The sequence below is a fragment of the Malaya genurostris genome, chromosome 2 (genome assembly GCF_030247185.1).
Source record: "Malaya genurostris strain Urasoe2022 chromosome 2, Malgen_1.1, whole genome shotgun sequence".
Taxonomy (NCBI): Eukaryota; Metazoa; Arthropoda; class Insecta; order Diptera; family Culicidae; genus Malaya; species Malaya genurostris.
This window is the reverse complement of record NC_080571.1, coordinates 125,617,270-125,761,448: the sequence shown is the minus strand read 5'-3', so window position 1 is coordinate 125,761,448 and position 144,179 is coordinate 125,617,270. Positions and strand designations below refer to the sequence as shown.

Genomic DNA, 144,179 nt, shown 5'->3' with positions numbered 1-144,179 from the left:
AGTAGATAAATGAGTAAGTTTCACAATAAGGATAGAGTTTGGAACACAGTCGCTGAATGAAGAAACATTTCTTATCCGTTATTTTCTTTGTGAGAAAGCGATTTCGACTTGCTGGAAACTCATACAATCAGCAGACGAAAATTACCACCCACAGTTTGCCAAGTGAGATATGCTCTAGAGTACGGTACACAACGAACCAGTTGCACAACTCAATTAGCGTTAATCAAAAATGTGGAAACAATTAATTGATGAACCTCACTTGAACAGAGCTCCATTTTTCGCTGATGTGAATATCACAACATGCTAGGCTAAAGTGAGAAATATTGTTCTTAGAAAATTCAACTTACAGTATAACCCATTTTCACACAACATTTCCACCCGAGATTAAGTTTGGGTGACGAATGCTGATGCCGTTTTGTCTATCGTCTACCTTTGGCACGCGATCTCAACATCTAGTGAAAACATACCAAAACAAGGAACTTGGTTGGAACTGTATTTGTATGCAGTGTCATTTGTAGCGTTAGCCTATTTTTAGGATTCAAATTCGGAGGGAGCTACGAGAGAATGACGGCGATATGACACACAGCATCCGGGTGTCCATTGAGAACATTTGTTCAAGTAATGATTAGTTGCCTTCTTAATAACGCCCCTTACACGAGTCATTAAAAATGTCATTACTAAAAAATAATATCATTTTAATGAACGTGTAATGGTGCAGTAATGACGAGATTTCTATCAAATTTGAAATACATCATTACTTAGTCATCATTAAAAATGACAAAAATAATGCTCGTGTAAGGGCCGTTAATGAATAGTAGCATCCGTTTGTTCGGTTGGTCGAAATGTCCCACATTATCAGATCCGAATGGATTCCGAATCGGCGAGAAATTTTCATTCGGAATTCCATGTGGAATTCCGAATCAATTCCAACTCCAGTGCAACAACCGATTCGCCTACAACCGGTTGATTCGGAAATCTGTCGGAATTGAGTGAGAAGATGCGGACTGAATTGTCAATTCGTCTTCTTCTTTTTCTTCTTTTCCGATATTGAACGTTTTCGTGCTGATTTTCAGTTTATTTTTAAATGAAAACATTTAAATGAAAACAAAACAAATGAAAACATGAATTGTTGAAATTCGCTGGAAATTAACAAAACGGCCTGCCTTAGTCAGCATTATCCATTCCTCTAGCTGAAGTGTAGTGAAATGGCTTAGGGCGCCTAAATTTTACAATAACACATTCATAAAATGAGCGAATATTCCATGACATTTATAATGTCACTGTCAATCGGGTTGATCGAGCAGCATACTCAGGCGAAAATTCTAGCATAGAACCGATCGAGCACTGAAAAATCATACAGTCGAGTAAGAATTCATTACGCATTCCGTCATTTCGATAATGTGGGGGTTTTCAATCGGAAGGAAATGTTTTGATACAAAACTGAATCAATATTTTTGTCAATGTTGTTAATCGTTGCCCAGTCTAGAATTCGGTTGTAATCATGTTAGAAAAGTTTACCAAAATAGAAATGGGAACTAAGGAACCATAATGAATTTTATTGTTGTCGCTAAAATAACTACTTCATAATGAGTTTTGCAGTTTGTTGGTGCTTGTCTAAAATGTCATTTTACATTTCGATTAAAATGATTTTTGAGTAACTTCACTGCCAACAAAAGAAATTTCTATTGCCATTCTCCGTAAGCAGTTCATAACTTATCAACCAGGACCTCAATACAAATAACACTAGCCTACGAATATGTGAGCGATTCTACAATTCAACAAAGTTTAATTTGCATAGAGTAAGGACTAAGAGGCAATTGTTTTGCAGTTCCACTTTAGCCATTACTTCTTTGCCAGTGTAGTAGTTGATATCATTCGTCTTTATTGTTATTTCGCCTTTTATACACGGTGTTCAAGTTTAAGGTGTTACAATTGTTTTATTGTTAAAAGTCGCATTATTCGTACCGGTTGTTTCAGAAGTACTAGGATTGCTTTGGATCAGTGCAGAAAAAGTTCTATTATCTGTAGGTCTAGTTGTCCATTTGTTTTTTTTTCTCATCAGTATTACCTAGTGAACGGGCTACTGATAGTATTGAAATGTGACTCACTGATGTTCGTTGACTACCAGTGATTTACATGGACACTTTCTGTTCTATATACTGGCCATAGGATGAAATTAGTTTCCAATGTAACAGTTTGTAAAACGAGTTTCGGTTCCGGAAATACGGGTTGTTGAGTGTGATAGGTTGAAAAATACCTATTTGAATCACTACACAAAAAAGTTTAATATCTAACAAGTCTGCAATTAAATCATGTGTCCGAGTCCTAACGTCACATGACCAAACAATGTTCTTGATCACTTTGGTGTTCAATATCCGGTTATGAATGGACCGGTAGCAGTGATCAAAAACTCATAAAACGGAACTTTGACTCAAGCGATAACGTAATGGAGGAAGGTTTTTAATGTATAACAGAAAAAAACATCCTAAATTTATATGAACTCATTCTATTTTAACACTCAAATTCATTATTATAAGGTACTACGGCACTTAAATTTTCTCGTGGTATCTAATGTGTTTTTCTATGGACTCAAACCGGCTACAATGGCCTGTATTTGATGAAGTTGCAACTGATTGGTACATATTTAATGTATGTTCTCAAAACTTTCCTATATACCAGGCGTTAAATGTAATAAATGTCGATTTCTATGCTCAAAGATATTTTGAGTGAATTTCCTTAATCAATTTCCATATTCATTCTATCTTGTCCAATATTACGCTTAGCTTTGACATACTCTATCAGATCATGAACGCTTCTGCATAATACTACTGGACGTATCGTCGAAGAACACGATTTTCTTTTTCGATTTTTTTCTGCAAAATAATGTTACTTCAAAGAAATCGTCAAGTTCGTGTGATTGGCTTCGAAGCGCTTGTTGAATGGCTTTACGACAACCTCGTCGAACGTTCTTAGCTAACCTGATGGTTTGGAAATAATATATGTTAAAACATTGCTTCCTAAGAAACAGACTTACGACAAAATAGTTTTTCACGAAAAAGCAGATCTAGTGTGATATTATGAAAGTGAGACTTGCTGTAGAGTTGGAGATATTTAATGGGATCGAGTTGCTATTAAGTTTTTTTGAAAAATACGCTGATTAATCTTGGAAGGAACTGATTTGTTCCCAATCGTAGAAACCGTTATGAATTCTTCGTCAAACAAAAGCGAAAATTATCATAACACACTAAAAACGAGTCGACTGTCATTTTTTTCCACTTGACATGCAAAACTAGCTCTTACTAATGTTTTCGAGCAAAACTGGCTTTCACACACTGTGACTTTCGCAAAACGACGTAACTAACAGAAGCAAAACGACTTATGTGTCAAGTCAACCAGGAAAAAACGACCTATCATACTGTCCAATGTACATGATCAAATTACAAAACGACGTAAGTGTCGTTTTTGCCTAAAAGTTATCTTTGTAGTTGAAAATTGTGAATTAGTCATTATGATACGTTGCACTTATACAAATTGGACGATTTAGTGAAGAGATAAAGTTGTTTTAATTACTTATTTTAAATAGGATTTAAAATTGTGCGATTGATGTTGAATATCGCTTTTCTCGGTTCAGCTGAAATGTTACATTCGTCGTTTTGAACATTTTATGCAGATTTCTTCAATTTTCCACCGATAGAATATTTTGAGGTTATGTAAAAGCCTAGATCATAAACTAAAACTTGGAAAAAAGCTCTTTAAGGATCACCTGGGTTTCATATACATTATAAGGAAACCCTGTTGATTCCTGGTATGAGTGATTAAATAATGCTCTTCCTGAGTGCAATTTTGTAAGTGGAGTAAAAGCTCTGTAAACATTTTGCTGATAAATTACACCCAGGAATTACTATATAGCGTTGCATTCCTAATTTCCTATATCATCAATAAATTTAGAGTCAAGATTGACAGAAGCTGCTTAGACAACATTACGTTGTTTAGACTGTGAATTATACTGCCTGTGAAGTTAAGATGGTCTTTTGATTCAATGAAACCTTGAGAAAATCTACTATTGACAGTTTCCGAATAAAAATTACATTCAATTATATTCATTCGAGATATATTTCGAAGAGACTAAAAAAAACTCAGAGACCGCTTATCCAATTTTCACTAACGTAACTTCAAAGGAGAGGTCCTACAACCCCATATAATTCTACCAAATTTTATCTGGGTTCGACTTCCGGCTCCGGAATCACAGACTGACAGATATAAAAATCTAATTTTCAAGCACGTGTTTTTATACATGACAAAGTCTCTTGGTCCCTAGCAGGGTATGTATGCTTTTTTTTCTAAAAAATCGCGCAAACGATATTAACAAATTTAGATTGAAATTAAAGGTCTTAAGATTATATACAAAAGTTCTGAATTTCATCTGAATCCGACTTCCGGTTTCGGAACTATAAGGTAAAATGTGTTAAAATTTTTATATCATCACTTAAAAGGACGAAACAAAAAACGTAAAAAAATTTCTAAACTGTCCTCAAAACTATTGCATTCGATAGCCATTACCAGTAGACGGCCAAAAAAACTGATTCCGGCTATCATAGTTCCCGGTTTCCGATTCCGGAGGCACCGTAAATAGTTGTCATATTTTCCCAAATGGAACTTACTCACTTTACTCAGCGATGGTTTGACCGATTTTAATAAACTTAAATTCAAATGAAAGGTCCAATGGTCCCACCACGGAATTCCTGAATTTTATCCGGATCCAACTTCAGGTTCCAGAATTATAGGGTAAAGTGTGTTTAAAACATTAAACAATCACTTAAAAGGGTGAAACAAAAAACGTTAAACAAAATCTAAATCAACACTAAAACTGCTCCAATCGGTAGCCATTATCAGGAGACGGCCAAACAAAGCGATTCCGGTTATTCCGGTAACATTTTCGCGATTTTCATTACATAGTTGCACTCGCATGTCATTTTTCCAATCTGTTTTTCTCGTTAGATACTGATCAAATTTAAAACTAGCTCAAGACGGCTCCGTGAAATATACTAAACTATAAAATATATCAACCAGCAAATACAGTTCCGCTGAACCTATTTACAGTGGTTTTTTATTGCTGAAAACTACAAACATTTTTCAACAATGGAACTCTCGTTTTATACTCGTATTATTGCCATCAAGCACTGATTCAAGAGGTACGGACGATAGTCTCCTTATCGTTCATACTATGTCTAAGCAATGCAATCGTGAATACTATTCTGTACTCATAAAAACCACCTGACGTTGAATCGACGAAATACATTGTACTTTCACATTTATCAATCAAGCTTAGGGGATGAATGTCGGGTTACGAGTACTTCAAGATGTCATTGAATGATAATTCAATAGGGAGCTTGTGTGGCTGTTTGCGCAGTCCTCGATACAACTCGGTTTTTGCTGCCATTGTTGCTTAGTCTGGATGTGATCAATAATACTGTTATCTTGTTACCTGTTGGTTATTCAAGTTCATCTTATCATTGCAACGAGTTTTTGTATTTACCTGGTAAGCAACGGTGCTCAATTAGGCAATCCAGTGACTGTAAGCTATACTGATTTAGTTCGCAGGTATAATGTAAATTTTATTACCAAAATGTATTTTAAAGTTGTCAAACTTCATAATACAGAAAGCAGGTGGTAATGTTCAAATTGAAGGTTTACAGTCATTAATATAATAGAACACTAATCTTTTACATTCTAGTGTTCTGGAAAAGCACTGGAGAACGAAATTTCAAACATTAGTGATTTCAGAACGTAAATTCTTTAACCTAGTCTGAAATATATAAATTGATTTTTATTTCGAGTTATATGTAGTTTGGAATGGAACACTTTCAACTATGCTGTTTTGGCTTATACCCATATGTCTCCAATACCGTTTAAACCCATTGTATTTAACCTAAATACACAAAACTTTTCAGAAATAATTAATCATGAAATGCGCCACATTACATGAACTTGTAAATTCAAGGTTATCAAAAATTTATATATCTGAATTTTCGTTTACAATTATTCAAATTTATTTAACAAATCTTTAAACTTCGAAGTAAGACTTGGTATTGCTTAAAAATTTGTTCAAGTATATTACATTTATGGTAGTTATTTATTGCCGAAATCTCTATCATTTATCAGCAAAATAGAGAACGTCGTAGCTAAGTTTTCTGGCCACCCTTACCGTTTTGTTCGTATCGGCCATTTTCTACCACCTGTTGCTATTAAAATTGATGTATAGATTCACAACTGCAAAACACTAAACATCACACATAATGTATCTCGACAGTTTTGTATGAATTAGCGGGATGTAACAGAGACCGATCTAACGACAATCACGCGCTGGAGCCACCAATCGACTGACGGGGTTCCCGAGTGGGGATATGAGAAGTTTCATTCAACTACCAATTAAAATGCTCTCACTCTAATATCAGTCATCAACCGACTCGAAGAGTATCACATGCATGCCTAAACACGAATGGGATGGTGTGGGTATCCATGCAGGATCCCCAAGAACACACCCTATCAGAGCCAAAGCACTACTGGTATTTGCAATAAAACGTGATGAAATCGTTAAACGGGTCAATACAATTCAACGCAACACATTCTGCTTTGTGTTATCTGTTGCTTACATTGCTTACGACTAATTAGAGGGTTGCATCGATGGATTTATACACAAATCACACGGTTAATTGATAAAAAAATGAGTTTAATAATTAGATATGCATGAACATTAAGCCTTCGACCGCAGATTGCACAGAATATTTATCTTGCATATCCTCCATTTATCTTATTCATTTGAAGCAGTTGATTAAGATTAGGCGGTTTGCGAAAGAGTTCTCTGACCTCTCTTGTTTAATAAAAAAGAGTTGTTAAAATTGTTCACCCAGTCGGACATGATTTAATTCAATAATTGGTGAAATGATACCTTTCTCGTTTATGTGTCCAGGGGAACGTGCTACTTGAGCTAATTTGATCTGATTCTTAGTTACTATATTACAGATCGAGATCTTGGAACCGGGCCTGGTCTTACCTTATTACTGGTACCTGTATCTGGATCCGCAATTTGATAGTTCAGGTTTATGCCTTGTTCCCGTTCTAGGATCAGGATTTGGATCCGAACAGATAATACAGTAGGTCCTGATCCTGACCCAAGATCTGAGTTTGGATCCAAACCTGGAGCTGGATTAATAATATGGTAAATCCAGGTCCTAAACTATGGATACATGGATAGGAATCTGGGCCAGAACCTAAATTATGGACTTATACCTATGGATACTTATACTTATGGATTGCGAACTCGAGTTCTAGACCTAAATTCTGGAACTGGACGATGCTGGACCTGGACCTGGATTCTGGAACTGGAACGACCTTGAAGACGTTCTAATGATGCACTGACTAAAAGGTCTTGCTCAAACTGCGCATCGATTCAATAGTAGCAAGGGAATGATATGTCGCTCACTACATTATAACCGTCGTTCGAGCATGTAAAATGCAAGATCATTTTACTCTTCGTAGCTCATTTATTCCAACATTCTTAGAGAACATTGATTTCGAGTTATTTATGGTTATCGCATACTACTGTCCCGGGTTGGCGGTTCAATGCATAGGACGCTGGTCTTACAAGCCAGTTGTCGTATGTTCGAGCCCCGACCTGGACGGATTCTTAGCGTCAGTAGGATCCATAGTACTAGCCATGCAATGATTCTGTACGCTATATGAATCGGCTGCGAAGTCTGTTGAAACAGAAAGGCCAAATTCCACAAAAGGAATGTAATGCCAAGACTTTGCTACATACTAGAGATGGTCGGGTATCGGGTATTTTACCCGAAACCCGACCCGTACCCGTACCCGACGGGTTTTTGGTCGGGTACGGGTAAAAAATTTTATTTTCGATCGGGTACGGGTCGGGTACGGGTGAAAAATTTTACTGCTCACTCGGGTACGGGTCGGGTACGGGTAAAAAAATTTTTCGCTCACTCGGGTACGGGTCGGGTACGGGTAAATTTTTTTTTCGGATCGATTACCCGACCATTTGTACTTCACATAAATATGTTTATACGTTGACGAGATTTTTTCATTGCAAAACAGTTCTTCCGAAAAATAATCAATTTGATTCAAGGGGTTTTGACATTCCCGCCTAGGACCAGACCTGTCAAACGGCATCTTTTTCCAGAAAAAAACATTTTTTTCTTCATGAAAAGTTATGTGAATATTTCCCGCCCTACTTTGTTTATAACATATTTAATAAGACACACTGCCTTAGCTCTATGATGTTGCGGTCGGAATCTACTTTTCACGTAGGATTTAATGGACTGCCATTTTAAAGCTGTTTAATGCACAATCCAGTAAAAATTATTTGATTCATATACTGCCCATACTCGCATATCAGTCTCATATCGATTTTCGCCAATTTTGAGTTAGCTTGAGGAATGGAGCCTTTCCTCAATAAACTCTCAGAAATTGCAATGAAAGTTGAGGGTTTGTTCAGTAAAATATCAACTCATTTCTGTGTCCCATATGCTAAAGTACCCGCATATCAGTCCCATTCAGTGCAAAATTTCAATAATTTCATTTGTTGCAATATTGGAACAGCAAAGGTGTATTACCGATATTTCATGTAATAACACCAAGATTTAGCATTAGGGAGCAAAGCAAAGTCTTGGCATTACATTCCTTTCGTGGAATTTGGCCTTTCTGTTTCAACAGACTTCGCAGCCGATTCTTAGTGTACAGAATCATTGCATGGCTAGTAATATGAATCCTACTGACACTAAGAATCCTTCCAGGTCGGGGTTCGAACATACGACAGCTGGCTTGTAAGACCAGCGTCCTATGCATTGAACCGCCAACCCGGGACCAGCATTAGGGAGCACAATAAATAAAAAAAATCGGAAATAAACTTTTGATCGTCTTTTTCTCAACATGCCGATTTCCCATATGGGACTGATATGCAAGTATGGGCAGTATATAAAATGTAGTGTAGTACTCATATCACATTCAGATACCAGAAAACTGTTATTTTAAATATTGGTTAGAGACTTTCAAAATTTTCATAAAAATCATTGGGATTCTTACCATAAAAACATGGACATTTATTTCAGAAAATCTGCATAGAAGTTCTTATTATTCTGCACTTCTGGGTGGTGTCACCTCACTTTAAATGACACCGATTGATGGCACAGCAAGTTGGGCTATATTGCTAGTTAATTTTCGTTACTTTTCACTGGACTACAAGTGAAAATCTCGATGCGTGACAACGTGGAGTCGCAAAAGTAAGGGTGAAAATCTTTTCTCGTGAAATACTCAAATTTTCACCGTGTTCACTCGTTGAGGGTTCCACCGGTTCAATGGCTGTAAAAACCACCAGCTACCGATAACATCGTGGGTGTGGGTTTGTGAGGTTTACAAAACGGGCATAGTTGACAGATTAATTTAAATCAAAATCATAATTATTTTGCTTTATAGTAAAAAATTGTAACCAAAAAAATTTCCTACGAATGTTCAAACTACTTACACTTGAAGGACTCGCTGTTCACCATGTTCAAAATTGAATTTTTCACACCGGGAATACACGTACATTGTTTGATTCTTTGGTCGAACTGATAACACACTATTCATTTTAGGGGATGTTCGCATAACATTCATTTTCGTCACGTATAATATTCAATTTGACATTTGGAACTATTTTACGTGATTTTTCAAGTGATTCGAATGTGAATTTTTATTTGTGTGTCAAGATAATGAGCACGCTTACTTATAGTTCTAAAGAATTGGATCAAAAGTCGCACTGTTTCGTAAAAACCATACCTACCCAAAATTGAGTACAACGAGTATTACGACATATTGGGTAAATATGCTTTTTGAAAAATTTGAGTAGATATTACTCGCTTTTGTTGACATTTGTAAATGAGTATAAAGTACCAAAGACATTGGAAATCTACAGGGTCCGCCATCTAACATTTATTTTTGAACTAGCGGTTATTTCGACATTGGTAACCTAAATGTCACTTCTGATTTGACAGAAACTTAGTTGTATCCTTCCGCTGAACGAAAATGGTTGTGTATACGCTTGAGGACCGCGTGAAAATAGTGCAGTTTTACTTTCAAAATCATGGTAATGTTGCGGAATGTGTGCAAAAAAATCATCTTCTCGGATGAGGCACTCTTTCATCTCGGCGGGTATGTTAATAAGCAAAATTGTCGCATCTGGGGACGGAAAACCCGCACGTCATCATGGAGAAGCCGATCTCAGAGAGTGACGGTTTGGTGCGGATTTTTGTCTGGCGGCATCATTGGGCCTTTTTTCTTAGAAAATGAGGCAAGAGCCGCCGCCACGGTCAATGGCGAGCGGTACCGCGTCATCATTAGCGATTGGTTCTTCCCGTTACTTGAAGAGGTAGACTTGGACACCTTTTAATTCCAACAAGACGGCGCTCCGTGCCACACAGCCAACGCTACGATCGATCATCTGTGCACAGTCTTCGGAGATCGAATTATCAGTCGAAATTCGGATGTCGTTTGGCCGCTTCGGAGCTGTGATTTGACACCGTTAGACTATTATCTTTGAGCGGCTGTCAAAGATAAGTGTTATGTGGACAAGCCAGAGACAATTCAAGCCTTGAAGGATAACATTCGTGCATCCATAGCTGAAATAAAGCTGCATACAATCGAAAATGTATTAAAAAGCTGGACCGACCGTATGGCGTACTGCAAGGCCAGCCGAGGCAGCCATTTGAATGAAATTATATTCCACAATTACCCGGAAGGATTGTACTTTAATATGAAAAAAAAAATTTTGAATTCGGATGAACCGTTTGTTTTTTTATGCATGTTTAAAACAAAGTTACATTACATTATTCATGCTTCACAGTGTATTTATATGTTTAAAAGTAAACAAGCATTTTAATGTATTTTTCTTACCAACTAGAGCCTGATACGGCTCGATATCTAAAACACATTTTTTTCCATACTGAATTTTGGTAAAATTTTTACTACTCATTCGGGTCGGGTACGGGTACAGGTAATTTTTAATCGGGTACGGGTCGGGTACGGGTAAAATTTTTTATTTTTTTTCGGGTACGGGTCGGGTACGGGTAATTTTTATTTATTATTGATCGGGTACGGGTCGGGTACGGGTAATTTTTTAAATTTTCAATCGGGTACGGGTCGGGTACGGGTAAATTTTTTTGCTGATCACTCGGGTACGGGTCGGGTTCGGGTATAAGAATTTCTATACCCGACCATCTCTACTACATACTACTGAAAGTTCTAAGATAACTTACTGAACACACTTTCGATAGAATAAAGTAAAAATGATGGTGTTACGTTGAGCACAACAACTGACACTCATAATCCAAAGCCTTATTTTAATCCACATGGTTGTCTCACTACAAACATTTTCTTTTCATTAGGATAATTTCGGACACGAATGGGGGCTGATTTTCAACACAAATTTATTCATATTGTTTCGGTCAGTACGGAAAAGCGTGACTCAACGCTTACGTCGCATATTCGACAACATTCTCGAAACCAAAAGTGTCAGCAATAATATAGTTGAACTTGATCATTGATTATTTTCTGAAACAATGTGCGGATAAAAATAGCGTTTTTTGTCGTTTATGTCACTTATCATTATATCTCTAGAACCGGAAGCGACAGAAACTTGATCTTTAAACTTGATTCACAATCCAAAAGTAGCTTTCAAACGAGCATAAGTTTGCTTAAGTTGGTTCAGCCATCTCGGAGAAAATTGAGTGGAGTGGAAATAAATGCGTTTGGTAGGTCACGTCACTTATGCTTTCATGTCCCCGGAACCGGAAATGACAGCCAATTGATCTTCAAAAGAGATTCCCAACCCAATAATTGTTTTCAAACGAGCCTTAGTTTGTTATAACCGGTTCAGCCATCTCCGAAAAAATTGAGCGGAGAGAAAATAAATGCGTTTCGTCGGTTACGTCACTTACACAATTATATCTCCTGAACCGGAAGTAACAGTTCAGAATCTTGAGTAACAGTTCAGAATTCAGTTTTCCGGTACTTAAAAAAAACGAGAACTTTACAGTGATTACACCAACATTGGAGCGAGTATAGTTGGTGCTACACTGTACCAGTGTAGTGCTTAAAACAAAAAGTTAGTGAATATCAGTCTAGCCTTCTGCATATTTTTATTACATACACACATACACAAACAAACATTTTCTGATCTCGACGAATTGAGTCGAGGGGATGATGACAAGTCAGACTGCACAGCCTTTCTGTAATAGGCAAAAGTTTTCTCGGTTTTTAACGATATCAAACTAACTAGAGATTATAAGAAGAGAAAGAATATGAAATTATAGAGCCATACATAGATAAAAATATTTTGTAAATTTACATTTATTTTCATGCACATATTCGGAATAGGCAATTGAATGGAAAATTACATTACAAAACTAAGCGGTTTGTAAATATACAGTCTTGTTCAATGAAAAACTAAATGAATATTAATGTAATTTTACATCAATCATGGTTTTAAATCAGATTTTTGTTTCAACTGACGTCTATTTCATAGTACTATCGGTTTACATGCAGTGTAAGTTTCATCATTTCTTCCTGTGTAGTAGAGATGGTCGGGTATAGAAATTCTTATACCCGAACCCGACCCGTACCCGAGTGATCAGCAAAAAAAATTACCCGTACCCGACCCGTACCCGATTAAAAATTTAAAACATTACCCGTACCCGACCCGTACCCGATCAATAATAAAAAAAAATTACCCGTACCCGACCCGTACCCGATAAAAAATAAAAAATTTTACCCGTACCCGACCCGTACCCGATTAAAAATTACCTGTACCCGTACCCGACCCGAATGAGTAGTAAAAAGTTTACCAAAATTCAGGATGGAAAAAATAAAGTGTTTTAGATAGCGAGCTAGATAGAGCGTATCAGGCTCTAGTTTGTAAGTAAAATACATTAAAATGCTTGTTTACATTTGTACATATAAATACACTGTGAAGCATGAATAGATTTCCAATGTCTTTGGTACTTTATACTCATTTACAAATGTCAACAAAAGGGAGTAATATCTACTCAAATTTTTCGAGAAGCTTATTGATCCAAAATGTCGTAATACCCGTTATCGCCCACCGGTTGGGCGATCTTACGACGTTCGACCAAGGTTCTAGTTAGAGATGTCCTGCAGTACAAGCCACCTCTAAGTCTAGATTGAATTCTATAGTTTGTAGCACCTGCGTAACAAATACTACACGCTATAGACTTTGGAATGGGGCCCTTCGTCCAAGGGATGCAAGGTGGAAACCAACGAAGAGCTCCGGTGTTTCGGAAACGAATGTTTGCTGAATGAGGTTTGGATTTTGACTGTGTCTTTATTGATAATTTTTGGGTTTTTATATCTAAATTTCTTAAAGCCAATTATTTACAAATATATATAAGTACATTGAATATTTGAATGATTCCTTATGTTCTTACATTGCGCCGATTATGTTATTGAATATATATCAATATATCGCGGTGCGACAATGGCATCGGCATCGAGAATGTTGACTTAGCATAATTTGTCTGTTTTACGATGTGACCGACCGGACTCAACGCCGAGTGCAGTTGATGTAATTTGATTCTTCCTCGCGGTGTGCAGTAAGTACTAGTTGTATGAATTATTGCGGTCAAAGTTTCTTTAATCATGAATGAACGAGTGTTACGGCAATAACAGCTGATTTTTGTTTTGGATTTAAGGTTTGCGTCGGCGACACCCGTTGTATTCAATTTTGGGTAAGTTTTTACGAAACAGTGCGACTTTTGATCTAATTCTTTAGAACCACAAGTAAGCGTGCTCATTATCTTGACACACAAATAAAAATTCACATTAAAATCACTTGAAAAATCACGAACATCCCCTAAAATTAATAGAGTATCATCGGTTCGTTTACGTGAATTGACCAAACATCAAATAATTCACGTGTATTCCCGGTGTGAAAAATTCAATTTTGAAAATGGTGAACTGTGAGTCCTTCAAGTGTAAGTAGTTTGAACATTTGTGAGACATTTTTTTTGGTTACATTTTTTTTACTACAAAGCAAAATGAATTATGATATTGATTTAAATTAATCTGTCAAATATGCCCGTTTAGTAAGCCTCACAAACCCACACCAACGATGTTAACGGGAGCTGGTGGTTTTTACAGCCATTGAACTTCTGTTCCACCTCTCTTGGAACTCTCAACGAGCGAACACGGTGAAAATTTTAGCATATCGCGTGAAAAGATTTTCACCCGTACTTTTGCGACTGTCACGCATCGAGATTTTCAGTGAAAAGAAACGTAAACTAACTCGACGTCAACATTTCAAAAGGGCCTAAAAACAATTGACAGATTTTCTTTGTTTACTTTCTCTTTCGACTATATCTGCGTTATTATACAAACGTTCGTTACATATTTGGTAATGTTTGAAACATGGAGATATTATCTTTCATCCTACACGAATACTTTGTAGGTACACGTGAAAATTAAGGAGATATTCACAAAAGAGAAAGTAAACAAAGAGAAACTCTCATTGGTTTATATGTCCTTATGAAATGTTGACATCGAACTGGCAATATAGCTCAACTTGCTGTGCCATCAATCGGTGTCATTTCAAGTGAGGTGACACCACCCAAAAGTGAAGAATAAGAAGAACTTCTATGCAGATTTTCTGAAATAAATGTTCTTGTTTTTATGGGTAGAATCCTAATGATTTATATGTAAATTTTGAAAATCTCCAACCATCTGGTATCTGAATGTGATATGAGTACTACACTACATTTTATATTTTAATCAAATAATTTTTACTGGATTGTGCATTAAACAGCTTTAAAATGGCAGTCCAATAAAACCTACGTAAAAAGTAGGGTCTGACCGCAACATCTTAGAGCTAAGGCAGTGTGTCTTATTAAATATGTTATAAAAAGTAGGGTGGAAAATATTCACATAACTTTTCACGTAACTATGATTGATCGTTTTTTTTTTAAATGAAAAAAAAAATGTTTTTTTCTGGAAAAAGATGCCAGTTTTCAGGTCTGGTTCTAGGCGCGAATGTCAAAACCCCTTGAATCAAATTGTTTATTTTTCGGAACAACTGTTTTGCAATAAAAAATTCTCGTCAACGTGTAAACATATTTATGTGAAGTACAAATGGTCGGGTAATCGATCAGAAAAAAAAATTTACCCGTACCCGAGTGAGTAGTAAATTTTTTTACCCGACCCGACCCGTACCCGAGTAAGCAGTAAATTTTTTTTACCCGTACCCGACCCGTACCCGATTGAAAATAAAATTTTTTACCCGTACCCGACCAAAAACCCGTCGGGTACGGGTACGGGTCGGGTTTCGGGTAAAATACCCGATACCCGACCATCTCTACTGTGTAGTACTCAAGGAAGAGCAAGGATGTGAAGAATAAAGTGTGGAAAAGTGAGACGTGACAAGGGTCATTTTAGTGAACAGAAGGCTTCTCGTATCTAAACTTTTACCTTCTACCAGAGGAATCGAACTTAGGCATCTTAGCGATACGAGTCATCCGAGTCTCTGATATGTCAGAAAGTAAAGGCAAAGGTCGTTTGCCATTTACTATCCGAACCGGTAAAAGTAAAGTTACGAGAAGTTGTCACATTCTGCCCACGACGGCTTCTCACACAATGTGTTTCATTGTGTTGATATTTTCTCATCTCTATATAGTTATTTATAACACCGGAATGGAAGATTTGTCCGAAACTATTGCTTGAGTGCCTGGGACGCATAGCCATACGCTACAACTCCAGGCACCTTCTGCTTACTAAAATGACCCTTGTCACGTCTCACTTTTCCGCACTTTATTCTTCACATCCTTGCTCTTCCTTGAATACTATGGCTCTATAATTTCATATTCTTTCTCTTCTTATAATCTCTAGTTAGTTTGATATCGTTAAAAACCGAAAAAAGTAAAAATTACCGACTGATCAGAAGTCATAAATAAAAAAGTAAAAAAAAAATAGGCAAAAAGGTTTAAACTTGCATCAAAAGACTTCATTTGGCAGGTTAACTGCACATGTGGAAAGCGAAGTACAACAGGCAGCATCAAGGAAATTTAAAATACTGAGTGCTACTAAATAGAAAGCTTATCATTTTTAGTGAGGCGCAATTAAAAACACTATTTTGGCTGAATTTGATTTCATGCGTGCTGGATTAGTATGAGACAAATTCGAAGCATTTGTCCCCAAGGACTCAAATCCACCGAATTGCCCAGTACTACGCTACTGACATATTGGGAGCCATGATGAATAGGAAATTCAGAATGACTTAGAATGACTCAAGTGAAAATAAATGATGCAAAAGAAATGCTCGGTAGATCAGAAATGTTTCGTCCGAAATATCAAAAAAAGACACTGCACTTCGGTTCAACAGTTGAAAGTACACTGTTATATTCGCGAATTGAGAAAATTGTTTTAATGATTATTTTTTTAAATTATAGTTAGAATTTTTTCATCGGTTTACTCTTCTTTTATTTGAACACTGTATCTATGGACGTCTCTCTATACCCAAACTCACCCTGCTACTGCGACAACGAAGCAAGACATCTTAAACTTTACTTCGTGCTGTCACGTATTAGAGGTCGATATCGATCCCCTTGGGAATCACTTCAATAAACGATGTTCACAAAAACTGATATGAATTTCGATCAATATACCTAAAAAAAAGCACTCAAGAGTTTCATAATCTTAGGAATTATGAACGAACTAAATATCAATCAATATGTTAGAAATTACCATTAACAGACTTATGATATTTTCAATTGTTCTCTATGAACTGTATAATTTCTTTTTTATACTTCTTCAAAAGTCAGTGATGTGGAAATTTCATAATTTTGTCTTATGCATTAATTTCTGACGAATATTCGAACAGGGAAGGAATCATTTTTCGATGAGAACTTTTCGGTTATGGCTATTTCGGTTAATTTTAGGATTCCAGCCATAAAACAAACTATTAAAATTTACTTTCGCTGTGATTTTTCGAAGAACCATAACCATTGCGCATAAAAATCACAACGAAAAGGATTTCTTTTACCTTTCGATTAAAGCTAAGATTGAACTTTTATGCCTTAGTCATAAGCAGAGATGTCTATCTCCTCTGTGTGATGAAGAGCAAGCAAAATTTCTCCCCTCGCACTGACAACTTCAACGAGAGCTCTTCTCTTTCACATTTATACACCACTATTATATAAAGTGTGCACGCATCATGAGTGCGTTTGTTTATTTCCTTTTACCTCTTCCACTGAATCGCACCAAAGTGCTAGAGCATTAGCTAATAAATTCTATGAGGTGGATGCAGATACTTTCACAGAGGTGTACACGCCGGTGAGCACTCTGCTGTATGGTTTTCGTAGATGAAGCGTGGATACGCAAAATCAGCAAAATAAAACAATTTATCGTAAAATTTTCGGTTTTCCTTGCAAATTTTTCATAGCAAGGCCAGATCTACTCTCTATTAATTGAAGTTCACAGAAGTGTTCGCTCACCATCACGCGCCAGTGGTCACTTGGGTGTATTTAGACGAGAGCGCGTGTGAGCGATTCATGCGAAGAGAATGTGTTTCACTCGCGCCAGCTGCTTTAACCACAAGCACACACTCAAATGCTGTCTATTCGACACTGAGAAGAAGTGCGCTTTCCTCTTTGTGCGGTGATTCGTTTTTTGCATCCTCGGTGTGGCAAAAATCTGACTCTAGCGTGTGAAATGCCATCTCTGGTCATAAGCATCACGAGTCGTGAAAAGTGAAAACATTTGCGATGCTTATTCTAGATATAGCTGAAAAAAGTCAACTTTTGAATCATGAAATGTTCACAAAAAACAAATTCTGAAATGAATTACACAACAGAAATGTACAGTTTTACTTAATGATTATCTTAAAACAAAATCTATGAAATCTATTCAAATGTATCCATGTGAAGTTCATAAGACTCTGATAAATATCTTAAGCGATAGATTTGTGAATTTCATAATGCATGTGTCGCATTTTTCTATAACAGCCATTAAGCCACCTGTTAACATACACTTTGATAAGGAACTGCAAACGAATCATTGCAAAACGAACAATAATTTTAGCACCAGAAAAGTTTACGTTCTCATACTATTTAGAAAGGCTATACAATTACTGTGAAACCCGACATTTGAACCGTGAACCGGAGGGCCGAATGTCAAATACCATTCGGCTCACCTCGACGAACTGAGCCATTGGCTGTATGTTTGTGTGTGTGTGTGTGTGTGTGTGTGTGTGTGTGTGTGTGTGTGTGTGTGTGTGTGTGTGTGTGTGTGTGTGTGTGTGTGTGTGTGTGTGTGTGTGTGTGTGTGTGTGTGTGTGTGTGTGTGTGTGTGTGTGTGTGTGTGTGTGTGTGTGTGTGTGTGTGTGTGTATGTGTGTATGACAAATATTGTCACTCATTTTTCTCGAATATGACTTCCGGTTCCGGAATTAGAGGGTGACATACATAAAAAAGTGAAAATAATGTCACTCACTTTTCTCGGAGATAGCTGAACAGATTTTCACTATCTTAGATTCAACGGAGTTCCGGAGATAGGCTGCTTAGTGCAAAAATGTCATTTGCAAGAATATTTTTTCATAAGCTACCTTGTTATATTGGCTAGTAAATTTCTCTAGTTTGCAGACCATGGGTGTCTGTAACCAAATAAACCATTGATAGTGAATTTGAGAAAGGCATCATTACACCACTAGGTGGATTAAAACAGATTTTTGTTTACAATCATGACTAACTCTCAGTGAGCACCAAATTTCTCAGAATATCTCTTCAAAGCGAATGTTGAAAAGTGCTTATCGGTCGTTAAAAATGCGCATTTTATTTTATTTTATTATCCTCGTGTGATAATTACATAGTACGAATGAAACTTGTAAACTTCCATTGAAACAGAAATGCTGTAACAGAAGGCATCATTGATCACAGAATTGGCATGAAATTCAATAAAATAAAGCGAAAAGCGACTGGTACATGTACCAAGAAACATTTGATCACAGTAGCACAAATCTGCTTGAATGGTAAATGGAACATATTAGCTTGTAGAAGAAATTGTATTTAATACAAATTCCATTCCTTACTAATTAAGACATTGTTGAAATTCCGTTAATATGATTTTCTAATATTTTAACTGTGTAGTTATGATACGTTCTTATGACTTCAATGCATACTTAACATTTCCTTGTTAAAAACATTCTCCCAAACTTTCGTTTTAAAACGGGTTGTGACGATCTTTCGAGCTGAACAGGCAATCTATAAACTGACTTCTTGATTTTTTTCTAAATGAGAAACACGGGCTATCAGCTATTAGACAATTAAGGCATAAGGTTCCCATCAAATTTTGAACTAATTGGAAAAAAGTTGGTACTGATATTTAGAAATTTTTCAATCAATATTCGATAGAAATGCGTGCTAACTTTCCGATTCAGATTGAATTTTTTAAGTTGTCATTAATAGATATAATTTAAGTAGAATGATTGAACAACCAATCACGTTCATATTCCGGGGTATTACCTTGTATAAAGTAGTAAGCAAATAACTTCTTCCATAATATATGACACTTTTTCACTCTGTTGAGTTTAAACGCTATAAAAATTTAACTGGAATCATGGAATCATCTAATACTAAGAAATCACACGCACTTACTTAGCTAAACAATATTGCTTACCGTTGCAACTTTCAGCACCTTTTTGTTCGACATCCTTCCTTTATGCAATAACTTGCTGCTTAAGTGCTAGATTGTTACAACAGCACTTGTAACAATTGAACTACTATCTCGTTGATCTCAGAATATCACATAAGACGAAACACTCCCTTTAATGTTTCATTGGAAGACTCATTGTTTTCAATGTAACAAGTATTTTTTTTATTTTCACTGTTTTGTCTGCTGTCTGGTATTAACCTCAGAATCGCAGCCTGGTTGATGCTAGAATGAGCTGTTTGACACAATGTTGAATGGCATTCGTTACTTGGTTTGATCTCGCTGTCTATCGGTTGTTCCTACCGCTTAGTATATAGAGTCAATGCAATTTATGCATGCGATTCTTCTACATAGTTCGTGCACCAAGTAAACAAACTAAAGAGAGCATATCTATTACATTCTGTTTAATCATCCCCGGCCGTTTTGATGATTAGTCCTATCGGCATCGAAGTGAACTATCAGCGTATCAGAATGTATGTAGAGCATCATATGACTGTTCATAGTTATTCGCCTCAACCATGTGTCTAGTCCAACTGACGACACACAGTACTTTATTGATAATAAATACAATCAATACGCCATATTTACGATGGCAGAAACTGTGCTAATACGATTCGATAGGAATACCCAACCGTTTTATAATCACTGTCAATGGTTAAACACGGGACGTAAATCGAAGGTCGTAAAGATACATGTAAAAATGTAAATACTACTAACTTGAGACAACAAATTCAAACATAGTGAGGGTTATCAGAAAATAAGTTACTGAAAAGAAACTAAGATTCTCTGTGTATTTGATTCATAGATTTTTTCTTAATACTGTTGACGATATTGATACCAAACTTTGCTAGTGTTCCGATTTGCACGTAAATACGTGATGACAAATAAAACAGAGCCAGTTTTCTTATCATTAAGTTGAACTCAACTAGAAGCTGCTTAGATTGGGATGATATTTTTTAGACGACGATGACGAATGAACACAAACCCGCATTCACAACAGTATTTTCCGCTCTCGACATAAATGGGGTATGTGACAACAGGGTTTGGAAATATTCCCTCAATGGCGCGTCGAATGGAATAGAAAAACAATGTCACGTGGCAGTTATAAAAGTAACTGGTTTGACTACAAACCCATACATACGCAGCAAACATTGAACGATAAATGCATCTCGAAATGTTTGACATGAAGAAATTTAATGTGATCATATTCTATATATCATGTTAGATTTCTTGCTTAGTTCTAATTTATAACTAAGGAAACATCACACCCTGACCTTTTAACGGAGGCCTTTGTTAGCCCGATATTTGGTATTTTATCGACAATGTGACCATAGGAGCTTTGATGTATATGAAATATCGAATTGAACGATATTTATATATGTATTCTCTTCAACTTATATTCTCTTCACATTTTTTATTTTCTCCTCAGTTCTCCCTAATTAATACCAAGAAAAAATAAACAAACGGGATACGTGGTGCGACCCGAGAAAATTTTCAGAGCGAAACTACGCGATTGGAGTCCGATCTAGAGCGACCTCAGGTTGATAAAACAAACATATCAAACGTTGTTTGGGCGACTCTGGGTCAGCTTTCGGGTTGCTCTGATCAATAAACGAAAATGGTATAACATTGAAATATCACAGATTCATTAATGAGCGAATCGAAGTAAACCGAAATTATCATTTTTTATATACACAAATTTTCTAGTTGCGAAGTGAAAGAAAAGTTTTCCTTATTGTAAATTTACCTTTATCAACACGATATTGTGAAAAAAGTTGAGGCCGATCATTTACACTTAGTACGACCTCCATACGCAAAGACAAAATAGCGATTGAAAATATTTACGGTTACGGGCGAACCACAGGAAACATATATACAGGCCCTTATTATCGGTATCACTACACGGTGAAAACCAAATGAAGTGATTGTGACCCTTATTATCGGTATCACTTCACGGTGAAATTCGAGTGAAGTGAGTTTAGGCCCTCAGTACGGAAGTCGCTTAAAAGGCAACAGTAATTATTTGGATGAACTTGATGTCATTATGAACATCACGCCACCAACATTTCGTTGAAAAAATGAGTTTTTCCACTACAGTGATCACTTCACTATGCGTGATACTGGTAATAGGGAAAATCAAGTGAAGTGACCTGCAAGTGAAGTGAATGTGAAAGTGGAAGTGAGAACGGTAGTAAAGGCCACAGGCTAGCAACTGAACTGCGTGTAAAGATGCCACAGCCCAATCACGCCAAAGTTTCAAATTGCTTTAGGATAATACCGCAAACAATCATTTCGATTTCAGTTTAGTTCAAATATAGGGGAAGAAAATAGCAGTTGTACGTGTGAAAATCGTGAGAGTAGATTTCCAATCATTTTTATTGGAAAATTTCTGTAATCGACCAGATAACTTTTTTACCTCTACAAAACGAAGTGGAACATTTTGTGATACAGTTGGATGGTTGGCTGTAGTAAGCTCCATATTTCCAAAGTATAGTAAATTTGAAGTATGCACTTGTTTTTATCAGTTTGTTTTTTCTGCCTTATTTTCTGTATTCTATGAAGGTACTATGGCTACTGGTACTATTGTCCACTGGTACTATTGTAATTGTTGAAACAATAAACAACACACTTCCTTGTGACTACTCAGTCCATGCCATTCTACATTCTGAAACATAAATTGAAGTCAAATTTGCACTGTTGCTACATGAAATCATACTAACAGATCAGCTGAAAAGTTCGTATCGTTTCTATGAGAGAGCGCCACTAGAATTAAATCCATACCATTTTCAGTTAGTACCAACCTTCAAAAGATACGTGTATAAATTTGACAGCTGTCTGATTATTAGTTTGTGAGATATTGCATTTTGAGTGAAGCTACTTTTGTTATTGTGAAAAAATTGAAAAAAAGGAATTTCGTGTGTAGATGAAACACTACTATTTGATGAAAAAAAGTGCCGCCGATACAAAAAAAATGGCTTGATGAGTATTATCCAGACTCTGCACCGAGCGAAGCAACAATTCGTAAGTGGTTTGCAAAATTTCGTACTGGTCATATGAGCACCGAAGACGATGAACGCAGTGGACGTCCAAAAGAGGCTGTTACCGATGAAAACGTGAAAAAAATCCACAAAATGATTTTCAATGACCGTAAAGTGAAGTTGATCGAGATAGCTGACACCCTAAAGATATCAAAGGAACGTGTTGGACAAATTATTCACGAATATTTGGATATGAGAAAGATTTGTGCAAAATGGGTGCCGCGTGAGCTCACAATCGATCAAAAACAACAACGAATTGATGATTCTGAGCAGTGTTTGGAGCTGTTATATCGAAATAAAACCGATTTTTTCGTCGATATATAACAATGGACGAAACATGGCTCCATCACTTCACTCCGGAGTCCAATCGACAGTCAGCTGAGTGGACTGCACGCGATGAACCGAACCCAAAGCGTGGAAAGACTCAACAATCGGCCGGTTAGGTTATGGCGTCTGTATTTTGGGATTCGCATGGTATAATTTTCATCGACTACCTTGAAAAGGGAAAAACCATCAACAGTGACTATTATATAGCGTTATTAGAGTGTTTGAAGGACGAAATTTAAAAAAAAACGGCCTCATTTGAAGAAGAAAAAAGTTTTGTTTCATCAAGACAATGCACCGTGTCACAAGTCGATGAAAACCATGCTGAAATTGAACGAATTGGGCTTCGAATTGCTCCCTCATCCACCGTATTCTCCAGATTTGGCCCCCAGTGACTTTTTCCTGTTCTCAGACCTCAAGAGAATGCTCGCTGGTAAAAAATTTAGAAGCAATGAAGAGGTAATCGCTGAAACTGAGGCCTATTTTGAGGCAAAGGACAAATCGTACTACAAAAATGGTATAGAAAAGTTGGAAGATCGCTATAATCGCTGTATCGCCTCTGATGGCAATTATGTTGAATAATAAAAACGAATTTTGGCAAAAAAATGTGTGTTTCTATTAAACGATACGAACTTTTCAGCCGAACTGTTAAATCTATTCAAACTTTAAGAATTTTGAATAACAAAAACTACAAAATGATTACCATTGAATTGCCAAAACTCCCAAATGACATTTTTAATAAGATAATCGGTAAATTTTTCTCACTTTGGAATGCTTAAAAAGTAATTAGTTCCAAACCAAATGTTGCAGAAAACAGATTTGCCCAAAATTGAGAGACACTCATTCTGCTCACTTTATAGGTACACAAAAGAAAATAATTAAATTTTAACGACATGCAAATCAATAGTACTATGAAATAGAGATCAATTAAATTAAAAAATTTGATTTAAACCCATCATTGAAGTAAAACTAGATTGAAATGCATTGAGTTTTTATTGAATAAAACTGTCACCCTTATTTTGAATAACGACGTATTGATTTTTCGATCGTATTTCATTTGTATTCGTAATAACGCTAGCAAAATTAAAGGTAGCTAGAATTCGATCGAACCACAACATCTAAAATACCGCTTAATTTTACTTCTAACATAAAGTATAATGAAAAATAAAGAGCTGTAAAGTAACTTCATATTCGAAGCATGTGCATCAAAAAAAATTTAACTATCATTTACAATGATGATACAAAGTACGTAGAAACTCTTCGAAATTGTACCAAGCACTGTTTCAATTTGCAGGCCTGTTGACTGTCTTTGGAAAAACGGTTTCCAGGTTTCGTTTCTGAAGTATCTGAATTTGTGGTCAAAACTCAAAAACGAAACTCATTTTGATTTTGCAGAGTAAAAATCTGAATCGATTATCAAAAACTTTGACTCAAATAAACGGCATCATAATCCTACCAATGACTGTTGAATTTTACCAGTACTTTCGGCTATGAGGTAGAAACATAATTCGACTGTATCCGTTCCGGGATTCAATTCCAGAATTATTAGAAATAATGGTAAAACTAATTCCAAAATAGAACGGGGGGCGAAGGAAACCAATCATTGGACCTTGTTTTTTTTTTGCTCGTCCAAGTCATCATTTTTTGCTCAGTAAACCAACGAGGAGGGCGGCAAATCTTATTTTGCCCCGGGCGTAAAATTTTATCGGCACGCCACTGCCCAGACTTACATCTATTTCTCATTATAAAGATGATTCGAAAAGAATTATTACTCCGTCAGGTGGATTAAAACAGTTTTTTGCATCGTCACTTTGAATGATACTTTTAACACTTCTAAGTTTGTGAAGATTGGCCAAGCCAATTTCCATATATTGAAAAATTGAGTCGACATTGATTACATATAATCACATATCACCCGTTCAATTCCAGAATTGAAAGTGGAGTCCGAATGAGTATTAGAAATAAGCTATAACGCATTCTAGCCGTCTATTAGCATCTACGTTTAAGAAAGCACATGTTTTGTTCCTGAACCGGAAGATGGATTAGGATGAAAATAAAATTTATGGCACTATAAGAATTTTCATTTGAAACCAAATTTGTAAAAATCGGTCCAGTTATCAATAGAATGCACACAAACATTTTGCGATCTCGACGAACTGAGTCGAATGATAAATGAAACTTGGCTCTCCGAACCTCGATTCATAAACGATTATTTCAGTGAGTACATAACCTTTCTATGTAAGGAAGGCAATAGTTATGTTTTCATCACAAGCATTCAGAAAGCATGAAATATTTGAAACATATACCAACTTATAGAAGTGTTTAGAATCTTATCAATGTACACTGAAAGTTTTTTGTGTGTGATTTTAGCTTTAGCTTGTTAAAAATTTTTGTTGAAAGCGTTTACAAAAATATAAAAAAGGCAAAAACATAGAAACAGTGGATGACATTAATTAAATTGTATTAAATATTCAATGGACTGATCTATGAATTTTATTGTTTTGGTTTTTGCCAAATATTCGTAGACACAGTATCCTCAGACGCACTCCTCATCAACGAGGCTATTGTGACTCAGTGTTATCTATTAATATTGCAGATTCTCAAATAAAGAAATTGACGTAGCCATCGATAAACTGATATTATCAACACTCAGTGTATTGTTAACCATGAACTTTTATTTGTCTGTGGATTTATTTATTTGATCTGCAAATGAAAGTGTGTCAGTGACTTGATTTACTCTGCACAAAGAAAACCATAAAACGTAAGTCCGGTCGACCTGATATGGTCAGCTGAAATAAACTCGAATGTAATACATGTAATATCCGAAATTGGAGTGCATTCCGAATAATAATATGCTGTAGAAAACCAACAAGATTTATTTATACAAGCAAAGCCTTGGTAATACATTCCTTTTGTAAAATTTGACCTCTTGTTTCAACAGACTTCACAGCCGATTCATAGCGTACAGAACCATTGCAAGGCTGGTGCTACAATCCTACTAATACTAGGAATCTTTCCAGATCGGGGCCTAAACATACGTGCCATATGCATTAAACCGCCAACCTGGAATATTTGTACAGAAACATTCAAAACTTCATAGTGACGAACATATTTCTATATTTTGATATACACTATGATTATTATCTTTGGGGGGCTGTCAAAGATAAGTGTTATGTGGACAAGCCAGAGACAATTCAAGCCTTGAAGGACAACATTCGTGCAGCCATAGCTAACATAAAAATGCATACAATCGAAAATGTACTAAAAAACTGGACCGACCGTATGGCGTACTGCAATGCCAGCCGAGGCAGCCATTTGAATGAAATTATATTCCACAATTAACCGGAAGGATTGCACTTTAATATGAAAAAATAAATTTTGAAATCGGATGAACCGTTTATGTTTTATTGCATGTTTAAAAAAAAGTTACATGGTGGATCCTGTACAGGGTGATGAGTTTTTAACATTCAAACTGTCATAGAAGATGACGATACCAAAAAATCTTCAGAGTTGGACTGAAAACTATTCCAATTTATTCGTCATGTTAATTCATGGCCGTACGAGCCATTTTGGGTTATGCTGATCCTTGAATACCGGTTTTGGAAGTACCGTAAATAATGACCAAAAAATTTGAAGTGAAACTCATTTCGACATATCATGGAATGCTCAATCGATTGTCACACGTTCAAATTCATAGGAATAATTTTATGGTTTCATAAAATTTTCTTTTCGATCCGACCTGAAATTACATGGTAATGAGTGATAGAAATTTCGAACTGTCGCTTCAAACGACGGTCATTAAAACAATTTCATGAAAAATTGTAGGCCGGAACCAGAACTGACAGCCATTTGATTTTCGAACTTGATCAATGACCCAATAGTATAGCTTTAATATCTTTTTACTGTAAATCAATGGTGATTAAAATATTATTCTTGTTAAGTTATTCTACTAAAGTCTCAAGTGATAAATTAGTGAGGGATATCGTTTCTTGCATCGTGCTTTCTGTTGAATCTTATTGTTTTTGCCTAAGGAAAAATCCAGATTTCCTTCCTTCGCTACTAATATTACTCTATAACACTCGTAGAGATGCACTGGTCTCTTGAAACAACATATATCGGACTAACAATCGTTCCCTACCTCCGACAAAGTTATTGATACGTTTATAAAAGTTTTCAATCAGTAAAATAGGCACAATGAAAATGATTCGTTTATGCTAAACATTATTTTGCTAGTTCATTATAAATGTTTACTCTTTCGGCCAAACATAAGGTGCAACTTGTTATCTTTGATATATTAATACGCACTCCATCACATGCTAATAATCTTTATATTGATTCATAATCTTGCCAGGCAAAACAAAATCGCGAATGCTTCTCGTCGTACGAAATTGTTGCCAATTAATTATGACGACTTTTGTTGTTACTAGCGGCTTTTTATCAGTACATTTCTTATCTACAGAAGATGACTATGGTACATTTTGATCTATTGGACTCGTTTGGTATGCAAAACAAGCAGAGATTTTGCCTGGCTGATAACTGCATAGGTCGACACATTTTTATACCTTTTTTACTATTTAAGAAAATAACCAATTGAAACAATACTACTATATTATTTCCTATTGAATTATTCGTGGGAGCAGTTCGTGCTTCTGAAATTATTTATTATCAGCAAGTGCAAACTAGAACTGCTACTCCAAAAGATTATCGATTAGTACTCTGAATATACGATATCAACAGTAGTTATTTTAATCACCAAAAACGAATGAAGCAATTTTGACAGATTTTTAATATTAAGTTATCATAGTGACTTAATTTAGAGCGTCCGTCTAGGATTTAGTTAAAATCATTCTAGCCCTATATTTTTTGACGAAAAACAGTACATTTTGTGTAAAAATTAAAAAATTCAGTACATCGACTATGAAAAACAGTTCATTTGTCAGTACGCATTTTATATAACAATTGTGAATCAAAAACAAAAGCAATTATTTACCAGATGATTTATTTTCATAATCTCAACATTCCTTCTTCCATTTGCCTTCTTTAATGAATTTTTAGTGCAGTAAAAACTAATCAAACATTTATTGCACAAAATGTTTTGTTTTAGAAAAGGGTATTTTTGATGATGATTTTGATTTAGCGTATTCTTTGTTTTTTTGTGGAGACAATTCGATAGTCCCACGACAAAAGGGCCTAACTGCAAATGAGAGTCTCTCTTTGTTTACTTTCTCTTTTGATTATTACGAAGCCATTATTGCAAATTCTCTAAAGTTTCCAATATTAATCGAAAGCTTGTAGTTTTACCTTGACAGTTTTGCGAAGAGTAAAGCGTCAAATATAAAATCTGTTTGTTAAATCGTGAAAGAAAAAGTAAACAAAGAGAAACTGTCATTTGCAGTTAGGCCCTTTTGTCGTGGGACGGTCGAATTTAGCAAAATTATCGTGACGCGCTCTGAATAAGAATGAATAATGAAAAAAAACTATGACGAAAAGGAGAGAAAGGGACCAATCTATTTATTGTTCGCATGAATTTATATTCGCTACGTTTTGTCACTGTTCCTTTTGACATTTTGTAATGCGGTAAATCGAAATTCGATGAGTTAAAACTCTGCATTTATTTTTTGATGTAAAAACTACAGTATATTTCAAAGGGAAAATACAGCACACATTGAAATATGGTAAACCTGAGGATAAAAAACAGTACGCAGCATTTGGGTCGAAATTACAGTACAATACTGTAAAATACAGTACGGATACAAACGTTATACATAATACTAGCCGAGTTATCGTATGTTCGAACCTCAACCTAGAATTTATATTTTTCCAGTAAAATGATTTGCGGTGACGAGGTTTATCTATTCTAATCTCACCTTTAGGATCAATGGATTGAACAGAGACAGCAAATCTCATTCTAACTTATGGTTTTAGTATATGAGATGAATAACAGAGCTGAGAAGAATACCGTAACCCTAGATCTGTAAAATATTATTTTCTGTAAATTCAGTAGTCAGCAATGAATGCCAAAACGTTCCTTAACCACATAAAAATTATTTAAATTTCAGTAAAATAGTTAATTAACTTCGTTATTGGCTAACCAAAACAGGTCCGCTGAAAAAATTATACGACTTGAGAAGGGCAAGTGTTCAACCAGTCTGCGATACCGATTCAAGCAAAGACTTTCGGCCAATTGATCAACATATCTTAGGACATTACAACTTCTTAGGAAACAACTTGGCAGCCGAAACCATTAAACGGTTTGAAACATCGCGTTGAAACTTGTCGCCGAAAAGTCTGTGCTGAATCTTACTAAGGACGTTCGCAAGAAGGTGCGCCAGTTAGTCTACAATCTATAGATAGCAAATGTTAAGAATACTAATCTGTTGTGTTAGTCTAATATTAAAAGTATATCCAATAAAAATTAAACATCTAATATTTCTGTAATACTTCTACTGAAAACAAGGTGTCCTTTGTCTTTAAACTTATACTTCCTCCGGCACTTTTGGAGCCAGCCATGATGAGCGAATGAATATAAAAAAAAACTTCAATACTCCATTCCCTAAACCACCTACTTCTTCATTTAACAACTGTAATTAATAACAACGTTTTTAGGTTGATTTAAAAGAAAGCCAACAGCTGGTTATGCATTAAGAACCATGGATTTGAATTGAATAACGCAAACGTGCACACTTAAAACCGATTCTCGAGCTCAGTATAGTAAAATGTCGAGACAGACCAGCAACGTACAATTTTGCTGATTGCTTAGTAATAAATATCATGTATTCCGACATTTGTTTGGTAGATTTACTGATTTTTCGCCAACATGCATCTTTTTACCGAGTGATTGACAATTATCCCGAAATACCGAATGTGGCTAGACAACTGTTATTTACGTTTTACATTTTCGCTAGGCACTACGCAGTTATTTTCTAACGAAAAATTTCGGATAACTTTTCCGGTAATCATTAGAGAAAAAAAAACAGAATTAGTCCAAATAGAAGACGTGAGAATCAACGATTTATCCAGTAAGTGTAATAACTACAAATTATTGTTGATTATTTTTAGAGAGCTTCTTCCTCATCCTGTCTAAATGAATGTTTACAAATAAAAAAAAACGAATTATTTATTCACTTTCAATTGCTGAAGACTCAGTAATTTATAAAGTTCGCTTTGTTGCTTTTGACGAACATTCAGTAAAGATTATTCCGAACAGACAGTAAAATTTTTGCTGGCGATTTCGGTAATAACTGACGTTTGTCAAATTTGAGATACCCGAGACTAAGTTATTTTATCTTTGATCGATATGATCACTAAGTACTCGGTAGTGCCATTCTCGGCATTTATTTTGCTGAGATTCAGCGAAAAAAGTGTGTACGCGCACGCATTTTGCAATTTTGACGAACTAAGTCTAATAGGAACCTTCTTAGAAAAAAAGTTCAACGTTGGTCTTTCGTTGATCCAATACGTTGTATCGTTGGTCCAATCATACGTTTAACGGGAGGGTAACACGGGACCTTCGTTTGCCGACCATTGAGCCGAGCGCCATTTCTTTCGTTCAACAAATCAGACAGACTGAGATCCATTGTTGAGGCATTCTTTCTATCAGAAGATAACACCCAATTTCCACACTATTTTTGAAAGAGTAAAAACAACAACAAACCGCTCCTGAAAACTTAACGATTAAACGCTATTCGCACTATTCCGGGACCATCCGGGACGGTTTTTTTCCCTCATCCGCGATGACTGAGCTGCAGGCGTGTGCATGTATTGGAATCCTGGATCCGGGATAAGATCCATTTGGCTGCCGCCGATATTCCTCGCCGAGTTTTTTGCACCGTCGGCGCCGGAAAAAACTCGGCGAGGAATATCGGTTGCAACCAAATGGATTCCAATACATGCACACGCCGGCAGCTCAGTCATCGCCGATGAGGAAAAAAACGTCCCAGATAGTCCCGGATGGTCCCGTCCCGGTTGTCCCGGAATAGTGCGAATAGGCTTATATTTCGTGCAGTATGCCGTTCAGCAGACGTTCAACGACCAACAAATATAATCGCTTGCTGAGTGGGAATTTATTGCGATTATATTCTCATGTTCTTTTATGAGAGAAGCAAAAGTATTGTTGGATTTTCAATATGAACATTGTGCAAAAGTGTATTATTACTGTTGCTGCCAAATTCAATCGTTACTGGTGCGAACAAGAAACTCGATTCGTCCGAAAACTTGGTAGAATGTTTCAATAATCGCTACCTTTATTTCAATGTCATCGGTCATCGAGACGCTTAACAGTAAAGTATAAAAGTTATTTCAATACAAATGTAATAGGATCTACGAAGAGTTGCGGTATGCATTTGCATTTTTACCTTGTCAGCGAATAACTTCAGATTAATTGTATGCGTACTGAATTGCACCGACTGCAGGTACTACTACCATCCTATAGGACGACCTTATAATACTTTACATCGTGATTTAGTACACTCCCTACTCGTGTGATAAGATAGGTAAGTACATGTGTATCGTTAGTGAATAATGAAATAACAATGCACATCACAAAATATAGGATCGAAAACTGTGCCGCTACATATTTCAATCCTCGTCATGGAATACGATTTTGTCTCATTCTCATTCGAAATTTGCTATTATTCTTATTCGGATGCTCTGACAAAGACCTTGCTGAGATTGGTCTACGAAATAAAACAGCTGTTTCAAGTTGCGGTATGTGTTCGTTACTGTGATATGACGACAGCGAGGAAACACATTTAACATGAAGCAGTGTCTAAGTATAGCTAGGCGTTCCTGAGCCCGCGCTCCGTAATGCGTATGTATATGGCTTCTGTTTCGTATTTCAATTTGTTTGTTGGATGGCTTGGGTACACTACATGCAAAACGATTGACTTGGTGTAGATGGATAGTAGTACAAGTTTTTTCGCATTTTATCGACAACCGAGACAATTAGAAAAATACTAAAACTAATATGTTTGTGTTGCTTCTTCATTTGAGCCTGATGGAGACGCCACAAAGATGCGTTTTTTGCAAAATATTTTCATTAGGAAATAAATGCACACATAACTGACTCTTTCATATTATTTTTATTATTTTTTCTGCACACTGAGTCACTCGTACTTGAATCGGTTTTACTCCCCCACGCATTTAATCACTTTCCACTGCACAAAGAATTTCACTTTTGTTCTTCTCTCCCGATTGAATATTTTTTCCTGTGCACTAAACAATTTGATTATCGCGAATTTTCACAACCAAAGAAAATCCAACATTCGTTAATCGAGGTGCTGTTCGTAATTTGATACAACGATCGTGATTAACCGACAATCGACAGTCGCTCACTGGCAGCAAACGATAATTGCATGCTTAAACGTACCTCATTCACCGATGAAACCTTGATAAATATTCAGTTCTGTTCTAACTGCATGATCGGAAAACCTGCGATAACACTTTTGACTTAGCTACTAGTAGAATATACATATATCTCACAGCCTTCACTTTTTGTGCTGATCACGTTGGACCTGCTTGAAAGAACTGCTCGAATGAAACTGAAGCTTCCCGCGAGTCGAGGATAGAAACCATGCACCCACACCGGAACGATTGTATGATCGAAGACTGGGGACTGTTGGTGGTGAGCGAGAGCTCTCAGGAGAATGCCTATGAGTTTATGATCATCGGCAGCGCATACTCGGCACAGGAAAATTTATTTTTCGCGGAAAATTCTACTCATGTGTTCGATTCTTTTTTATCTGTTGTTTGTGTTGCCGTGTACTTTTCTTTAGTATAAGTAGTCGCGCTGTGTTTACCGTTTACCGTGGGCCGATTCTTTCAATCAAGAGAAAAGAAGACTACTCTATTCAATACTTCTTACAATCTCCAGTACTGTGTTGTAGTAATTTTATTTATTTACGTTTTTCTTTTAAAAAATCGAACTGCTCGGTAAATACTTAATATAATATTTTTATTATTTTAAACTTCATTAGTGATTATTACGGTAATAAATAACCATCGAAAACAACAGATGGAATCTAGATCATCGAATCATCGAAAATAATACTTCGCCATAAAGCTTTACGTTCATCGAAATTGAGAATGATAAAGATATATTTTTTCAGCATCCGCTAATTGAATGCACGATTATCGATTTTTTACATTTGTAGCATATCATAATTTTTCGAAAAATATAGAATCGTCCTTTCTACAAAACTTTAGTTAGTAGCATAATTGATGTACATTGCATTTCATACCAACATTCACCACTAAATTTATAGTCTAGCCCACGGTGCGAGACAACTAAGAACACCAGGTGTCATATTTTGTTCACTATTGCAAATCGGATTTTCCGACTATCGCCACTCGAGAAAATTATATCAACTGTGTATGTACGACGGATAAAAATAAAAAGATGAAATGAATATGAATATTTAGCTGTAGTACCAACGGGTGACTTGATAAATAGTAAGAAACGGCTAAGTTCTAGTGATAGCCGTTCGTGCTTTTGCGATTGCTTTTTATCAGCAAACCAAAACTAAAACTGCCACTTCGAAGTATTATCAATTAGTACTCTGAATACACGACGCCCATTTTTATTACAATGCATGGCTACGACTAATTTAGATGCAGATGAATGCAACACAAGTGATTCATTTTATCCAACTTCATAACAATGAAATGATTAAGAACATATCGTCCTAGAGCGACAGCTCATTGAACTTATGCCACAGATAACAAACGTTGAACTTAAGGGGTACACTATAGTAACAGAAGGAAACTGAGGCTCGACCTGTAATGTTAACTAAGAACACTACATCAGATACAATCTTTTTTTCGTTTATTTAATAATAACAAATAGAAGAATGATTTTTAGTAATTTTTTTTCAAAAATTGTGATATGGTTGAAATTTTTCATTTCATGTTTTTGTCGAGGGATCCAACTACTGAAACCTTCCAAGCTCGAAAAATCTGTTACCTAAAGTTCACTTTTTACGTTTCGCCTTCGGCTCATCAGTGCGTCAGCAGTTTATGTTGAACTGCTAACGCCACCTAACGGTTTACCATAAACCGCTGAGCAGACGTAAAGTTAATGCAAAACACTTATTGCACCGAAGTGCATGTCTTTGCATCGCATTTTTTGGACACTTGAGCCCAAATTTTTTTGAACTCCTGCATGTTCCCAGCGGCCTTACCAGTCTTCTTGAAGACCCTCTTTACGATTGCCCAGTAACGTTCGATGGGTCGAAGCTGAGGGCAATTTGGTGGATTGATATGTTGCCCAACGAAATTTATACCCTTTTCCGCAAGCCAATTGAGAGTGACTCTATGTTTTTAACACGTGTATGTGATAGAGAGAAACGCATGTAAAGTTTTCAACGATATTTTACTGGTAATTTGAAGGGGAAAAAGCTTACTTTTACCCCCAAGTTTATGCTAGGTGCACATAACCATTTTCTTAAGTTTACGTTTCGTCTTCGACTCATCAGTGCGTCAGCAGATTATGCTGACGCAAACCCCCGGATCAACATAATCCGCTGAGCAGACGTAAAGTTAATGCTATTTGCAAGACACTTTTTTTGTACACATGAAGTGTAACGTCTAACCTGACGTCTCGAACGAAACAAGTTTCGGCTTACTGGCCGTACAGATTGTGGTAATTTGAAGGGGAAAAAGCTTACTTTTACCCCCAAGTTTATGCTAGGTGCACATAACCATTTTCTTAAGTTTACGTTTCGTCTTCGACTCATCAGTGCGTCAGCAGATTATGCTGACGCAAACCCCCGGATCAACATAATCCGCTGAGCAGACGTAAAGTTAATGCTATTTGCAAGACACTTTTTTTGTACACATGAAGTGTAACGTCTAACCTGACGTCTCGAACGAAACAAGTTTCGGCTTACTGGCCGTACAGATTGTGGTAATTTGAAGGGGAAAAAGCTTACTTTTACCCCCAAGTTTATGCTAGGTGCACATAACCATTTTCTTAAGTTTACGTTTCGTCTTCGACTCATCAGTGCGTCAGCAGATTATGCTGACGCAAACCCCCGGATCAACATAATCCGCTGAGCAGACGTAAAGTTAATGCTATTTGCAAGACACTTTTTTTGTACACATGAAGTGTAACGTCTAACCTGACGTCTCGAACGAAACAAGTTTCGGCTTACTGGCCGTACAGATTGTGGTAATTTGAAGGGGAAAAAGCTTACTTTTACCCCCAAGTTTATGCTAGGTGCACATAACCATTTTCTTAAGTTTACGTTTCGTCTTCGACTCATCAGTGCGTCAGCAGATTATGCTGACGCAAACCCCCGGATCAACATAATCCGCTGAGCAGACGTAAAGTTAATGCTATTTGCAAGACACTTTTTTTGTACACATGAAGTGTAACGTCTAACCTGACGTCTCGAACGAAACAAGTTTCGGCTTACTGGCCGTACAGATTGTGGTAATTTGAAGGGGAAAAAGCTTACTTTTACCCCCAAGTTTATGCTAGGTGCACATAACCATTTTCTTAAGTTTACGTTTCGTCTTCGACTCATCAGTGCGTCAGCAGATTATGCTGACGCAAACCCCCGGATCAACATAATCCGCTGAGCAGACGTAAAGTTAATGCTATTTGCAAGACACTTTTTTTGTACACATGAAGTGTAACGTCTAACCTGACGTCTCGAACGAAACAAGTTTCGGCTTACTGGCCGTACAGATTGTGGTAATTTGAAGGGGAAAAAGCTTACTTTTACCCCCAAGTTTATGCTAGGTGCACATAACCATTTTCTTAAGTTTACGTTTCGTCTTCGACTCATCAGTGCGTCAGCAGATTATGCTGACGCAAACCCCCGGATCAACATAATCCGCTGAGCAGACGTAAAGTTAATGCTATTTGCAAGACACTTTTTTTGTACACATGAAGTGTAACGTCTAACCTGACGTCTCGAACGAAACAAGTTTCGGCTTACTGGCCGTACAGATTGTGGTAATTTGAAGGGGAAAAAGCTTACTTTTACCCCCAAGTTTATGCTAGGTGCACATAACCATTTTCTTAAGTTTACGTTTCGTCTTCGACTCATCAGTGCGTCAGCAGATTATGCTGACGCAAACCCCCGGATCAACATAATCCGCTGAGCAGACGTAAAGTTAATGCTATTTGCAAGACACTTTTTTTGTACACATGAAGTGTAACGTCTAACCTGACGTCTCGAACGAAACAAGTTTCGGCTTACTGGCCGTACAGATTGTGGTAATTTGAAGGGGAAAAAGCTTACTTTTACCCCCAAGTTTATGCTAGGTGCACATAACCATTTTCTTAAGAAAATGGTTATGTGCACCTAGCATAAACTTGGGGGTAAAAGTAAGCTTTTTCCCCTTCAAATTACCACAATCTGTACGGCCAGTAAGCCGAAACTTGTTTCGTTCGAGACGTCAGGTTAGACGTTACACTTCATGTGTACAAAAAAAGTGTCTTGCAAATAGCATTAACTTTACGTCTGCTCAGCGGATTATGTTGATCCGGGGGTTTGCGTCAGCATAATCTGCTGACGCACTGATGAGTCGAAGACGAAACGTAAACTTAAGAAAATGGTTATGTGCACCTAGCATAAACTTGGGGGTAAAAGTAAGCTTTTTCCCCTTCAAATTACCACAATCTGTACGGCCAGTAAGCCGAAACTTGTTTCGTTCGAGACGTCAGGTTAGACGTTACACTTCATGTGTACAAAAAAAGTGTCTTGCAAATAGCATTAACTTTACGTCTGCTCAGCGGATTATGTTGATCCGGGGGTTTGCGTCAGCATAATCTGCTGACGCACTGATGAGTCGAAGACGAAACGTAAACTTAAGAAAATGGTTATGTGCACCTAGCATAAACTTGGGGGTAAAAGTAAGCTTTTTCCCCTTCAAATTACCACAATCTGTACGGCCAGTAAGCCGAAACTTGTTTCGTTCGAGACGTCAGGTTAGACGTTACACTTCATGTGTACAAAAAAAGTGTCTTGCAAATAGCATTAACTTTACGTCTGCTCAGCGGATTATGTTGATCCGGGGGTTTGCGTCAGCATAATCTGCTGACGCACTGATGAGTCGAAGACGAAACGTAAACTTAAGAAAATGGTTATGTGCACCTAGCATAAACTTGGGGGTAAAAGTAAGCTTTTTCCCCTTCAAATTACCACAATCTGTACGGCCAGTAAGCCGAAACTTGTTTCGTTCGAGACGTCAGGTTAGACGTTACACTTCATGTGTACAAAAAAAGTGTCTTGCAAATAGCATTAACTTTACGTCTGCTCAGCGGATTATGTTGATCCGGGGGTTTGCGTCAGCATAATCTGCTGACGCACTGATGAGTCGAAGACGAAACGTAAACTTAAGATATTTTACTGACAACGTTAACATGTTATGAATAAATGCAACCAATAAAAGCATTCTAGTGTTGCAATTTTTATATAGAATGTCAAAACTATTGTTCAAGTAAAAGGAATAATTAAAAAAAAGCTTTAATCCACCTAGTGATGTAATGTAAGTGATTTCATAAATATTACTAAAGGGTTCTTCAGAAAACTTTTCTTTGAATCTTGAATAAGAACATGCATAGCTGCTTTCTCATAAAGAAAAACTAGACAGACACTCTGAAACTCGATTTTTGAACCGAGACTCGGAGTGTCCATTGTCATATACCAGATCAGCACATGTCTGTGTGTGAATGTATGTGTGCATGTAACAAACGTATGCACTCGATTTTCTCGGAGATACCTGGACCGATTTTCATCAACTTAAATTCAAATAATAGGTCCATTGATCCTATAGCCTGCAATTGATGCTGTATATTGAATTTAATCTAGATCCGAATTCTAGCCCGGAGTAACAGATTGATCGACACACTTTCACAAAATTTGGTTTAAATGAAAGCTCTTACAATTCCACAGAACCCTATTTAATTTTATCCGGTTGCGACTTACAATTCCGGAATTACGGACTCATAACTACGAAAATTTCATTTTTTTAACGACACCAATAAATTGAGTAAAATACTTTCAACTACCCGTATAATTCTTCAGTTGTACAGGTATGATTAGTTGATGATCATATACATTGATTTCGGGTACTTTTTTAAATTTTGGTTGTACAGGTGAAGTTACTCCAGAACTACAAGTATGACCCAAATATAATTCAATAGAAGGCAATGGGAACAAAAGACATTTCCTTTGAATCTTGGTAGATCATGCACGAATAAAGTTTTCCGGATAAACTGACGAGATTTGTCAAAGTAACGATGGATAGAGTAATGGGCTTCTTCTGAGTATCTGGGACGCTTTTGAGTCACTTTGAATCTCTAAGAGGGCTACTACAAGGTGATGTTCAATATTGCTCTGGAAGGTGTGATTCGAGGAGCGAGGATCAACCCGAGTGGTACGATCTTCCGAGGGGTCGTATAGCTATTTGGTTTCGCTAATGACGTTAAGATTGTGGCACATATTTTGGAGGATATGATGGAAACATACATCAGACTGAAAGCCGAAGCTAGACGTATCCGATTGCTAAATATGCGTCGAAATCGAAATACATGAGTGGAAGAGAAGATATCGAGGTGGTTAGCGAATTCGTGTATTTGAGCTCACTGGTAACCGCCGATAATGATACCAGCAGAGAAATTCAGAGGCGTATTTTAGGAAGAAATCGTGCGTACTTTTCACTAAGAAAAACCCTTCGATTGAGCTAAACACGTCACCGCGCGAAACCGACCATCTACAAAACGCTCATTAGACCGGTTTTTGTATATGGCCTGGACCAATTTGACAGGGGATCAACGCACTTTAGTGTTTTTCGATAGATAGGTGCTGTGCAGCTTCTATGGCGGAATATGGATGGAAAACGGAACGTGGATACGGTGTATGAACCAAAAATTGCAACAGTTGCTTTGAGAAACACCCATCGTACGTACAACAAAAGTTGGACGATTGCGATGGGCTAGGCATGTCATTAGGGTGCCGGATAGCAACCCAATGATTGTTAGATCTGATCCGGTAGGTACAAGGAAATCGATCAAGCGGTGGGTGATTTACGAAGTATCCGCGCATTGAGTGTCTGGTAAAGCGGCCATGGATCAAGCCACATGGAGACGTTTGCTAGACACAGCAAAATATAACGTCTTAGTACACATATTTTATATGTCAAATATTTGATATTTGTTATCTAATGCTAGGAGAAGTAATGTGGGGAACGAGAGTTGGCATCACTGAGAGTGCGATGCGGTGTCCTGTTGCTGCTCTCAAAACAGTATAATTTTAATGTGTTGTTTGATCCATATAGTTAGGAATTTGGTTGAAATAGTTATTTTGAGTGATAGTGCAGGTGTGACAAGTGTGTGTTTAGTGGTGAGAGTGCTATTTATTGAAAAGTGTTGATTCGCAAAAACTTAAAATGCTCAAGCGGCGGATACTGTGAGTTTGCCGCCCCAAAATTCAACGATGTTAACCTATTAACCGATCGAAGCGCCGTCTGCATGTCATTGTCGGTGTTGTCGGATTTTTGTGAAATGTGTGAAAGTTTACAAGTCGATCGTGTCATTTGGACTGAGGATCTAGGGTTTGTTCTGCAGCGGACCCATTCGCGAGTGTTTTTATTTTATTCATGTTTCATCTCACGTTGCTGACAGCGGAGCGAGCAGTAGAAAAGGGATACTGGTGAGATCGTTCCTTGGATATATTTTGTATTTTGCTTACTTATTATATTGCTCCTGAGTATCGAAAATCAGGTTTTGTCGAGATCATATTGTTTACCAAAACATATCCGGATCTTTTTCCCTCCCTACTAACAAATCTCCTATCCCGTGATACTCGTGGAGATACAGTGGTACCCGCGGTCTCTAAAAACTACGAGTATCGGATCAACATTCCTTCCTTTCCCTCAGTAACACAGCCTTTGGTCGTAGCCAGTGTCGTTATTGATCATTTAATAAAAAGTTACGAGTGAGTGGGTATGTACAGTGAAAATGATTTGCTTCTCCCAAGCTTCATTTCCTTGGTTGATTGTACATTTCCACTCATTCGGTCAATCACGAAGTGCAACTACGTGCGATCTACTTCAGCTCAGCTCTAATGCTAGGAGAAGTAATGTGGAGTTGAGAAAATGAAAAAGATGGTTCATTGATATCAAGTTCTTCTTTACTATACTTTCAACGTAGCAAATAATATAAGAAGTTCACCAAATTTTATTTCTGTCGATTATTTATCAATTAGATGCAATATTTATCAGATCCTAACAAATAATATGAAAAGTTGTATCGATAACTTTAGCATTTTCAATTGACAATTACAATCCAAATAGCAAATCTTTTACACCCTTCGCGTCACTCTACTCTAATTAGGCGTGAAAATATACCGGATATCGTGTTTACTGTGGCTATCAACCTCGATAGCACCGGCCCTTCGCAATAACTCGAAAACATGTCACAATCGCAATGTTGTTCTGTGTCGTGAACTGTTTATGATAACAATGGCACTGTAGTTGGGTAACGGACTGGATGGAACAGAAATGCCAATTGATATGGACAACATATATCGAAGACACGCAAATTCACAGTATCCTTTTTCAGTCTACAGTACACCGCGTTTTGCCAACAGCAGCTCCACAACTGGTTTGACAAACAATATTCACAACACATTGGTAAATTGATGTGTACGTCATCTTTTGCACTCGATAATATTTAATGTTCTTATTGGCAGTAACTGCTGAAATTAGCTCAACCAACATTGGAAAAGTTCCTATCACAAAAAATAACACCAATGTCTGGAATAAGTTGCTATGCTAGGTAAGTTGAGAAGGAATCATCACTGAAATAATAAGGTATATAAAGGTATCAATAATTTTCACAGCGTTATATTTTTGTGGATGCAATATATTCTATTTGTAATACATCGTTCTACACTTCATACACGAACATGCAAGATATTTTTTATAAGTATATGAAAATACGAGGCACAGCTCGGTGAACTTGTGACAGTGAACAAATGCAGTAAAGCGAAAGTTATCCAAGCAGCTAGAGACCGCTTTTACAAACCTAGTAAGAAGGCCCAGCCAGTAAATAATTAACTATCGTTCAAGTCTTGTTTATGATACCAGTTTCATTATAGCAAAGTTACGATCACTGTATCTGCATAAGTAATTTTGCTTTGTTTTACCAGCTGGATGACGACGATTCCGCCTCAAGCCACTCTTAAGAATGTGTGAACTGATCGAGTTATCTAGATACTGATTAAAATTTTATAAATTATCTCAAACAAATTAAAAAAAGGAGTAGGTATATATTATGCTTGACAAAAAAAGATCTAAAAATTTTTATATTTTGCGGTAATAGAGTTTCAGTTTTCAGTTCGAGAGGATCGTTAATCTAATCAGCAATCGACACCAATATATTCATTTGTATTAAACAGTAATTCATCAGTAGCTTCCGCAAATAAAACACTGTTACTGTTCAACTAGTTAATCAGGTAGTCTTTTACAACTAGTTGCCACATTTTTCTGTTAGTGGAATAACTATTGGTATAATAGGTGTGCATTGACTGCTTTTCTATATAATTAAATGTTGTATGTGTTGATAAATTTTATCAATCAATAGTGTTATCAATTTTTAGAAAAAAAATCAATAACTCCCCATTGTTTTTCTAGTTTTGATATATTCACACCTAGTTTTATTTTAACATGTTTTTACCCGTACTTTAACCTTGCGCAAACTCTTCTAAATTGAAGCACAGTTTTCTTGGAATAGAAAGAGTTATGTGTACTACTACTACAATTGAATCAAATTTTTATCACTAGACCAATCAATGTTAAACAATTAATATTTTTCTACCGAATTTCTCAATTTTCCAGAAACTAGCTGTATTTTTGCAACTAAAAAGGCCGTAGGCCGAGCGACATACGTGAAAAAACGCGAGAAATAGAGAATCTCCTCTGGCCTCCGGCTGAAATTCTCTCCAATAAAGAAAACAAACAAACAATCCAGCCTTTGTTTTAACTATTTTGGAGTTGTTTGAAAAGCTTTGGGACTCGTGCCGTCTTTTTATTTTGTCCATGCTGCTTTATTCCATTGAATTGTGCACCTTCTTAGATTGCATCAATATTTCAATTTCACTCCCCCAATCGGTATCGTGAAAGTCAAATCCGCCCTCCGACCTCTCCAAGTGTCAAGCAATGAGCTTCGCAGTTATCATCGATGTTGAGTCATCACCACCATTCAGTTGCTGTCCTACCTGGAATGCACCTTGAACCAGCAGTTCTACATTAAAATCCTTTTCCGCAAGGCTTTCCAAGCAAAATTCACAAACAAAATTCTTGTCCTCAACAGCCCGTGAACACTTCGGTTGTTCATTCAGCCTTGTCTGGACTCTGCTAACACTGAGGCACAAACCCACAATTCCAAACGCAAAATTTCACATCAAACTTTAATTATTTTGAACAAACTGGACGGAAACTCTGCAACTTTGGTTTAATTTGATTTTTTCAATTCGTGAAGCAACAAAAAATTTTAGGTCTTATAATTTCATAAGCTGCTAGGAAATTCCGGAAGAAAAGTGTTAAAATGACAAACCGTTATTTGAAATAACACTGCAGAGCACGTTGCTTCTTGCTTAAAGAAAGATTCTACAATCGCTGTGAAACCCGATTTTTGAACCGAGGTCAGGAAGAATCGACCGTCATATATAATTCGAATCAGTTCATCGAGACTGCTAAATATCTGTGTGTGTATGACCAAAAAGTGCACTGAATTTTCATAAAAATGGCTAGAGTTAGTATTACTAACATAGATTCAAATTTAAAAAAAGGTTTCTATAGACTGCTATTTAATGTTATTCGGATTACACTATCGGTTCCGGAGTTACAAGGTGATTATGGCAAAAAATGGTTGTGACAAAAAAAAAGATGACTGAACCAATTTTTCCAAACTTAGATTCAAATAATAGGCTTTATAACTTCATAAATTATTTATTATTACCGGAAGGTTCCGGAGTTACAGGGTGATATGAGCCAAAAATGACAAAAAATGTGCGCTTGATTTTATCATAGATGGCTGAATCGATTTCCACAAACTCAAATGAAAATGATCTTATAGATTGCTATTAAATTTATTCCGGATCGAACATCCTGTTTCGGAATTACAAGGCTTTACCGATACCCGGTTTCCGGAAGTATCAGAGATAATGGTTAAAACACCAAATTGGAACTAATTTCGATTTCTCAGATCAAAGGATTTTTACATACTTAGATTCAAATGAAAAGCCTTATGATTCCATAGAATGCTTTTGAATCTTATTTGTATCCGACTTCTGGTTCCGGAATTACAGGGAGATGAGTGTTCACAATTTCAAACCGTCATTTTAATCGACTTTATAAAACACGTTCAAAGTCTTCAAAACAGGACTCAAAACTATTACTATTTGAAGATTTTGTTAGTTTAGTAGAGTTGTTAGTTGGTCTATATTAATTCTCATGCAAACATCATTACACCACTAGGTGGGTTACAACAGTTCTATTTTCTTTATTTTTAATCGAGCACTTTAATCATAACGAACATAAAACCATTAAAGAAGTATGAGAAAATTATATTCAATTCTAAATGGAGGCTTTTTCCCTAGATTTCATTTAGGAAATCTGTGCACAAGGTGATACTAGACCAACAATAGTTTGTATTCGTGTAATAGTAGCTACCACTTTTTACTAGGTTTGCATACCATTTATGAAGACAAATCCATACAAAAAAATCCAATGTCATCTGAATGATTCCTTCACCGCAAGCACGATTGAGGATATATTGATTCTTCTTATGGAGTACGTTTGACCTGACATAAAAGTACACAATCTGTATCATCAAATGAATGATTCGACAATGTGGTATTATGGTATTATGGTATTATTCGAAAGACTACTCAGAGAATTGGAACTGATTAGCGTAACGAGAATATGAAATAATAATTACATAACATGCATTAAATATCGAAAAGCAAATACCGATCAGTTTTGTACAACACTACGAAATAACTATAAATAGAAGACGGCCTTAATGGAACAATACGACCTAAGTCTAAACATTCGGCACTTTTTCCCCGGGAAAAATTCTTATGTATATAATAATCCTTTGCATCAGGAACACGAAAAGCTCATTTGCCGCTATAGCATGTGAGCAGAAAATATGAATGAAAGCTCACCAGAAAGCGATCTGCTCGCATCGGGATGATGTCGTCGTCTTCTTGGTCGGGATCGGCTTCATCGTTTTGGCTCGTCGCCTGCCCCATATTATTTCTATATTTTCAACTCACCACACGTTTGCTTCACAAAACTTCATGAACAAAGCTTTTCTAGTATTTTAATTTATGTTGCTTTGCGATATGCACCAGCATTTACCATTTACTATTAGCGACCATCCATGCTGGCGGCATAAAAGCGATCCATCTTGAGCAAAACGATATCCTCTTTTGAATAATATAAGCTGGAACGTCCTACCGTATACTTGGCAGCGTTTATAAGAAAACGCTTGAAAAACTAATGCAAGGATATTCCGACACTAATACATTCACACACACCACCCATTTTTTTGTTTTGCATCACGCAGTAAAATCGATAGGAGCTCGAATGATTGAAAGCTTTTCCTGGTGATATTGAAGGTGTCATCCATGTAGCCTACATTCTGGATATTATTTTTGCACACTGCATCACTTTGACACTACAGAATGTAAATTATTTGCATTTGTTGATGGCACGAAAAACATTCTCAGGCATTGAGCAAACCATTGAACCAATCAATTATTTAACCGATGTGTTAATCAAACTTTTTACGTAACACTGTGATTGCGGATAGACTTTCATTAATTTTGAGTTTTTTAATTGAACTAATCATTTGCAAAATACTCAAAACACTACCATCACTTATCACAACTCCTTGAAGAAGTATATTCACAATACATGCTGACGAAATTCACTTTCTCTACTATGCGTCTCTTCTCTAATAAGCTTTACGATTAAAACAGTATAGTAAGTGACTATGCTTCGTACACCAATGTAAGAAAAACATACGTTTGTTTCGTCAGGTTTTGTCTTTACTTAGTGTTTTGCCACTGCACTGCACCTGGTTTTGACGTTTCTGCCTTTGCAATGGCTCGATCTGCACGCGTATGTTGCTAGCATATACAGAAGAAGGCAACAGCATGCGAAACGCGAAAGCTCTTCGTTTGATTGGATGTGTGAGTTTAGCTAGAATCGGTAACATATGTTAGAGTAGACTTCGAAACTTTTCTATGAACTTCATTTACTGCTTACCTAGCGGTTTTCAAGAATTGTGTAAAATTAGAAAAAAATGTTTGGCAATTAGTTGAAACTATAAAACTAATAAGCAAAAATCCAAAAAATCTCTGCATTAATTTTTACTAGTATGATGAATTATAGAGTTTTTCGGATTTATGCTTACTGAAACATCTACCAAGACAACAAAATTATTTTTAAATAAAAAATAACTTACTCTTTTTAAGTTGTTTCCAAGTTTAGTATTAGGACTTATGAATCAATTTCGTGGTGGATATTTTCTTAAACAGTCGTATGATTTTCCTACGCGTAGTAAAATCATCCCTTTTTATGTTCCATTATTGGTCCGTGATGTGTAAATGTCGTAATTGTATCCTATGATATACCTAATCATTGACAAAAATGTAATGGAGAAAAAAACAATGTTGGGTCCGAAGAGAACTATCCGGTAAACCGTTATGCATCTAGAATGTTTCATAACAAAACTGGAACCATTTTTATTTCATATCGAAGCGAAAATTTAATTTTTATACTCTAGTTATACGAATCACGAGTTTTCATAATCGAAAATATAGATGGTTTGATTCGTTTTCAATATGGATTGAAATGAAGTGAGAATAGCTTCAAAATGTTTAACAGTTGGTGCGAAATTTTCATAAAACGTGACCTATGAAATTCATTTAAACATTTATGAGAATTTCATATGACTATCTCAAGAAAACGTCTTGAAGAATTTTTCCTCTAATCATAAGGCAAACTCATGGAACGCAATGATTCTTATTTCTGAATGTCACAGTTCATTCTTATGACTTTTAGAGATCATTTTGTTTGAGTGTACATTAGTAATACTATTATTCTTTCATCTTTCAATATACACTAAGCTTTTAGCCTTCCTCTTTAAAATGGTAATAAAATTTGCTGAAGATACCGACTTTTATCGAAGCTCCGGAGACCCCTATATGTATAAATATATATACACATTAATGCACATATACCTGCCTATATGAGTACATATATATCTATGAAAGGCGCGTAAATAAGGTTTTGGTGTATTAAAAACTAATAAATTACATAGACTTTATTGGACGTATTATTGCGATAAAATTTCGTTCGCACGCAGATATTCTCAGACTTTTATTTTGAAATGACATAAAATTTCATTTCTATTGAATCTCTGATGAAAAATATCAGAAATTCAGAACGCATTGTTCTCAATGAATCTGATCTTTTCTAAAGAGCAACTAAACTGAAGCAAACATTGTTCCATTTAAGGAATGCACTCAGCTGGAACTAGTATGTGTTTTCGTGAATCCACTGTTAGAATTATTTCAGATTAGTTTCATTCTACGGGTTGAGATGCATGTATTGCGATTGACGACAATTTACGATGTACAGTTTCCTTAGAAGATTGATGTGCTGGAACACAATCTAAGGGATTTGCCTTTTGAACTGAATAAAAGAAAAAATGAATTGTGTTTCAGTTTCGTATTTTTGGTACACAGAACTCGCATAATACCGATTGGTCAAACAAATAAGTTGTTGAGGATTGGTTTCGTAGATCTATTTAGCAAACTTAATAAAATTTGCTACATTTGCTTACAATCTATACTTCTGCTAGATTCCGATATTAGATCTGAAAGTATAATAGAAATTAGTAAGACGCTATACTGAGATTGCATTCGAGCACAAAATGAACATATGGTTTGCATAATTAATTCAAGTAAGTACGTGACAAATAAAAATATATGTGACAACAGCAATAATTCTGACATACGGTCCATTTCATATTCATTCATGATCCGATGGTTGTTGAGAACATCACGTAAATTCCGATGAAAAAGTCATTTTTGGAATCTAACGGGTGGTAACTAAAATATTGGAATTTTTTTCGAGGTCTGTATGCTCAACAACAAACGAGCTCAGAAAGAACTAAGAGTATGTATGTGTTAGCTCTCTTTCTTCTCTTTCTGCTAGTATTTTCTGTTTTGTTCATGCTTGCTCAGTTTTGCTAAAAATGCCGTCGAAACAAGAAGAATTGAAATTTAATGGCGAACACGAACTGCACAGAAATCTCGGCAAATAGTATACGGTACAATATTTTAAAAGCAAAAATGTTGCGGCTTCGACAGTTTACAATATCCTAAGATGCCCAACAACTACTCGTAAGTGGTAGACCAGCCAAAATTATGGACGCAAAGGGACTTCGTTCTCTTTCTCGTGCCTTCAACAACAAGGATTCACTGAGTCAAAGGGATGCCGCAAAAAAGTTCAACTGTTCTCACCAGTACATCTGCAAAACAATGAAAAGACTCGGAATAAAGAACCGAACGAATAATATAATATAATTTAATAATAAGAATAATATTTGTAGAAAGTTTTGATCCCGTGTTTTCAAAAACATCATGCTGATGGACAATGCGTGTTTTGGCCGGATAAAGCGTCATCGCATTGCGCCAAAAAACACAATCGTTTCTGAATACCCATTCGATCCCATTTGTACCCAAAAACCACAACCCGATAAATCTACCTCAGTGTCGCCTAATCGAAGATTTCTTCGAGGTTTTGATCTCCTTGGTGTACAAAAATAACTGGAGCCACGGATTGCTAACAGTTGATTGGTAGAATCAAGAGATGCATTCGCAAAGTTGACATGAAGGCCGTACAACGCTCCTGTTCCGACATCAAACGGAAGCTTCGCCGGACATCCGATTACGGACCGTTTTCAAATGTTCACTAATTTTTTTTCAACAATGAACAATGTATCTTTATTTTAAAAAAACATCTTCTCCAATTTTTTTTCTTTTTTTGACAGCTTGGGAAAGAAATTCCAAAATTTTAGTTGCCACCCGTTACGTGATTTTTTACATAAGATTAACATGTGGATTTTTTTAGTGTATGACTTCTGGTTCCGGAGATATAATGGAATAAGAGACGCAACCGACAAAATACCCGTTTTGACTACTCAATTTTCTTGGAAATGACTAAACCAATATGAACAAGCTTAGGCTGGTTTAGAAGCTACTATTGGGTCATTGATGAAGTTCGACGAAAATCAAATGGCTGCAACTCCCGACAAAACTCATTATCGCTCAAATTTCTAATTGCTGAAACATTTGGTTTGAGGAATGTTTTCGAATATCTGACGTAAGCGCTGAAGCATCAATCTTATTGAAGTTTTATAAAAAGAAATACCCCATTTTGGTGTCAAAAATTATGCTACTAAAACAAGGTAAAAATGTTTCAGTGAAACAACGAAACAACAACGAAAGCGGTGACGAATCATTAGAAAAAGGCGCGATTAGTAAATCAATAGCCCGCAAAGTCTCGCTGGATTGATCGAAATTCAACACCTCTTGAGTTAGATGAAAGGCTAAGGCTGTTCGCAACGCTGTTATGGATATCTGTTCTAAAATGACAAGTTGTCGTATAATATAAAACTGTCAAAAATAAAACTCGAATTTGATGATCTCAACGCGAAGATTTAAAATCTGTTCTACATTTGTCTGTTAATGTATTTATGTTATGTCAACTCACTGTGATGTTTTAAATCAGAAACAAACAAACAAAATTAATGATTTCGAAAACGATATAAAGTTTTGTCACGAACTTCTAGAGAACATTTATCGATAATAGTGAACTACAGTGCTTTTAAATGATACTGTATTATTCAGTGCACAACTTTTACTGCTTATATTAACAATTGCTGATATGTCATTCGACGCTTTGACATTTTGACTGTCAGATCTCGCTCCCCACACTCACGTAAGAAATTTTAAACAGTGTTATATTCGTTCCGCATATGCATGGCTGCCAGATGGCTGACTAAACGCTGCCAGCGAAATCTTTGACATTTTCAGCGAAGGTGATTAGATGCCGTTCTAAAGGTTTTAATATTACACGAAAAGATGCATAAATTCCTATCAGAATCGTCTAAGGATTCAGTTAAGCTGATGTAATATACTCAATACGTTGGCCCTTATTCTGCGAGTCGAGTGAGGTGAGATAAGTCGAGTCGCCTGAGTCACACGATTCTGACAGTCAAACGAAGTGACAAAAGTCACCAGGGTGAACTCTCACCGTATTCTTGCAGTCGAATCACAGTGACAAAAGTCACAGTGGGGTGAGTTTCAGAGTCGATACGTATGAGACAAGTGATAGTAGAAATATGAAACGAAAAATCTTAAGAGATCTCTAAACTTTCTGCTTTAGAAAATGTAAATGATGAATGGAAGTGGATTTTATTAATTTCTTTGAGCAGAACAGCCGAAATTACATTTTTTTTAATTTTGTTTTTTGTTGCTAACTAAATCGAACATTTCCGTTGTATCTGTATTTGTTAGTAGTCAAATTTGATTTATTTGTGCCTTTCTCATACTGAGAGGCTAACTTCTAAGTCTTGAAATTGACATTGGTGGGGCTAGTAACAAGGAAAAAATTGAAAGAAAGCGCAAAAATTTCAGGATTATGTAAATTTCATTGGGTTTGCATTAATAATGGATTATTACTGCATCGGAGTCCTGTACCCTTCCCACTGTTTCGCGCTCTAATCTACCGGTCACAACAGTTACCCCTCTCTGGATTCTAGTAGGAATGGCTTGCCCAAGTCTAGTATTGCTGCAACATATTTATTAACCCCATCATTCCATGTCACTGATCAGCTCGAGCATTTTCCATTATTTCAACCATTTCCTGATCGTCAGCATCAACTTTGTCGATAAACACCACGACTGATTCCTGATTGACTCCGATTTGTTTGGCAAGTAGCAGATGTTCTCTCGTTTGCAGCTTAACACCATCGGTGGCAGCTACTACCAAAATAGCTCCAAAATAGTTTATCAATTCTCACATCGAATTCCTAAAAATCATGCAAAAAGGATTAAAATCAATACGTTCTTGTAAATCCAAACTACTTACAGCTTGAATTCGAAACAGTTTTCTTCAAAATTGGTGTTCTTGAAGATTTGTCCCAAGTAAATATTACTGTTCCATTTTTTTTCCTTTGACGTTTGGGAAAATGAATCGTTTGTCACTTTAGGTTCATCATCTCACTGACCATGGAATGAACCTGTCACGTCACACGAGTCAACTCGTAGAATTGGGTGACTACAGTCATGTGACAGCGAGGTGAGATTTGTCGAGTCACTCCACCCGACGAGCAGAATAAGGGCCGTTGTTTCGATATAATAACGTGTGATTTATTTGCAATATTTCTCGAAAACAGAAAATTATTGAATTTGATGTTTAGTACGTCTAAATTTATTTCACATCGATTGATAATCACATCGAGATTGATACAATTCTGTTTTTGCACTGTGTTTGTCTTTTCTTCACTGTTCGTGAGCAGTGGCCCAAGGCTGTCTACACTGAGCTAAATTTTCATTTTCACATTATATCATATTCTAATGATTTTTCACTATTAGTATTTCCAATGATAGTTACAAAGTGTATTGAACATCATGTCAAAAATATGAGATAATCTTTTGAAACATAAGACTCTTCGTAACGTAATTTTTACAAGATTTTCATATAACGAATGAAATTTTCAGTCTGAGTCAAATTTATTGGAGCACCCTATAACCATTACTAGATATCCATACAACATACATTGAAACAATTTATGAAGCACATATTACATTCATTTCGAATTAATATAGATAGGTTTATCTATACTAGAGTGACTATAATCAGAGGGTCGTCAAATGGTGAGATAACTAAGCCCTCACAAGTTCCTATCTCATGCCTCCCCGAGCGTCTATGATGACATTTGGTCAATAGAACGGCGTCGACTGGGTGCTATCGCCTTCTGCGTTAGTAGCAGAATGAGAGGGTGCGAAATGGCTTGTAGGTTGAAGCCCATCCTAAAGTGCAATGTTTATCATAGTATATTACAACATATAATTCTGTTGTTTATTACATAATTTATTATTATTATTATTATTGTTATTATTATTGTTATTATTATTATTATTATTATTATTATTATTATTATTATTATTATTATTAGAGCGTAACTTACACTGCGACATTAACTGTTATATTGTATCATAGCATATTATTTCATATATTCTTACATTATTTTATGTTATTATATAATATGTTGTATGGTATTATACTGCATTGCATTATATCATATTATATTGTATTATATTATATTATATTATATTATATTATAGGGTTTGAGTAGTACTACGTACCTCTGGGCAAAATATAAATTTGTTTTCCTTATAAGTTATCATTTTTAAAGTAATCTTTTGACTAAATATCAAGGTCGTCACAAGGTGAGCTTGGTCCTCATTGGTTCCTGTTTCATGCTTACACGTGTGTCTGTGATGAAAATTGGTCGATGGAATGCGTTGATGGCAGAATGAGAGGATGAGAAATGACATATAAATTCAAGTAATATAATATCATAGCATATCACAACATACCATATTTTTTCATTCTATTATTTATTATATATTTCATTGTTCTATATAAGATTTGTTCCTTTATTATTATTTTCATTATTATTTTTATTGTTACTATTATTAATTTGTCATCAATAATAATAACATTTATTATTTTTATAGATGTGTATATTATTATTCTTATTAGCAGAGAAATATTCTACTTCCTGCAGTATTGAGAAGACAGAAGAGCATAACTGACACCATACATTAACTGTTGTTTTATATATTGTTTTATAATATATTATATTATATTGTATGACATTGTATTATTAAAATATTATTAATAAAATATATTATATTATATTATGTTATATTATATTATTTTGTAATCTATTGTATCATTTTATATTATATTAATTTCATTACACTGTTTCATTGTATTTATCAATATAAAACATTTTGCACGGGGGCGTAAAGGGTAGGGAGCATCAGGGCATCGGACGAATCGATGACTGGACGAGGGATTGTGGATAGCCAGCCCAAGTCATTTGAAGGAAACTTGTTTCCTTCTGAAGGTTTGAAATGAGTTTGACGCGCCCTTCTCAAACAAACCATCAGGCGGGTTCAAGCATGTATAGCGATATGCTTCATCCATGCACTGGATATTATGGTTGGAAGAGCATCTTTTATTCCCGCGGAATACGAGTAAGTAACTCTACTTACATATCCGCCCAACCCTTTTTGTTCGCTTTTCGGTAACAGCTATAGTAAGAAGGTGAATGGATGAGTCATATCGGAGCTACTGTAAGTCTACCCGCATCCACTGGCAAGTCCTTGAACTGATGGTGGCTTCACTTCACATCACATCACATCACTAGAGTGACTATAATCAGAGTGGCGACAGCTGTTCGTTTGGAATGACAGTTCCCAGTTCCAAACGAGCAAACGACCTGTCAATTCAATGTGAAGCTAATGGAATGTTTTGAATTGTTGCCAAAATTACGGATGAGATGTCGTCACTCTGGTTATAGGCACTCTAATCTATACCATATGACTAATTTTTTAAATTTATATATAACTTTTAATGGAGGTCATCCCAGTTCTATATAGCAGTTATATATAGATCAAATGATTGCTATTTGATTGAATACGTGATACATGTAAGATTCAAATAAAAAAAATACTGGGATTATGGTACTTAAGGGAATCAAAAACAACAATAAAAATAATTATCTTATCAACAACTTATTGTTATATTTTTCGTATATAAAAAGTTTCATAATGAAATATTATTTTAATATTTCAACTACACTTACTTCTTTGGGACGGGCTGATTTCATCGAATATTTACTGTCACCAGACGAATCAGATGCACTTCGAAAAGCTGATAATCGGAAATTACTCCTTTTTTCGAGGATTCAAGCTATACTAGTCATCAGTTCCGTAATGAAACACCTCCTGATATTTGCGGAGGAGACGTGGGATCTAGAAACTATAAATGAAAAATTTAAATCCTCATACTAGACAGACAGAGTAATGAAACGTACCGGATATTTATTTCAAGGGCATATCCTTGAACGAAGTTGAATGAGCTGTCTTGTCAGCTATTTTAAATAACAGAACTTCCTAAAATCTGTCTGGAGCAGTCGATGAATATCGAGGACACAACTCTTTCTTCAGCTTCAAGTAGTACGATTCACAACTATTCTTTTGTAAAAACAAACTCCATTATATGTCTAAGTTAAAATATTATTTCTTGTTATTTTCTTCAGCTGTCTAGTTTTCTTCCTTATGGCAGATTTGATGTACGCATCCAATAAAAATTATAAGTTTTCAAATGACAACTGTCTTTTGTGAAATACCATCTGCGTACGATTCATAAGACATATTCAATGAATATAAATTATGTAACGAGTTAGGTTTCATCGGATTTCAATATACATTATATGGAATATTCTTATAACTTTCATTATGGTAACGTCCATTTAGATATAACGTACACTTTAAATAAAGATTATAAAATATATTCTGCCTACGATTCATATGACAAATCTGATTAATACAAGTAAGTTTTTCATTTCAGTGTACTGCTTTGTGACCCAAGGAACCCGATTGTGCATTCTAAGATCTTTATGTATCAAACATTTTTTGCAACTCTCGAATTGTAGTGAAATCTATAAAATCATAATCCTGATTCTCTTTATTTCATTCGAAGTCAGCTGGAGGTCACTGACATTACTTACTTTACAAACAAAACAAATTTAAATAAATTCTTTCCATCTTTTCATCACACTAGTGACCCAAAGAATACGCTGACCCAAGGTTACTGACTCTGCCCAAACTAATATTGTAGAATTTCCTTCCAGATGGCTTATGTTTCTGTCGAATTCTTGCCATACAAGATCGTTTCGAATCGGTTCTATATTTTTAGCACCATGGTTTACTTTTTTAAATAAAAAGTACATATGAAAGGCCATAAGTTATTGCCCTTTATATATACTAATTATGGAAAATGTTATTTCCAATAATGTAACAACTTTTAATAACGTGTGATTTCAATTTCGAAATATGTGTGTCTAAATTTCGAAATATGTGTTAGCTTTTGTGTGCCTAAATTTCGAAATATGTGTTAGCTTTTGCCGAAATTCGGCTAGATAACTGTCATTTACGTTTAACATTTTCGCTTGGCACTACGCACATTTTTATGTGGGATTGACGAATATCGAATAAAAAAAGAATGAAAAGCCAAATAAACAAGACATATGGCGAGAGAATGACGTCTGGGCAATTTGGACAGCAGCCGGAATGCAGCCAGGCTTCTGCCGGTTACCAGAATTCCTCACAAGCGGGCAGCATCACAACGAAATCTGTCAAAAGCTGGTGCTGACCAACAATTTATTTATTCGACCAAAATAGATGAACCCATTTGTAGTCAGTCGCAGAGTTACCATATTCACAGATTTTTCTGTACTAACCACAGAAATTTTTGATTATTTTGCCACACAGATTCTGTGTCACAGAACACAGATTTTTTCAAAAATCACAGATTTCTACAGATTTTTATGAATATTTCATAAAAATGACAGATTTTCAAAATGTTTTCCACAGATTTTCACAGCTTATGATCGAAAATATACAACACAGATGGTACACAAATTTTTCAATTTGAAACGCAGATTTTAAAATGGCAACTCTGGTCAGTAGTATTTTTCAAAACACGATATTTTGCTTGTGGGAGTGATTACGTGATGTACTGATTCAAAGGAACTTTTTAAATTCTTACTGATTTCTTAATTTATTTTAGCACTAACTTGCTGCACAATGGCTGGAAGTGCCCAAGCTAGTCGCGGATTAACAGCTCTTTTTAAACGAGGTTGGAATGAAATTCCCGAGGTAATCGGCTCTTCAGTGATGGCTGTTATTGGCATAGGTTTAACTATCATTGGAGCGGTTGGATACTATAGTAAGGACGGTGATAACAGACGTTACAAACTTGATTATGTCGTGATGCGTCCTGATGATCCTCGTGCAGCAAAGATCCGCAAGGATTAACGAAAGAATATGAAGTGTTACCAGTAAATACAAAACGAGAACATAAAAAGTATTTTATTTGTCTATTCATGATGAGTTTTAGCTGCTCGGATTTTTTTAGCTGATTCAATTGCATCTAACAACATTTGTCTCGAGCCTTCTTCCTCGCGATTCAGTTCCTGTCGCTTTTCTTCCAGATCAGTCATGAATTTATCCCTAGAATGTAAAATTGTAATTAATTACCGTTGACTACTATGATAGCAAATTCATAAACCTATTAACGAAAGCTATAGAGAATGCCACTAATATTCCACCAAACACTAATGGAAAGCGTAGTTTAGCCATTGTTGTATATGTCATTATTCACATGTGAAAACTTTTTATCCGAACAAGAAACGTTTCTCAAGTTGATCCTTCAATTTATACACGAAAAAACTCATTCAAAAAACAAAACACATCCCGCACGCTAAACACCATTTGGGATATTTCAACTACATCGATTGGTGCTATTGGTTGTTCCTCGATTGAAAATATTTTCGAACTTAGACACATTACCCTTTTCCGATCATTTATCTCATGACACACTTTAGAAATGGTGACCACATTCATTTAATCGTCCAATAAAAAAATATTAATAAAATGATACGATACAAAAAAAAAGATATTTAAGCTTTTGTTAAATTTCTTACTCGAAAAGAAAATCTTTCAATAAAGCATTGTTTAAAAAGAGCATTTAACTAGCTAATGTAAACGAAAGGCTTTGATTCAAGATCTTCTAGCAGAGACACTTGACTTTACTGACTTCGGTATTGTTTTCATCAGTCATAAAATGTGTAAACAACCACAGTACATGTAAGAAAAATGTGACCACCTGAATTCTTATTCACGACTTCTGTGAAGTTACCGACTAAAAAGCTCACCGACCAAAAAGCTCACCGACCAAAATTCTCATCTTTGAAAAACTCTCTTTCAGAGAAATGCTCAGTGGGAAAAAGCTCATCTCAAATAAATCCCTATAAGAAATATACCCAATGCAGTGCCTCGCACCCTAGTGGTGGGAATCGTAAAAACTGGAAATTAACGACCAAAACGGAAATTCTATTAAAACCATTATTTCTGAAAATAAAGTAATCTATAGCATGATACCAAGTATTTTCATTTAAACTAGATAGAAACTTAGTTATGTTAATATGTCTGAATTATATGTATTATTTCAAATAAATTAATTATATTTTTTATTTCTAATCAATTAATCAAATAAAATGCCCAAGCTGGCATACTGCTGAAAAGGTTACTGATATATTCAGCTATCTTCAGGTACTGTGTTTTCTCTGGGAAAAGGGTCAGAGTCGAGTAATATGCTGAAGAGTATGAGTAACTATGGATTCACTAAATTATTTCGAATTCATGATATATGGGAACACAAAAATAGCCAAGCTGGCATACTGCTGAAAAGGTTACTGATGTATTCAGCTATCTTCAGGTATAGTGGTTCCTCTGGGAAAAGGGTCAGAGTCGAATAATATGCTGAAGAGTATGAGTAACTTTGGATTCACTACATTATTTCGAATAGATGATATATGGGAACACAAAAATAGCCAAGCTGGCATACTGCTGAAAAGGTTACTGATGTATTCAGCTATCTTCAGGTATAGTGGTTCCTCTGGGAAAAGGGTCAGAGTCGAGTAATATGCTGAAGAGTATGAGTAACTATGGATTCACTAAATTATTTCGAATTCATGATATATGGGAACACAAAAATAGCCAAGCTGGCGTACTGCTGAAAAGGTTACTGATGTATTCAGCTATCTTCAGGTATAGTGGTTCCTCTGGGAAAAGGGTCAGAGTCGAATAATATGCTGAAGAGTATGAGTAACTTTGGATTCACTAAATTATTTCGAATAGATGATATATGGGAACACAAAAATAGCCAAGCTGGCATACTGCTGAAAAGGTTACTGATGTATTCAGCTATCTTCAGGTATAGTGGTTCCTCTGGGAAAAGGGTCAGAGTCGAGTAATATGCTGAAGAGTATGAGTAACTTTGGATTCACTACATTATTTCGAATAGATGATATATGGGAACACAAAAATAGCCAAGCTGGCATACTGATGAGCAGGTTGCTGATATATTCAGCTATCTTCAGGCATAATGGTTGCTCTGGGAAAAGGGTCAGAGTCGAGTAATATGCTGAAGAGTATGAGTAACTATGGATTCACACAATTATTTCGTCTAGATGATATATAGGAACACAAAAATAGCCAAGCTGGCATACTGCTCAGCAGGTTGCTGATATATTCAGCTATCTTCAGGTATAGTGGTTCCTCTGGGAAAAGGGTCAGAGTCGAGTAATATGCTGAAGAGTATGAGTAACTTTGGATTCACTAAATTATTTCGAATAGATGATATATGGGAACACAAAAATAGCCAAGCTGGCATACTGATGAGCAGGTTGCTGATATATTCAGCTATCTTCAGGCATAATGGTTGCTCTGGGAAAAGGGTCAGAGTCGAGTAATATGCTGAAGAGTATGGGTAAGTATATTCTTACGATTTAGATGAAACGAACCTACGAAATCTATAGTAGCCAAAATTTGTCCACGTTAAAATCAACAACACTGATTCATTACGATAGTCCTATAAGTGTTCTACGAAACCTATCATAGTCCAAGTTGCCTAAATTGCATTTACTATATTTTTCAAAATATTGAGTTCTGGGTATTATGGAAGGTGAGTCGAGAGAAAAAATTATTTGGACAAGGATATTTGAAAAGAACATATCTCGCCTGCAGACGGTCGCAGACGAGTAATTCAACCACGGTATGAAAGCTCTTGTCAAGTAGTTTAATATGTAAGTAGTCTCATCTGCACCTTTCTGCGCCTTTTGATGATAGACAAGTTGAAATTTTGTAATAAAAACCATGAAAAATGGCTCTATTTCATTAAACTGAAATGATAGCAGCATATTCTGTTTGAGAAAGTTGTGTGGTTTTTAATGATGAAAAACTTTGTAGAACATGTAAAACTCATATAAATTGATAATATATGTGTTTTCATACAAAAACTGGTTTTAGGGCACCCTTTTCAGAAAATACATTATATCATGAATTACACTCAAGTTACGGGAATAGTACCTTCAGCAAATTTGTTTAAAATAACCTTCTGAACAACTTTGTCGAAGTAACTTAGCCCCTATGTTTTCTCTGAACTAAAATAATATTTTTATCTCACTTTTAGGGGGATTAATCACATAAATAAAACTTACCAAAAGATGGCGTCTATAATTCTGAACAACTTTGCTGAAGATACTGTACCTAAAAAACCACGTTCCTATAAGTTATTAATTAAGAGCGTGAAATTGCGCTTTTGAACCACTGTGCAGTGTCAAAAATATTATCGAGAAGTTCGGTAAGACCTTTTCCATGAAGGATTTGCCCCGATCCGGTAGGAAAACGGGTCCCAGCCAGCCCGGCCGGGACTTAAAAGTGGTTGAGTACATCAGGAAAAACCCATCGGCGTCGACGCGGGATTTGGCCAAGCAGTTCAACACCAGCATCGGGATGATTCAACGGATCAAAGTTCGGAACTGCCTGAAAACGTATAAGAAACAAAAGGTGCCGAAAAAGTCCATGGTACAGCAAGTTCAGACCAAAACAAGAGCGCGAAAACTGTATAACCGGATTCTACAGAATAAAGACGGATGCATCCTGATCGAAGACGAAACCTACGCCAAGGGAAGACTCTCGAGCGCTGCCCGGACCGCAATATTATACGAAATCGGTGTACCAGGACCTGGAAGACGCTGACACCACGGTGGCGATGGAAAAGTTGGGGCAGAAGGTGTTGGTCTGGCAAGCAATTTGTACCTGTGGTTTGCGGTCGTCGATTTTTTCACGAAGGGCACAATTAACGCCAAGGTGTACGAGGAAGAATGTTTGAAGAAGAGAATGCTGCCACTGTACAGAAAGCATAAGGCTCCTCCTCTCTTCTGGGCAGATTTGGCTTCAGCCCACTACGCCAACTCCGTTCTACAGTGGTTGTCAAAAACTAATGTACAATTCGTGGAAAAGGACATCAACCCACCGAACTGCCCGGATCTTCGGCCAACTAAAAGGTATTGGGCAATTGTCAAGCGGCACTTTCGGAAGGAAGGTACAGTGTCCCAAAACATGCAGGAGTTAAACAAACTGGACAGCTGCCACCAGGAAAGTCACAAAAGTAGCTGTGCAGAATTTAATGAAGAATATCAAGTCCAAAGGGCGAGTGTTTCACAGAAACTAGGATTTTCGTCAATATAATCAGTGAAATGCATAAAAATATTACATTTTTACAATATATCGAAAACTGATGTCAAAATATGTTTTTTTCGTTTTTTTATTCAAAAATCAATGTTGCTAACTACTTTTCGATACACTCCTTAGAGTAGTTCACAAAAGCATTCTTCAGTGTTTATGTCACACAGTCAGCTTCATTTTTCCAAACTAGTGCTTGACATTTGCGTTGCCTATTTGTAATCAGTGATGCTAATCTAAAAAAAAACTTCTTAGTCCACTTAGTGGAATTTTCATATATCTTGAAAAATCACCATAGGGGGGAGTACATGAAATTTTCGAAATCGAAAAAAAATTTTGATGCCAAAAGGCTTAGAATTGCATGAAACGTCGAGATTTAGTGTCATCTCGAAAAAAAATTTTTTTTGAAAAAGTCGACTTTTTGGGACTTAGAAAAAATATGAAAATATGAAAAAGTCCCAGAAAGTTGATTTTTTCAAAAAAAAATTTTTGTCGAACTGAGTTGAATGGTATATAACACTATGGGTCTCCAAGGCTCCATTCAAAAGTCAGTTTTTCCAGCAATTCTAATACCTTTCTATAGAGAAAGGCAAAACAAAAGCAAAGTCTTGGCATTACATTCCTTTTGTGGAATTTGACCTTTCTGTTTCAACTACTATGGATCCTACTGACACTAAGAATCCTTCCGAGAAAGGCAAAACACAGTACCTGAAATCGAACAATCTTCTAACACAATATACTCTCAAAGTCCTCTCTACCAAAGAGCCTACAAAGAGTTTCTAACAATTATCGAAGAAAAATTTGTGAAGTACCGATACGTATTGATGATTATATAGAATTTATTTTTTAAAATGAAATTGAACCAAAGATCATATCGATGAAACTTTTTATTTTTTTTTAAATAACTATTTATTGGAATATGAGTTAAAATTAAATTATTAAGATTTAAATTGTGTGTTCAGCCACAAGTGGTGACTTTTCAGCCCTATTATATATATATATATATATATATATATATATATATATATATATATATATATATATATATATATATATATATATATATATATATATATATATATATATATATATATATATATATATATATATATATATATATATGATTTGGTTATTACCATGAGGACATTATTTGTTTCCGCAATTCTGAGATTTTTGTGTAGGGAAAGTTCTAAACCTACTTGTATTGTGTAATGGGGAAAAGGAACTTATATACTAACTTACTAACTAATACAGAGAGCGAATCGATTCAATTGAAGATTGCATCGATTTTCGTCGGAATTTGCTTATAATATTATGTGACATTACATCTAATGGTTCTATATTTGTGAGTCTGTGTAACTCATTTGTACTAAACCAGGGAGGACGCTTCAAAATCATTTTCAGAATTTTATTCTGAATCCTTTGAAGCGTTTTCTTCCTGGTGGAACAACAGCTTGACCAAATTGGTACCGCATAAAGCATGGCTGGTCTGAAAATTTGTTTATAAATTAACAATTTGTTTTTTAGACAGAGCTTAGAATTTCTGTTTATAAGAGGATATAAACATTTAATATATTTATTACAATTTGTCTGGATTCCTTCAATGTGATCCTTGAAATTGAGTTTTTTGTCATACGTTAAACCTAAGTATTTCGCTTGATCAGACCATGTCAATTCCAAGCCATTCAATTTGAGAATGTGATTATTGTTTGGTTTAAGAAAAGAAGCTCTTGGCTTATGAGGAAAGATAATTAATTGCGTTTTTGCTGCAGTTGGTTTAATTTTCCATTTTGACAGATAATCACTGAAAATATTTAAACTTCTTTGTAGGCGACTGCAGATCACTCTTAGATTTCTACCTGTGGCTAACAGACTTGTGTCGTCACAGAATAGCGATTTCTGACAACGGGTAGATTTGGAAGATAAGAAGTGAAAATATTATACAAGATTGGAGCTACACTCGAACTCTGCGGAACACCGGCTCGTACGGGTAGCAATTCAGATTTATAATTCTGATAGCTAACCGATCAGTTAAATAATTTTGAATCATTTTGATCAAATAAATAGGAAACTGGAAATCAGACATTTTTGCTATTAAACCTTTGTGCCAAACACTGTCGAATGCTTTTTCTATGTCTAGAAGAGCAACTCCAGTGGATAACCCAGAAGATTCATTTGATTTAATCATGTTCGTTACTCTGACAAGTTGATGAGTAGTTGAATGTTCATGACGAAATCCAAACTGCTCTGGTAAAAAAATTGAATTCTCATTTATATGAGTCATCATTCTCAACAAGATAATTTTTTCAAAAAGTTTACTGATAGAAGAAAGTAAGCTAATTGGTCGATAACTTGATGTTTCTGCTGGGTTTTTATCAGGTTTGAGGATAGGAATTACTTTAGCGTTTTTCCATCTTTTTGGGAAGTAAGCTAATGAAAAACACTTGTTGAAAATTTTAACCAGGAGTCTCAAGGCAACATCGGGAAGATTTTTAATAAGAATATTAAAAATTCCATCATTACCAGGAGCCTTCATATTTCTGAGTTTCCTAATAATTGATTTAATTTCATCAAAATTCGTCTCAATAATGTCGATGAAACTTAAAATTTCTAAGAATAGATCATCACGTAACGTTCGGCAGTCGAAATATAAATGTATTAGACACAATAACAAAAAAGGCGAGTCCCAAAACAGTGCCACCGAATCGATGCCGAAAATTGAAATTCCGAACTCCCAACGGAGTAATATCTAAGAAAATTGTTCTACCCGATCGTCTTCTTCCGCTTGTTCCTTCACTGAAAAGTGAATTAGATGGTCCAAAAATCAAAATAACTAAATATAGGTGTGATCTGTTGCAGCGAAAGATATGAAAAAATATCTGGAAGCAAAAGTAACACCAGAAAAATGTACAAATAAATATGACTATGGCATAGCAGGAATAAGTCCGATTGCCTTGTCAACGCCAATCACTCTTATTCGCAAACGAAACGAGCTATCTCTTGTCAATTGAAGAAGTTGTTCGACGAAACGACAAAATCTAGACTGTCTACAATAATTGAGGAAAGCAGTCAACAAATCTCAATGAATGAATCTATCAAATCAATAGAAAAATGTGAACAAAACAATGTCAATACAAAAATTACTCATACAGAATCCATTTACGACAAAAGCACAATTTCTTTCGATAAACAATTGAAAGGTTTCCATTCCACTGGATTCAAAGGATTTGAGAGCATTTTAGAAAATAATCTTATTTCTGATCCATTATATTATATTAGAGAGCGATCTAGTAATTGTGATGATCTGTGGATCTTACTTAAAGGAAAATACAAACTCCAGCACGGAGATTTCAAAACAATTTGGGAATCCAACTGGACCAGTTGGGTTTCAAATTATCGAATTGAGTTTGTTCTCAAGTTTTTAAGCAGCCACCATCAGGGCCGGTGAAACATGTTAAACCCAGGTGGGTAATTTTTCGTACTGCGGAGAACGACCCACTATTTCGAAGTATTTCTCTATTCCAATGGAAATGATATTTATCCCTGAAAAGTGCAGTCGTTTTTTTTAATAGAATATTGATTCTATAATACTTTTCATGAAACGCGTAAATTAGAAGTTTGAAGAGTTTTCGGTACTAATTTTTAAAACAAAATTTCGCATCTAAGGTTTAACCTGGTTTCAAAATCTCTGCCAATATTTGTTTTCAATTCAAAGTACATTTAACATTTAACGTCAATAGCACTACGAACACTGAATCTAATTAATTTATAAAAAATAGAAATAACGAATTCCGTGTGCCGTGTGTTGCTAAAACATTGCTTTTTAAAGGGAAAAAACGCGCAAGCCCAGCTATAGCTTGAGAAGTGCTTTCCCCACTAGGATCCATAAAAAATGAAGGTTTGTGGTATTCTGATTTTTAACGTGACTAAATAAGGCAGTCAACCGGAAAAAATAATCAAGTTTTGATAATCGTGATGTATGAACGCAGCATCAAAGTTCGTGAGGTTATATATGCTGAGATCGTTAGCACATGAACTGGAAGTTCTTTTATGATCTTGTACGAAAATCTGAGCATAAAAAAATCGTTACTAAACGGATCTCGAACACGGCCGCTCATAATCAACAAAAGTCTGCCGCAATAAAATATAATGCGTTGATTTGGAACAGTGGACGAAACATGGATCCACTATTTTTATCCGGAGTCATACCAGCATTCAGACTGGGAAAGCCATCTGAAAATGAAACAGGTAGCTGAAACAATCATGGCATAAGTTTTTTAGATGTTCGAGGTATAATTAACATCGACTATCTTGAACAGAAAAATACCATCAAAAGTGATTCACCGTTAACCAAGACAATGCACCGTGCCATAAGTCAATGAAAACAATGACAAAATTAAACGAATTGGGCTGCGAGCTGTTTCCTCAATGTTGATGAATAAAAAATATGCCTGCACACGAAATTATGTTTTTCTGATTAGCTCCTGGACTGTTTGAACGATGTGTTAGCAACTTTTACTTCTTTTCTGAACCACACAGAGTTCAAGTTTATTCGATTCTCCAGCATATTACTCGACTTTGACCCTTTTCCCAGAGGAACCACTGTACCTGAAGATAGCTGAATATATCAGCAACCTGCTCAGCAGTATGCCAGCTTGGCTATTTTTGTGTTCCCATATATCATCTATTCGAAATAATTTAGTGAATCCAAAGTTACTCATACTCTTCAGCATATTACTCGACTCTGACCCTTTTCCCAGAGGAACCACTGTACCTTAAGATAGCTGAATATATCAGCAACCTTTCCAGCAGTATGCCAGCTTGGCTATTTTTGTGTTCCCATATATCATCTATTCGAAATAATTTAGTGAATCCAAAGTTACTCATACTCTTCAGCATATTACTCGACTCTGACCCTTTTCCCAAAGGAACCACTATACCTGAAGATAGCTGAATATATCAGCAACCTGCTCAGCAATATGCCAGCTTGGCTATTTTTGTGTTCCCATATATCATCTAGACGAAATAATTGAGTGAATCTATAGTTACTCATACTCTTCAGCATATTACTCGACTCTGACCCTTTTCCCAGAGGAACCACTATACCTGAAGATAGCTGAATATATCAGCAACCTGCTCAGCAGTATGCCAGCTTGGCTATTTTTGTGTTCCCATATATCATCTAGACGAAATAATTGAGTGAATCTATAGTTACTCATACTCTTCAGCATATTACTCGACTCTGACCCTTTTCCCAGAGGAACCACTGTACCTGAAGATAGCTGAATATATCAGCAACCTGCTCAGCAGTATGCCAGCTTGGCTATTTTTGTGTTCCCATATATCATCTAGACGAAATAATTGTGTGAATTCATAGTTACTCATACTCTTCAGCATATTACTCGACTCTGACCCTTTTCCCAGAGGAACCACTGTACCTGAAGATAGCTGAATATATCAGCAAGCTGCTCAGCAGTATGCCAGCTTGGCTATTTTTGTGTTCCCATATATCATGTATTCGAAATAATTTAGTGAATCCATAGTTACTCATACTCTTCAGCATATTACTCGACTCTGACCCTTTTCCCAGAGGAACCATTATGCCTGAAGATAGCTGAATATATCAGCAACCTGCTCAGCAGTATGCCAGCTTGGCTATTTTTGTGTTCCCATATATCATCTAGACGAAATAATTGAGTGAATCTATAGTTACTCATACTCTTCAGCATATTACTCGACTCTGACCCTTTTCCCAGAGGAACCACTGTACCTGAAGATAGCTGAATATATCAGCAAGCTGCTCAGCAGTATGCCATATTGGCTATTTTTGTGTTCCCATATATCATGTATTCGAAATAATTTAGTGAATCCATAGTTACTCATACTCTTCAGCATATTACTCGACTCTGACCCTTTTCTCAGAGGAACCACTGTACCTGAAGATAGCTGAATATATCAGCAACCTGCTCAGCAGTATGCCAGCTTGGCTATTTTTGTGTTCCCATATATCATCTAGACGAAATAATTGTGTGAATTCATAGTTACTCATACTCTTCAGCATATTACTCGACTCTGACCCTTTTCCCAGAGGAACCACTGTACCTGATGATAGCTGAATATATCAGTAACCTTTTCAGCAGTATGCCAGCTTGGGCATTTTATTTGATTAATTGATTTGAAATAAAAAATATAATTAATTTATTTGAAATAATAAATATAATTCAGACATATTAACATAACTAAATTTCTTTCTAGTTTAAATGAAAATACTTGGTATCATGCTATAGATTACTTTATTTTCAGAAATAATGGTTTTAATATAATTTCCGTTTTGGTCGTTAATTTCCAGTTTTTACGATTCTCACCACTAGGGTGCGAGGCACTGCATTGGGTATATTTTTTATAGGGATTTATTTGAGATGAGCTTTTTCCCACTGAGCATTTTTCTGAGAGAGAGTTTTTCAAAGATGAGAATTTTGGTCGGTGAGCTTTTTGGTCGGTGAGCTTTTTAGTCGGTAACTTCACAGAAGTTTATTCACGTACCTATTTGACGTTTTCAGTTTATAGTGAAAAAACAATGATGGAGTAGCTCTCGACAGTTTGATGTAGTTAAGAGTACCTAGTTCGGTTGATTTTTCTATAAATTAGAAAAAAATACACAATGGCTTCCTCTTCAAACGTTAATGGAAACCTGGTTGATGAATTGGAAGAAGCGTTTCAGGTATTTTTAATTGATTACTATAATTTTTTTATGTTGATTCAATCTGGTTTTTAGTCTTGTATTCACGCACTGACAAAGGAAGAATCTGCTACCGGCGTTGATAAAGATGAAATCAAACTGGAGGTGGATCAAACAACATTGAAATTCATCGATTTAGCTCGTCAGATGGAAGCATTCTTTTTGCAGAAACGTTTTCTTTTGTCTGCATTGAAACCAGATCTGCTTTTGAAAGAAGAAAATTTTGATCTTAAACAGGAAATTGCTCGAAAGGATGAGTTGATTCGTAAGCACTATGAAAAAATTGAATCGTGGAAAAATTTGCTCTCAGATCAGCAAAATTACAATAAACCGATTCAGGCGCTTCCGCCAGAGATGCGTGGTAATTTAGCGGGTGGTGCTCCAGGAGGCCCAGGTCTGATACCAGGCGGGATGGGTATGCCGATGCAGGTATCCAATCGACATCTGAAGAAAATGGTTGATGTTTCAAAGCTTACGTTTTTTAGAATTCGATGCAAGTTCAACAAATGCAAGCCCAGCAGCAGCAGATGCAAATGTTGCAGGCTCAGCAAATGCAGCAGATGCAATCAATGCCAATAGGGGCTAATCCTCAGCTATTTCCTCAACCCGGCGGAGGTCGTGGTGTTGGAGCTGGTGGTCCTGGTTTTCAACAAAGTCAAAATCTCCAAGGACCATTAGCTTATCTGGAAAAAACTGCTAGCAATATAGGTGAGCCAACCGTCTGTGATTCGATCCAGAGATTTGAGTATGGTACACGAATATGTAGAATGATTAATGTATTATGGTTTTCTCTTGGTATGGACATAATTTATTTCAGATCTAGTTGGAATGGGGGACGGTCGAAGGTGACGCGGGCGGGGCAGGGGGCGCGGAAGAGGTCGTGGTCGTGGCAGAGGCCGCGGACGTGGAAATGCTCCCGAGTTTCATAGTGGAACGTTATCTTGAGAAAGGATCATCATTTTGTTACGGTAGACGTCGTAATTAGTTTATATTACAATATACAAACAGAATTGTCCACTCTAAAAGCAGTAAAAAATTAACCTTAACAAACCAATGCTCCTTCAACCTGCTACAGATACAAAAACCTATCGTTTTGGCTTTTCTATTCCTCAAAAAATTAAACGAAGAATACAGTCAATCCAAAGACAAACAGCAAGAACATCATGGAAGATATAGAATAACTTTCAAAATTGCGCCTAATTAAATTGTGAATCGGTTGTGTGTTGTAGTGTAAGCCTAATACCTTGTCCTGATCATTTTCAAAAAGATAAACGTTACGCTGTGGGGCGCTTTGAACCCGACTAAAAATATGAAGGAATAGATAAAACTTCACCGGATTGATTAAAATAGAAAAATCTATCAGCTAAGTAGCGTCAGAAACAAGGATTTGTCGCAGTCGAATTAAACAAATATCATTTTGTACAGATCAAGGATAGTTTTCTTCGTTTTATTTCGATTGTCATTCGTTAGCTTTATATCAAGTTTTCCCTGCTGTTTCTGGGTCGATAATTTTTTCCTGCTTTTAAATCCTTGGACAGGTTGCAGCTCTGCTATTGTAAGAGTATTAGTTTGTCCTGAAAATCTAAATTTAATAAATAAAAGTGTCATTAAAAAATAAAAATAAGATTTCATTACTTCTGCAAGTATGGGAAAATGAACGACTGAACGCAAAAAATCGGATTAGCTTTAGTTTTAAGGACCCGTTTAAATACTGTTAAATTCAAAAACCAGATACAAACATTGAATGCAAATACTGAACGATGCAAAAATTGTTTAAAACATCTTGTAAGCAAATATTTAGTTTGTTCAATTTTTTTAATTTTTTTAAACGTATTTCGAAGATTGTATTTTTTTTTTGTTTATATATATTATTGTGAGATGTATTAAGTTACTGTATTCGGTATGATGATGATGGATTTTTAGTTTGTTTGAGAGTTAAAAATAATGAGCAGTCTACAAACGTTTGAGCCTCGCGCGCGAAGCAGATAATGACTATTTGGAAAGCGAACAGGACTGGCCGAAGAGCTTTAGCATTCAGTGTGTTAAGTTTGACTCTTGACCTTGATCGCAAGGTTTTATTAGTTAATTTAAGGAATAGATTCGGAAAACTGATTGGGATCGACAGATGTTGATGGAATTGTGCTTGGCTCTGCTCATCCGCAGTCTCGTTACTCCATCGTAGCTGATGTTTGTAGCGATGAAACGAAACATAGAACGCAATAACCAGAGAAAAATCAAACATGGCATGGTTTGTTTCGTGTGATCTGATCCATCCTTATTAGCATGGTTTGTTACGGGTGATTTGATCCATGCTTCATATAACAACAGTCAATTCAGTAATTTTGAAATTTCGAACAGTAACCATCAAAGCTGTCAACACTACTTACACATTCTATATTATTGATTTCTTAGTAAACAAAACCGTCACACTTGTATAAACAAATTTGAACAATTCTAAACCGAACATAAGTAATGAATACGCAAGTCGAACGGAATGCAAAATGGAAATTGCACATTCGATCGGAATATTTCGAATCGATCGACGTACAGAATAGGGGTGAGAACCAACACTCTTTTTTTTGTCTGTCGATATTTCGTTTGTAAATTGAATTATTGAAAATCGAGTTTTTCGCAAACTTGTCAATATTTACGAATTTAAAGTTGGCCGCGCTGTTTTTATTCTGCACGCCAAGCCAGTTTTGTGTATCATACTTTATAGAGAAATGAAGCCTACAGACAGACAGAAGAGAGTAGATGTGCTCAATATGCAGTCTTACGATTTGTTCCAAACGAAACTGACGGTTAGCCAATGCAATTTGAATCAGAATAATCTACGGCCGTATATTGAATACATACGATATATGCAGTTCGGGAATCGGCTACACGGATTCCGTTTATGACAGAAATTAAAATTATTGCAATCAGTTCTAAAAAAAAACAATTGCTGTTAAAGATTTTAAATTGTCTTATCATCTTATATGGCAGAAATCAGCTCGAGAAATCGACCAAGAGCGAAAAAAGACATTATTATCGACTTTGCAAACGATTGTGCCAAAGGATAAATTAAAATATTTTGAAAACATTACTACGAAATAAACTCTACTGAAAAGGCGATGAATCTATATCAGTTTGTTTAATAACTAAATCAGTGTATTTCTATGCCCCATTAATATATTTTCTTTTTCTTCAGTGGGACGGTAATGCGTAGAATATTACAGATGGGACAATTTGACTTAATACTTTTTCGAAAAGTTTTCGAACAAACTGCCAGATTTTATTATATTTTCTTGAAATATATGTGTTTACAAACCGCTTGAGCTTGAGCGACCACCCCTGGTTGCTACTCCGTTACTGATCGGGATTAGCTGAAATTGTACAGGGAGTTTCTAGATGATCCGACCTGGGACTGGTAAATCATCCTTCAATGTACAACATCTTCTGATAATCCCAGAATTCATTGATCAGTACCGGCGCCGGCCAGGCCCGAATGTAGATCGTCTAAGGAATGGGAAGGGATGTTAGTCCAACACTTGTTGTTACTAGAGGCCGTATATACTACTGCGCACTCCACAAGTGTCACGGGAGAAGGATATTTGTTAGTAAAAATTTCAGTATTGGTATTATTCGCACGCGACTCAGTATGTTCCGGTTTCAAGATGCTCGGATGCACCACTAAACTCACTGACTTCCCGAGTGAACGTTTAAACAATATCCTATATTAAAGTCCCGGAAAGTCTTGATTCACAGCTCTTATTCGAGGAAACTGAAGAAAAATTTGCAATACTATCGCGTAAAGAATAAAAACTTCCCTATTTTTTATAAATGAAATTACGTGATACAAAATAAACGAATGAATAGGATTTAGACAAAATAGTTGATCTATTCCATTGTTTATTTGTTTATTTGGAGCAGGGAAAAAGCCCGGTGAAGTTAGTTTCTGTCAAACTTGCTCTCCAACAGGCATAAAACCTCCTCATCTTTAGCATCAACAGATTACAATCATCCAAATGATACATTCTAAATAGTTCTTATAAAATCATTTTAAATCACCAAATAAAGGTCAACAGATTTCACGCGCGTCTTGATTCTGTATTATTTCCGCTTTATTATTTTAAATATTTATTAAAATTATTAATTGGTTACATTGGTTGATCTGGGAAGCCGGCTGCCGAGAAAAATTATAATTTATTGTTTGAAATGATAATATCAAGTGTTTTTTTTACTATGTATTCAATATACCGATATATGTCATCTCTGTTATTAACTTTGTAATATCAACGGATTTGCGCAATAGTTGATTTTTATCATTCAATTAATAATCCTGAAAGACAATCAATAACATGGAAGAAGAAAACATTCCAAATAGAAATATTCTCCGAAGCTAGACAGAAATTGATAGGTTGAATGAAGAGATAATTTAGTAAAAAAGAGTAATCAGAAGTGAAACATTGAAAATATTTGATAACTGAAAAGAAAAAGAAACTCCTGCAATTGTCGCCTTTTACGACATGGAAGCAGGAACCCAGTGGATCTATTCTTGGTTCATTTTTTTCCGCCGGATTCCACACGGCATCTAAGCTGGTACTGTCCGGAGAGAGCTAATAGGTACTATCAATCTCCTAGTGGACCCCAGCCCCTATATGTGTTTACAAACCGCTTGGTAGTAAAAAGTCAAAATTGACCGAATGTAATATGAGACAGTTATGGATAGAACGGCAGTTATTGTTGTCGTAATAAGTTTGGTTGGTCACTAAGAAGTTCTGATAATAGGAAGGAATTGTTAGGATTTCATTTGTTTTTACGTTTCTACTTATAAACAAATTTTGAGATTGCACTTTTTTATGTTAAGAATCATATCTCGGTTGATTTTTCAGAAGGCCGTAAGAGCAAGTGACAGTTTCTCTTTGTTTACTTTCTCTTCTATTAATTACCAAGCGGTTTACACGTTTATCACTTAAATCTTTGCATAGAATGATGCCCGAAACTTTCGACTTTCAAACTGAACTGTGAAATCCAAGAAAATCTTTTTTAATCACATCACAATAATCGAAAGAGAGAGTGAACAAAGAGAAACTGTCACTTGCTCTTACGGCCTTCTGAAAAATCAACCGAGATATAACCTTTCTTTTGGATCTAGGATTATAAAAACCGGTTCAGCCTGGTATGATGTACATTTTTTCATTGTTTTGCACATATTATCTATCACTCCAGAACCGGAAGTCTAACATTCAACAGACAGACTATGAAACCGTAAGACTTTTCATTTGAATATGCTTGTAAAAATCCATCTTTCGTTCTCTGAGAAGATTGAATGCCTTTTTTTGTAAACTTTATCACACTATTTCTGAGCAAGAAGTCGGTCCGGATGAAATTTAAGGGTTGTTAGGTTATTTTTCCAAAAATCTGTATCAGGCGCGAAAATTGATCTGTAACACATCTGTACATACTCGCATATCAGTCCAATAATGCTTTTCGCAATTGCAGGGTGGCAAGTGACCGGGAAAATCGGGAAAAAGTCGGGAATTTTAGTGCAAATCCGGGATAAAATTTACTAGTCCTAATCTTAGTAACGATTTTCAGCATCATGATTTTCCTGATACAACAAATGAAAAGATAAAGCCATTTTGTGTTTGATCTAGAAGTTCAGTACAAATTTTGAAACTTCTTATTGTCCCTCACAGGTTCAATGGTACACAATCCATTGAACATGAAGCCAACACCTCAGCAATTTTAATTCAATAAGCGCTTTCTTAGTTGGCATCAATAACAGCACAATGAATGCTCATAATGATAAATAAGGATAATTTGGATACTTCTGCTGGATTTCTATTAAATCTCGACAAATATTAGAAAAGATTCCAAGTGCAAATGACAGTTTCCCTTTGTTTGTTTTCTTTTTCAATTATTACTGTATTTTCCAACATTTTTTAACAACATATCGAAAGTTGATAGTTTCAGTCGTTATTCTATACGAAATGTAAGATAGAATGATTGCCTATAGGACCATAATAATCGAAAGAAAGAGGAACTGTCATTTGCACTTAGAACCTTTTCTAGTGTTTTTCTTCAAATTTCAGAATAAGTATGCATAATGGTAAAAGTAACATCAGGTAGCATGTTTGATAAATTTTTTAAAAAATCTTAGGGGCCGTGTTTTTAGTTGCCAGCCAATAATTTCCCTAATTTCACTAAAATTTGTCTCAGTAATGTCAAATTGTGACAATACTTGTTTAGTAATCTTGGTATTGATTTCAATAGGATTCACAAAATCGACAGAGCTGTCGACTTTCATTTTATCCACCGTTTGAAAGGAGTATTTGATCTCCAACTGACAGCTGAAATTGGTTTTCCAGAGTTCGTAAGAGCCTGTTCAGGCCTGTCGATGATAGGAGAATCAGTTTTCTTGATTTTATATTTTAATTAACAAGGGAAATGTTCATCGTGTTAGCAAAATAAGGTTTTTTTTTCTCAAGATTTATTGTAGACATATGATATACTTAAACTGATAACAATAACAAAAGGAAATATCATTTTAATGGCAGGCAATCCAAAGGCAAATCTACTAACCTTTCCCTATTTGCATTTTTTATCTTATCTTTGGAACCCTTATCTTTCACTGGTTTAAATGCAAGCAAAACTGCTATGCTTGTGACGTGGTGTACGTTTCTGAACAGTTTTATTATAGACTAGCTTTTGTGATGAATTCAACCAGTGTGCGCATAGGGCGCCCGGTCATTCCCTTCGCACCGGTATAACTTTGATCACTACAATCTCCCATTACACCGGCAATATCAACATGCAACCAGGGAATCTCTTTGGGAACAAATTCGCGCAGAAAGGCGGCTGCCGTGCATGAACCACCTCCCTTGCCTTTGCCCAAATTATTTAAATCATATCCATTGTGATCACACATCTGTTCCGAATAGTGCTTGAACAACGGCATACGCCATACGCGATCTCCACTCTCCGAACCTGCTTCATGAAGCTGATCCCACAGCTTATTACTAGTTGAGAAAACACCGGCAACACAATCTCCTAATGCGACTTTGATTGCACCTGTCAGCGTGGCGATATCCAGGATAAATTTAGGGTTGAAACTGCAAACGTTTAAATACGTGTGTTAGTTTGTAAACAAAACTTGTTCAGCTAAAAATATTACGTTGAAGCATAGCATAATGCATCTGCTAGAATTAGTCTTCCTTCCGCATCTGTGTTATCCACGCAAATGCTTTTGCCGTTCATGGCAAAGACTACATCTCCCGGTTTCGTAGCAGTTCCACTTGGCATATTTTCACAAAGTGGAATAAATCCTAAACATATGATGTGAATAAAATATAAATAAATATAATAAATATGATATACCTTTCACAAAAACAGGTGCCTTCAATTGTGCCAATGCGTAAATTGTTGCTACAACATTGGCCGCTCCGCCCATATCAGCTCTCATCTGATCCATGCTAGCAGACGGTTTCAAGCTGATGCCTCCGGAATCAAACGTAACTCCCTTTCCTACAAGTGCAATGCATTTATCTTCAGAACCTTCTCCTTTATACGAGATTTCCAAAAACTTGGCCGGTTCTTTAGTGCCATTGGTAACCGATAAAAACGAACCCATTTTTTTTTCTTTTGCCCAACTTTCGTCATGAATAACAACGTCCACTCTAAGTGATGCCATTTTGGATTTCACATTCTCAGAAAAGATCGTTGGAGTCATTAGATTTGCGGGCGTCTCCATAAGCCTGTTGAAAAAAATTATAGTTCTGGTTTCATATGTACTCATAATGAACTTACAATCGAGCCCAGTTCTGTGCGTTAGCTACAATCAAACCACGCCCCCACTCCTCACTTCCATCAGCATTCTCTGCTAATGAAATGCAGGATAACGGCGACTGTTTTTCCTTACATTTAAACTCTTGAAATTTATAATTAACTAACAAAGAACCTTCGGCCGCTGCTTGAGCGTTTCCGAAATCTTCCACTTCAACACGACCTATTTTGCATGCCGAAAGGGCTTTCACTCCAGTGGACGCAGCAATGCGTACGTTTTCCTTGGTTCCGTTAATTTCGTCGAGTTCATCCCATTTGGAAGCATCACCCAAACCAGCAACGGCCACCGCTGGATACTTACCTAGATCCCAATAAATACGTGCCTGGCCGCACTTAATTGGTCCGCAACTGTAAAAGTTATACTTTTAATGCATTTGAAACATTTGGTTGGAGTGGAGGTTGTGAATAGTGATTCCCATTAGCAAGTTATATTCCAGTATATTGTTTCCCTAATTTCCCCCGGATATTATTTGTAGTAATTAGTAATTTTCCAGAGTAAATTCTTGAAAAAATATTTTTTTCAAGATAACAGATGTCGGAGTTTTATGCATTTTTAGTAATGCTCTGGTATAACAAAATCTTTTAGTTTTGCAATGACTGAGTGAAAACATATATTGGAGAAGCCAAATGAATGAAAAACTAACAGAATAGATGATTTCGGAAAAAGATTCGCTCAGAGACAGGACTCGAACCTGCATTCTTATGCATTCCTTGCATACGCGCTACCATACTCAAGTGTGTGGAAAAGCATGTCAGTTTTATTCGTATTCACGTCATCCAGTTATGTCTTAGCAAAATTGGATCGACTTTGTTTTGCTACAAACGTCCTTCGATGGATACAATCATATCTCAGGAATCGTCATCTTGTGGTTGAAATTGACGATTATGTTTCGGAAGAATTTTTTGCAACATCTGGAATTCCGCAGGAGAGCCATCTCGGCCCTTTGATCTTCTTGCTGTACTTTAACAACGTTAATTTTTCTCTGGAAGAACCGCGCATATCTTTTGCAGATGACCTCAAGATCTACCATGTTATTCGCAACTCAGAAGATGCGACGTTTCTTCAACGACAAATGGCAATCTTTTCGGATTGGTGCAAATTGAATCACATGACCGTTAATCCAGCAAAACGCTCGATCATTACGTTTACAAGAAAAAAAGTGCCTTTGAAATTCGAATACTTTATTGAACGATTCATGATTGGTAGATCGACGTGTATCAAGGACCTTGGCGTTTCTTGGATTCGTGATGAGAATGGCTGAGCATTTTACGGATGTTTACTGCTTGAAATCCCTATACTGTTCACCCGTTCGCTCTACTCTGGAATATTGTTCAGCTGTTTGGAACCCTCACTACATTAATGGCGTTAATAAAATCGAGTCGATTCAACGTAGATTCGTTCGATCCGCTCTTCCCCGTTTACCTTGGAATTAATCATTAGGACCACATTGTGTCTGTTGATTTTACAATAAATAAATACAATAAATAAATGTCTGTAACATTACCCTCCCTCCTGTTTTGCAAAAGAACTATAGTTTGAATTTTCTTTAGAGCTTTTACTATATATAGTAAATATGAGCGATTAAAAAGGATTACAGTGTATTTCTTTTTATTGGAATGCAAAAAATGTAAGAAAATTGTCAAATGTCTTATCAGTGCTTAAATAAAGTGTATAAATCGTGTATTAAAAACTAAATATTTTACAACTCATTAGCTTTGATTCATGTTTTCCTCACTTGTCACAACTGTTTTTTGGTACACATGTTCACTAATTCGTTTGTACTAATGTGCGAACAGAGCTGTTTCCCTACATTATTGCTAAGTAAATCGTGCCAGGCGCACAAAAGAAATGGAATTCTCTTGAGATTATCAATTACTAATACCCAAGTCCTGATGTTAATTTGTAGATGAAAACGCATTGTATTCAGTTCTAAAGGCATGTGATGTATGATTTTAGAACTAAATACCATGCGTATCTACTTGAAGATAATTTAATGGAAACGCATGGTCATTTTTTTAGTCTGATATTCACCCAGATTCTGTATTTCGTTCGAATCGGATTGTTTCGATCGAATACGAAATGTTGCATTCTGTAGCTCGATCGAGATCGAGTTTTCCATACAAAAGCATCACTCGATCGAATTACAGAATGAAATTTTGTACATTCGCTCGAAAAAATCCGATTCGATCGAAATACAGAATAGGGGTGATTATATCCGTCCACAATTTTGAAAAACTTAAAAATAACACAGCGTTGTTTACTCATGAATAATTTATTTTAAGTAAGAATAAAAAGAATTTTGACATGAAATACACTTAAACAAACTCTGAAAAAATGTTAAAGACTTTTCGTAACACATAAAATATTCCTGATTTTTTTCAAAACTTTTATCCGAGATTTTAAAAATTTAAATAAAATGAAAATCAGAAGAACCACCCTAATTTCACAAATATAATTAAAAATTGTGTTTTTTATGCTCTTGCCTTTCTCATACAGAAAGGTTATGCAATTACTGTGAAAACTGACTTCTGAACCGAGGCCCGGATGGCTGAATGCCATACTACTGCGGGCAAAAAGTAGTAAGACTTGCGAATTATAATTCGCACGGAAATATTTTTCTATGTATTACTGTCAGTTACACCTGTGCCAAGTGTCACTTCAAAATATTCATGATTATGTAGTATACGTCTGTTTTTCTGAAGTATTAAAAGTTCAATCGGTGATTTTTACAATGAGAGAAATTATTCAACAAAAAAGTTCCTTTAAATTTTGTGTATGGAACACACCAACTGATGCCGAAACGTTCAAAATGTTGCAAAACGATTTTCGGTGATAATTGTACGTCGCAAGCAAATGTTTTTGATTGGTATAAGTTGCTAAAAGAGGGTCGAGAACGCGTTGATGACGAACCACCGCCGTTAAGGTAATGCTGACAGTTTTTTTTTATTATCGAGGTATGGTGCACTCCGATTCGTCTAATTTAGCTCCGTATGACTTCTGGCTATTCAGCAAACTCAAATGATCGCTCCGGGGAAACCGTTTTAATTCAATTGCAGACATCAGACGTGAATCGCTACTCGCATTGAAGGCTATTCCGGAAATTGACTTAAACACCTGTTTCGAGGATTGGAAAAAACGTTGACACAAATGTATTGGGGCACGTTGACACAAATGTATTACCTCATTGTGTACCTCGTGCACTGCACAACCAATTAAATCAAAGGAATTGACGGCATCCCCATCCGCATTCAATTATTTTGTAGATATTTAAAGCCAAACGATCTTTACATTTCGCATTACTGTAGCCAATATGTGGAGCTTTGAACTCGAGCCTTTTGCTTTGTGCACCGAAATTGCGTGTATTTACACATATCTCATATACATCCAACTTAAAGTTTCGACTATCTCTTGTCGCTTTGTTAGTGTCTTTTCTGTACGCACAGATTCGAGAAGAGAAATAATTACTCAACTCAGCTCTGAGATTTGTTGTTCTCTCTGTCACGTTTGGCTCTGTGAGAACTTATATGCACACCTTCAGGAGAGGCATCATTGGCTTATGCATATGACAGTTGAAAACAAATTGCTGTTTCAGTTGCAACGTCGAAGCAAGTTTATTTTTTTTTCCCTTTATAGGCTGCTCTGGCCGAGGGGGGGGTAAACAAATTGCTGTTTCAGTTGCAACGTCGAAGCAAGTTTATTGATAAAGTTATTAAAAGATTTGCTCGACGTGCAGAGCGCCAAATTCTGCTATAGCATTGTTGATATGTAACAAGTTTGATAAAAAAAATTCCATATAAAAGCATACCGTTATTTCATTGCATTTCAAAACACAAGCTTGTTTCTAAATCTTGAGTTTTCACTTACAACGAACTATTACATCTGATATCATACCACATAAGCAGTGCACAACCCGTAAGTTTTGTCACGAGACGCCACTGTTTTTAGCAAATATCAGTGAATGTTTAATATAAGAGATTTATCATATTATAAGATAAAATAGCTGAAACGGTGTTCGTTTCAGTTTCACTTACTTACTTTTCAACCAAAATTGTCATAAAGAAAAGAAATGAATTAATACTTACTTTCAACTATGACTACCAGGGTAAGTTCTTTTCGGTCAGTGAATGTGATTATTCATTTTGGATGTTTGTTAACAATGGTAAAATAAAACTACCCTGATATGATTTATGTGACAAGGTACTTTAATATTGATTTAAAATTAACGAGGTGCAGTAGGATTTCCGTTTATACAATGGTGTATACACAAAGTGTGATTGGTTCACACTAGTTTTTTCTTCTATTAATTATATCAGTGCAGTCAGTTGTACGCTTTGATATCGTTATTGAAGTAGATTCATGTTAGAAAAATAGGGAGAACATTCCCATATGTCCATCAATTTCCAGGAGTGTCTTATTATGTTATGTCTACTAGAGTTACACACAAAGATAAATATCTCTACATCTTTGCTGTTTGTTGGAACTAGCTTTTCTTGTTAGTGTTAGCTAATTATATTCAAACTACAGATATTATCTCTCTTGGCTTTCAATTTAATTGACTCTTTCGCATTTAATCTACACTAACATTGAAAGGATGGTACAGCAAACTGTTATTGTTTATTGTAAACAGTGTTTGATATCATACTCATCGTGTTCTTTTCTTACATAGTTCAGTTCGATCTCGATAATGAGGGAGTTCTTACTCTTGGCGCTAAAATCTAGTAACTTCTAATTACTAGTTTTGAAAAATGTGTATAACAAAATAAAGCGCTTCTTCTCTATCGTATTCTATCACTTTTATTAACATTGTTTAAAACGTTTGGATTTTCACTCATGTTCATGTTTTGTTAATTATGTGATTTCTAATGTCTCATGTGTATGTCAAAATAAATTAAGCAACAAATTATCTGGTTAACAGCATATCGTTCCTTTAGAAGTTATACTATTTCGAGGATTTTGATAATACCCTCACTGTTACCGGCGATTATTATGTTGCTCTGCTTTCTCCAACAAACAGCTGACACGAAATCGTTGCTTTCTGTGTTTCGCTCGCTATCGGAGATAGATCGATTTGTGCTGCTCGGTGAAAATTTTAAATTAAACAGCTGCTTCGACAAACCTTTATAATACACGCACAGAGAGTTATCTTCACTACCGCAGGCCAGGTAGTCATTGTTGGTAGCCAGTCCCGCAAAGTTTTTCTCATTTATGTGGCCGGTGAAGGACCGCAGACAATAAGGTGGCGAATTGATATTCCACAACTTTAGTTGACCGTCTGTTCCAGCCGACACGATCTCAGTAGTGTTTAAAAATTTCACATATGATACAGCCTTTTTATGGCCTCTGAACACACATAGTGGTTCCTTAATGTTACGTAGATCATAGTAATGAACGCAATGATCAGCTGAGCCAAACGCTAGATGGCACGAGCTTTTCGGGTTGAACTTAACACAACACACATTCGCACGTGCTTCGATGGTTGCCACCGAATGATCCACATTGAGGGACCACAGTTTAACGCGAGCATCGTCAGATCCGGATGCTAGCAACCTAGTGTCCACCTCATTGAAATCCACACACCAACATCGTTTGTCATGCTCCTCATATGCTTTTGTTCGCGTTTTAGTGCTGACGTCCCAAACTGAAACAATCCCCTCGTAATCGCTCGATGCCAAAACTTCTTTGAAATAATTGTTCCATATCACGCAAGAGATTTTACTGTTGCATACCATTTCATTGATTGGGTAATTTATGTCCACTGCTGCATCCCGTATAGCACTGTAGTAATCGAAAATCTTTATTCGCTTTGTGACACCGGCAATCGCGAAATATTCACTATCCTTGTCAAACTCAATACTAGATACAATTGTAGAAACATAACTAGATTCACACGAGTAGTTAAGTGTAGCTAGCGGCCGAAGAGCGCTGTATTTGGAGAACTTGATTAAATTTTCTCGAAAAGTATCCAATGACCGACTAGAGCGTGTCGTGTCAAGAGAGCGCGTCGGGGTTGATGTGTCCAATGATCCCGAGCTAAATGATCGATCTTTTCCGAAGTATAACTCTTCACTTCTTGCTGCGAAGTAACACTGTACGAAGTCGTCAAAATGTTGATACATTCGCTGTTTACGGGCCATAAATGAAGAAGATTTTGGGTCGTTTTTATATAAATTGAAACCTTCACTTGAAGTCTCGCTCCGATTCGATGGGACGGTAATGGTATCAATTTTATCAATTATTTGAATTATCTCCTTCTTTATAGCAACAACATGTTCGTCTTTCTCATCTTTGACACTGTTTTCCACTTCTTCTACCGTGGGGCAACTACTTTGCACCTCTTTAAGAATTTTCTCTACGTCCATTATATCGTTTTTTATCAGTGCTATTTCATTGGCTATTTGTAACTGTTGCTGTTCTTTTTGCTGTAGCAGGTGCTTCAAAAACTCATGCAATAACCGATTCTGAGCTGCGCAAGATTCGGCCTCTAGCAGTACTTTTCTCTGGTTCAGAATCTCAAGCATCACATTCACATCGGATAACGAGAGCTTCTTAGATTCTGTCGCCAGGAATTGCTTCAGCGTATCGGCCGAATCCCCCGACTGGGTATTGCTTGAGTCGTTTCGTTTTGATTTTAACTTGAATTTGGTGATTAAGTCGTTGAGCAAATAATTCGGCACAATGGACTCGTGAGATGGTAGGGTATAATTGCACTTTGGACATTTTTTCGTCATTTCTATTGACTTGACTATGCAGTGGTGGCAGAAAGTGTGACCACATTTCGTGATGTGCGCCTCATTGATAACATCGAAACAAATAGGACACAAAAAATCGTTGCTTTTGTCATCAATGCTTGCCGGTATTCCATTCAGTGCATTCATTCGTTTCTTGCCCGAGGAAGACATAATAGAATCACTTAAACCTCCACCTCCTACTCCTGTTATTCCTCCTCCTCCACCGGACATTGTCCCAGCACCACTGGAGGAGGAAGACTGTACATCCGACAGCTGCCTACGGGTTGTCATTTCGATGCCAATTTTCGCTCCTTTCTGTGCTTGCCGTATCCACTTCCAAATATAAGAATGTAACGTGTATTTGTACGTCAATAGTTTTCCTTATGTTTCTGGTTTCTGCTTTGCTTTTCAAATTTCTTCTGTCTTACAGTGTATGGAATATTTATTTTGAAATTTCTGTTTAATTAAAACATAACAGTGGAGCTGAAACGAAAATAATGCCAAAAATGAGCAAACATTTGTTTATCATCGGAAAACGGTAGATAAATTTGATCAGAATACTAGTCTAATATGGAAATATATTAACCAAAGAAAAATTGTAATCCGAAGATGAAATAAACTTATAAATTTGACAGGAGTTTTAATAAAACGCTATTGGGAGCATCGCAATTCTAGAGATTTTGTAAGTTTATATTTATTGAATCTAGAATCTGGCTCCATGTTATTACATGTATTGAAGAAAAGATGAGCTCAAATAGGCAATTTTTAAATTTCGTCTCAGTTCAACTGCTATGAAGTCCTTTTTTATCTATTTGAATTTTGAAATAAACACATTTTTACAAGACAAAAAGAAAGCAATAACACAATCCGTCAATATTAGTTGAATATTTTCCTTATGAATGCATTCATATGTGATGTCTTAAACTTCCGTGCCATTGATGATGTAGGTGAACATTTTCATAAAAATCGTATACAACTAACAGGCACTGCTCTGGCGATTGTTGCTTGTCTGAACTTCAACGCGGAAAGCCAAAGGACAACTATGAAGTCTACGTTGAAAAGAAACTCTTCCTAATCCACCTTGTGGTTTGATAATGCCTTTTTCTTGTCATTTAAACAGTCTGATTTTTTACACAAACTCACTCAGATTGACTTGGTTAGTTAACAAAAGCGTGCTTCTATGCATACGTCGCATATTCAAAAACTTTCCAAAACCAAAAGTATCAGCAATAATACAATTCAACTTGATCACTAGTCGCTTTCTTGAATAATTGTTTGAAGAAAAAAATGCGACTTGTCGGTTACGTCACTTATACGATTATATCTCCGGAACTGGAAGTTTCAGCAATTTGATCTTTGAACTTGATCTACAACCCGATAATCTAGAACAAGCCTAAGCTTTTGAAATGAAATTATTTGATCTTCGAACTTTATTCATAACTCAAAAGTAGCTTTCAAATAAACCTAAATTTTAGTGGTTTAGCCGTCTCCGATGAAATTGAACGAAGAAAAAGTGCATGGTCTGTTACGTCACTTATATCATTATATCTCTGGAACTAAAAGGGACAGGCATTTAATTTTCAAACTTGAATCACAGGCCAAGCTTAACTTAAAGAATAAGAAAATTTTTGAAAATAAATTAAACCATCTCCTAGAAATTCGTGTGATCAGTAATCTTCGAACGTATTTCACTGCCATACGTCTAAATTGGTTGAAATCGTATCAACCATCTTAACCATTGGCCGAAGAAAAATCTTTGCAAGGTGCACACTGGGTCTCCGAACCTCCTATCAAAAGTCGGATTTTCCTGCAATTCTATTACCTTTCCATAGAGAAAGGCAAAAATCCTCGAAGAAACCTATAAATATTGTTTTTAGCAACCTTTACACGATCATTAAAAGTGTTTTTACTAAAAAGTAATGTCATATTTAATGAACGTGTGAGGTCAGTAATGATGAATTCTCCAAACAAATTTGGAATGTCATTACTTTAGTAATCCATAAAAATGACAATAATAAATTTTGGGACGTAGTAATAAACCGTGAATGAGAAAGCAGCAGAATGAGTAAGAACACGCGGGAGTTTAGGCCAAGCTTTCAAACTTTTGGAAGAATGATCCGGTGATATCGTTCGCTCAAGCCGAGTCACAATTTGCTATGGCAAACATTGTTTCCGACCACACCAAGTTTTATCACATCATCACGAAGTTTGACCAATCCGTCATCTGTCATGCAGTCAAGCAACGATTGATCACACGATGTCAGGGCATAGGGAAGTTTGAAACGACTTTTGAGTGCTTGCGACCCAGGAGATATGCTCATCCTCAATCTTTCTATGCTCATCTCCTTGTGAAAATGCATGAAATCGCAACTGGATTGAATGTGACGGATGATCCAATGAAGATGCTGTATTGCAGCGGATGCCAGTGAATATCAAGGTCGTGTTATCAGTGACGGTACAACATGGAAATACATTCTTGCAAAAATGGCAGACAAGATGGCTGAATATCCATCCTGGTGGTAATTGCCACATCCATAAATTATAACGACTCTGTCTCGGCGTTTGAATTGCAAAACCCAATTAATGCGCTGACAACGAAAATTTGTCGGATCAAATTCGTAAGATGATCTTCGGCATCTTCCAGAAGCCGATCCACGTCAAGAAATCCCGAAAAGGATCAAGAACTATATTGGTTCTATCGGAAATTTGCCGAACGTGCGCTTAATGTCGGGAACCCTGTAAGTACAACAAAAAAATAGAATGAAGATTCATAAGAGACTAAAGAGAAATAAATAATGTAGCCATATCAGATCGCTACCCTGCTTTTCACATTCACGATTTGCTTCATACCAGGATCATCACATCTACGAAGAGTCTATCGTCAAGTACTTGTATAGGAGGCGGATATATCCAAGACTGCAGTTGTTTTGAATTTCGTTATCGTTTTTATGATCGACATCTGTATAACAACACGAACGCCTAAAGAACATCACGTACATGTGTATTCGAACAGGGAGGATTTCAACATTCTTTCACATCACAGGAATATCAAAGGAAGGATGATAGTTTTATATATATGGGTCTGTGTGCACGCGTATGGAACAAAAATGTTCACTCAATTTACTTGGAGATAACTGAACCGATGTTTATAATCCTAGACTTAAAGATCTCGTGATCCCATAACCATATCTATTTTTATCTGGCTACAAGTGCGAAATTACTAAGCGACATGGGTACTGGTTATATCTTAGCGAATATAAATCGCTGTATCTTGTTCCTAAGATTCTTAAAAATAATAGTGCTCCAAAAGAGAACAAAAATTCACTATTGAACTTGACATACACGGTCTACTTGCATGACAAACTCCAAATTACTATTTCAAAAGGTAGAGGTGTGTTCTCCTGTGCGAAGATTAAAAAAAATCAAATGAAGATAAAATCAGTTTTATTCGCCATTGAAGAGTATGTTATAGTAATTTAATGAACATTTTCATATATTTCCGTAAACTTTACGTTTTGTCTTCGGCTCGTCAGTGCATTGCAGTTTATGTTGAACTGTTATGCACATCGATTTTGCGAGAAGGCTATGCACATCGATTTGGGTAAAGACATGCAAACATACAAAGCTAAAGTTTCATACAAATCGGGTTATAAGAAGCTTGATGAATGGTTAATTATTTTTGGGATTGCTCATATAACGATTTTGAATCGTTGAAAAAAATAATGAAGCTAGTATCGGATATTGTTGAAACGTTCACTAGGGAAGTCAGTGAGTTTGATGGTGCATCCGAGCATCTTGAAACCGGAACATACATTCGCACGCGAATACTACCATTACTGAAATTGATACTAACAAATATCCTTCTCCCGTGACTCTAGTGGAGTGCGTAGTGCCTCTAGTAACAACAAGTGTTGGACTAACATCCCTTCCCAGTCCTTAGTCGATCTGTGTTCGGGCCTGGCCGGCGCCGGTACTGATCAATGTATTCTGAGGTTACCAGAAGATGTACATTGAAAGATGATTTACCAGTCCCAGGTCGGTCTAGAAATTTCCAGTACAATTTCAGATTATCCCGATCAGTAACAGAGTAGCCACCAGGGGTGGTCGCTCTAGCTCAAGCTCTGAGAAATTCAAGCAGAGTTACGCTTTCGATAAACAAGATCACGGAGGAATGGATTAAGCAAGAAATTGGTCTTTTATTTCAAATGTTTGATGTTTATAATCAAAATATGGTTTAAGGTTAAACAATGAAAGAACGCATCGCAGCTCGAAAAAATTGTTAATCATGCTTTGTTTTAATCTATGATTCGGCAAAATTATTCATTTGGGCGCATTGACCTTTGGCTCATTCGGCTAGCTGTCTTTCGACAGAATGACATTCATCGAAGCGACTCGGACACTTATTTTAATTTTGTTAATATGTACCGGCGACCTATTGGTAAAATGATGCCTTGCTCATAAGCGTATAAATTTGTGTGGGATTCTAAAAAAAACTTTCCTTTGCCCCTTGAATGGAAATAAGTAAAATTGTTTAGACCTAACCTAATAATTGTAATAGAATTGTGATCAGTTTTAAAGATTTCGTACGTTCTTTGGTGTCCTCTTAGGATCAATCAGTTGTATTAGGTGTACAACTTTGTATTCGCCGTTTTCCGATAGGTGGCTGTTCCGGCTGAGGCTGGTCAAAATACATAGATGATAATGCCTTTAAAGTGAGTGTGTTCAGCGCCTAACGAATTGTCATCACCATTTCAGGAACAGCTGTTCTTGTTTTCGTATTATTCACGCTCGAAAATGTCTGTTTATGTGCCCAAATCTCGCCATTTGCGGGAAGTTTACTTTTCTGTAACAATTCGAAAAAATGCAAATGCGCATTGAATGCTTTCAGAAACTTACGGTGATGCTGCTCTGAGTAAAAGAACGTGTCGGAAGTGGTTTCAACGTTTTAAAAATGGTAATTTCGATGTCGAAGACAAACATGATGGTGGAAGAGAAAAAATCTTCAAAGATGAGTAGCAATTTACTATGAGCTCTTAAAACCGGGTGAAAGCGGCCACAGTATCAAGAGCGACATGGCAAAGTCATCCTCCAACACGACAATGCTCAGCCTCACGTCGCAAAAGTGGTCAAAAAGTACCTGAAACACTGAAATGGGAAGTCTTGCCCCACCCGTCGTATTCCCCAGATGTCGCCCCTTCTGACTTCCACCTATTCCGTTCGATGGCACACGGCCTGGCAGATCAACATTTTCAATCCTTCGAAGAGTTAGAAAAATGGATTGCTTCATGGATAGTGTCAAAAAAGGACTCCTTTTTTCGAGCCGGGATCCGAAAATTTCCGGAAAGATGGGAGAAAGTTGTCGCTAGCGACGGACAATACTTTGAATTATACATCTGTAAGCACTTTTTCGCAATAAAGCTTTAAGTTTTGGAAAAAAACGGCGGAAGCAAAGTTGTACATCTAATAACAAAAGGTATCATTCATAATTAACCGTGTGATTGACTTGAAATTTAAAGAAATGAAACGGTTAAAAAATCTATGACGACTGGGTTTGAACCGAGAATCACTAGATCACACGTTCGTTCAACGACTGAGCCACAAAAGCACTCTACTGCTGGACTAATCAATAACACATTCAAATTCACAGCAGCAGCACTAACTGTTCCAATGAAAATTGTAGTCGAAATCGGGAAATTTATACAAGTTCGACAGAAAATCAATGCGACTAGCATATTCCATCATATTCAACGAATAAAGAATTAATTTTTTAAAGACTAAGTGTTTGTGCTTCTAGATTTCGACAAACTGCGTACCGCATCTTGAAAGAAGTTGAGAAGTCAATTCTATATTTGAAGATGCACCATAAGTCGATTTAGTAGTAGTAAAACATGATCATGAAGCGATTAAATTACTTTTCTCGTTGTTTGCTCCATCTTTTCATTATTCGAATTTTTGCTACCGTGTATCTTGTGAAACGCTATGTAGAACGGGAAAAAGAACATTGATGGAAGTACTCAACACTGTGAAGCACAAATCGACAGCAAAACATAAAATACATAGCACTATCATACTCATTGAGAAACACGAATGCAATTCTGAACTTGAACTTCATTGAGTAGGACAAGGAATCGACACGATGCTAAGGTGCTACGTGACGATGGGTGTGCCATGAATTTGAAATAAACCGAGTACGAGTTATCCGTTCAATTTTTGTTCCCTTTTTGATATGAAATCACGATGTGATGTTGCATGTACGTACGTTACCATCACGACACCACCAGCTTGAATTTTCGTTCATTCGGTGGATTCATATCGAAAATCTAGGCCACAAATACAGATGCAGATGAACTTAATTTTGCATAAATTGACGGTCTTCCCTGAACCCGTCTTTCAAACAATACTACTCGTTGCAGCTCCATCCCTTTCTAGCACTAAGCTGGGGCACTGTTTCTGTATTTCGGTCGAATATTTAATGACATATAATCCTTTTTGATTTGCCAGCGAGTTGTTTTCGTCGTTGCTAGATAGGTGTTTTGTACACAACGATAAAACCCGTAAGATAATCTGTTGGTTTAATTTTCAAATCTTGAATAATTCTTTTGGTACTAAACTATAGTTATAGTTTCAAGATAAGTGCTAAAGAAATACCTGATTCATTGAATTTCATAGTCTGGCTTATATTCATGTTCTTGGATTGCAGTGCATTGCTCATTGAGATTCTGGGATCATCCACCAACACGAAGGCGAGTTTTATTTTGAGTTCAGTCGCAAACTTTGACTGACCTTATTAGGCAAGTCCTTTTTAGCCTAAGCGCCAATGTCGTATTAATTCCACATAAAAAACAAGATTGATAGGTCGTAAGGTCGTACACCCATAGTTACATAAAACTATTACTAGAATATATTAGGACGGTATAAGTCCACCAAATAGATAAGTCATGTTGGCATCCTAAATGAAAGCATTTCATCTAAGAATTGATCGCCTGGTTCCTATTCCATGTTGTAAAAGGTCACAAAAAAGAGCTCCCATGTCAAGGTGCATTTCCGTGCCAATGACGGAATAACTGTTGAGGTGGTCTTTCTCTATTTTCTCAGAATTAGCTGGACCGATTTCTACAAGCTTAGGCATGTTTGAAAGCTACAATTGACGAATTTCGCGTCAACTCGAACAAAGTTGGCAGAACTTTATCACAAAAAACTACTTTGCATACTTTATTTTTCCAAAATTGATCTAGACAGTCTTTTGAAAAGAGTCAAACATTTTGAACCATTTTTTTTTCAAACAGTTATAATGGAAAAATGACAAATCCTACAGAAAAAATTTGTACTAGCTATTTTCACAAAACCAGTCTAATTTTTGAATAAAAATACTGAAACAGTCCTTATTGAGTCATACACTGAAAACATTGACTTTGAAAATTTTAAATCGACTAACAAGAAAATATGTTTTGATTTTGGTAAAACTTTCTCTCAAGATAGATGATTATGTTCCCTACCAATAGTTCATACATTGCAATTGCACATCGAATACCCTATTACAAATAGCCCGCTGAATAAGAAAAGATTTTTGCTAGAAAAACTTTTTTCGCTTAAAAATGCCCATCTTGATACATATGGAAGGTTGACAGAAAACATAATTATCAATGTTGAGACAATTTCATTTAAATAAAGAATGTTGTTTTTTGTCTTTCTCTATAGAAAGGTATTAGAATTGCTGGAAAAACCGACTTTTGAACGAAGCCTCGGAAACCCATAGTGTTATATACCATTCCACTCAGTTCGACAAGATCGGAAAATGTCTGTGTGTGTGTGTGTGTGTGTGTGTGTGTGTGTGTGTGTGTGTGTGTGTGTGTGTGTGTGTGTGTGTGTGTGTGTGTGTGTGTGTGCACTTTTCGAAGATATTTATATGCGCTCAACTTTCTCAGAGATGGCTAAACTGATTTTAACAAACTTATGCTCGTTTGAAAACTACTGTCGGGCCATTGATCAAGTTCAAAGAAATGGCTGTGACTTTTGGTTCCGGAGATATGATTGTATAAGTGACGTAACCGACAAAACGCGTTGTATTTTAACCGCGCAAATTTCTCGGAGAGAACCAAACAGATTTTAACAAGCTTAGGCCCGTTTGAAAGTTATTGTTAGGCCATTGTTCAAGATCGAAGACCAAATGGCTGTGACTTTTGATTCCGGAGATTAATGGTATAAGTGACGTAACCGACAAAACACGTTGTTTTTTACCGCTCTAATGTATATAAGGGTGCCAATATTTTGGGATCACCTCTAATTTCGTAAAGCACTATTGTTCAAAAGTTTAAGCACCTCGAAAAAAGTCCTCATGCAAAATTTGAGCTTAATCGGACATGGGTAAGGGGTGCTGCCCAGCGGTTAAAGTTTGAAAATTTTCGATCTTGAAAAAGCACCATACATGAAATTTCCAAAATCGAATTTGTTTTAATGCCAAAAATCTTAAAATTGCATGAAATGTCGAGATTTACTGTTATCTCGAAAAAATTTATTTTAAAAAATCAACGATCAATCTGTGACTTTTGAATCGTTTGAATGTTTTAAATGTCTGAGGAAGTCGATTTAAAAAAAAAAATTCGAGATGACACTAAAAATTCCACTAAGTGGACTAAGAAGGTTTTTTGCCTTTCTCTATAGAAAGCTATTAGAATTTCTGGAAAACTGGCTTTTTAACGGATGCTCGGAGACCCCTAGTGTTATATACCATTCAACTCAGTTCGACGGGATCGGAAAATGTCTGTGTGTGTTTGTGTGTGTATGTGTGTGTGCACTTTTGGTTCCGGAGATATGATTGTATAAGTGACGTTGTATAAGTTTTAAGATCGAATTTTCCAGTCAGTTTGCCTTCACATCTCATCCAAGTCAGTCGATAAAACAAAACCGCTTAATTTCAAGATGGCAGTAATTGAGTACAGTATTGTGTAGAGAACAATGGAACGATCTCGAAATGAGTGAGCCAAATGAAAATATCTATCACAGCATATACGGCAGAATACAATTATTGTTGACTTCAGACAGTGCAAAATTCGACCTTCAATACGAGAACTTGAAGGTTTGCTTAAGGATCAAATTAATCTTGATATCAAACGTGTGCTAATAATAATGTTGTTTACATCCAGTTTTATAGAGAGTTAGATGGGATTCATTTCACTAAAGACAATAACAATGTGCACTATGTTAAGAGGGGTGTGGGGGATTTAGGGTTTGAATGATGAAAAAAAAAACATTATTTTTTCGATTTTTTTCAGATATATCGTTCCACAAAATAAACTCAAACGTTTTGCATCATACAAAACATCGTTCGAGAAACATTTTATACATTTTTTGCGAAAAAATATTGAGAAATGAGTCGGTGGTGAAGAGGTATTTTTGTGAACGCTTCTTAAAACTTGTGATTTGCGGTGTCCATTGTATCTCAGAGCAGACTAATCAGAAGCCAACAAATCAAACCAGCATAGATAAAGTAGATGTTTTTCTAGACCTCAACGTTTTTGTTTGATTTTTAATTTTTATTCAATTTTGGTTGAGGTTTAAAGACAAAACTACTAAACTACATTTTGTAGCTACAAAACTACATTTTGTAGCTGTAAAACCTCTCCAAAGTAACAAACAACGAAAAGGCAGGGGTCTGGTATTTTGCATGTAGAAAGTGTGCAAATTTAAAAAAACTACATTTTGTAGCTGTAAAACCTCTCCAAAGTAACAAACAACGAAAAGGCAGGGGTCTGGTATTTTGCATGTAGAAAGTGTGCAAATTTAAAAAAAGTTGGAACAGTAGTTTTTTAATGACGATGGACACGGACTTTCAAAACCTGATTTCGAGAAAAATGCGGTTAAAATTGTTTGTATATTAAATCGAACGAAACCATTTATTACTCTAGGGAACCCGTAGGGTCAAACATTTTCAAAAAATCATGTTTTTTCTTTTGTATTTTGTTATAATGAAACATTTCAAGAACAATTTGTCAAATTTTAAGTCAATCGAAGCAGACATCTTTGGCATATGCGCCGAGCTCTTACTTCTTCGCAGTATGAGATAAGCAAAAAAAGGTTCATAATTTGCTATGCTTTGTTCGCATGCGCTTGAAGAAGGCTATACCTTCTTATGTGATTTTCGGCCAAGATACAAAGGTTCCGTGCAAATCGCTTGTTACCTATGATACTCAGTTGGCTACATGTCAATATTGCCAAAAAGCTGTTCACTATGGTAAGCCATGTGATAAACTGGACAAGACATCTACACCAAAGGGCAACGGCACTTCTTCCACACCAATCCCGAATAACCCCAGCACATCGGTGGTAGTCATCAAAAACATTGAAGCTTCCTCCTCAACAAAACCATCAGTCGTATCTCATGCAGAACAAGGTAAGCTAGCTGCAGCTCACAACGCACCCAACACTTGGGCAAATAAAAATGAAAACGATGATTCCACCAACAACAGAGACTCCGAAGCAATGGATGAGAACGTGAATAGCGAACCACTGCTCTCCCTTCATTTGTTAGATAGCAATGAAAACGCGTCTCCTCCAAGGAAGAAGATGACTACTAGAAGCAAAAATAATTTACTTTTTTTTTTATTTTTGTTAAACTTAAGTGCGTATGAGCCGAAATAAACATCTTTATGAATGAAAAAAATCGTATTTCCCACAGTAGGATTCGATAAGTAATTTTTCAGTATTTTCATTCGAAAATTTCAAATTTCTCTAATATCACTAGCACTACAATTTTTTGTAGGATTTTTCATTCCAATTATATTTTTTGAAAAAATATAGTAAACAGAAGTCTAACCCTTTTCAAAAGACAGTCAAGATCAATTTTGGACAAACAAAATAAGTAAAGTGGCTTTTTGTGATAAAGTCAATCACCATCATTGTTGTTTACGGTATGCGATACGTTCGAAAGTATATCAAATTCGTATTACCGTTTACATTCGAATCAACCCCACTTTCAAACATCGTACATGCATAAGAACAACTCCAATACAACTTTAAACCATCAGTTCTGGTACAGATTTAAGTTGTAATAAAACATGTTTGATATGATTTGTTATTTTACTTGTTTTTTTCGCTGATTTTGTAACATTATGCTTGTTTACGTCCGTATCGACTATTCGATGAACACATACACATACGAATGATTTCGGGAGGGGCCAGGGCCCCCCTCTGGGTACATGCCTGGTTGCTACCATAATAAGATTGCGTTTTGTTGTCGTTTTAATGTTTGACTTAACTGGGAAATTTCAATCCTATTTTCAGGAAACTGTGTTTTTCAATCTAGTGTTGGTCAAACAATAGAATCGGTGATAAATAAATTACATCAGAATGCAATAACAATTATATTATTTTACTAGCTATATGACACGAATAAGCTCAGACGACCTTTTATTGGTTTCGTACAGTGCTATCAACTTTTCAAATTGTTTATGATGAGCTTATTTACCTGCAGCGAGATAAGATAATGTCACCATTTGCACCTATGCTAAAGATCAACCCTTGTCTACAACGAATCCATTGCAGATTGCGCCAGCCATTCATCATGCTGGTTACCAACCGGTCGTGCTATTCTTTTTGCGGCACCACAAGCACTCTCCGCTAAACCTTATATCAGCTCCCCATTTGCTCGAGCGGGGTGTAGATATAGGAAAAAAGCATGTTGTTGAAGAAGCGCAAACTACGTTTTGTCATGTCACATTCGCCGCTATAACAATGAATGGAGCAACCACCGAACCTGCTACCGTAGAAATCTCCTGAAACAAGCTAACGAGACATTTTTCATTAACCTACTTCGGTGGCAGACTCAGTCGGGAACTGAAAACGGTGCCGATGCTTTAATATTCACCAGCGATAGAGCAGTCGAACTTTCCACTGGTTGCCGTCAAGGTCTCAATGTCGTATGCAATACTGTAAACCAGAAGGGGTGAACTATAATTATGTTATAACCTGTACCCTTTCCGTACCAACTAATGTATGTAGAAAGAAGACTTCGTAAGCAACTATGGGCTAAAGAAGAAGGATCCAACCGACTGCTATTTGAGTTATATAGACGGCATTTTCCTGATCGATGTAAATCTAAAGATATTTTAGGTTGGTTTATATGTAGTGCTTGTTTGACTTTCAGTGAGAGTTATTGTAACTCCTATCAAATATATTGTGAAGTAGATATTCCGAGAGAACGAACAAAGATTGTTAATAGTTGAATGTTACTGAACGGATTGATTTATGATAGATCTCTGTGATATCGTACTAAGTCTTAAACTTAACTTAAACAGTTCTGTCCTCTTACCTATGTCGTATGTATATAGAAAAACCCATAGAACATGTAACAGTTAAACAGTTTTCAAGTTTGTAAACAACTTACCGCCATTGTTGCTGTGCAGTGAGCTCTAGTAAATTATTGTTTTTTTTTGGTTATTGAACGTTTATATTCTGTTTGTGGTGCGCTACTCAGTTGCTGATTTGGTTGGCTTCTGTCTGGTTCTGGAGTGCAGTGCTTGGAGAGTGTTTTTCGAACAGTTTTTTGCAGCCGTTGGTGATTCATTGAGTGCACAATATAACTGATCATAGTCAACACATCAGTTAGACATCCAGTTCTCAGAGCTTTTACGTGACTGCAGCGCCATCTGTGTTTCAATGTCATTTGTCTCAGATCATTGCGATATGACCAATGCATGTGATCGGTGTGCCAAAACCGTCACTTCTGATGAGGATTTCATTTCATGCTCGGGTTTTTGCAATCATGTGGTCCACATGAAGCGTGCCGGATTCAACAGACCGTTCTTGAAGTTACTTTCTGAAAATCCCAATTTGTTTTGGATGTGTGATCAGTGCTGCAAATTGATGAAACTCACTCGTTTCCGGGAGCCTATATCTTCTGTTGGATGTACGATTTCGGCAATTTCCGAGAGAATGGAATCGGTGTGTGCTGAGCTGAAGGTCGAAATTTCGAAAAATAGCCAGCAAATATCTCGTCTTGCTCGCAAAGTATCTGATTCGACACCGGGACGTAAAAACGATAAGAGTGTTACAAACACTGATTTATTTCATCCCACTACTAAGCGTCGTCGCGAAGACGGATACGAACCCGCCAATTCTTTATTTTCTGGGCTGAAACACGTTGATAACTGCAACATTCAAACAGTTTCATCATCTCCGCTAGTGTGAATTTATGTGTCCCGGGTTCATCCTAGCGTTACCAAAGAAATGGTAGAACAGATCACTAGGGACGGTCTCAATTGTAAAGACGAGGTTTCCATTCCAGTATATATGGAAGATAGTGCTATAGAAGTGCGTGTGCATGATCTTCCCTCTAGCGTCATCGATCCTTATATTCGCGTAACTATGTCCCAATACGGAGAGATTCTCTCTATCGAAAAAGAAAGAATTTTTTCCCCGGTATTCTAAATGGAGTACGTTTGTTACGCATGTGCTTGAGGAGGCCTATACCTTCTTATGTGACATTCGGTCAGGAAACAAGAATACCGTGCAAATCACTTGTTACCTATGACAATCAGATGGCCACATGTCAATATTGCCAAAAAGCTGTTCACTACGGTAAGCCATGTGATAAACTGGACAAGGAGACAACTGCACCAAAGGATACCGGTGCTTCCTTCACACCAACCCCAAGCAACCCCAGTACACCTGTGACAGCCACCAACAACAATGAGGCATCTCCTTCAACGAAACCATCCAACGTAACCCCTATAGAACAAAGTACACCAGCTGCAGTTAACAACTTACTCTCCAACTAACCAGCAACTGCAAACAATGTACAACAAGGCGCATCTACAGCAACTAGCAACGAAATCAACAACAATACCAGGGCAATGGATGACGAGACGAACCACGAACAAACTGCCTCTCAATCCTCGCAGGAGGAAAATGGAAGCTCCTCTCCCCCTAGAAAAAGGGTGACAACGAGATCCAATACGAAAAACTCTATCTAAAAACTCAGCTAAATCGGCCACGTAAAGCTTATACGTAAATAGGCCTGAATAAAATATCTTTTAAATAAAAAAAAGGAAACATATCATACCGGAATGCAACTCATGCAGTAGATTAGTATTATGAGAGTCTTTATCCCGTGTGCGTTGGGATTTTCTGCGGAATTACATGACATACCACGAAACATATCGCTATATTCGGATTCAATTTTTACTTGCAACTGATTCCACATATGAGCACAAGCACTTATTCACATCTCAGTTTTACACTGAAGAAAAATGGCTACTTCGATGAATCACTGAATCTCGGTTGTCTAAAAGCTGTTTACCGAGATTCTGGTAAGTTGATATCATTAAATTACTGAATTTGGTAAACGACCAATTGCTGGTAGGTATGGCAATTTACCAAAACGAATATTAGTAGGGTAAGGGTTCCCTATTTCATCTCATTTGTATGGAAGTTACCTTAAAAACCTGATTTAGCCACTAAAATCACTATGATTTTTTGATATTTCTGCTTAATTTGGAAATAGATTTACATTTCTTGGAAATTAAACTAATATCAAACAAATAAGCAAAAAACCCTTCAAATATGATCACTATTCTGCTCCTAATTTCATCTCAAATGATTTTTATTTATACTTTGGTCCATTATTCATTCAATTAATTAGCAATGGCAACAGCAATCAAAACAAAACATTGCACTATTACACTATCAGGTTCAAAATGTCAGAATTCTGTTTGAAAAAGGCCTAAGATAACATACGATATTTTTAGAAACAGTATTGAATCATCATCGTTTAAAATTATTTGGGTCGTTTTCGTTACCTTTCGTTTTAAGTTTTTAATTTTACTGTGCAGTTAATTTGGTGAACTTTAAAAAAAACAAAAAAAGGATTTGTTACTATTTAGGCATTAGCCCATCTAAAAACAAAATGCAGAGCCAGAGATGCCAGTTATACAGATATATCTATATTGTATAGAGTTTTGCGTTCGCATACTGATTGAAATCAAAGTATAGGGGACGATAACTTTTGACAGAAAGCAGATAGCGTCATTCCGACAATTGTCATGTGTGTGTAATAGCAGCATGTCTTTTTGTGCCAAAGCAAACAGACGCTTGTACTTTTTGCTGCGCTCAAAACAAATTTCAATTGCGTGAAAATCAAGACAAATGTTTTTATAACTTTTTTATAGTATCATAGATTAAAAAGCATCAATCAAAAAGGTGAGTGGATTGAATATTTATGAGGTGAAATCGATCTATTTTGTGATTTAATACCAGATGCTATCGAAATTTTCGCAACCAAAGTCAATTTCAAAATGTCTTCCGATTTCGGTTACCGGCAGCCCATTTTTTTTTTCGACAAATCGCGAAAAAATGTCAGTGATATGCAGTGTTGCCAAGTCTGCAAATTTGTCTGTAAATAATAAAATTTCTTAGTTAACATGGAAACCTTTTTTTCGTCTAAAATCTAAACTTATTATACTACCTGGTATCTCTGGTGATATGCAACCCGCGGACAACTTGACGGCTTCAATGCATCCGTTATAGAAGTAAAAACTTTGGTTCTCTGGTACTGTTAGCCATGGCGACTTCAAACAAATCGCCAAGTCAAGTAAAATGAACTTTAATGCACTGTTTAATTCTATTAAACGTTGCTTAGTGGATAAGGAGCCAATAAATTCGACTGCAGCAATGTATTCAATCCCGTGAAGCCGGTGGAAGACCGGACAAATCAACACCAAAGGCGCCACCATCCAAATCATCGGCCAAGAGAGCCAATGCGAAGTTATCATCAGACAATGAAGACTTTTGTCCAAAACGCCTCCGAAAAAAATAAATTCCGTTTTTTCTTTGAATAATTGCAGTCTTTACTTATATTTTTCCATTTTTAGCGAAATTTCTGGGGGTGCCGGTAACCGAACACCTTTTTTGAAATGGCCAAAATTTATCACTTTACTAAATTGATAATAATTTTTTTCAGTCGATTGAATCAACTTAGTTTCTTATTCAGTTGTTGGCTAGGGACTTTAGCTTTCTATTGATGTATATATGTCCTCATAATATGCACTTAGTCAAAAGTTATAAGCTTAAAAGAAAAGGGTGCCGGTAACCAAGCACTCTCTGCTACAGATTTCCTAAATTTAATACATATTTGTACAGGTTCATAAAAAGTAAGAAGTAAAAAGTTAGACTTTTCTTTTTGAGTGTCTATTAGTATTTGATTATAAGTTTTTAATCGTTAATTAAATAAATGGCATGTGAACATTACTAATTATGAAGTCATCGAGCCGTTACCCTATAACATTTTGAATTTTCGAGATATCAAAAACAATAAACCTATACCGCTCTGCCGAAATTTCAGTAAAATAGCGCTTAGCCGTTCGTATTCGGCGAAAAATAAATCTTGAGGGGCAGTCTAATGGATTGAGGTACAGATGCACATATTTTTAAAACACTAGAACTAATCAAAACTTCTCGTTTACTTGAAGTTTACCTCTACTTTTGTGGACTCGACGGATTGTGCAGTGTTAAACCCGAGTAATATGATGAAGCATCGAATGTCGAAGATAAATCCGTGCCTGAATGTTTTAACTGAGAAGCGAAAGATAACGATGATTTAACCTCTGAGAATGATGAGTATTCGCACATCTGAACATCATTAAAACCCTTAGAAGAATCAAAAGCTGACGGGTGTATTTTATCAACTTGAATGAGCAACAATAAAATATCACGTGACGTTTTTTACTAGCATCAATAATATTGATCAGGCTATACTTAAAATGTCTTGACAAACCCCATCAGTTCTCATTGCCATTTCATTTAAACAATATTACAAAACGTCTTCTCAATACACCGTGTGGCATTCTTTTGTCATTCAAACAGGCTCATTAAAAAAATTTTCTTGGAATGATTTTTCGGCACAAATTCAGGTAGATTCGGGTTCAATCAGATTGATTCGGGTAATTAACAAACGCGCACTTCCACGCTTACAGCGAAACCGAAAGTATCAGGAAAAATCAAAGGTAGAGTTGCTTAACACAAACTATATTGTGCCTCTAAAAAAACACGTGATATACTGTGAGTCTAAGTGTGCCAGCTTTTCCCTAGAGTGACTATAATCTATAACTATGGTTATAGGCACTCTACTTTTCCCCATGAAACAGCTACTTGTCAAAACTGAGCCCCTTGTGTGCCGCAACTGTGCAACTTTATGAAAACGAAAGTGCCAATATTGATAAATGCGCCAACGCATTGTGTTAATGTGTGATTGGCACATTGTTCTAAGCGTCCTCTCCTTGGGAAAAATACATTTGAATTTGAGCATTCAACCTTCTCTGAGAAAATATAATGCGGATAGAAGAAGTGTGACTTGCCGACTACGTTCATTAACGACTCCGTGTTCGCCATGGAAATTATGAACTTATCAGATAATCCAGCAACATTCAAACTTGTCTAATTTCCTGTGTGCATTTCCGAGGATGTTTAATGTACAGGGTTTCCAATTTCCCGTTTTGCGAGTTAAAAATTCCAATTGATACCGTTTTTAACGCAAAATTACATGCAAACTCGTTGCTGTAAATTCAATTCTAATTCACTCATTAGATTTTCAAATAACATGTATGCGATTGTTCCAATGAATGCATTAGATTCATTTCTCATCATCTCCTTGTATTTACTCGCTCTTAGTTATGCCTTCGAAACTTCTCAACTGTAAAGCGCTTTATTTAGTGAAGCAAAGCCTTGATATTACATTCCTGTAGTGGAATTTGACCTTCTGTTTCAACAGACTTCGCAGCCGATTCAGAGTGTATAGAACCATTGCATGGCTGGTGCTACAATTCTACTGAACATTACAAATCCTTCCTGGTCGGGGCTCGAACATACGACAACTGGATTGTAAGACCAGTACCCTATGCATTGAACGCCAACCCGGGACCCAAATTATTTAGTCAACTTCTGGCGATATCCGCGAGCGAAAAGATGACCGAGGCTTTAAAGGCCAAGTCATATACCATTCGAATCAGTTCGTCGAGATCGCAAAACGTGTGTGTGTTACGGAACTTAGAGGCAATAATTTGTTTTTGCTGAACCGATTTCCAATACCTTGTATTAAAGTCAACCGGGAAACAACTTGACCAGCTTCCATTGTTCTCAAGCGTTACAAAAATGTTGATTCTGTGGTTCTGTCAAAACGATTTATTACGGATCGGAGGTGTTTGAATAGATTTTCATGCCGTATATTACGAGATAGAAAACGTTTGATGAGACGTATTTTCAGGAGCACGTGAACAGGGTTGTTACGAAAATTTTCAAAATTAAAACGCGTGAAATCCGCGCGAAATCGAAAACAAAAACGCGCGAAATCCGCGCCTTCTCCTGTTGTCGGATTTTACACTGAATGTCTTTCTTTTCCTCCTCATTTTTTATTCTTTTAGTTGGAGCAGGGAAACGCCCACTAGAGCTAGTTTCTGTCAAATTTGCTCTCCGGCAGGCGTAAAACCTCGTCATCTCTTACATTAACAGGTTCATAAAAAGTAAGAAGTAAAAAGTTAGACTTTTCTTTTTGAGTGTCTATTAGTATTTGATTATAAGTTTTTAATCGTTAATTAAATAAATGGCATGTGAACATTACTAATTATGAAGTCATCGAGCCGTTACCCTATAACATTTTGAATTTTCGAGATATCAAAAACAATAAACCTATACCGCTCTGCCGAAATTTCAGTAAAATAGCGCTTAGCCGTTCGTATTCGGCGAAAAATAAATCTTGAGGGGCAGTCTAATGGATTGAGGTACAGATGCACATATTTTTAAAACACTAGAACTAATCAAAACTTCTCGTTTACTTGAAGTTTACCTCTACTTTTGTGGACTCGACGGATTGTGCAGTGTTAAACCCGAGTAATATGATGAAGCATCGAATGTCGAAGATAAATCCGTGCCTGAATGTTTTAACTGAGAAGCGAAAGATAACGATGATTTAACCTCTGAGAATGATGAGTATTCGCACATCTGAACATCATTAAAACCCTTAGAAGAATCAAAAGCTGACGGGTGTATTTTATCAACTTGAATGAGCAACAATAAAATATCACGTGACGTTTTTTACTAGCATCAATAATATTGATCAGGCTATACTTAAAATGTCTTGACAAACCCCATCAGTTCTCATTGCCATTTCATTTAAACAATATTACAAAACGTCTTCTCAATACACCGTGTGGCATTCTTTTGTCATTCAAACAGGCTCATTAAAAAAATTTTCTTGGAATGATTTTTCGGCACAAATTCAGGTAGATTCGGGTTCAATCAGATTGATTCGGGTAATTAACAAACGCGCACTTCCACGCTTACAGCGAAACCGAAAGTATCAGGAAAAATCAAAGGTAGAGTTGCTTAACACAAACTATATTGTGCCTCTAAAAAAACACGTGATATACTGTGAGTCTAAGTGTGCCAGCTTTTCCCTAGAGTGACTATAATCTATAACTATGGTTATAGGCACTCTACTTTTCCCCATGAAACAGCTACTTGTCAAAACTGAGCCCCTTGTGTGCCGCAACTGTGCAACTTTATGAAAACGAAAGTGCCAATATTGATAAATGCGCCAACGCATTGTGTTAATGTGTGATTGGCACATTGTTCTAAGCGTCCTCTCCTTGGGAAAAATACATTTGAATTTGAGCATTCAACCTTCTCTGAGAAAATATAATGCGGATAGAAGAAGTGTGACTTGCCGACTACGTTCATTAACGACTCCGTGTTCGCCATGGAAATTATGAACTTATCAGATAATCCAGCAACATTCAAACTTGTCTAATTTCCTGTGTGCATTTCCGAGGATGTTTAATGTACAGGGTTTCCAATTTCCCGTTTTGCGAGTTAAAAATTCCAATTGATACCGTTTTTAACGCAAAATTACATGCAAACTCGTTGCTGTAAATTCAATTCTAATTCACTCATTAGATTTTCAAATAACATGTATGCGATTGTTCCAATGAATGCATTAGATTCATTTCTCATCATCTCCTTGTATTTACTCGCTCTTAGTTATGCCTTCGAAACTTCTCAACTGTAAAGCGCTTTATTTAGTGAAGCAAAGCCTTGATATTACATTCCTGTAGTGGAATTTGACCTTCTGTTTCAACAGACTTCGCAGCCGATTCAGAGTGTATAGAACCATTGCATGGCTGGTGCTACAATTCTACTGAACATTACAAATCCTTCCTGGTCGGGGCTCGAACATACGACAACTGGATTGTAAGACCAGTACCCTATGCATTGAACGCCAACCCGGGACCCAAATTATTTAGTCAACTTCTGACGATATCCGCGAGCGAAAAGATGACCGAGGCTTTAAAGGCCAAGTCATATACCATTCGAATCAGTTCGTCGAGATCGCAAAACGTGTGTGTGTTACGGAACTTAGAGGCAATAATTTGTTTTTGCTGAACCGATTTCCAATACCTTGTATTAAAGTCAACCGGGAAACAACTTGACCAGCTTCCATTGTTCTCAAGCGTTACAAAAATGTTGATTCTGTGGTTCTGTCAAAACGATTTATTACGGATCGGAGGTGTTTGAATAGATTTTCATGCCGTATATTACGAGATAGAAAACGTTTGATGAGACGTATTTTCAGGAGCACGTGAACAGGGTTGTTACGAAAATTTTCAAAATTAAAACGCGTGAAATCCGCGCGAAATCGAAAACAAAAACGCGCGAAATCCGCGCCTTCTCCTGTTGTCGGATTTTACACTGAATGTCTTTCTTTTCCTCCTCATTTTTTATTCTTTTAGTTGGAGCAGGGAAACGCCCACTAGAGCTAGTTTCTGTCAAATTTGCTCTCCGGCAGGCGTAAAACCTCGTCATCTCTTACATTAATAGATTACAATCATCCAAATGATACCTTTCCCTCAATCTAGTGCTTTTACAGCAACTAAATCTAATGATACAATAACATGAGGAACGATTTCTTGATTTCGTGATTGTAAAGAACGTATGATGAAGGAAGTGTAGGTTACTAAATTTGTGGAAGTTGAACGCTTTGGCATGAATCCATGCTGAGTCTCAGATATGCAATCAGAGCAACTATGTGTTATAAAATTCAGAATTATAATTTCAAGCAACTTCGATACAGCGCAGAAGGCAGCAATTCCACGATAGTTGGATACTATACCCTTGTTGCTTTTTTTTGTTGTGAATACGACTTACTTTACTATATGGGGCCTTTTCTAAATTTACACTGAACAAGAATAGGTAGAACTTAATCATGAATACCTCTTGTTGTACTAATCCCAACATGTTTTCTTCTTCATGCTATAAAAAAGATGATTAGCAAATTGTGATAAAATTTTCATCAGCATTAAATAACCACAAATAACTCATAATCATAGTTTTCTAACATGTTTGGTATGAACGAGTATCAAAGAGAAAAACTTATGAGGCTTGTTTGTCTTTCTCGTGTTTGGACGACGGTTTTGATGTATTGAACGATATTGAATTCTCGTGGTACCTCTAAGTAAATTAATTATTTAATTAGTAAAGAACTTTTTGATACTTTTTCCATAGAAATTCTTGCTCTGGAAATTAAGAAACGAAAGTATTCTAAATTTACACAATATATCATCTTCCATTTCAGATATCAAGAAGTTTGAAGAAACACCATGTCATTTCATATTTACGTCATTCAGTTATTTTGCTGACATTACCCATCAACTTTTGTAAACCGGAATCATATAGGATTTCTTTCATATATCAGGAAAAAATCCAGAACACAAAGAGCAATTGAAATGTTGGATATTAGAACCAACAAACTATTAGAATAATTTCTTATCACCACGGATGGAATCCTGTCGGGTCCAGCACTAGATGAACGTTTTAACTTTTTCTTCTCCGCTTCTTTTCTTGTCCAACTTCACTTCGTAAGCCTGTCGTGCAAATTTTGCTTTAAGAATGAGATTTTTATCACAAACAAAATTTGTGATAATATTACCGAAGTATTAACGAAGTTCTTTGCAATATTAACGAAGTTCTTTGCAATATTAAATGGGTTTTCACTGAGATAATATCTTCCATCAGACATCAATATCTTTGAGTGCGAAAATCTTCTTTCGATTTCCGGATTAGAATGGGACAACGCAAGCATATATATCGAAAAGTTTTTGTAATTCCTGGTTACAGCTATGCTTAAATAGCGATATGTACAACTTGAGATTGGAGAGTATAAAATCGAAGTTTTGTCGACTGAAGAAAATATTTGCTAGAGCCGCATCCTCGTAAACTTTGGTTTTATCAAGGTGAAAACTCACCATTTCGTTCAGCTCGACCTGTTGGCTCGATTGCTGAAACGTTCCCCATCTTTATTTTTTTTGGGTTTCATAAAACTCACAAGCTTCAAAAATATGTAAGAAACCTTTTTTTTCGAACGAATGATTCACAAATCTGAAATAATGTTTCTTGCAATTCGCGCGAAATCCAAAAAATCGCGAAATTCGAGTAACCGTAACAACCCTGGAAATAATATGTCAAATCATAACAAAATTTACCGAGTTGAACATGTTTCACTTTTTGCCTTTATCATATAGAAAGGTTATGCAATCACTGTGAAAACCGACTTTTGAACCGAGGACCGGGGGGCCGAGTGTGATATTCCATTCGACTCAGTTCGTCGAGTACGCAAAATGTGTGTGTGTGTGCGCATGCATTCAACATTTTTTCACACTCACTTTTCTCGGAGATGACTGAACCGAATCCTGGCTCCGGAATAACAGGGTGATATATACAAAAAAAATGAAAATAAGCTCACTTCCTTTTTTCAGAGTCGGTTAAACCTAATCTCACAAACTTAGATTGAAATGAAAGGTATAATTATCCCATACAAAGTTCCTGAATTTTATTTCGATCCAACTTCCGGTTTCAGAAGGACAGGGTGATTAGTTTAAAAATCCTATTTCAAATTACTTCCTCAATTTTTTTAGAGATGGCGTTGCCGATTTTATCAAACTTCCATGGTCTTATGGTCCTATACGAAACTTCTAAATTTCATCCAGATCCGACTTCCAGTTCCGGATTTATAGCGAAACAAAAATTTCTTAGTAGGCCTCGAAACTATTCCAATCGATCACAATTATCAGAAGACAACCAAACAAACCGATTCCGGCTATCCAGGTTCCCGATTTCTGATTCCGGAAACACCGGAAATAGTCATATATTCCAAAATGGATCTCACTCACTTTTCTCAGTAATGGTTTGATCGATTTCCAAAAATGAAATTGATTTAAATGAAAGGTCTTACGGTCCCATAAGTAAATCCTGAATTTCATCCGGATCCGACTTCCAGTTCCAGAATTATAGAAACACCGTCACATAAGCGGCGAAACAAAAACGGTAAAAAAATTTGTAAAAAACCTGAATTGTTGTTATAGACTCAAAAATGAATCCCAGTCACTTCTCTCGAACCAACTACGATTATACCGGTTCACGGATTCCGGTTTTTTAGGTACCTGCAATAATGGGACTCACTTCGTTTTCTCAGAGATGGCCTAACTGACCTGATTACTGTTTCACTCTGCAGGCTATACTAGTTTATGAACAAACCTTTTTGTTTTTTATAAAACAAAGAAAATTATTTGGAAGAGTACCATACATTTATATATAAAAATATGGTATATATGAGAAAGGCATCATTACACCACTGGATTAAAACAGTTTTTTAGATTTTATTGCTCGCAAAATTAGATTTTTCAATTATTATTATAACGATTGCAGAGGTTTTGAACTTATTTTGGTTTGAAACATTTAGGGAACTTGTTCCTATTGTTCCCACGTTGGCTATTGTTACCATGTTGGAAGTTGGAAATTATCACTTTACATACTAAATCGTTTCGTTTTATTTATATATCATTTATTTATAGACGACTTTAACCTAGTTGCGCTAACCGAGTGAAATCATTTTGTAAGTTTCATAATAATCGCTTTTGAATCTCTTTTGAAAATTTGTAAATCGAAATAGAATGTGACAGCATCTAAAAATATATTCTTTCACATAAGTCTGTAAAATTAAACTGAATTATTCATGAAAAATACAGTTATCCAATTAGGCCGATTAGTTCTGAAATTCTAATAACCAATGTAGTGAAAGAGACTTTCACCTACCACCAATCAACAAAACTAGGAAACAATCATGATTAACGGGTGGACACTTTTACTGATTTATTGCATGTTTCGTTTGAAACCAGCAATTTTTCACGAGAAAATAGTTCAAGAATTCACAATGGTATATTGCTGCTTACGCAGTGGCGTTTCTAGTGTGAGGCGAAGGAAGCACTCATCCCGGGCGCAACGTTTTTAAAGGGGTGACGAATCCTTGGGAGCTTCTTTTTTTCTCGTCCAAGCGATCTCGTCCTCTTCGAAGATGGAGTTCAGCCTTTATTTCTTGCTTACTATACAAACGATGACGGCGGACAATCTTATTTTACCCCGGGTACCAAATTTCTTCAGTACGCCAGTGACGTATGCCATTTTTATAATTTTTGTTCTACACTATTTGTCCGTAGACAAAACAATACCTAACATTTTTTAAAAAATCGAGAACAAATAATTTTTCGACTTATCGATTCTTGCTGATGTTTTACAATGAACTAGACGTAATAGAGTTTGCGTAAACATACTTCAGAGCAACATTAAGATCCCTTCAAAGCACGCCACATTCGAGAAAAATAAACGAGCTTATACCGAGTACCACTCCAAAAATAAATATTAACATCAATCGATAGTTGGAAACAGGTTACTTACATTTTTATCTGCTCCAACAACTTTCCGGCTGTTGATTCGTTGTATTTCTGGGCAAACTGAGTAAATTTTACATCTTCCTGATCTTCGGAAGAATAAACGCCGAGCACAAGACCTCGCTGCAATGATGGATGGTTTGCAGCGCCGGCAAGAAAACCACAAAGAAGACGAAAGATGACATAGCGGCGGCCACGAGATAAGTAGCACAAGTGAGAAAATTGGTAAGAATATTGCAGGATACACACAATTAATTCATATTTCACTTATATTTAAATTGAATTTATTAAATTATCCACAATCGATTATAATATACATACTTTGTCGGACATTGAAGAAAATAACCTTCGCGCTAGCACGGAATTTTTGTATCTAACCAGCAGATAAGATCGAACGATTGCCATTATACTACCATGACACAAATAACGAGACAGACGAAAAGCTTACCGTGTTCCCAGTTATTTTTAATGACTAATTAGTACACTCTTAGTAAAAACTACACTCTTGAAAAAAGTAATCGTAACTCTCATTCGAAATTTCATGTAAAATTATGTATGAAATTTCTATCAAAAGCGGCCCTTACACGAGCATTAAAAATGTCATTACTGAATTATTAATGAACGTGTAATGGTGCAGTAATGACGAGATTTCAAACAAATTTGAAATACATCATTACTTAGTTACATTAAAACTGACATTTTTAATGCTCGTGTAAGGGCCGCTAAAGGGTTGGATCACATATAATATATCTTATATATCTCGGGACATTTTTCAAAACGGCGTATAAGCAAGTGACAGTTTCTCTTTGTTTATTTTCTCTTCTATTAATTACCAAGCGATTTCCACGTTTATCACTCAACTCTTTGCATGAAATGATACCCGAAACTTTCGACTTTCAAACAGAATAGTGATATCAAAGAAAATCTTTCTAATCACATCACAATAATCGAAAGAGAGAGTGATCAAAGAGTAACTGTCACTTGCGTGTATCGCACTGAATTCAAACAGACTTTATAGCGGCCCTTACACGAGTCATTAAAAATGTCATTAGTAAAAAATAATATCATTTTAATGAACGTGTAATGGTGCAGTAGTGACGAGATTTCTAACAGCGGCCCTTACACGAGTCATTAAAAATGTCATTAGTAAAAAAAATATCATTTTAATGAACGTGTAGTGGTGCACTAATGACGAAATTTCTAACAAATTTGAATTACATCATTTAAATGACATCATTTAAAATGACATTTTTAATGCTCGTGTAAGGGCCGCTAACAAATTTGAAATACATCATTACTTATGCCCCGTTTACACTTCTGCTGGCTGCCAGCATGCTGGTGTCAGTGTACTGCCCTTTGAGGAAAAAAAAACGTTCAACGGTGGTCCTTCGTTGGTCTAATACTTTGGATCAGGGCAGTACACTGACACCAGCATGCTGGCAGCCAACAGAAGTGTAAACAGGGCATTAATCATCATTTAAAATGACATTTTTAATGCTCGTGTAAGGGCCGCTTATTAGCAGCCCTTACACGGAAATTATTGATGTCATTTTGAATGATTACTACACGCAGAGAAAAATATTGTAAAAGTAACTAAATTTTGGTTTCTTGCAACGATTTATTTTATTGAAATAGTTACAAAAGAAAATTTGGTTTAATATAGCAAATATTATTGCTTGAAACAACAAAACTAGGTATTAGATTTGTCTCAGTGAATTAGTTTATTTCAATAAATATTTTGTTAAAAACAACAAATATTTGACTTGTGCATACCTGTCAGTTTCTTAACAAACAATTCCATAGTAAATTTAACTTGCAAAATCAGTTCACAATGAACTAACTTTAGATGAAGGTAATCTTTATAGTGCTTTGAATTTATAAACTTGGCAGTTGAAATAAATGATGAGATATAAACTCAAAATGATTATTATTTTTACTTACGCTTTTTGTTTCTTTAAATCCGTCTTTTTTGTTGTTAAGAGTAAAATGATTTCTTTCAAAATAATTTGGAGGGTTATTTTTGATACATTTTTTGCCGATTTATTTTATTTTAGCAATTCTAAATACATACATTAATAAAATTACAATTGTTTCCAAACCACAATCATGGTGCGACGCCCTTGCAGATCGGTTAAAATAGAGATATCCTAATTTTTTTTTGGAAGAAAACGTGTTATGTAATATTATGAGGTTTTTAATATTATTGATTATCAATACATACGCTTGCATTGTTGAAATGCTTCACGGAAAAGCAGATGAAATTTCACTTTTTGAAACACATACATACTATTTTGTTTATTCACAGTTGAAAAATTGTCTCTGGTTTATAAGGAATATAACTGACACGGTTCATTTCAACAATAAATTGTGTTGTACACTCAAAATAATAATCATATTATAGTTACCTGAAAAGTTATGTGAATATTTTCCACCCTACTTTTCACGTAGGTTTTAATGGACTGGCATTTAAAAGCTGTTTAATGCATAATCCAGTAAAAGTTACGTGTTTCATAGGTAAAATGTTATGTACTGTTCATATCACATTTATCTATCAGTTCATATCAAATTTAGATGCCAGAAAATTACTATTTTATATATTGGTTGAAGTCAAAAGAGAGATTCCAGGTTTTGATATAAATCTATGAAATGAAAAATGCCATGAAATATAAAACATTTATTTCAGAAAATTGTCATATAATTCCAATGGCTTAAAAAGCAACTAAAAACGTCGTGGTATCTCAAATCGACAAGCCTCCAGAAATCGTTTATGTTGTCACTGCCATCCAACCGAAGCCGAAGTCGAGATCCAAGAACTCCCACAACTCTACCGATGCAGGTTGAAGTCTGTGTCTCTAGCTTCATACCGACGGCCTGTTTGAAGCAGTCGGCAGGAGCGGGTAAACTTCCGTACTCACGCAGGCACTCGGTCCAGTTGAACACATGGAAACTTTCATACTGGAATGGTCCGGTCGATGGAGTAAAAAATTGTAATTAAATAACTTTTCTCGCAAATATTTACACTACTTACACTTCGAGGGCCACTGCTCGCCATTTTCAAAATCGAGATTTTCACACTGGAAATTCATGTAGATTGTTTGACGTTTGGTCAATTCACGTAAACCTTATATGATGACTATATTCATTTTAGGGGATGTTCGTATAACATTCATTTTCGTCACGTAAAATATTCAATTTGACATTTGAAACCATTCTACGTGATTTTTCAAGTGAATCGAACGTGAATTTTTATTTGAGTGTATCATTATACAAATTAGATCATAGATGAAAGGAATCAATTTTTTTATTAACAGAAAGATAAATTAGAATTGAATCAACAACAATTTTGCCAATAAAATCAACGCAACTTTTGTTGATAAGCAAACAATTGGTAGTTTATTTCAACAATAAAATCGGTTGGAACAGCAATTTTTTTCGTTGGGTTAGACCAAAATGTTGATTCACATCAAACAGAGATCATTGTTGATGTTGGCGGGGAAAATTGGTTTGAAACAATCATATTCTAGATAGAAATTAACAAAAATCAAATTTAAAAATCTACTAACTGTTTCGTTCTTTCAAAGAAGCTCCATTTTTCTGCGTGTAAGTAATGACACACGACGTAAAATACACTGGTGGCGTGATAAGACAGTTTTGGTTGTGTTGGTAATTTTCTCACGAAATTAAGTAAGGCACGCCGGGATTCAAGCATGTAAACATAAACAAACGACCATTTCAGATCGGGATTTCACTTCTAAGTTACTCCAGTTGTCGCGCAGCCTGGCGAATCTTTGGCACTAATTGAAAATTTGGACATTTTTTCTTCAAGGGCTTGGCAAGGTAACGTCTAAATATAGAAAATTTTACACACATCCGATCTGTTCATTTCGTTGGAGGAAGGATTTGGCGGATCGCACTGTGGTATCTATTACAGTTATTATGGATAATGGAGTGATTGTGATGTGGGTGGCATTTCAAATGCAGGTGATGAAAACGATTGAAACATCCCGGAACAAAACACCGCATTTCACTGTCAATATTTTCGCAAACAGAACCAACTCTAAATATTTTCATAAAAGCAACTCCCGGAACGTCATTTTTTATGGTTTTTCTTCTTCACGAGACAGAGTTACCATATTCACAGATTTTTCTGTAAAACCACAGATTTTTTGCCTATTTTTCCACACAGATTCTGAACACAGAACACAGATTTCATCAAAATTTACAGATTTTTACAGATATTTATGAATGAATCATAAAAATGGCAGATTTTCAAAATGTTTTCACAGATTTTCACAGATTATGATCGAAAATATGCAACACAGATTTTTCAAGATGAAACACAGGTTTTGAAATTGTAACTCTGACTGGAGCCTGTATCGTAGAGTAGATCAGAGTAGAACATTCTCCACCGATAGATCTCAGTGTAATTCGAGCGAACAAATGGATCGATTCACTCGACCTCCATATGAACATCGGTAGTCTGGAATGATTTCATTTTGTCATCTTCGGTGTTTCAAGATGGATTGATGTCTCCTTGTGGTGTTGACCAAACGTCATTTTCGCTAAACACTTATTTAGTGAGAACGCCAAACCGATGACAATAAATTGTCAGAAAAAATAATAAGTCAAATAAAACCATACTTAAGGGTCTGAAGAGCTACAGGTAGATATTGTTTGATCGATTAGGAACTGTAAAACCAAGATGTATTCATTATCGGTTAACCGATCGATTAAGCGACAATCAACGAGTGGTCTTCATTGTTTATCAATTAAAATTATCGATAAGTACAACATTTTACTCATCCAATTCGGAATCATTTAGAGCATCACCAGCGTTTGAAATGCCAGCCACAGCACAATCACTTCATTATCCATGATAACTGTAATAGATTCCACAGTGCGATCCGCCAAATCCTTCCTCCAACGAAATGAACAGAATCAGATGTGTGTACAATTTGACGTTACTTTGCAAGCCGTTGAAGAAAAAAGGCCAGATTTTCAATTAGTGCCAAAGATTCGCCTACGCGCCAACCGGAGTAACTTAGAAGTGAAATGCCGATCTGAACTGGTCGTTTGTTAATGTTTACATGCTCGAATCCCAGCGCGTCATACTTAATTTCGTGAGAAAATTATAAACATAACCAAAAATGTCTTATCACGCCACCAGTGTATTTTACATCGTGCGTGTGAAAGCCGCTACCCGCTTGTACGCGGCGGATAGATTCCCCCCCAGACAGCTGGCTATGTCTGCCAGCCATTTTTTTTCGGAACTCTGCCAGAATTCCCGCAAAAGTCTGGCAACAATGCAACAACTGTTTCTGACAGAGAATTTCGCCTAGCTGTTATTAACGGTTCTGTTTCTGTCGGATTCTTTCCATACAAGATTGACAGAACCGTTTTGAATCGGTTCTACATTTTTAGCGTCTTGGTTTCATTTTTTCATTAAAAAGTAGATATGAAAGGCAATAAGCTATTGATCTTCATATATAATAATTATGGAAAATGTTATTACCAATAACATTGATTTCTCACTAAAAAACATACCCATATTTCAGTCTCATTTAAATCGTCTCAAGATTCGTTTTTTGCAGGTACATGCGGGATTGATGAAAATCAAATGAAGTCGAATAAAAATAAGAAAAAAGAAGGAGGAGGGAAATAAACAAGCACGTACGGCGAGATACTGACGAAATTTCGCCTGGACAATTTTGACAGCAGCCGGAATGCAGCCAACCTTCTGACGGTTGCTAGAATTTCTCACATGCGGGTTGCCGCGAAATTGAATTACCAGCAGCGACACCTGCCAATGAAAAATGGAACCAAGAAAAGGAGGAAATGTCTTGTACATTATTGTTTTTGTTTGCATAAAAAAGCAGCGTCAATATCTTCTAAACTGTATGAGATAGCGAGTTTACGTCTTCGGCAAGTTTATTGGATCTCAGTTTGTCTAAAACATTGTTTAAGACCCCAAAAACTTATCTTTTCAAATTAAAAAGTTAGACTTTTTTGTATCTTCATAGTGAGTTTTGGAACATGGTTTGTCACGTATAAAGAATCTCCATATTAAGCTAAGTAACTTTTGTGAACACATCAAACAACTCAGATCAACCGATATAGCATAATAAAAGAAAGTAAAATCATATTACGACCACTAGCAGCAGTAGTTCTGCTAGATACATTAATGAATGAGCCGTTGTTCGGACCTTGAGTCGGGTTTCCTTCGATAACTTTTTCCACAAATGTCGGGTTGTAATTCGGTCTTTGAAGGCTTCCTGCCTCGTTAAATTTTCTACCAACAACACATGCACTACGCTCGGGCGATTTGAGTAGTGAAAATCATAAGCAAATCTTATGATGGATCAAAAATCACCAAAATCACCATTTCATAAGAATAATATGAAAAATATACCTCTGCAATATACATTTCATCTATCACTATTATAGTTTTCATACGAACAACTTACGAAATCCACAGTATATAAGAGAAGTTATGTTTGTCATAGAAACTTCGCATAATGTTTCTAAAAATTTCGTATGAATTCCATAAGGCGTTATATTGGAATTCCAATTTTCTTGACTTCATAAGGCGGTCTTCTGTCTGAGTGTGGGCTTGGTCTTATGCGACGGGAAACGTGAACAGATTTTGCACAGACTGGTTTTTGGCTACATCACAGATTTAAAAAAATATTACTTGGCATCCTTGCTTGCATTCCAGGTGAGTAATCCCGAATAAAAAATATTGTTGAAAAACAATACGATTTGTGGTTACAAAACCTGCCACAATTTTGCTTTGACCATTTAAAATATTTTTAATGTATTGTTATACACTATTCAATCAACTGTGAAAATACTTTTTACAATAGAATGTATAGGTTGTTAAGTATCGTAACAATTCAAATCATGAAGTTTTCTCATACATGTTTTCTTGGAAAACAATAAAATGTATAGTTTGCATATTGTTTGAAACACCACGTGTACAATAAATTCAATTGTAGAATCGTAGGAACAATATATTGAATCATTGGAAATGAAAAAAATCTTGTCAAGATACAATAAAATGTATTGTAACTCATATATCTAATTGTGAATCAATTGTTTATGCTGTAAAATCAATGGTTTATATTTTTACGAGATGTCTATTAAACAGATTTTTCGGGTGTTTATACCGATTTTTGTACTCGATACAGAAATTGGCACAATGATGCTGCCTTGAAATGTAGAGGCGCTGTTCATTTTCGAGAAATCATTATTCCATCATCATCATATAAAAAAATATTGGCACGAAAAAACATAACCTTACACAATTTCACACATTTCTGAAGATTTTCGATGTTTAATTGTAGTTTACTCTAAAAGATGTAGTAGTAATCATTTCGAAATCGATTTTTTTCTACTCCGAGTTTGTTTTCATTGTTGATATCTAAAGGGTGATTTTTTAAGAGCTTGAGAACTTTTTTAAACAATAAAACGCATAAAATTTGCAAAATCTCATCGGTTCTTTATTTTAAACGTTAGATTGGTACATGACATTTACTTTTTGAAGATAATTTCATTTAAATGTTGACCGCGGCTGCGTCTTAGGTGGTCCATTCGGAAAATCCGCTTTTTTATCGACAAATTTTGTTCAGCGATGAGGCTCATTTCTGGTTGAATGGCTACGTAAATAAGCAAAATTGCCGCATTTGGAGTGAAGAGCAACCAGAAGCCGTTCAAGAACTGCCCATGCATCCCGAAAAATGCACTGTTTGGTGTGGTTTGTACGCTGGTGGAATCATTGGACCGTATTTTTTCAAAGATGCTGTTGGACGCAACGTTACAGTGAATGGCGATTGCTATCGTTCGATGCTAACAAACTTTTTGTTGCCAAAAATGGAAGAACTGAACTTGGTTGACATGTGGTTTCAACAAGATGGCGCTACATGCCACACAGCTCGCGATTCTATGGCCATTTTGAGGGAAAACTTCGGAGAACAATTCATCTCAAGAAATGGACCGGTAAGTTGGCCACCAAGATCATGCGATTTGACGCCTTTAGACTATTTTTTGTGGGGCTACGTCAAGTCTAAAGTCTACAGAAATAAGCCAGTAACTATTCCAGCTTTGGAAGACAACATTTCCGAAGAAATTCGGGCTATTCCGGCCGAAATGCTCGAAAAAGTTGCCCAAAATTGGACTTTCCGAATGGACCACCTAAGACGCAGCCGCGGTCAACATTTAAATGAAATTATCTTCAAAAAGTAAATGTCATGTACCAATCTAACGTTTAAAATAAAGAACCGATGAGATTTTGCAAATTTTATGCGTTTTATTGTTTAAAAAAGTTCTCAAGCTCTTAAAAAATCACCCTTTATTAGTACTTTTGAATAAACAAAAACACATCGCTGCAAATCACTACTGCCGATATGAAAATTTACGAAAGAATGCTCCTTGTCTTGGTTTCATTTTTCATTGGCAAGTGTCGCTACTGGTGATTCAGCTTTGGGACAATGTGCTAATAGCACAGACTAACAGACAGGACACTCAAATTAGATTCTTCAATTATTTTAACGATCATTTCGAATATTCCTTTATTTGGGACAGTACTCACATGTGTCATGATGGCGCCACGTTACCCTATCAAAAACATTCTGTCTGTCATCTAGACTGTGTTTATTTTTTTCATTTACCAACAGAGTTGCCATTCATACAGAATTACCTGTAATGTATTGATTTGTATACCTCCATGAGAATTTCATGCAGAATACAGATTTAATACATATTGCCAAAACTATATACATAAATGTGCCTACTTCTCATCCTCCAACGCAATTCAAAATCGAACCCGTTTTGTTACAATATTTACTTGCTTCTGGTCTGCCGCCACTCAATTTCGGGTGAAAACTACCAACACAATAAAAAATAGATCTATATGAACAACGTTGAGTCAAATAAATAATTACCTTCCAACATCGCGAAGAAGTTAAATATATTATCAACGTAATCCAATAATTTATTCATTTCGATTCATTTTCGAATATTTTGATGAAATCAGGCATCACTGCAAGCAGCTGATCGTTGTTGACAAACGAGGGGAAACCAACTAGTAAAAAAACTTTTACATAACACAAGGGATGTACAGATAGTAAATATTTCGCGCAGTACAATATAGGTGGAACTAGTGCATCACGAAAAATTATTTTTATAAGAATTTACTCATACTGTCATGTCTGTTAGTCTGTGCTAAAAGTCCAATCCACGTGCGAATGTGTTGGTGTGGCTATTCTCAGCAGTTGAAAGGTTAATGCTAGTGTGAGTATGTCGAAATAACCCAGTGAATTTTGTCGAGCCGCATCGTGCCAATTATTGGAGAAATATATGCAATAAAAAACACTGCAATGCCAAGAGAACAGTTGAGAAAGAAATAAAATCGTTCATGAAACTCTATATCAGGTAATGGAACTGACGTCTACTTGGTTCATTAGTTCATAGCTTACGAAATTCTATATGCATTTTTCGCAGTGTATGATTACGAGTCAAAAATGTTTTACCTCAGTGTAAAATTGAACCCACAACAAACTTTGACTTCGGCTCGCACACATTCTAATTTCGTATATGAATAGATCTGCGCACTCTGCATCGGTGTGAGTAACTGAGACGTCAAATTGCTCAATACAGATATGTTCTCTTAAAATACAGATAATTGAATTTTCATACAGATAAATACCGATTTTCAGTTTTTCTGTTTGGTTCCATAGGGTTGAACCAGGTGGAGAGACCAATTTTTTGCTTGCAAAACCAGTCCTTACTAAATATATTTTTCGAGATAGATATTGTATACAGATTGATTATTCCAGTCCGGTGGCAACAATAAGGCGCTCTAGCCAGTGCTATCGTAGCCAACATCTCGGGCGTTTGGGGCTTTCAAAGCTAGCAAGTCAGTGAGTGCGAAGTAAACAAAATGAAGAAAATTACAACACAATCGATTGTGAGATTCAGTATTACAATTTGAAACCGCACATAACGATATCACAATAAAAATAAAATTTGTTTCAACAAATCTCACAGATATTTTGCATCAACAAACTTTTATTTATGTTTACATATTTCTTCGTTGTTTTCGTCTTTACGGAAGAGATGATGGTTACCTAGGACAGGACCTGACAATTGTTAATCCAATCATCTACCGATCGTAATATCAATCACCAGCGGCTCAAAACCATCGAAGACAATCAATGTTTCGTATGACCTCACACGAAATATTGATTGGAATAGCTATGCGACCTCGATATCTGAGAAACTTGGAAGAACTCAACAACTTCCTCCGGAGGAAGAGTACACGTTTTTGGCTGGCTTGATTCTCGACACCGCGACTCAAGCTCAGACGAAACGTGTACCCGGCGCGAAAACTAACATCCGTCCTCCCAACCCGTGGTGGGACAAAGAGTGCACAAATTTAAACGCGGAGAGAGCCTCCGCGTATAAAATATTCAGAAAAAATGGAACACCTGATAATTACCGGAATTACGCGGCGTTAGACGTTAAAACTAAGAACTTGATTAGAGCCAAGAAACGCGGTTACTGGCGTCGGTTTATAGACGGCTTAACGAAAGAAACATCTATGAGTACTCTTTGGAACACAGCCCGACGAATGCGCAATCATAACACCACGAATGAAAGCGAGGAATATTCCAACCGCTGGATATTCGATTTCGCTAAAAAAGTATGCCCAGACTCTGTTCCGGAACAGAAGATCACCCGCGCCGCGACACCAAATACAAACGAAACACCGTTTTCGATGGTAGAGCTCTCACTTGCACTCTTGTCATGTAACAATAAAGCCCCGGGATTAGACAGAATAAAATTCAACTTGTTGAAAAATCTGCCTGACCCCGCCAAAAGGCGCTTGTTGAGTTTATTCAATAAGTTCCTTGAGGACAACATTGTTCCACATGACTGGAGACAAGTGAAAGTGATCGCCATTCAAAAACCAGGAAAATCAGCCTCCGATCACAATTCGTATCGGCCGATTGCTATGCTTTCCTGTATCCGGAAATTGTTCGAAAAAATGATTCTCTTCCGTCTAGACAATTGGGTCGAAACTAATGGCTTACTTTCAGATACACAATTTGGTTTCCGCAGAGGTAAAGGAACGAACGATTGTCTTGCGTTGCTCTCAACAGAAATTCAAATGGCATTCAAGGGTGGCAAAAACTCGCTCATAAGATTCGATTTTTTCTATTAATCAGCTCACCTCATGATTTACGATGCAATCCGTAAAATGATGGTAAAGATGAAACTCATCGCTGATCTAAGCAAACACACTCACCTATACAGAGCACCGCTGACATCAAATTATGATGGTATTGATGGTTCTCAGTTTTGATTTCATAGCATTTAACTCTCATTCCTAGTTTTAAAAAGTGAGTACTGAGTTTGGCATCACCGTACCGAGCTACACCGGTGAGTGTATGCCTAAACCACAGAGCTGCCAACACGACCCAGCTTTGCGGTTTTGTTTTTGCTGGTACTCAAAGCGAGCACGTACGAAAACAAAAGTCGAATCGTAGCGTGATGTTCCGTAGCGATTGAATTTCATGTCTCGAGCTAAACACAACTGGCTACTAAAATCGAATGCGTTTTCCAGCATACGAAAACATGTCTTGAGAATTGGATTGAAATGGCATCGATTCGAACGTTGGCCGCCCATGACAACTCTGTTGGATGGGGAATACAAGCGAGACAGTGTCACAAGAATCTGATTCAATGTGTTGATGTACAAACACATCAAATCACAACTCACAAATCGTCGCTCAGTGGGTTCTAATATTTGATGTGCACTCAGCGCTCATCTGCTGATTGCTTGACACTACGATGTTGAGACGATGTTTTCTCTACACAAATGGTTACCCAGTTACTCAACTCGCTCAGCGATGCTTCTGAAACCGATTTGCAGGTGAGCTGAACTCGGTGATGATGAAGTACGGAGTTGATTATTGCCAGCCCTGATGGCATTTGCTCGTAAAGAACAAATGGCGTCAGTTTTCCTAGACATTAAGGGGGCTTTTGACTCAGTTTCTATAAATATCCTATCTGAGAAGCTGCATCAGCATGGTCTTTCGCCAGTTTTGAACAACTTTTTACATAATCTATTGTCTGAGAAACACATGTATTTCGCGCATGGTGATTTGTCGACAATACGATTCAGTTACATGGGTCTTCCTCAGGGCTCATGCTTAAGCCCCCTTCTATACAATTTTTACGTAAACGACATCGATAAATGTATCAACACATCTTGCACGCTAAGACAACTTGCCGATGACAGCGTTGTGTCTATTATAGGACCCAAAGTTGGCGATCTGCAAGGGCCGTTACAAGATACTCTTGCCAACTTATCCACATGGGCTCTTCAAATGGGTATCGAGTTCTCTACGGAGAAAACTGAGTTGGTTGTATTTTCAAGGAAGCGAGAACCAGCACAACTACAGCTTAAACTAGGGGGTGAAAACATAGCTCAGGTCTTCACATTTAAATATCTCGGGGTCTGGTTCGACTCCAAAGGCACATGGGGATGTCACATTAGGTATATGAAACGAAAATGCCAACAAAGAATCAACTTTCTTCGTACAATAACCGGATCGTGGTGGGGTGCCCATCCAGGAGACCTGATCAGGCTGTACCAAACAACGATATTGTCCGTGATGGAATACGGATGCTTTTGCTTCCGATCCGCGGCGAACACTCATTTCATCAAGCTGGAAAGAATTCAGTATCGTTGTTTGCGTATTGCCTTGGGTTGCATGCAATCGACTCATACGATGAGCCTCGAAGTGCTGGCGGGTGTTCTCCCATTGAAAAACCGGTTCTGGGATCTCTCATATCGTTTGCTCATTCGATGCGACATTTTGAATCCTCTGGTGATTGAAAATTTCGAAAGGTTAGTTGAGCTTAATTCTCAAACCCGTTTTATGACCTTGTATTTTGATTACATGGCTCAGAATATTAATCCTTCTTCGTTTGTTTCCAACCGTGCTCATTTCTTGGATACTTCTGATTCTACTGTGTTTTTCGACACATCCATGAGAGAAGAAATTCGTGGAATTCCGGCTCACGTGCGCCCTCAAGTAGCCCCAAATATTTTTTATAATAAATTTAGAACAGTCAACTGTGAAAAGGTGTTTTTCACTGACGGATCAAACATTAACAAGTCCACAGGCTTCGGCATCTTCAATCAAAACATCACCGCTTCTTACAAACTCAGTGATCCGGCTTCAGTTTACGTCGCAGAATTAGCTGCTATTCAGTACACCCTCGAGATCATTGAAACCTTGCCCAAAGACCATTACTTCATTGTCACGGACAGTCTAAGCTCAATAGAAGCTCTCCGGGCAATGAAGCCAGGAAAGTATCCCCCATATTTCCTGGGGAAAATACGGGAACATTTGAGTACTTTATCTGAACGGTCTTATTTAATATCGTTAGTCTGGGTCCCTTCGCATTGTTCCATTCCGGGCAATGAAAAGGCAGACTCATTGGCTAAAGTGGGCGCATTAGAAGGTGATATTTATGAAAGACCAATCTGCTTTAATGAATTTCTCAGTATCTCTCGTCAGAAAACTCTCGAAAGTTGGCAAACTTCATGGAGCAATGACGAACTGGGACGATGGCTACACTCCATTATCCCTAAGGTATCGACGAAACCTTGGTTCAAGGGGATGAACGTGAGTCGTGATTTCATTCGCGTTATGTCACGGCTCATGTCAAATCACTATACATTCAACGCACATCTCCGGCGTATCGGGATCGTGGAGAACGGGCTCTGCACCTGTGGCGACGGTTATCAGGACATCGAGCATGTCGTGTGGTCGTGCGTAGAGTATCGCGACGCCAGGTCGAAGCTACTGGAATCCCTCAGGGCCCGAGGTAGACCGCCTGAGGTTCCGGTTCGGGATGTGTTGGCGAGTCGGGATAGTTCATATATGCTTCTCATATACCAGTTTCTCAAACACATTAATATACAAGTGTAATCTGTTACATCTGGCTTAGAAAGTTCCTCCTATTTATCGACGTTGTTTCAACTGTGGCTAAGAATTATTTCTCAACTGCAGGTTCGACACTAACTTCCGCCGATTATCCCGATTCCTCATCTGTCCACCATCTTCATCGGAACTAACAAGATCTTTTTGCTGTCACTAACCTTCGCTTCCCCCCTCCCCGTCTCTTCACCATCTCGATGTCAACTAATTAGATCTCTGTCGTTTTAGTCATTTCATTCCCATATCCCCTTTTTACTCCGTTTTCCGCAATATTTACTTCGCTATATTTTTTTTTCATTTTCTTCTGTAACAACACCATCATCGCCCACGGAAACTTATCAACAGCATGCGGGCCACCCGCCGGGTATTCGTAACCTGGGGGTGTTTCCCGCGGACCCACACGGACCGAAGAAAGCGGCCAACATGAATATTCAACAACGCCATATGGAAGACTCTCATGAAATATTCAATTCACCGGCCGATCACCACATGAAGGCTGGATCTGCCAAAGTCAACCACTGCGACCCAAATATGACACTACTTAATGATACAACCCTAGTTTTAAGTTAGTCGTAAATTTTAAATTAGTAAAAGCCCTTGGCATCTTAGAGCTTAAGCAGTGTGCCTTAAACATTATATTCTTGAATAAAAAAAAAAATTGTTAATCCACTTTTAGGACCAATTTCGGACCAGCTCGTGATTGGTTGAAATTGACATAAGCAAGTACAAGTTGTTGGAATCAAGATTACTGCAGGGTGGTAGAAAAAGTGTTGTCAGTTTCGTCGGTAACAATGTAGCTTGATATTGGATATTTTATTTTTTGGGTCATCTTTTCAAAATTATTAATTTCAATAGGATTTAAGTTCAATTTGGTTTTAAATCCTGTCAATGCGGAAAGTATACAAGTAAATTTAACAATCACTGGATGATACAAGGAGAAAGCCTGAAATCACGAAGTGTGATATGGACGAGAATATTGATTATGTTGGTTGAGAATAGCACCGAATCTTTGGATACTTCTGTATGTTATTATTTTTCTCAAATAAAATATGTTGAATACTTTAGTTAATAAAGCTGCAAAAATTAACTACCCAAAATTGAGTGCTTTAGAAAAATTTTATTAAGCTGTTTCAACTAAACGTTTTCTTCAAAACAAACATCTGATCAAAATGAATCCAGAGCTATATTTTTGACCGATATAACATTTGTCTAATGTCGTTTCGCTCGATTCGTGCACTTTTCGTGCAGTCGGGCAATCAAAACAGATGCACTGTGTTTCATTGATTTGCACCGCACGAAAAAATTGCCCTTTCGGGGCAATTCGCGGGCAACTATTTTGCACCCGTTTTCTTTTCCGAGCAGCAAGCGTGCAAACCAAACTTTACAAAACCGTTTCATTGATCAACTGTCAGAGCAAACCACTGGCACCGAGCGAGTGGAATCAATGAAAAACGACATAAGTGTTTTCAAATGATAAATAATTGCATGTTATAAGGGGAGAAACTTTTCAGAATGAATAATTATCTCTACTGGCAACAGTGATCGCGAGGCATTTATTATTTACAGCAGGGAGCAACCGGAATAAGAAGAGCAATATTTTTCTGGAAAAAGAAGTCAGTTGTCTGGTCCTGTCCTAGATGGTTACCTAAGACAAGACCTGACAACTGGCTTCTTATTCTTCCTTTTGGATCACCCTTCTCGTCATTTTGGACCTGTGGGATAAATACCAACGTATCGGCTACAGTGTAGCCATATTTACATTTTTTTTATAATTTTATGCTAAGAAAAAAAAATTATTTCGACCGTCCCACGACAAAAGGGCCTAACTGCAGATGACAGTTTCTCTTTGTTTACTTTTTCTTTCACGATTTACCGAACTAATTTTATATTTGACGCTTTACTCTTCGCAAAACTTTCAAGGTAAAACTACAATCTTTCGATTTATGTTGAAAACTTTAGAGAATTTGCAATAATGGCTCCGTAATAATCAAAAGAGAAAATAAACAAAGATAGGCTCTCATTTACAGTTAGGCCCTTTTGTCGTGGGACTATCGATTTGATTTAAATTTTTAGACTCGGTTTTTGATTTGCAATATGTTTTAATGAATGCATTTTTTATTAAATATTAACACTTAAAAACAATTAATTGAGCTTTGATGGCAAAACACGAAATATCTCATGTTGAACGCAAAATCGAATCCATTGTTGACGTATTAACGGATCTTTTGGAAACCAGAAAAAGTTAAGTTTAGATAGAAATGCTTAGTGCGACCACAGTGTGGAACACAACAGTTCATTCTTCTCGTAAAACTAAACACACCCACTTGTACTCGGCGGGCAGATTTCTCCCCAGACGGTTGGCTATGTCTGCCAGCCATTTTTGCCGGAATTCTGCCAGAATTTACACTAATTTAACAATTCTGTATAAAATGTTCATTACGACCTAAGTAACAAAAGTAAACAAACCGAGATGTTTATTGCATTTTGTTAGGAATGTCCAAATACACGCACTACCCGAAAACCGTTTCTCGATTCACTATAGATTTACTAAAAAATCTGTCAACACATTTGACGTATGTCGAAATCATTGAAAAATAATCATTAATGCTACTTTCGTCAATTGGCAATGTTTTGACCAATGTACCAAAGCATAAACAAAAGTGTATGCGCGGACTTACGACAAAATAATTTTTCACGAAAAAGCAGATCTAGTGTGATATTATGTGATATTATGAAGATGAGACTTGCTGTAGAGTTGGAGATATTTATTGGGATCGAGTTGCTATTAAGCTTGTTGAAAAATACGCTGATTAATTTGAAAAGAAACTGTTTTGTTTCCAATCGTAGAAACCGTTATGAGTCCTTCGTCAAACAAAAGCGAAAATTATCAAAACACACTAAAAACGAGTCGACTGTAATTTGTTCCACTTGATATGCAAAGCTAGCTCTTGTTTTCGAACAAAACTGGCTTTCACACAAGTGCGAGTAACAAAACGACGAATGAACACTGTGACTTTCGCAAAACGACGTAACTAACAGAAGCAAAACGACTTATGTGTCAAGTCAACCAGGATAAAATGACCTATGCTACTGTCCAATGTACATGCTCAAATTACAAAACAACTTAAGTGTCGTTTTTGCCTAAAAGTTATCTTTGTAGTTGAAAATTGTGAATTAGTCACTATGATACGTTGCACGCATACAAATTGGACGATTTAGTAAAGAGATGAAGTTGTTTAAATTACTCATTTTTAAATAGGATTTAAAATTGTGCGATTATTTTTCAACATCGCTTTTCTCGGTTCAGCTGAAATGGCACATACGTCGTTTTGAACATTTTATGCAGAAATATTAACAATTTAAATCTACACTTTGTCATTTTTTCGAGTATAGTTCTAAAGATATTCAGCACTTCCACAAAAAAAAATAAGAAGAAGAAATAATGTTGGTAATAATGGAAAATCCGGAATTCCATCATTACTCGTGTCATTACTGAACTCGTAGACCTTACACGATCATTAAAAGTGCCATTACTTTTTAGTAATGACACTTTTAATGATCGTGTAAGGGCCGCTAATGTGTGTGTAGCAACATCAAAATCAGCGAATCAGAATCTGGTCCATTTTGGAACAAAAGCAGCCCCCCAGTTGTCAGGTCTTGTCTTATACCATGTTCACATTAGCGCGGATATCACTTGATATACCGAGATGATATGCATATCATGTCGAAGTGTTCACATATGATCGAAATGATATCGTTTGACAATCAAGTTGTCATATTAAATGTTCTCATTAGAAATAAGATCAATAGTATTACCTTTCTCTATTAAAATTAAATCAATAGTTGAATTCTTGCATTTTATGGTCTCCGAACGCCAGTATTCGTTGAAAAAATCGAAATTATAATGATTGTTTATTGTCACTCTCGAAGTGACGTTTCTAAAAGAATGCGTTCAATGCCATTTTCCGTGTTGCTAGTTGCGATTTTTGACAACTCGACATGATATCGTACATGATATCCCGGATATCATGCCAAAATGATAATACGCATTGACATCAAATTGTATGGGATATCAAGTGATATCGCGCATGATATCATCGGATATCAAGTATATCCGTATATCACTTGATATCAGCGCTAATGTGAACATACTATTAGATGGTTACAAGAAACTGGCCGCTGGCGGCCCAGCAGAGATTTTTCCGCCAAATATTAGAGTGCCTATAACCAGAGTGACGACATCTCATCCGAAATTTTGGCAACAATTCAAAACATTCCATTGAGCAATTTGACGTCTCAGTTACTCACACCGATGCAGAGTGCGCAGATCTATTCATATACGAAATTGGAATGTGTGCGAGCCGAAGTCAAAGTTTGTTGTGGGTTCAATTTTACACTGAGGAAAAACATTTTTGACTCATAATCATACACTGCGAAAAATGCATATAGAATTTCGTAAGCTATGGACTAATGAACCAAGTAGAAGACAGTACCATTACGTGGTATAGAGTTTCATGAACGATTTTATGTCTTTCTCAACTGTTCTCTTGGCATTGCAGTGTTTTTTATTGCATATATGTCTTCAATAATTGGCACGATGCGGCTCGACAAAATTCACTGGGTTATTTCGACATACTCACACTAGCATTAACCTTTCAACTGCTGAGAATAGCCACACCAACACAATCGCACGTGGATTGGACTATTAGCTTTACATTGAATTGACAGGTCGTTTGCTCGTTTGGAACTGGGAGCTGTCATTCCAAACGAACAGCTGTCGCCACTCTAATTATAGTCACTCTACCAAATACAAAGTTTAGAATAAAAAGTTGGCAACTCTGGAGTAATGCCAAAACATGATTTCAATTTAGTTTTTTCCTCGGGCCAATTGCAAACACATACAACAATAACAACAACAATTTAGTTTTAGTTGATGTGAATTTAATCTATCTGCTTCAATTATAGTACAGTTTAAATAATTTTAACTAGACAACGACCATGTCGGATGGTAAGTATGGATCTAGCATGCGTTATTGAATACTTCACAACTTGAATTTTTCAGAGGAAGTCATTCGTCGTCGTCTACAAATAGATGGGGATGGTACCGGCGATGATCGCCGTTTGAACGATTTGTTGAAAACATTTGTTAAATGGTGCAACTCTATGGACAACACGGAAAATAGGTAGGAAACCAAGGCCGTTTTCGAGATCTCGTTTCGAACACTTCGGAACCAAATGTAGGAATGATAACAACCAGCAAAAAAAACGTTTCATAACCAATCAGAACGATTACCCGGGAACGGCCATTATTATTTTGTTTATTTTATTACAATCAATTTTTACATTTCTAGTCAGGCTATTCATGATCGCTTGTTAGCTCAACTTGCGCAGTGTGAATTTGCGATGAAGAAGTCAGATTTTTGCGCTAAAATGATGCAACAAGAATTAAAAAACTATGCCACAATTTCCGATACAATAGAAACAGGCATTGAGACGGCAAAAACGCAAATTGTTCAAAGCAAACAGAATCTGGTGTTGGCTAAGAAGATTCGCAAGAATAGAATGGAGTATGATGTTTTAGCAAAAATAATAAATCAGCAACCAGATAGAAAGAACACAATTAAAGAACTAGACATGCTTAAGCATGAATTGGACCAACTACAGGAAAGGAAAGGATCTTTAGAGCGGAAGTTGGACACAAAAAAGAAAGATTTTACTGTCTTAATGAGATCAATTGTGGAATTACAAAACAAATTGGAGTCGGTTGGAGGAGATTCTCAGAATGTCACAGACGACAGAATGTCATGCGATGAAGAAGCAGTTATTTTGTCTGTTGATGATGCGGCAAGTCCAGATAACGATGAAGTTATTCTTTCTTCTCCGGAAAAAATGAGTTGAATTTCTACAGATGAAGATATTCGATCTGGTAATTTTACAATAAATGAATGGCAGTGTTAAAAAAGTTTTATTTTCATTTTTGATGTTTTTGGGACGTGCCGAATTGTCAGTGAGATACGCTTGTTTCGGACTTGTTTATTTCCTGTTTGTAGAACAGATCCCTTACTATTCAAAGTAGAAAAATTTGCCAAATTTTCATCGATGATGTCTTCGGCGAGTTCCGCAATAGAGTGCAGATATTGATGATACATCTCATCCTTCAGAATCAGTAAGCTCCTAGGCTCTACCCACAACTTGAAAAGTTTTGGTTGTTTTTCAGAATCACAAGAGTTATCCCGATTTAGTGGCTCTTGAAATTCGATGACAGTGTGAGACCCACAAGAAATAGTCGTTATAATAGGATAAAACAGTGGTCCGTCAAGATGTGGCATGATTCCTTGTCCAGGAAGGTACTCATTAATGAGCACATGATTTGCCTTTCGTTCATTCTCAAAGACACAATCGAGTTGATTAATTTTATCAACATATTTTTGTAACCATGGTGGAATTTCTTCGGCTATCATTCCCTTGGGATGAGGAACACCTCCGTAATTGATAAGTCTTCGATGAGACAGTTGAGTCCAGCGAGGTTTGGGAGTTTTACCAACCGTGGAAAGAATATATGATTCTTCCTCAACTGTTATAAAATTGGGGACATAGTAAACGCTTGGAGGACACTAAAAAAAATCAATTTAAAATGTTGTTGCAATAATAATTATTTTACAGACCTGTGAGACTTGAAAATTTTGCAAATTCATTAAATATTATAATCAAGGGATATAAGCGGTCATTAATTCAACATATGCTAGCTACCAGTGATGCCAGGGGAAAATTCGATTTTTTGTAGATGAGTTTTAATAAGTCGGCACACGCGAAATGCTGTAACAAAAGTGATTGCTTCGTAGACAAGAGAAAAACAACAATTAGAAGCATAAAAACTCAAAAAAAAATCAAATGCGTATAAAAACCGCATACTAAAAATTTTTCGTAAACAATCAAAAACTAAAAAAAAATTACCGACAAATCTCGAAATCTGGCCTCTCTTATGTCACGATGATGTATAAATGGTTATCACATTTTTCCTTATGTGCGTTATATGGTTTAGAGTGCCTAAAACCTAAAGTTTTTGCAGCAATTTTGATGACGCTGAAAAAATTGCACAAATGTCGCTTACTTTCATAACAGCCAATTGAAGAATCCAACCAACTCTTTTGCGATCGCTGCGCTGCCCGAGTGGCGAGCTTTGAACTAAGCGATGGTGATAATTTTCATATTTTGCTTGAAGATTCGAACGAAATGCACGGTTTTTATTTTTTTTCTTATGAATCGAATACTAACATACAAAAACGTGTGAAAATTTTGTAAAAAAATCGATCAATAATGATTTAGTAGCTTTCCGTGGTATGTTTGATTGATATTTATGAAGAAATCGTAACATGAAATACCAAATTCGAAGAAGTGAGGTTGGGTATTGTTTTCATATCTGGGATATTCTTTGTTTTTTGGGTTGGATTTTGAGATTAATTGATAAATTATTATCAAAAGTTTTATGACTAGCCTATTTATTCATGTTTTATCATCTAAATCAAATCTGTATGTGAATTGAAAATTTCAAATTTTTCCGAGATTGTCAAGAGTATAGGACAATTTGTAATCATATGTTTGATGACAACACGTGAATAATCGTTTTTGTTACCCATATTTGTAAGGTTTTGCCATCAGCATTCTTTCAACCTCAAGTAAATTGAAAAATTCGTCAAATTTTTTTCTAAATACATGGGATATGTCAAAACAATCACCATAACGCAATCTCGTGGTGACCACGCTGATTGGATTGTTAAATAAATTTTCTGTTAACATTAACTTTCACTAAAACAAAAAATATAGATAATTACATAAAGATATCATATGGTTTAGCTACAAGAGTATCGTATGCGTATCATAAATTGTAAATTGGATTTTAAAAAATAAACCTACGAAATTCATACAAAATTATTGGAACTTTGTGTGAAATTTTCGTGGCAAAAATAACATCTTCCATATGTTATCGATTCTATGAGATGTTCGTATGAAAGATTGTAATAGTAATACATGAGATACATATTACAAAGTCATAATCATAAAAATAGAGTCATTTAGGGGTTATCCTTAGTTTGTGCTTTGGGTACATAACCGTTTTTACTTTTCTTCGCGTTTCGTCTTAGACTCGTCAATGCAGAGCAGTTCAAATTGAACTGCTTAGTGCAAACTTAAACAGTTCAATTTGAACCGCTAAGCAGACGTAAAGTTAATGCTATTTGCAAAACACTTTTTCCATTGGCACCGAAGTGCCATGTCTTTTCTGATTGTTTCTAAGAGAATTTAAAAACTTTTCTCTTATTCGGCTACGGGAAAAATGGAAATCGAATCCCATAGAAACACCGTTGAAGGTTCGTTGCAATCCAATGACGAGCCCGATAAGCATTCCACGGCTTTCGTAGCTCGGCAGCTGATGAGGGTTGTTCTAGGGCAATTTGCGAAGAGTGAACGAAACGTCGTTGGACTGATTCGATTCTGCGAACACCGTTAACATAGTGAGGGTTACATATCACCGAGCAGTATTCGAGTGTTGAGCGAACAAGTGAGCAGTAGAGCGACTTCAAACAGTATATATCTGTGAAGCGCTTAGTAATTCTCATAACAAATCTCAAACAACGAGAAGCCTTCGTAACTATGTAACCAATAGGCTGCTTGTAATTCATTTGTTCGTCTAGATAAACTCCAAGATCCTTGACACAAGTGACTCTTTCAATCGCTGCATCATGGAGGCAATAATCAAACCGCAAAGGGTCTTTCTTAAGAGTGAATGTGATAATAGAGCATTTGAAAATGTTTAAAGTCATACGGTTGATCTCGCACCACCTTGAAAATATGGTCAGTTGACGCTGAAGGGATGAAGCATCCTCTGCACTCTTGATTATTTGGTATAACTTTAAGTCATCAGTCCTGCGATAGACTGTAATTGATTTTAACCGCCAGCCGTTGATTGTAGAGATAGGATTGCATCCATCGAAGAATACTGGAACTTAAACCCCAGCCTATCCAGTTTGGCGATCGTGATTGATTTTATCAAAAGCTCGGAGAGATCCGTGTAAACAGCATCCGTTTGGAAGCCATTAGACATAGCATCCATTATGTACGTCGTAAAAGATAGAAGATTAGTAGCAGTGGAGCGTTTCGGCATGAATCCGTGTTGAGTTTCCGCGATGTATTGTTCACAGTGGTCAAAAACTGGCTTTAGAACTACTAATTCGAACAATTTAGAGATGGCGCTTAGGGCAGTAATTCAGCGATAATTGTCAATGTTCTTTTTGTCTCCTTTTTTATGAACTGGAAACATGTAGGAAGATTTCCACATAACGGGAAAGACTCCGGTCGTAAGTGATAGTTGAAACTGTTGGCATAAGGGAGTTACTATTGCACTTGAACATCTCTTCAAGACTACAGCTGGGATACCGTCGGGTCCAGCAGAGTGTGAAGGTTTAATTTTTACATTCCGTCGGCGCTAGAAAAAACTCAGCGGGAATATCGGTGGCAACCAAATGGATTTTATCCCGGATCAATTAGGTTACACGATTATTGTTTGATTCAATAATAGTGTCTGAGGGCTTATACTGAGATAGTTCATTGTGTTTAGCCACATTTAATGAAAAAGAAGTATCTATGATTATCATCATCACACAAATTCATAATGAATCCATTTGCGCGCCACCGTTTTGTTCGTATGGGAATAGAGAATTTAGTATGCAACCGATCCGTTGACAAATTAAAACATTTTTAAGTATACAATATTGAAGCTTTCGAATCAATTAAATGAGGAAATTCCATCAACAAATCATCGAGATAAAAGCGCTTCAAATTAGGTTCGAAAAATCTATCGCCGATAATTCTAAATTGGCCTGATAGTTACCGTAGAATCAAAATAAAATCCTACTATACTATACTGAACACACCGCACACATATCCAGCGAACGAATGGATGTGACTTTCAACCACTCACTATTCAAACACCTACGAGGCATGCTTGCTCACAGACAGTGGTTAACTAAAGCAGAAATGCATAGTTTTTTTTGCATAAATATCTATTTATTAATCTTATTTTTGTGTATTACATCAACGTTTTACAGTACAAGTGTTTTGACCTTTTGGCCTTTCATCTTTGTTGTTCATACGATTCGTTATTAATAATAGGTGTTTTAGTTACTCTTGTTTTACATACTAGTGTTTAATCAAAATAATTATTTTAATTATTTATAAAATATCTACCTACTTATAACTATCCCTAACCTAATAGGTACAAATTTTGAATTATTTGTATTACAGAGACTAAGCACCTCTCTTCATATTTCGTGCAGTATTGTTCGAATTTTTGTTCTAGTATATCCAGGGAGGCCATCTCATGTACTTCACTAGTCCTTGTCCAAGGGGGTAGATTTAGAATCATCTTTAAGATCTTACTTTGAATGCGCTGAAGCCTAAGTTTGTGCGTTCGTGCACAGCCCCGCCAAACAGGGACTGCGTATTCAATTGCGGGGTATATGATTTGTTTATAGACAGCCATCTGATTCTTCAGGCACAGTTTAGATGTTCTACAAATCAGCGAATACAGAGACCAAATGAGTATGCTGCATTTTTGAACGATTTTGTCAACATGTGACCTGAATATCAGATGTCTGTCAAAGGTGAGTCCTAGATAGATAACTTCGTCGGACCATTGGATGACCTCATAACCGAATCGTATTCGGCATTCGTCTGATGGAACAAGTTTTGGAGATCTTGAATGTGGAAACAAGATGACCTGAGTGTTTGCTGCATTGATCACAATTTTCCAACTTGTAAAATATTCAGTTAGAGCGTCCAGACCTGTCTGTAGTTTATTCTTCAGAGTATTCTTCTTCTTCTTTTCTGGTTTGGAATTGATGGCATAGCAACTAAGGCTATATTGCCAGTTAATTTTCGTTTTTAGTCCAATTTACTTTATTTTCACTTGGACCTAAGGTACTTCCTTGGGCCGAACCGGCAGGAATAGTAAATCTTTCTGAAAGTGCCTTATTCAGAGAAACCTGGAATGCTCTATCTGCAAGATAATTTTGTGATAATTTTTATAAGATACATCGGAAAATTATACCGATGCAGTTTAAACACCAAGCCATCGTGCCACACATTATCGAATGCCTTTTCAATATCCAATATTGCCATGTCAGTCGTTTTGGACACTGCTTTGTTTTGCTGGATGACGTTGTTAACTCTTGTGAGTTGATGAATGGTGGATCTTCCTTTCCGGAACCCAAACTGTTCTTCCAGTAATATATCCTGTTCATCTGCGAAAGCAAGAATTCGCCTTTGTATTGACTTTTCAAACAGCTTGGGTAGTGCAGAGAGTAAGCTGATGGACTGATAGCTCTTGAAAAAGGAAGGATCTTTCCCCGGTTTCAAAACTGGGATAACTTTAGCTAACTTCAACATTGAAGGGAAGTAACCAAACTCCCAGCACCTGTTAAAAATTTTAGCTAAGAAAACAAATGAGCGAATACTCAAATGTTTCAGCTCAATGTTGAATGTGTTGTCGAAACCGGAGGATTTTATATTTTTGGATTTTTTCACAATAGCCATCAGCTCATTCGCAGTGACTCTACTTTCCCCAGGAACCAAGCTGTTTGATTGGTCAACCTCAGCTACGCTATCAGCAACGGCTCTTTCATGTGGACTAACAATGTTGAGTCCTAAATTGTAAGAGCACCCAAACCGCTGGCCTAGCGAAATTGCCTTCTCTACTGGTGTGATTAAAGGTATTCCTTCAGCTGCCTCCTGGGGTGACATCAGAGGTGGAATAGGCTTCGGTTTTTTCTCAAGCACCTTTGTTTAGGACCACACGGAGAACCCTTCGATCTCGCAGTTTTTGATTTTTGCGATAGTTGATTTACTTAATTTCTTTTTGATTCAACCAATATGGTTTTTGTTTTGCATATATTCAAGTAGTTGAAAAATATGTTGTTTTGAATGCTGTCGAATGCCGGAGACAGTTGAAAGCAAAACAATAATTGCAATGCAAAATCCACAACTTTTTTAGTTGAAATCTGTTCGCGTCGCTTCAAAATGTCAATGAAAACAACATCGATGGTTAAAGCGTTTGGTGAAATCGTGTTCATTCGATTTGAGTAATATGATAGCAAGTTTTTATCTAACAGCGGTGTTGTGATAAAGTTAACCTTGTTTAAGATGAAAAAGATTTGGTGACAAATTAGAAAATGTTAATGATCATCTCGTAAACTTACAGGTATGGGCAAAAATTTTATGCTTCAAATTCGATCATTGTTTTACTTCCAGCAGACTGTTTTACTTCCAGCTGATGATGTTCATGCATTAGCAATAAAACGTTTTTTGACATGAATTTAATTTATGAAGGTAACAGGAGCGAAGGGTTTCAAACACACAGAACGCGCTGCGATTGAATGGCGCGTTTGAATTGCCGCCGCAAAATTCCAATTCCCAGCGGTTGATGCATCCAAGCTCATAAAAATTGACTAAAATTTTCGCAAATCAATTTCATTATTCGAGTTGATTCAACTATTTGCAATGTCTAAAACAAATAAAACCGATTTATTTTTCAACTAACAGAATTTTGTTTCAATAACAACACCAGTTATTTCAACTAAAATATTTGTTGAAATTGAAAGGTATGTGTCTTCACTAATTGACAGTATTTTTTTTTCAAACAATTAAATTAGTTGTTTCAACCATCGTTTCTGCTAATCGAAAAACACAAATGACAGTTTAGTTAAAACAACAATCGATTAGTTGTACCAATTTTTAACCAATCGAATTCAGAAAATCAACTAATATTCTGGTTGAAATGGGATCGCGGGTGGTTCCGTGGCAGAAGGGCTTTGAATGTGCGAGAATTTCCCGAAACTTTTGCTAGAAGTTCCTGTTCCGAAGCTCAGTTATCCTTTCCTGGATTATCCTAGTTAAGTTTTTATAAGAGGATGCCAGTTCGTTGATACTGCCTCCGGTAGATATTTCGAAGTCGGATGAGTTTCTTGGTGACACTGTCAATTTGAAGAGAGGAGCTCGGCATATGTTGTACTGGAACCGTCCTATCACGAGCGACTGTGATTGAATGCTGGAAGTGGCAAATCGATATTAATAAGTTGGTCGGCGATTTGTTGAAATTGGACTCAGTCGGTGCGATAATAGTTCCTCCAAATGAATAGGCACTGTTTCTGGTGAAGATCCCAATATCAATATTACTGGAAAGTGGTCGAAAGAGAGCTCGTTGAAAACAACCGGAGAGCTGTCTATGACGATGTTGCTGATGAATATATCCAAAATGGAATGAACTCCCGATCTGGAAAGTCGCGTTGGTTGATCCGGAACGAGGATGTTGTACTGTCCAGCTTCGTAATCTTCGGCAAGTACGAATCCGTTTCGATTGTGTCTTTAGTTTCCCCACAGCTCATGTCGTGCGTTCAGGTCCCCAGCAATGATGAATTTGTTCTGTCGTCGAGTGAGCATAGCTAGATCTCGGTTCAATGATGCACACGTACCATCTTGAAGATTTGTTTGTTTGGGGCAGTACGCTGCAGTGATGATGATGGGACCCTTCGTCGTTTTAATCTCAATTCCGATGGCTTCTATGAGTTGCAATTTAAAGGCAGGCAGAAGCTTGTGCTGAATGGATCGTTTAATGGCAATGGCAACTCCCTCTCCTCTGGTAGTTGTCTTGTCGAGCCTGTGAATTCTGTAATTGGAAATAAAAATAGAAATTTCCGGTTTAAGATGAGTTTCAGTTAAAACAGCAATACCGGCATTCTTCTCTTGAAGAAAGTCGGACAATTCAGCAGTTTTGCTCCTGAGTGACCAAGCATTCCAATTTACTATAACCAACTCATTGTATTGCATATTCGATGATGAATTTGCCGAAGGCGTTGATTCGATCTAACCGCGTTTTGCAGTTTCGTAGTTTTGTTGTCATTGTTTCAAAAATGACGATCAGTTGTTCAGCAGAGAATAAGTCACCAGAGTCATCCTTTATTTGTGGTTGATTATTGCCCCATCCAGGAGAGATTTCGGAGGAAGAATCTTTTTGTGATCCAGCGGTTGAATCTTTTGGATTGCTGTGAGGAAGTGGCGGCAAATTTGGAATATCCCTCTTCGGTGGGAGCCGTGGAAAATTAATTTCACCCTTCTGTGGGACATTCTTGCGCGTTGATTGTTTACGGGACGCCTGTTGTCGAATTTTTGTGAACTCAGCACGTTTGGGACACGATTTGCTAGAAGATGGATGGTCGCCATCACAGTTCACACATTTTACAGCGATGTCATCTAGTAGGCAATCGTTGGTATTGTGTGATTCGGCACATTTCCCGCACCGACTTTTCATGTGGCAATTCCTCGCTCCATGGCCGTAGGGTACTGGGAACACTGTTCCAATATTTAATATTCCTAAACTTCAAATGGGCCTGAACAAACGGATTGCGCTGGATCGAATAATAAAAGACATGTTTTAGGTTCAGTTTACGAAATACAACTGCAGTTTCCAGCTGCCTTTATTTTTCTTTTAGCCTTACTTACAGTTCTTGAATGCGTTACGCAAATATCTAGATGTAACACAGAAGGTGTACACATCACAATAAAGTTTGTTTGTATTAGTCCGTATTTTTTTGCGATTTTAAATTGTTTCCGCGTCAGCTAGGCGATTGAGATTTTATTAAGAGAAAGATTTCTGCAGATAGCAACAGTGTGAGGTGTTATTGTCAACTGTCGCTTGCGATTTGTGAAGTTTTTTTAGATTCAATTGTGTTCTTCCTACCGCTTTTCCTTCTGTGTTGTGGCTTAGACAATAAGCAACCGTCCCGTTGTATACTTACCATACGTGTAGCCTTTAGCATTTTCGTTAAGTATGGAGAGGAAATGTGGAAAATGTAGCCTAACGATTACCGGTATCGATTCAGTTGCATGCCGTGGCTACTGCGGCTACTGTGGCAGTTGTGCCGATTTGTTCGAGAACTCGCATCCTCCATAACAAAAGCGGCCGATGAAAAGTCACCGTTAGTATCACTCACGGAAGCTATAAGCAGTTTACGAACCAAAATAAATCGTTATCTAAACCTGCTCCTCTGCCTTCCAAACTTTTCAATGCGAACTGACCAAATATGGAGCGTCGTCGTCCTGCTAAAAGACCTCGTGGGCCTGATTATGAACAAGATGTTTTCGAGTGCCAATCAGAATCGAAACAATTAGGAGAAAACATCGTCAGCGTTCCAGGTTTCGAAAAACCGGCGGACAAATTTTGGCTATATTTGTCTCGTATTCGACTGGATGTCACTAATACCGAAATTTCTGCCATGGTACGATCTAATCTCGGCATGTCAAACGACCCAATGGTGGTCAAACTGGTTGCGAAAGGTGCTAATGTTAGCAACATGACATTCGTATCCTTCAAAGTCGGCCTGGACCCAGCTTTGCGCACCGTTGCTTTGGATCCTCCAACTTGGCCTATTTGAAGATAAATCCTCTCAAAAATTTTGGAATCCATCTGCTGTCGATCCGGTTCCAACGCCAGCAACATCGCAAGGAGGAGCCGCTCAGTAATGTCTGAAGGTAGCTCACTGAGACGCAACGTTGTTAGCATTGTGGAAGTCTCTGACCCGCCCGCCCCAGTCCTGCCACCGCAGCCTGCGTTCATCAGTCGTTCCGGTCCTGCGGGCGGTTGCGGTGTAGGGGGCTTCCAAACTTTGCTCTTTGGCAAGTATTTATTAACTTCCAGTCCTTCAAGCGCTGATTCGTATTCTGGTTCCAGTTTGATGCCGTCAATGTACCGGTCACTGGGACGCACCGCAGTTGGTATCATGGAAGCCTCTGAGTACCCCGCCACAGTCGTGCCAATGCAACCAGCGCTCACCAGCCGTCCCGGTCCTGTGTGCGTGAGTGGCGAAGAGGTCTTCTAACCCACCGCAGTCGGCAAGTATACAAACAACCTGGACAATTCATGCACTGACTGCTTTCCCGCTTCTAGATCGAATTCTTTCATTCTGGCAAGGTAATCGCATATTCAATTGTATTACCAAAACTTCGGTGGTATGAATACTTGTCTGGATAACTACCTGTTGTCAAGTTCGGATGAATGTTTCGATATCATCGTCTTGACAGAGACTTGGTTGAGTGAAAGTACTTTGTCTTTGCAAGCATTTGGTGCGAACTATGATGTGTTCCGTTGCGATCGTGATTCCCGCAACAGTTCGAAGAAAATCGGTGGAGGCGTGCTTGCGGCTATTCACCGACGTTTATAAGCGCAACTTATAACAAACGTTTCTGGTAGCAGTGTCGAGCAGGTATGGGTTCAAATGGGCCTGAACACATGTTCCTTATTTCTTTGTGTGGTTTATCTTCCACCGGATCGTACACGTGATTTGTCACTGATTGACTCGCACATTCAGACGCTAGAAGAAGTAGTTTCAGTCCACATGAAACCGGCAGATGAAATTCGACTTCTTCGGCCTGAAATGGTACCCTGCTTCCAACGGCTTTATGCTCGTTGACCTAATGCATCCTTCTTTTCACACCGGTATTGTCCATCTGCTTGATCGATACAGTCTTAACCTATTGCATCAAGTAAATCACGTCGAAAATGAGCACAACAGAATTCTCGATATCTGCTTTTCAAGCAAATCTGATTTTGTACCCAAGCAGCCATTCCTATAGTGAAATCCGTTAGACATCATCCTCCCCTGCACATTGTACTTGAATCAAATCAAACGTTGGATAACTATAAAATTTCTCAAACCGTCAGATACAATTTTAAAAGATCCGACTACAACAGTATTGTTGCATTTCTTTCAAATGTGAACTGGACTGAAATTCTTGACAATGATGATATGAATTTTGCAGCTTGGCAATCCGCTGAGTTACGAAAATTAAAAGGTTTGAAAAGAACAGCTCTAAGGAAATATTCCAAGAAAGGTGGTTTTTTGCTCAGGCAAAACTATTTGGAAATAAATAAAATTTATAAAAAGACAGCCAAACGATGTTATGCCAACTATTTGCGAAGTGTGCAGAGGAAATTAAAATCTAACCCAAAGTCGTTCTGGAAGCACGTTAACACTCCAAATACCAAGCCTCAAAAAAAGTTGGAACGGTAACTTTGAGCTGTCATAGCTCACCTTTTTTTCAACGAATCTCAATAAATTTTACATCCTCGAATTTTGTGAAGTTCGTAGATTGATTCCAAAACTTTGTAGCAGACGATTGGTAAAGGAAAACCAATGAAAATTTGATTTTTCCCGTTCCAAGTTTTTTCACGCGTCCAATATGCCCTATCTGCTTTCCAATTTTCTTTCCTTTGGCATAAACGTCGCATAGAAAATATTGAATACTTAAACTTTACCGAGTCATAACTTTGTTGTTAGTCAACCGATCTTCAAACTTTGTTCACCATTGGAAAGGTACTACTTCTACTGTAAATAGATGACCTAAGAAAAGATGAGACTTTTTACCATGATCGTAAATATCTCGAAATTCAAAGTGATGACCTATATATTTTTATACATCATTCTATTGCTAGTGATACCAGCTACAATTTTCGCTCAACTAACATTCCTGCACAATCAAAAGAAAACATTAAACAATCGATGAATTTGTAAATATATATGGATTTATCATTTTTTTTCACATGTTTGTATATAACTCAAAAATTAAAGCGATGACATGTACATTTTTTTGATTCAAAATATTGGAATCATTACCAGAAACAATGCATTGATGATCAAAATTGTATATCCGTTCAAAGAATCTCAAGAAATTTGGTACAAATACAGAGAATTTATATTATTGAGAAAATTTTGCAAAAAAACAAATCAAAACATAGAAATTTTATGACATATATTTTTTAATTATTTTAGTTGGAAATTTTTTACGAACAAAATTTACAAAAAACTGAAACTTGGATTTATCTGAAAATCTTAAAAATTTTGGTAAATATACCTAAACTCTAAAAATAATTATGTTTTTGTATTGGACAAAAGATCTAAATAATTTTTATGCACAACCCAAACGGAATTGATAACTATTAAAATTAGTTTTTTTATTTTAGGTTTTCCGTAAAATCTAAAAAAATCGGTAGAAGATCGGAAATTTCAAAATTTCTGATATATATTGCGTTCCAACGTTTCTGCAAATCAAAGTGAAAATCTTGGAATCCGTTTTGATTTCATCTGTTTCAAAGAAATGTAGAATTTGTTTTTTATTAATAAAATAAATTTTGTGACAACACAAAAATTTTAAATTATTTCAATGGCTTTGTACAATGTTTTTTTATTAATAAAATAAATTTTGTGACAACACAAAAATTTTAAATTATTTCAATGGCTTTGTACAATAAGAAATAGAACGTAAAATTATATGAATTTCATATACTAACCCATGGCAAAAGAAACCAACTATAATTTAAAAAAATCATTGCTTGATTTTTGTTTTACAAGCAATTAAGAACAAAAACATATATCTTAAATTTTCCGCTATCCTAAACGACATTAATTATAATCGATAGAATATTAAAATTTAAATATCACAAACTTAGAAATATTTCTCGCATCTCTTTTATTCTCATATAAAAAATGTATTCTTCAAACAGTTTTGTTTGATTTTTGAAAAACATGAAAGCTAGTGCATGAACTAGTGTAACTTACAAAATGAAACAGTTCTCAAATCGGTTAGGCCATCTTTCTCAGTGAAGTGAGTTCCACTATTTCAGGTACTTATGAAACTGGAATCGCCCCGAATATTGGCTTTGCAGTAGCCTTTGCGATTAGCACCAACCAACCAATCTATTTGCAGCTTACAGTTGTCTTCGTCTTGAAAAACAACCTCTTCGTTTGAATGCTTTTTACTGAATGAAACCCTGCACCTATGTTATCAGAAATAATTGGCTCAAGTGGCATGTTCCCCTAGTTATTTGGAGATTCGTGCCTTGCCGTAGCCTCTCATCAACTTCCTGATGGGAAGAAAAAAATAAAAGGTACATGGAAGGGAATCGGGAATTGGGTGAGGTGGGAAAACAGCACAAAACATAAAGAAATAAATCGTCCTGCATCCCCGAAAGGATGTTGAACGATTTGCAGATGCCTAAATGCACGGTTGATAAAACCTCCAACCACCGAGAGGCCTTAGAGAGAGCGACACCATTCTGCATTCCCTGAAGAATGCAGAACGATTTCTTTCCGAATATGCACTTGAATTAATTTGACACTTTAGACGACAAAAATAGCTTATTTTAATATATAGCTAATAAATAACTAACATGATACGAATATTTTTCAATGAAAAAAACCAATGTATGAACATAATTTAAAAAAATAATAAAAAATATCTCCTCCGCCTTTTTTTAAAAAACATGCTCGAAAATATTTTCTGTCAAATACAAGAAACGGATTTTTTTCGTTTGCCTCAATGTTAGATATAGCAGTTTAAAAATAATCTGTTTTTGAGCTAGTTTTGCTCATAACTTCGGTTCAGAAAACGCTACCTGAATACGTCAGTCAGGAACACCCTAAGTTGCTCTAATAAATATAGCTGTAACACTAAAACCGTTGCAGATACTACTATGGTGTTCTCAGCAAAGCTGCTCGATATAAGTTTATCTACAATTTTGCCGAAGAATGCAGTCCTCTGTCTCAATACATCCGGAAAATAAGTTTTGGATCACCTTAATAATATGAGCCATCCTAATACCATGTACATCGACATATGGCTTATCTTCACTGATCATTTGTTTTGAAGACATCATAGCTCTAAGGTATAAGGTTACAAATCTGTATAAAATATTCAAAACGACGAATGTAACAATGAGAGATTCTCTTTGTTTACTTTCTCTTTCGATTATTGCGAAACATTCCTGATTTTTTCGGTAATTTCTTCAGTGCAGATTCAAAGATGATAGCTTTAGTTATTATTTTCGGTAAATAATTGGAGTGAAGGATTGCTAAGAGTACCGTAAAAATCGAAAGAGAAAGTAAACAAAGAGAATCTCTCATTGTTACATTCGTCGTTTTGAACATTTCATACAGAAATGTTTTTGTCCTAAATTGTGGATCCGGGCTGTGCAATGCAATTTAACTCGGAAATTTTAAAATTTCTGATCTTTTAACTATTTTTTGAGATTCTACGGTAAACCTACAACAAAATCAGAATTTTAGTAGTTATCAATTGCGTTTGGGTTGTGCATAAAAATTGTTTAGATCATACAATACAAAAATATAACTATTTTTAGAGTTTGAGGTTATTTACTAAAATTTTTAAAATTTTCAGTGAAATCCAAGTTTCAGTTTATTTTCTAAATTTTGTTTATAATAAATTTCCAACTAAAATAATAAAAAAATATATGTCATAAAATTTAAAAATTTTGAATTGATTTTGTTTGGCAAAATGTTCCCAATAACAGAAATTCTCTGTATTTGTATCAAATTTCTTGAGCTTCTTTGAACGAATATATAATTTTGGTCATCAATACATTGTTTCAGGTAATGATTCCAATATTTTGAATCAAAAAAATGTACATGTCATCGCTTTAATTTTTGACATATATACAAACATGTGAAAAAAGATGAAAAATTCATATATATTTATAAATTCATCGATTTCTTAATGTTTTCTTTTGATTGTGCAGGAATGTTAGTTGAGCGAAAATTGTAGCTGATATCACAGCAATCGAATGATGTATAAAAATATATAGGTCATCGCTTTGAATTTCGAGATATTTACGATCATTGTGAAAAGTCTCATTTTTTCTTAGGTCATCTATTTAGAGTTTTCATTATAACTTTGGGTAGAAACCCAAAGTAGAATTTTTAGTTTTTTTCAGTGCATTTTATTTCTGGAAGTAGTACCTTTCCAATGGTGAACAAATTTTGAAAATCGGTTGACTAACAACAAAGTTATGACTCGGTAAAGTTGAGGTTCTCAATATCCGATTCGCGATGCAGCTGCCGCATGAATGCAGATAGGGCACATTTTGAGCTTGAAAAAAACTTGGAACGGGAAAAATCAGATTTTCATTAGTTTTTCCTGAACGATCGTCAATAATCATATACTTAAAATAATCTACAAACTTCACAAAATTCGAGGGTGTGAAATTTATCGAAATTGGTCAAGTAACAACTGAGCTATGATAGCTCAAAGTTACCGTTCCAACTTTTTTTGAGGCTTGATGCTCCGCCTAACTTTATTAGGCTTGGTATTAGGAGTGTTAATGAGCAAAGGAAAGAGCCAGATCTTCCTTCGTCTATGTACTACAAAGATTAACCGACTTCTAGCTTGCAAAAAATCTGCGACATGTTTATGAAAAAATAATTTGTTCGAACGATGTCTTGCTTACCACGAAAAAAAAAACAGTGATCGTTATCAGAAAACAGTAAACAATGTTTTTAAAGTAAAATCATGAATGAAAATCTATTACTATGTTGAAAATGTCATTTTCATGTTGAATAACTGTTTACTCTCTGTTTATAATGAACGTTTTTACCTCAAAGTGTATGGCTTTATTATCATTAAATTATACCACCAGGAACTGTCGATTCGAGAAAATGATTCGTGTAGTGTGTACTGTACTGGTAGACTTATCGGATGTATCAAGTTTCGGTGCCGGAGGATGAAGTTTGATATTCGAAGGAGGAAGAGTTTTCAGGACTGGACATTTGAGATACAGGATGATGGGTTCAACGTATTTTCTATTCGCTAATAGTTAACCTCTTCATGCTCCGAAGAAACAATAAAAATTCGCACTGCAAAATTTGATTTTAATTAAACTGTAATGTTTTACTATGAACGACATTATCTTGTAAGATTTTACAATTGTGGCAGATATCGAAAACCGTTATTTAATGTTCGGCTATTTCCTATTCGGCGAATGTTTAATGATAACAGCGGAAGGCCCCAGAATTTGTTGATAATTCGTACAGTATATAGTCGTCGGTATATATCTGAGAACAAAAAAGCTGCAATTATCTTTATCGCAGTGATTTGTAAACTTCTTACTTACTTGGTAAAATTTTTACCGCTGTGATTTGTAAACTGCACACACGAAAAGTTTTTGTTAGTTCAATATGGATCCCGAGTCGTTGAATTAAATTCATAAACCGTTTTTATCCGATGTTTTCGGCAAGGAATGAGACGATATTCATAGGTCATAAATTTTGTTTGAATTCAGTAGCAAAGTACATCATTCGATACCAAAAATGATTTTCGTCGTGTTCTCATCACCATAACAAATGTTGTTTCTAGGTCCATTTTCTGCAAAAAACAGAGAAACATATGTCTATACAGCATTCGATATACTACTTCATGAATTCGAACCTCCGTTTTATCACATACAAATACCACAGAAAAGAGATTTTATCATAGAAAATTGTATATATTCTTACTTGTTCTAATTACTAGAGCCGGAAGAGGGCTTTGCTTTTGGTTTTTACGGTAAGGAAGCCAACTCCGAATGACTGCATGAAAAGAATAAATGCCTAAATATGACGTGTTTTAACTTTTCGTTTCACCGAAATACACAATAACACTTAAAGAAGAAAGAACAATTGAATTTAAATGAAGAGAAAAAGTACCATCCTTTGTTTACATGCATTTCACACACAGATTAAACTTTTAAAGATGGCAGCACCATTCCTTCTATGTCGCGAATATTTATAGATTCCTCTTCACACTACGCAGAATGATGCGGTGTTTGAATGAACGACGCAAAGCATCCTATGCCGGGTCATCAAATGGTGAGATAACTAAGTCCTCACAAGTCCCTATCTCATGCCTCCCCGAGCGTCTATGATGACATTTGATCAATAGAACGGCGTCGACTGGGTGCTATCGCCTTCTGCGTTAGTAGCAGAATGAGAGGGTGCGAAATGGCTTGTAGGTTGAAGCCCATCCTAAAGTGCAGTGTTTATCATATTATATTATAACATATAATTCTGTTGTTTATTACATCATGTATATTTATTATTATTATTATTATTATTAGAAGAGCGTAACTTACACCGCGACATTAACTGTTATATTGTATCATAGCATATTATTTCATATATATTCGTCTTACACTATTTTATGTTATTATATACTATGTTGTATGGTATTATACTGCATTGCATTATATAATATTATATTGTATTATATTATATTATATTTTATTATATCATATTATATTTTTTTATCCATAAATACGTTTATTTCTTAAGGCAATTTACATAAGTTTTTCTTCGCCGTATCATCACTTTACATAGAATTCTTAACCTAATATAATACTAATATCGCCGCTTTTTTATGCTACATGTTTTCAGGTAGAGGCTTTAAGCACTACTGGCAACAAATTTGTAAGCCTCCTTTAAGTGTTAATAAAATGAATTTTTGATCCTGAATGGCGTGTTTCTATTGTTGAGAAATTACAAACAAAATTAATTGACTAGATTTTTAATTACTGATGATTCGGTAATTTATTTTTTTCATTTTTTCGTTTTATTGGATTGCCGAATATTCAGTGAACGTTTCACTGAGCAAACAGTAAATCTTATGCTGACGATTTCGGCAATATTTGACGTTTGTCAAATTTGAGGGTGCCGAGACGCTCAGTAATTTTATTTTTGCCGAGATGATTGCGGATTACTCGGCTGTGCGAATCTCGGCATTTTTTTGCCGAGATTTAGCTAAAAAATTTAAGTGTGTATAAGCTATTTCGTTATTTATTATTAAATCTATTTAAGAACATTATTTGAACCAAGCGATTAACTGCTATAAATTATAAAATAAGCTGAAATTTTTATACATTTTGTTGTTGATTTCGTAACCTATATATCATATTATATTATATTGTATTCTATTATATTATGTTCTATTGTATTGCATTATGTTGTATTACATTATATTGTATTATAGGGTTTACTATAAGTAGTACTACGTACCTCTGTGCAAGATATAAATTTGTTTTGCTCATAAGTTATCATTTCTAAAGTAACTTTTAACTAAATATCAAGGTCGTCACAAGGTGAGCTTGGTCCTCACTGGTTCCTGTTTCATGCCTACACGTGTGTCTGTGATGACAATTGGTCGATGGAATGCGTTGATGGCAGAATGAGAATTCAAGTAATATAATATCATAGCATATCGCAACATATGATTTTATTCATTCTATTATATATTATATAATTCATTGTACTACATTGTATTGTTTTACCTTTTTTTATAAATATGAAAAATAGGTATAGAATTCGCTCAAACTTTAGAAAAATTTTCCGAGGCCCGGAGGGCCGAATGTCATATACCAATCGATTCAGCTCGACGAACTGAGCAAATGTCCGTGTGTGTGTATGTGTGTGTGTCTGTATGTGTGTTGTCAACTAAGAGGTCGAGATCTCAGAGATGGCTAGACCGATTTTGATCAAACTAGTCGCAAATGAAAGGTCTCCCCGTCACCCAGAACGCTATTGAATGGTTTTGAGATCGGATGTTTACTTTTTGAGTTATACGAAGTTTTATGTCAAA

At 36.3% G+C, this 144,179-nt stretch overlaps 6 protein-coding genes and 1 long non-coding RNA gene across 15 annotated transcripts in view; 3 read left to right on the top strand and 4 right to left on the bottom strand.

The window, feature by feature from the left end:
- Positions 1-45,258, bottom strand: part of LOC131432685 (monocarboxylate transporter 2) — a 60,204-nt gene extending 14,946 nt beyond the window's left edge. For 2 of the 8 annotated variants that reach the window (XM_058599114.1, XM_058599120.1), the window contains exon 1: positions 44,302-45,258. In XM_058599114.1, coding sequence (XP_058455097.1) covers positions 44,302-44,388 — 87 coding nt within the window. In that variant the 5' untranslated portion in view covers positions 44,389-45,258. Of the gene's footprint in view, positions 1-6,205; positions 6,385-19,724; positions 20,133-32,233; positions 32,441-32,486; positions 32,719-44,301 lie in introns of those variants that run through there. The other 6 variants (XM_058599118.1, XM_058599116.1, XM_058599115.1 and 3 more) reach the window with 6 other exon arrangements.
- Positions 45,259-54,949: 9,691 nt separating this feature from the next.
- On the top strand, positions 54,950-55,384 carry LOC131428502 (uncharacterized). The gene is made up of 2 exons (XM_058592491.1): positions 54,950-55,030; positions 55,085-55,384. The coding sequence occupies exon 2, from the start codon at positions 55,102-55,104 to the stop codon at positions 55,330-55,332; it is 231 nt and encodes a 76-aa protein (XP_058448474.1). The 5' UTR covers positions 54,950-55,030; positions 55,085-55,101; the 3' UTR covers positions 55,333-55,384.
- Positions 55,361-55,919, bottom strand: LOC131428504 (uncharacterized). Its single transcript, XR_009229389.1, has 2 exons — positions 55,586-55,919; positions 55,361-55,527 (listed from the first exon to the last, which is right to left on the bottom strand). It is a non-coding gene; the product is annotated as an uncharacterized LOC131428504 (long non-coding RNA).
- Positions 55,920-66,169: 10,250 nt separating this feature from the next.
- LOC131426908 (mediator of RNA polymerase II transcription subunit 28) lies at positions 66,170-70,415 on the top strand. Its single transcript, XM_058589671.1, has 4 exons — positions 66,170-66,325; positions 66,380-66,772; positions 66,829-67,051; positions 67,161-70,415. The coding sequence occupies exons 1-4, from the start codon at positions 66,266-66,268 to the stop codon at positions 67,190-67,192; spliced, it is 708 nt and encodes a 235-aa protein (XP_058445654.1). The 5' UTR covers positions 66,170-66,265; the 3' UTR covers positions 67,193-70,415.
- Positions 70,416-72,798: 2,383 nt separating this feature from the next.
- Positions 72,799-106,126, bottom strand: LOC131426907 (E3 ubiquitin-protein ligase COP1-like). Of its 2 annotated transcripts, XM_058589670.1 has the most exons (6): positions 105,985-106,126; positions 105,671-105,786; positions 74,135-74,518; positions 73,706-74,082; positions 73,503-73,653; positions 72,799-73,440 (listed from the first exon to the last, which is right to left on the bottom strand). In XM_058589670.1, exons 1-6 carry the CDS (start codon positions 106,066-106,068, stop codon positions 73,023-73,025), a joined length of 1,530 nt encoding a protein of 509 aa, XP_058445653.1. In that variant the 5' UTR covers positions 106,069-106,126; the 3' UTR covers positions 72,799-73,022. The 2 variants fall into 2 exon arrangements, with proteins under 2 accessions (XP_058445653.1, XP_058445652.1); XM_058589669.1 differs by lacking the exons at positions 72,799-73,440; positions 73,503-73,653; positions 73,706-74,082; positions 74,135-74,518 and adding an exon at positions 78,353-81,382 and having other exon boundaries at positions 105,985-106,009.
- An 18,402-nt stretch (positions 106,127-124,528) lies between these two features.
- Positions 124,529-125,637, top strand: LOC131431773 (THO complex subunit 7 homolog). Its single transcript, XM_058597649.1, has 3 exons — positions 124,529-124,683; positions 124,738-124,858; positions 125,027-125,637. Exons 1-3 carry the CDS (start codon positions 124,674-124,676, stop codon positions 125,571-125,573), a joined length of 678 nt encoding a protein of 225 aa, XP_058453632.1. The 5' UTR covers positions 124,529-124,673; the 3' UTR covers positions 125,574-125,637.
- On the bottom strand, positions 125,618-126,465 carry LOC131431771 (alpha-ketoglutarate-dependent dioxygenase alkB homolog 6). Its single transcript, XM_058597648.1, has 2 exons — positions 126,341-126,465; positions 125,618-126,289 (listed from the first exon to the last, which is right to left on the bottom strand). Exons 1-2 carry the CDS (start codon positions 126,368-126,370, stop codon positions 125,630-125,632), a joined length of 690 nt encoding a protein of 229 aa, XP_058453631.1. The 5' UTR covers positions 126,371-126,465; the 3' UTR covers positions 125,618-125,629.
- Between the last annotated feature and the right edge of the window lie 17,714 nt (positions 126,466-144,179).

What these genes read in the sequence shown, in the direction of transcription:
- LOC131426907 (XM_058589669.1), bottom strand. Translation starts at nt 81,190, where the DNA reads ATGACAACCCGTAGGCAGCTGTCGGATGTACAGTCTTCCTCCTCCAGT.
- LOC131431773 (XM_058597649.1), top strand. An exon ending in ATGGACAACACGGAAAATAG is followed by an intron (nt 124,859 to 125,026) that starts GTAGGAAACCAA and finishes TTACATTTCTAG; the next exon opens with TCAGGCTATTCATGATCGCT.
- LOC131431771 (XM_058597648.1), bottom strand. Translation starts at nt 126,370, where the DNA reads ATGAATTTGCAAAATTTTCAAGTCTCACAG. An exon ending in AAAATTTTCAAGTCTCACAG is followed by an intron (nt 126,290 to 126,340) that starts GTCTGTAAAATA and finishes GATTTTTTTTAG; the next exon opens with TGTCCTCCAAGCGTTTACTA.
- LOC131428502 (XM_058592491.1), top strand. Translation starts at nt 55,102, where the DNA reads ATGGCTGGAAGTGCCCAAGCTAGTCGCGGATTAACAGCTCTTTTTAAA.
- LOC131426908 (XM_058589671.1), top strand. Translation starts at nt 66,266, where the DNA reads ATGGCTTCCTCTTCAAACGTTAATGGAAACCTGGTTGATGAATTGGAA. An exon ending in AATTGGAAGAAGCGTTTCAG is followed by an intron (nt 66,326 to 66,379) that starts GTATTTTTAATT and finishes TCTGGTTTTTAG; the next exon opens with TCTTGTATTCACGCACTGAC. An exon ending in AAAAACTGCTAGCAATATAG is followed by an intron (nt 67,052 to 67,160) that starts GTGAGCCAACCG and finishes AATTTATTTCAG; the next exon opens with ATCTAGTTGGAATGGGGGAC.